Source organism: Chiloscyllium plagiosum, unplaced genomic scaffold (genome assembly GCF_037043375.1).
Source record: "Chiloscyllium plagiosum isolate Xiang-an unplaced genomic scaffold, Cpla_swu_hap1 HiC_scaffold_8, whole genome shotgun sequence".
Classification (NCBI taxonomy): domain Eukaryota; kingdom Metazoa; phylum Chordata; class Chondrichthyes; order Orectolobiformes; family Hemiscylliidae; genus Chiloscyllium; species Chiloscyllium plagiosum.
Genome location: NW_028270146.1, coordinates 6673637 through 6817815, shown reverse-complemented (window position 1 = coordinate 6817815; position 144179 = coordinate 6673637). Strand labels below are relative to the sequence as shown.

Below are 144179 nucleotides of genomic sequence, written 5' to 3'. Positions count from 1 at the left end.
GAAAGGTGCAGAAGTAACAGGGTTGTTGTCATGGTGACTTTAACTTCCCTAATATTGATCAGAACCTCCTTAGTTCAAACAGTTTGGATGGAGCAGTTTTTGTCAGGTGACAACAGGAAGGGTTCCTGATGCAATATGTAGATAGTCCGACGAGAGAGGAGGTCATATTGGATTTGGTGTTTGGCAACGAACTAAGTCAGGAGTCAGAGCTCTTGGTGGGAGAGCATTTCAGTGATTGTGATCACAGTTCCCTGACCTTTACTGTACTATGGAGAGGGATAGGAGCAGACGGTATGGGAATGTATTTAATTGGGGGAGGCAGAATTACTATGCTATTAGGCAGGAACTGCTGCATCTAAATTGGGAACTGTTATGAAGATGTGGGTGTACTGTACCTTTAAGAGAGTTGAAGGAATTAGAGAGGCACAGAGAGTACTGGAAAATTTACAATGTAATGTTTGGTCCAGCAGCTAGCAGTACCAAGGATGCTATGAGAAAAAACAAATCAAATTCAAATTCAGCCAATCAGTTTAAATTATACCCCAAGATACCAAATTACAATCAAGTTTGAATTTGATATTTTGGCAATATTAAGACCCATGAAATGATCCATTGCTTTGGGGTATAAGACTGGGAAAATTGAACAGTTAGGGGAGAGCTGCCAAGCCACCAGCAGGTATTGACTGCCCACAGAATAGCTCTCTTAAAGGTACCTTTATCTATCAATGACCTGTGAAACAGAAATCCCTAAGAAGAAGGAAAGAAGACAGAGGAAGATACAAAGAGAAGATTCGACAGCTGGCTGGTTTTGAAATTTGAATACTTTGATAAATCTAATTGGGGGTTTTATCTGACCAGTATTATAGAAAGGCAAGTAAAAGATAGGTTAGAGAAAGGCATTGTAAATGGTTGTTAGTTAATAATTTTCTGTTAGACTTTTAAGTAAAAATAAAGTTGTTAATTTTTACTTTAAACAGAACTTTGGGATAGTTCTTGATCTCTTGAATTTTCACAGATTACTGCACAGGATAAATTTTTTCTGTGTTGCCGGTTTAAGTTAACAGGGGGGGTTTACCCCGTGTCATAACAGGAACAGATGTTCTCAGGGAAATGCGGGACAGAAATGTGGAGGTTGTTGAGGGAGCACTTGCTGCAAGTGCTGGACAGGTTTGTCCCACTGAGGCAAGGATGGGATGGCAGGGTAAAGGGATGACAAGAGATGTGGAAAATCTAGTCACGAGGAAGAAGGAAGCTTACTTAAGGTTGAGGAGGCAAGGATCAGACAGGGGTCTAGAGGGGGGTTACAAGATAGCCAGGAAGGAATTGATGAATGGACTGAGGAGAGTGAGAAGGGAGCATGAAAAAGCCTGAGTGGATAAGATTAAGGAAAACCCTAAGGCATTCCACACTTATGTGAGGAACAAGAGGACCTTCATCCCCTCCCCCACTCACCTATTGTACTCTATGCTACTTTCTCCCCACCCCCACCCTCCTCTAGCTTATCTCTCCACGCTTCAGGCTCTCTGCCTTTATTCCTGATGAAGGGCTTTTGCCCGAAACGTCGATTTTACTGCTCCTCGGATGCTGCTTGAACTGCTGTGCTCTTCCAGCACCACTCTAATCCAGAATCTGGTTTCCAGCATCTGCAGTCATTGTTTTTACCTGAGGCTAGGGCCGATCAGGGATAGAGGAGGGAACTTGTGCCGGGAGTTGGAGGAAGTAGGGGAGGTCCTTAATGAATACTTTGCTTCAGTATTCATTACTGAGAGGGACCTTGCTGTTTCTGAGATCAGCATGAAACAATCAAAAACAGGTTGATGTTAGGAAGGAGGATGTGCTGAAAAGTTTGAAAACGTAAGGATAGATAAGTCCCCTGGGCCAGAAGGGATATAACCAAGGTTACTATGGGGAGCGAGGGAAGAGACTGCTGGCCTTTGACGATGATCTTTGCATCCTCACTGTCCACTGGAGTAGTACCAGATGATTGGAGAGTGGCAAATGTTATTCCTGTGTTCAAGAGAGTGAATAGGGATAATGCTAGGAATTTTAGACCTGTCAGTTTTACATCAGTGGTGGGCAAAGTATTGGAGAGGATTCTGAGAGACAGGATTTATGATTATCTGGAAAGCCATAGTTTGATTAGAGATAGTCAGCATGGCTTTGTGAGGGGCAGGTCATGCCTCACAAACCTTATTAAATTCTTTGAGGATGTGACAAAATACATTGATGAAGGTAGAGCAGTGGATGTGGTGTATATGGATTTTAGCAACATGTTTGATAAGGTTCCCCATGGCAGGCTCATTCAGAAAGTATGGAGGCATGGGATACAGGGAAATGTGTCAGTCTGGAAACACCTTTTAGGGAAGGTAATAACCACAGGCAGGAGGAGGTCATTTAGCCCACCATTCAATACAATCCCGACTGAGCTCACCTTGGCCTCAACTCCACTCTCCTGCCAGCTTCCGATAACCCTCCAACCAGCTCTGCGTCTGGTCTATATGTGACACCAATCCCACAGCAGCATGGTCAATGTTTAACTGCCCTGTGAGCAACTACAGAGGGGCAAGACATGTTCCCCCACCCCATTAGATGAATGATTTTTGAAACAAAAGTAGATTTGAGGGTTATCAAATCCGCTATGATCTCATTGAATGGAAGAGCAGACTCGATGGGCTGAATGGCCTACATCTCATGGGGCACACATTTTGATACTTACTGTCCCCAGACGGTCCGGATTATTACAATTCCGACTGCTTGATTAATCATTGGCTCTTTCAGCTTCGCTGCTTATGACCCATGACCCACCACCCTGTCCCTGGGCAGCTGTCCCCCAGGGAAACCTTCATCAGCTCCCCCCTCCCCCGATCAATGCCAAATATGGAGCCTTGCAGGGGTTGGGGAATGTTCAACAGTGAAACTTGTTTCTCATCCTTAAGGAACAGCTTCCACAAGGAGACAGAGAGAAGCCAGAGAGAGTAAGAGAGAGAGGGAGTGACAGAGAAAGAGAGAGAGAGAGAGAGAGAGATGGGAAGAGAGAGAGACAGAGAGAAAGGAGAGGGAGAAACAGGAGAGACAGAGAAACAAAGAGAGACAGATAGATAGACAGAGAAGGAGAAAGAGAGAGAGACAGAGAAGAAAAGGAAGACAGAGGGAAAGAGAGACACATGAGAGAAAGAGAGAGACAGAAAGAAAGAGATAGAGACACATGAGAGAATGAAACAGAGAAAGACGAGAGAGGGGGTGAGATACAGAGAGAGAGAAGGAAAAAGAGAGAGATAAAGAGGGAGAGACAGTGTGACAGAGATACACGAGAGAGACACACTTATAAAGAGACAGAGAGAGAGCAATAGACACAGTGGGAGAGAGACAGACACACACACAGACACAAGAGAGGGAGAGATGTTCAGAGATAAAGGAAAAGAGACAAAATGTGAGAGACAAAGAGAGACAGAGGGAGATGGAGTGAGAAAGAGAGACAGAGACACACAGAGTGCGATATGGGAGAGAGAGAAGGGGAGTTAAGAGAAGAGGGAGAGAGAGAGTGTGAGAGAGAGAGAAAGAGAGCTGGGGTTGAAACACAGAGAGAGTCCAGCCTGCCTCTGCTGGTCTGGTTTTAACTCAGTCCAGATGCTGTCGCTAACAGCTCGCCCCCTCTATCTCCGTGAAATTCATGAAACAGTGAGGTATTTAAATTGTTTTGAATCCATTAACACCGCCGCAGAAGTAGCTGAATTGTGAGTCGTCACCCTGCTGGGCACTGAAAATTAACACAGTTCAACTTTGCAAATGAGAATAATGGGAAGGTTCTGGTTCTCATGGGGATGGCCTCAACTGGGACCTTGGGGTCATGTCACACTACAGACGACCCCACTACACTATAGACTCAGACACGCATGCACACACATACACAATACACACGTGCACGCACACACACGCTCACACACACACACACACTCACATACACACGCGCGTGTACACACACATACGCACGCGCGCGCACACACGCTTGCACACGCACACACACCCGCGTGCTTGCGTACACACATGTGTGCACGCACACACGCATACACACATGTGCATGCACACACACATATATACACACACACACACGTGCGCACACGCACGCACACACACGCGCACACACATACACCTCTCATACACACACTCTCTCGGACACACAGACATACACCCTCCACACTCACAGTCAAGCACACACCCTCTCACAGGCTTAAACTCTGTCACACTCATACACACATTCTACCAAGCACGCACACACACAAACACACACTCTCACACTCACACTCACATGCACACACTCACACTCTCTCTCTCCCTCTCAGGCACACGCACACACACACAAGTCTTTGGGGTGAATTTATATTTGCAGATAAATTCTATTCTGCTCAAAAAATGCAGAATCTGCAGGCAGACAATCCATGTAATATTTATAAATTCAACCTTGGAAATAGAACCAGTCTGGCTCAAGATTGGGATACAGACAGACTCTCACCTCACACCTTTAATACATTGTCTGAGTGAGATGTCACCTTTTTTTAAATAAAACCTTAAGTTATCTTGAGAATGTAACTTGAAAGAAGTTCTGAGATGTACATATTATTGAACCAAAACCTGCAGCCCATTCTAAAAGATGAAAGACTTAACAACAATCTGGGTTTGTTTGATATATCATTTCAGTTGGATGACACTGTAATCTTTTGCTTCAAACTCTGTGTTTTATAGTCGTATTCTCCACCACCACCTGGTGAAGGGGCAGCGCTCCAAAAGCTAGTGCTTCCAAATAAACCTGTTAGACTACAACCTGGTGTTGTGTGATTTTTAACTAACTCTGAATGAACATTAAGTCAATAAGGAGACTTTGATGAAGCAAACAGAATGGATGGAGCTGCTGAAACAAGACCACACTGTTTATGGAGGAAGGCTACAACATGTGGGAAGGCCATTCTGTCCATTGTCTCTGTGCAAGCTCTTTTAAAGAGCTTGATAATTAGCCGCCACTCCTACTCTGTCCCTCCCAGCTCTGAGAAATTCTCCTGTTTAAGCGCTTAACCAAGTCCCTTTTGAAAGGTCCCATTGCAGATTATGGGTCACACCCTGCCCTTGCAGTTTTAATATTCTCTTCCCCTTCTCTCTGTGTCCCTCCAGTTACTACCCAAACACTCTATTTCTCAACTGGCCGTGGTTTTAAACCCGTGCACCTCCCCACAACCATCTCCGCTGGAGCCTGGGTTTTCACCTCACTCCTCAATTACCCCATTCCCACTGGGTCACCGAGATTGGGGGACAAAGACACTGTGTGAGTGTAGGCAGGGTTTTGACCAGTGGAGGTGTCTCAGCAAGGTGTGTTGCTTGGGTGTCTCCTGTACCACCTTCATTCCGCCCCCCCCCCCCCCGCCCCGCACCCCTCCACCCCCAACGAATGGCCTCTTCACAGCTCCTGGAATTGTAACAGGATAAGGAATAGGATCAGGATTAGACCATTAGTACCCCCCTACCCCACCCCTCGGAGAGAGCTGCTATCTTTCATTAACACCATGGTTGAGTTAATTGTACCTTCAATTCCACTCTCCCTTGACTTCCCCATTGATGATGGATCATGAATATTTTCATTGATAAATCCCCCCCCCCCCACCACCCTCTGCACCCATCTCTCCCTGGGATAGACAATTCTAAAGATTCACTGCATCAGAGATGAAACATCTCCCCATTTCAATCTGGGGCAGGCTGTCAGGGGGTGGGGGGGCATCTGACTTTTACAATGTGCCCCTTCGTACCACAATCCCCCACAAGGAGAAACAATACCCACCCCAGCATCGACCCCGATAATCCCCCAGTAAAGTAACATCATTGTTCCTGTGGGATTCAGAGGGGAGAGCTCTCAACACCAGCACCCAGCACTAACAGCTATCTGTTACAGAAAGAAGGTGGAACCTCATCTATTGAATTGTGTTGGTTGTTACCTTTTTAAAGTTACAGGAGTTTCCAACCATCGCAGTCAGTGCAACTGGTTCGATTCTCTAGCAGCCACTAAAACCTTCCAGCCACAGAGTTAGTGCTGTATCAGCACGATCACTAGATAGAGAGAGGGGGAGGGGGAGGGGGAGAGATAGAGAGGGGGGGGGGGAGAGAGAGAGGGAGACAGAGGGAGATGGAGAGGGAGGGGGACAGAAAGAGAGAGGGGGCAGAGAGCGAGGGAGATGGAGAGGGAGAGACAGGAATAGGGAGAGAGAGGGAGAGGGAGATGGAGAGAGAGAGGGAGAGGGGCAGGGAGAGAGGGAGGGGGAGAGAGAGAGAATAGGGAGAGGGACACGGAGAGAGAGAGAGAGGGAGAAAGAGGGAGAGGGAGAGAGAGGAGGAGAGGGAGAGAGGGAAGGGGAGAGAGAGAGAGAGGGAGAGAGGTAAGAAAAGAGAAAGGAAAACAGAGTCAAGAGTGATAGAGAGACAGTGAGAAAGGGCACCAGGAGAAATCAGGGAGAGCAGGATAGAGGCAAATACGTTTAAAGAGACAGTGTAGTGGAAAACAGACATACAAAACGTCAGAATTGGCTGTGAGACACACACACACTGGAAGCAGATGGAAGTGTAAAAGTAACCCTGACCAGACAGATAATACAGGTTTGATACAATAGACTGAGGATTCAGAGGGACAGCGTGTGTAAAAAGTGGAGAGATGTTGCACATACGGAGAAAATACAGGAGCATGAATGGCAGAATGTTACAGTTCAGAAACGATAGAGACGATATCAGAATATTGAGAATTTACATGCTGTGGATAAATATAGAAAACAGGATAATGTAAATGATATACATGGATGAAGCCTATATAGAAGTAAAAAATATTCAGAGATGTCAGAGTACACAATGCCATTAATGAAATCGTTGACATTTCCAGGTACAGTTGTAACTCACCGTATTGCTGAGCCCACACAAGTATTCCGTTCACACTCTCAGCGATCTCTGCAAGGCTCTGTGCAGACACTCCTTTCCCCAGCTCTGTCCAGGACCTCCCACCCTGACAGCTCGCCTCTGATACCAACCACGTGTGATCGACAGCACACTGCTGTTCCAAACCAACACGAAGAAGCATACGGATATTACACAGCTGTCTGAAACACTGCATTCCCCCCAACACAACTCCAACAAATTCATCACAAATTCTCCCGATGCCCAGTGAGAATTAATAAAGGAGGAGGATGATGAATTAATGTTCGATTCTACAGAGCAGATGCTTCCAGGTCTGTCACTCAGCATTTCATCAAATTACTAATTGTTTATCATACTTTGGCAACATACAGCTCCCTTCCGAGACGCTGATGGTGCTCACCCTCACTGGGGTACAGGGTCCCCTTCCCTCTCCTGAAGGGGCTGACCTTCACTGGGGTACAGGGTCTCCCTCCCTCTCCTGAAGGGGCTGACCTTCACTGGAGTACGGGGTCTCCCTCCCTCTCCTGAAGGGGCTGACCCTCGCTGGGGTACGGGGTCTCCCTCCTTCTCCTGAAGGGGCTCACTCTCACTGGGGTACGGGTCACCCTCCCTCTCCCGAAAGGGCTGACCCTCACTGGGGTACAGGGTCTCCCTCCCTCTCCTGAAGGGGCTGACCCTCACTGGGGTACGGGGTCTCCTTCCCTCTCTTGAAGGGGCTGACCCTCACTGGGGTACGGGGTCTCCCTCCCTCTCTTGAAGGGGCTGACCCTCACTGGGGTACGGGGTCTCCCTCTTTCTCCCGAAGGGGCTCACTCTCACTGGGGTACGGGGTCCCCCTCCCTCTCCCGAAGGGGCTGACCCTCACTGGAGTACGGGGTCCCCCTCCCTCTCCCGAAGGGGCTGACCCTCACTGGGGTACAGGGACCCCCTCCCTCTCCCGAAGGGGCTGACCCTCACTGGGCTACGGGGTCCCCCCCTTCTCCCGAAGGGGCTGACCCTCATTGGGGTACGGGGTCTCCCTCCCTCTCCCGAAGAGGCTAACCCTCACTGGGGTACGGGGTCTCCCTCCCTCTCCTGAAGGGGCTGACCCTCACTGGGGTACGGGGTCTCCCTCCCTCTCCCGAAGGGGCTGACCCTCACTGGGGTACGGGGTTTCCCTCCCTCTCCCGAAGAGGCTGACCCTCACTGGGGTACGGGGTCTCCCTCCCTCTCCCGAAGGGGCTGACCCTCACTGGGGTACGGGGTCCAGATGACCAGATGACCTCTACGTTTGTGAAAACCGTTGGGGGATGAATATTGATCAGGGCTCTGAGGAAACACCTGCTGCTCCTTTTCAAAATGTCCTGGTGGGATCCTTAATGAGGAGGACTCTCAGTCTCATGTACTATCTGAAAGATGGTGCCTCTGACAGTGTCACGTTCCCTCAAAGCTGTTTTGGAGGGTCACCCTGGCTTCTATCCATGTCACATGTCTGGAATGGGGCCTGAGGTTCCAATGATCTGGTCAGGGAGGGGATTGTTTCCTTGAGCCATACTGGACACCGTCAGAATCACACAAACGCAGAGAAAAGCTGATGTGATGTGCATGGCCTATTTATTCTCTGGTGCGATGTGGCTGTCACTGACAGGAGCAGCATTTATAGCCCAGAGACTCTTAACTAAGAGTGAACCACGTTGCTGTGCGTCTGGAGTTATGAGTAGGCCAGACCGGGTAAGGATGGCAGATTCCTTCACTAAAGGCATCGGTGAACCAGGTGGGTTTTTCTGACAATCAGCAATCATGGTCATCATTAGACTCGTATTTCAAGATTTTTACTGAATTCAAATTTCACCATCTGCTGTGCTGGGACTCAAACCCACGTCCGCAGAATGTTCCAAGGGTCGCTGGATTAACAGGCCAGTGATAATACCACCCGTACTGAGTGAACCTTGCCCCATTGACTGAGGGAAGTAGACTTGGTGGGTTTTATCTTGCTGTGTCCCTCTCATTTTTATTTACAAAGTGCCTCACTCGATGTCCATTAACCAGATTTCCTGCTTAGCTCTGGGATCTTGCTGTGCATGCAAAACCGATATGAGATTTGCTCCAAAATCAACAACCACTGAATTTCTAATAAAGTCACCGTCTGTCTCTGGGAAGTGTCAAAAAGATGAGAAAATGTAAAGTATTCTCGAATGGTTAGGAAAGAATTTTTCGCAGCAAGTTGTCCAAATATAAATTCTGCTCAATAAACACCCGCCATTACAGAACACACAGTCACCAACTCTGAGTTTTACACAGCACTTAATTAACAGGTTTTAATGTGTGTGTGGTTTTGCAGATTGCCTTCGGTGAAGGTGATGAGATTTGGTTTGCTGTTATAAAGTGGAGGATGTGGCTGCCCACTCACAGGGATCTGACCCCCTCCCCCTCCCCCATCACTGAGACACATGAGCAGCGGTGGGCTGGTCATCGGCTCCAGGAAGCAGAGTGGAGGACATGACCCTGTCTGTATCGATGGCGCCGAGATGGAGATGGTCGAGTACGCCAAGTTCCTGGGAGTGATGACCACCAACAATCTGTCCTGCTCCATCCACGTCAACATTACAGTCAAGAAAGCACAGCAATGCCTCTATTTCCTCAGGAGGCTAAGGAAATTCAGTGTGTTCATAAAAACTCTTTCAAATTTTTATCGATGCACCACCACAGAAAGCATTCTTTCTGGACGCATTATGGCTTTGTCCAGCAACTGCTCTGCCCAGGACAGTAAGGAACTACAGAGAGTTGTGGACACAGCCCAGAGCATCACACAAACCAATCTTCCATCCACTGACTCCATCTACACCACTCAGTGCCACAAGAAGGCAGCCGACATCATCACAGACCCCTCCCAACCCGATTATAATCTATTCTGTTGGACAGAAGATACAAAACCTTTGAACACAGAGACCAACAGGTTCAGGAACAGCTTCTTCCCCGCTCTTATTACACTGATGGATGGACCTCTCCAATGTCAAATGTAATGTTGGTCTCACTCTGTGTGCACCTTCCCTGCAGCTGTAACATTGCATTCCTCGCTCCGTCCTATTACCCTAATGCATTTCGTATGGTATAATCTGCCTGTGTTGCACGCAAAACAAAACTTTTCACTGTATCGAGATACATGTGACAATAACAAATTAAAACAAACAATAATGATCAGGTGTAAGCTCTGAAAATTCAGGGCTCATTGTTGTCTCCTATAACTTGTTTTTACCCTGTCTTACAGTGGGACCTGAGAGTGGCAGACAGTGTCGTGGTAGTGTTACTGAACAAGTGGATACAGGGCCAGGCTAATGCTCTGCTGATGTGGTTTCAAATCCCACCCCAGCAGCTGAGGCTACTGAAGTATAATTCATTAAGGCAGCAATGGAAAGCTGGTCTCAGTGATGGTCAGCATCGAGTGCCGGGGGGAGGGAATTTCATCTGATTCTTTCAGTGAAGGAAATCTGCCACCCCGACATGGCCAGGCCTCCATGTGACTCCATCCCAGAGAGATGTGTGGCTGATTCTGAACTGCCCTCAGCCAACTAAGGTTGGGCAATAAAGAGCATCTCTAAACCCTTCAGGCTCTCTGCCTGTATTCCTGATGAAGGGCTTTTGCCCGAAACGTCGATTCTACTGATCCTCAGATGCTGCCTGACCTGCTGCGCGCTTCCAGCACCACTAATCCAGAATCTGGTCTCCAGCATCCTCAGTCATTGTTTTTACCTAATAAAGAGTATCATAACCAGTGACACATATTCTGTGAACAAATTGACAAAAAACAACTTGCATCCACTTCAGGTTAACATCATCATCATCGTCAGAGGGTCAGTGCTGAGGGAGTGCTGCACTGTCAGAGGGTCAGTGTTGAGGGAGTGCCGCACTGTCGGGGGGTCAGTGCTGAGGGAGTGCCGCACTGTCGGAGGGTCAGTGCTGAGGGAGTGCCGCAATGTCGGGGGGTCAGTGCTGATGGAGCGCTGCACTGTCGGGGGGTCAGTGCTGAGGGACTGCCGCACTGTCGGAGGGTCAGTGCAGAGGGAGTGCCGCACTGTCGGAGGGTCAGTGCTGAGGCAGTGCCGCACTGTCGGGGGGTCAGTGCTGAGGGAGTGCCGCACTGTCGGAGGGTCAGTGCTGAGGGAGTGCCGCAATGTCGGGGGGTCAGTGCTGAGGGAGCGCTGCACTGTCGGGGGGTCAGTGCTGAGGGACTGCCACACTGTCAGAGGGTCAGTGCAGAGGGAGTGCCGCACTGTCGGGGGGGTCAGTGCTGAGGGAGTGCCGCACTGTCGGAGAGTCAGTGCTGAGGGAGTGCCGCACTGTCGGAGGGTCAGTGCTGAGGGAATGCCGCACTGTCGGAGGGTCAGTGCTGAGGGAGTGCTGCACTGTCGGGGGGTCAGTGCTGAGGGAGTGCCGCACTGTCGGAGGGTCAGTGCAGAGGGAGTGCCGCACCGTCGGAGGGTCAGTGCTGAGGGACTGCTGCACTGTCAGAGGGTTAGTGCTGAGGGAGTGCCGCACTGTCAAAGGGTGAGTACTGAGGGAGTGCCGCACTGTCAGAGGTCAGTGCTGAGGGAGTGCCGCACTGCCGGAGGGTCAGTGCTGAGGGAGTGCTGCACTGTCAGAGGGTTAGTGCTGAGGGAGTGCCGCACTGTCGGAGGGTCAGTGCTGAGGGAGTGCCACACTGTCGGGGGGTCAGTGCTGAGGGAGTGCCGCGCTGACGGAGAGTCAGTGCAGAGGGAGTGCCGCGCTGTCGGAGGGTCAGTGCTGAGGGAGTGCCGCTCTGTCGGAGGGTCAGTGCTGAGGGAGTGCTGCACTGTCAGAGGGTCAGTGCTGAGGGAGTGCTGCACTGTCCGAGGGTCAGTGCTGAGGGAGTGTCCCACTGTCTGAGGGTCAGTGCTGAGGGAATGTTGCACTGTCGGAGGGTCAGTGCTGAGGGAGTGCTGCACTGTCAGAGGGTCAGTGCTGAGGGAGTGCCGCACTGTCAGAGGGTCAGTGCTGAGGGAGTGTCGCACTGTCGGAGGGTCAGCGCTGAGGGAGTGCCGCACTGTCAGAGGGTCAGTGCTGAGCGAGAGCCGCACTGTCGGAGGGTCAGCGCTGAAGGAATGCCGCACTGTCGGAGGGTCAGCGCTGAGGGAGTGCCGCACTGTCAGAGGGTCAGTGCTGAGGGAGTGTCGCACTGTCGGAGGGTCAGCGCTGAGGGAGTGCCGCACTGTCAGAGGGTCAGTGCTGAGCGAGCGCCGCACTGTCGGAGGGTCAGCGCTGAAGGAATGCCGCACTGTCGGCGGGTCAGCGCTGAGGGAGTGCCGCACTGTCAGAGGGTCAGTGCTGAGCGAGCGCCGCACTGTCGGAGGGTCAGCGCTGAAGGAATGCCGCACTGTCAGAGGGTCAGTGCTGAGGGAGTGCTGCACTGTCAGAGGGTCAGTGCTGAGGGAGTGCTGCACTGTCGGAGGGTCAGTGCTGAGGGAGTGCTTCTCTGTCAGAGGGTCAGCGCTGAGGGAGCGCCGCACTGTCGGAGGGTCAGTGCTGAGGGAGTGCTGCACTGTCAGAGGGTCAGTGCTGAGGGAGTGCTGCACTGTTAGAGGGTCAGTGCTGAGGGAGTGATGCACTGTCAGAGGGTGAGTGCTGAGGGAATGCCGCACTTTCGGAGGGTCAGTGCTGAGGGAGTGCCGCACTGTCAGAGGTTGAGTACTGAGGGAGTGCTGCACTGTCGGGGGGTCAATACTGAGGGAGTGCTGCACTGTCGGATGGTCAGTGCTGAGGGAGTGCCGCACTGTCGGAGGGTCAGTGCAGAGGGAGTGCCACACTGTCGGGGGGTCAGTGCTGAGGGAGTGCCGCGCTGTCAGAGGGTGAGTACTGAGGGAGTGCTGCACTGTCCAAGGGTCAGTGCTGAGGGAGTGCTGCTCTGTCAGAGGGTCAGTGCTGAGGGAATGCCGCACTGTCAGAGGGTCAGCGCTGAGGGAGTGCTGCACTTTCAGAGGGTTAGTGCTGAGGGAGTGCCGCACTGTCAGAGGGTGAGTACTGAGGGAGTGCTGCACTGTCAGAGGTCAGTGATGAGGGAGTGCCACACTGTCGGAGGGTCAGTGCAGAGGGAGTGCCACACTGTCGGGGGGTCAGTGCTGAGGGAGTGCCGCGCTGTCGGAGAGTCAGTGCAGAGAGAGTGCCGCACTGTCGGAGGGTCAGTGCTGAGGGAGTGCCGCACTGTCGGAGGGTCAGTGCTGAGGGAGTGCTGCACTGTCAGAGGGTTAGTGCTGAGGGAGTGCCGCACTGTCAGAGGGTGAGTACTGAGGGAGTGCTGCACTGTCAGAGGTCAGTGCTGAGGGAGTGCCACACTGTCGGAGGGTCAGTGCAGAGGGAGTGCCACACTGTCGGGGGGTCAGTGCTGAGGGAGTGCCGCGCTGTCGGAGAGTCAGTGCAGAGAGAGTGCCGCACTGTCGGAGGGTCAGTGCTGAGGGAGTGCCGCACTGTCGGAGGGTCAGTGCTGAGGGAGTGCCGCACTGTCAGAGGGTGAGTACTGAGGGAGTGCTGCACTGTCAGAGGTCAGTGCTGAGGGAGTGCCACACTGTCGGAGGGTCAGTGCTGAGGGAGTGCTGCACTGTTGGAGAGTCAGTGCTAAGGGAGTGCTGCACTGTCGGAGGGTCAGTGCTGAGGGAGTGCTGCACTGTCAGAGGGTCAGCGCTGAGGGAATGCCGCACTGTCATAGGGTGAGTACTGAGGGAGTGCTGCACTGTCAGAGGGTCAGCGCTGAGGGAATGCCGCACTGTCAGAGGGTCAGTGCTGAGGGAATGCCGCACTGTCGGAGGGTCAGTGCTGAGGGAGTGCTGCACTGTCAGAGGGTCAGTGCTGAGGGAGTGTCGCACTGTTAGAGGGTGAGTACTGAGGGAGTACTGCACTGTCAGAGGTCAGTGCTGAGGGAGTGCTGCACTGTCGGAGGGTCAGTGCTGAGGGAGTGCCGCACTGTCGGAGGGTCAGTGCTGAGGGAGTGCTGCACTGTCAGAGGTCAGTGCTGAGGGAGTGCTGCACAGTTGGAGAGTCAGTGCTGAGGGAGTGCCGCACTGTCGGAGGGTCAGTGCTGTGGGAGTGCCACACTGTCGGAGGGTCAGTGCTGAGGGAGTGCTGCACTGTCAAAGGGTCAGTGCTGAGGGAGTGCTGCACTGTCGGAGGGTCAGTGCTGAGGGAGTGCCGCACTGTCGGAGGGTCAGTGCTGAGGGAGTGCTGCACTGTCAGAGTTCAGTGCTGAGGGAGTGCTGCACAGTTGGAGAGTCAGTGCTGAGGGAGTGCCGCACTGTCGGAGGGTCAGTGCTGTGGGAGTGCCACACTGTCGGAGGGTCAGTGCTGAGGGAGTGCTGCACTGTCAAAGGGTCAGTGCTGAGGGAGTGCTGCACTGTCGGAGGGTCAGTGCTGAGGGATTGCTGCACTGTCAGAAGGTCAGTGCTGAGGGACTGCTGCACTGTCAGAGGGTGAGTACTGAGGGAGTGCTGCACTGTCACAGGGTCAGTGCTGAGGGAGTGCCGTACTGTCGGAGGGTGAGTACTGAGGGAGTGTCGCACTGTCGGAGGGTCAGCGCTGAGGGAATGCCGCACTGTCAGAGGGTCAGTACTGAGGGAGTGCCGCACTGTGGGAGGGTCAGTGCTGACCGAGTGCCGTACTGTCGGAGGGTCAGTGCTGAGGGAGTGCTGCACTGTCAGAGGGTCAGTGCTGAGGGAGTGCTGCACTGTTAGAGGGTGAGTACTGAGGGAGTGCCGCACTGTCAGAGGGTGAGTACTGAGGGAGTGCCGCACTGTCAGAGGGTGAGTGCTGAGTGAGTGCTGCACTGTCAGAGGGTGAGTACTGATGGAGTGCTGCACTGTCAGAGGGTCAGTGCTGAGGGAGTGCCGCACTGTTAGAGGGTGAGTACTGAGGGACTGCTGCACTGTCAGAGGTCAGTGCTGAGGGAGTCCTGCACTGTCGGAGGGTCAGTGCTGAGGGAGTGCCACACTGTCGGAGGGTAAGTGCTGAGTGAGTGCTGCACTGTCAGAGGGTGAGTACTGATGGAGTGCTGCACTGTCAGAGGGTCAGTGCTGAGGGAGTGCCGCACTGTCAGAGGGTGAGTACTGAGGGAGTGCTGCACTGTCAGAAGGTCAGTGCTGAGGGAGTGCTGCACTGTCAGAGGGTGAGTACTGAGGGAATGCCACACTGTCGGAGGGTCATTGCTGAGGGAGTGCCGTACTGTCGCGGGGTCAGTACTGAGGGAGAGCCACGCTGTCGGAGAGTCAGTGCAGAGGGAGTGCTTCACTGTCGGAGGGTCAGTGCTGAGGGAGTGCTGCACTGTTAGAGAGTCAGTGCTAAGGGAGTGCTGCACTGTCAGAGGGTCAGTGCTGAGGGAGTTCTGCACTGTCAGAGGGTCAGTGCTGAGGGAGTGCTGCACTGACGGAGGGTCAGTGCTGAGGGAGTGCCGCACTGTCAGAGGGTCAGTGCTGAGGGAGTGCTGCACTGTCGGAGGGTCAGTGCTGAGGGAGTGCCGCACTGTCAGAGGTCAGTGCTGAGGGAGTGCCACACTGTCGGAGGGTCAGTGCTGAGGGAGTGCCGCACTGTCAGAGGTCAGTGCTGAGGGAGTGCCACACTGTCGGAGGGTCAGTGCTGAGGGAGTGCTGCACTGTTCGAGAGTCAGTGCTAAGGGAGTGCTGCACTGTCGGAGGGTCAGTGCTGAGGAAGTGCTGCACTGTCAGAGGGTCAGTACTGAGGGAGTGCCACACTGTTGGAGGGTCAGTGCTGACGGAGTGCTTCTCTGTCAGAGGGACAGTGCTGAGCGAGCGCCGCACCGTTGGAGGGTCAGCGCTGAGGGAATGCCGCACTGTCAGAGGGTCAGTGCTGAGGGCGTGCTGCACTGTCAGAGGGTCAGTGCTGAGGGAGTGCTGCACTGTTAGAGGGTCAGTGCTGAGGGAGTGCTGCACTATTAGAGGGTCAGTGCTGAGGGAGTGCCGCACTGTTAGAGGGTCAGTGCAGAGGGAGTGCCGCACTGTTAGAGGGTCAGTGCTGAGGGAGTGCTGCACTGTCAGAGGTGAGTACTGAGGGAGTGCCGCACTGTCGGGGGGTCAGTACTGAGGGAGTGCCGCGCTGTCGGAGAGTCAGTGCAGAGGGAGTGCTGCACTGTCGGAGGGTCAGTGCTGAGGGAGTGCCGCACTGTCGGAGGGTCAGTGCTGAGGGAGTGCCGCACTGTCGGAGAGTCAGTGCAGAGGGAGTGCTGCACTGTCGGAGGGTCAGTGCTGAGGGAGTGCTGCACTGTCAGAGGGTTAGTGCTGAGGGAGTGCCGCACTGTCGGGGGGTCAGTACTGAGGGAGTGCCGCGCTGTCGGAGAGTCAGTGCAGAGGGAGTGCTGCACTGTCAGAGGGTCAGTGCTGAGGGAGTGCTGCACTGTCAGAGGGTTAGTGCTGAGGGAGTGCCGCACTGTCAGAGGGTGAGTACTGAGGGAGTGCCGCACTGTCAGAGGCTGAGTACTGAGGGAGTGCTGCACTGTCAGAGGGTCAGCGCTGAGGGAATGCCGCACTGTCAGAGGGTCAGTACTGAGGGAGTGCCGCACTGTCAGAGGGTGAGTACTGAGGGTGTGTCGCACTGTCGGACGGTCAGTGCTGAGGGAGTGCCGCACTGTTAGAGGGTGAGTACTGAGGGAGTACTGCACTGTTAGAGGTCAGTGCTGAGGGAGTGCTGCACTGTTGGAGAGTCAGTGCTGAGGGAGTGCTGCACTGTCAGAGGGTCAGTGCTGAGGGAGTGCCGTACTGTCGGAGGGTGAGTACTGAGGGAGTGTCGCACTGTTGGAGGGTCAGCGCTGAGGGAATGCCGCACTGTCAGAGGGTCAGTACTGAGGGAGTGCCGCACTGTCGGAGGGTCATTGCTGACCGAGTGCCGTACTGTCGGAGGGTGAGTATTGAGGGAATGCAGCACTGTCCGAGGGTCAGTGCTGAGGGAATGCTGCACTGTCAGAGGGTCAGTGCTGAGGGAGTGCTGCACTGTCAGAGGGTCAGTGCTGAGGGAGTGCTGCACTGTTAGAGGGTGAGTACTGAGGGAGTGCCGCACTGTTAGAGGGTGAGTACTGAGGGACTGCTGCACTGTCAGAGGTCAGTGCTGAGGGAGTCCTGCACTGTCGGAGGGTCAGTGCTGAGGGAGTGCCACACTGTCGGAGGGTCAGTGCTGAGTGAGTGCTGCACTGTCAGAGGGTGAGTACTGAGGGAGTGCTGCACTGTCAGAGGGTGAGTACTGAGGGAATGCAACACTGTCGGAGGGTCATTGCTGAGGGAGTGCCGCACTGTCGCGGGGTCAGTACTGAGGGAGTGCCACGCTGTCGGAGAGTCAGTGCAGAGGGAGTGCTGCACAGCCGGAGGGTCAGTCCTGAGGGAGTGCTGCACTGTTCGAGAGTCAGTGCTAAGGGAGTGCTGCACTGTCGGAGGGTCAGTGCTGAGGAAGTGCTGCACTGTCAGAGGGTCAGTACTGAGGGAGTGCCACACTGTTGGAGGGTCAGTGCTGACGGAGTGCTTCTCTGTCAGAGGGACAGTGCTGAGCGAGCGCCGCACCGTTGGAGGGTCAGCGCTGAAGGAATGCCGCACTGTCAGAGGGCGAGTGCTGAGGGAGTGCTGCACTGTCAGAGGGTCAGTGCTGAGGGCGTGCTGCACTGTCAGAGGGTCAGTGCTGAGGGAGTGCTGCACTGTTGAGGGTCAGTGCTGAGGGAGTGCTGCACTGTTAGAGGGTCAGTGCTGAGGGAGTGCTGCACTGTTAGAGGGTCAGTGCAGAGGGAGTGCTGCACTGTCAGAGGGTGAGTACTGAGGGAGTGCCGCACTGTTGGGGGGTCAGTGCTGAGGGAGTGCCGCGCTGTCGGAGAGTCAGTGCAGAGGGAGTGCTGCACTGTCGGAGGGTCAGTGCTGAGGGAGTGCTGCACTGTCGGAGGGTCAGTGCTGATGGAGTGCTGCACTGTCAGAGGGTCAGTGCTGAGGGAGTGCCGCACTGTCGGAGGGTCAGTGCTGATGGAGTGCTGCACTGTCAGAGGGTTAGTGCTGTGGGAGTGCCGCACTGTCGGAGGGTCAGTGCTGAGGGAGTGCCGCGCTGTCGGAGAGTCAGTGCAGAGAGAGTGCCGCACTGTCGGAGGGTCAGTGCTGAGGGAGTGCCGCACTGTCGGAGGGTCAGTGCTGAGGGAGTGCCGCACTGTCGGAGAGTCAGTGCAGAGAGAGTGCCGCACTGTCGGAGGGTCAGCGCTGAGGGAATGCCGCACTGTCATAGGGTCAGTACTGAGGGAGTGCCGCACTGTTGGAGGGTCAGTGCTGAGGGAGTGCTTCTCTGTCAGAGGGTCAGTGCTGAGGGAGCGCCGCACTGTCGGAGGGTCAGTGCTGAGGGAATGCCACACTGTCAGAGGGTGAGTACTGAGAGTGTGTCGCACTGTCGGACGGTCAGTGCTGAGGGAGTGCCGCACTGTTAGAGGGTGAGTACTGAGGGAGTACTGCACTGTCAGAGGTCAGTGCTGAGGGAGTGCTGCACTGTTGGAGAGTCAGTGCTGAGGGAGTGCCGCACTGTCGGCGGGTCAGTGCTGAGGGAGTGCCGCACTGTTGGAGAGTCAGTGCTGAGGGAGTGCCGTACTGTTGGAGGGTCAGTGCTGAGGGAGTGCCGCACTGTCGGAAGGTCAGTGCTGAGGGAGTGCCGCACTGTCGGAGGGTCAGTGATGAGGTAGTGCTGCACTGTCAAAGGGTGAGTACTGAGGGAGTGCTGCACTGTCAGAGGGTGAGTACTGAGGGAATGCAACACTGTCGGAGGGTCATTGCTGAGGGAGTGCCGCACTGTCAGAGGGTCAATGCTGAGGGAGTGCTGCACTGTCGGAGGGTCAGTGCTGAGGGAGTGCCGCACTGTCAGAGGGTCAGTGCTGAGGGAGTGCTGCACTGTCAGAGGGTCAGTGCTGAGGGAGTGCCACACTGTCGGAGTGTCATTGCTGAGGGAGTGTCGCACTGTCGGAGGGTCAGCGCTGAGGGAATGCCGCACTGTCAGAGGGTCAGTACTGAGGGAGTGCCGCACTGTCGGAGGGTCAGTGCTGACGGAATGCTTCTCTGTCAGAGGGTCAGTGCTGAGGGAGTGCCGCACCGTCGGAGGGCCAGCGCTGAGAGAATGCCGCACTGCCTGAGGGTCAGTGCTGAGGGAGTGCAGCACTGTCCGAGGGTCAGTGCTGAGGGAGTGCTGCACTGTCAGAGGGTCAGTGCTGAGGGAGTGCTGCACTGTCTGAGGGTCAGTGCTGAGGGAGTGCTGCACTGTTAGAGCGTGAGTACTGAGGGAGTGCTGCACTGTCAGAGGGTGAGTACTGAGGGAGTGCCGCACTGTTAGAGGGTGAGTACTGTGGAAGTGCTGCACTGTCAGAGGTCAGTGCTGAGGGAGTCCTGCACTGTTGGAGAGTCAGTGCTGAGGGAGTGCCGTACTGTCGGAGGGTCAGTGCTGAGGGAGTGCCACACTGTCGGAGGGTCAGTGCTGAGGGAGTGCTGCACTGTCAGAGGGTGAGTACTGAGGGAGTGCCACACTGTCGGAGGGTCATTGCTGAGGGAGTGTCGCACTGTCGGAGGGTCAGTGCTAAGGGTATGCCGCACTGTCAGAGGGTCAGTACTGAGGGAGTGCCGCACTGTCGGGGGGTCAGTACTGAGGGAGTGCCGCGCTGTCGGAGGGTCAGTGCAGAGGGAGTGCTGCACAGCCGGAGGGTCAGTGCTGAGGGAGTGCTGCACTGTCTGAGGGTCAGTGCTGAGGGAGTGCTGCACTGTCTGAGGGTCAGTGCTAAGGGAGTGCTGCACTGTCGGAGGGTCAGTGCTGAGGGAGTGCCGCACTGTTAGAGGGTGAGTACTGAGGGAGTGCTGCACTGTCAGAGGGTGAGTACTGAGGGAGTGCTGCACTGTCAGAGGGTCAGTGCTGAGGGAGTGCCGCACTGTTGGAGGGTCAGCGCTGAGGGAGTGCCGCACTGTCCAAGGGTCAGTGCTGAGGGAGTGCTGCACTGTCAGAGGGTCAGTGCTGAGGGAAAGCCGCACTGTCAGAGGGTCAGTACTGAGGGAGTGCCGCACTGTCAAAGGGTCAGTACTGAGGGAATGCTGCACTGTCAGAGGGTCAGTGCTGAGGGAGTGCTGCACTGTCAGAGGGTGAGTGCTGAGTGAGTGCCGTACTGTCGGAGGGTGAGTACTGAGGGAGTGCTGCTCTGTCAGAGGGTCAGTGCTGAGGGAGTGCAGCACTGTCCAAGGGTCAGTGCTGAGGGAGTGCCGCACTGTCGGAGGGTCAGTGCTGAGGGAGTGCCACACTGTCGAGGGTCAGTGCTGAGGGGGTGCCGCACTGTCGGAGGGTCAGTGTTGAGGTGGTGCTGCACTGTCAGAGGGTGAGTACTGAGAGAGTGCTGCACTGTCAGAGGGTCAGTGCTGAGGGAGTGCTGCACTGTCAGAGGGTCAGTGCTGAGGGATTGCTGCACTGTCAGAGGGTCAGTGCTGAGGGAGTGCTGCACTGTCAGAGGGTGAGTACTGAGTGAGTGCCACACTGTCGGAGGGTCAGTGCTGAGAGAGTGCTGCACTGTCAGAGGGTCAGTGCTGAGGGAGTGCTGTACTGTCGGAGGGTGAGTACTGAGGGAGTGCTGCTCTGTCAGAGGGTCAGTGCTGAGGGAGTGCAGCACTGTCCAAGGGTCAGTGCTGAGGGAGTGCTGCTCTGTCAGAGGGTCAGTGCTGAGGGAATGCCGCACTGTCAGAGGGTCAGCGCTGAGGGAGTGCTGCAATTTCAGAGGGTCAGTTCTGAGGTGAGTGCCACATTGTCGGAGAGTCAGTGCAGAGAGAGTGCCGCACTGTCGGAGGGTCAGTGCTGAGGGAGTGCCGCACTGTCGGAGGGTCAGTGCTGAGGGAGTGCTGCACTGTCAGAGGGTCAGTGCTGAGGGAGTGCCACACTGTCAGAGGGTGAGTACTGAGGGAGTGCTGCACTGTCAGAGGTCAGTGCTGAGTGAGAGCCACACTGTCGGAGGATCAGTGCTGAGGGAGTGCTGCACTGTCGGAGGGCGAGTACTGAGGGAGTGCAGCTCTGTCAGAGGGTCAGTGCTGAGGGAGTGCAGCACTGTCCAAGGGTCAGTGCTGAGGGAGTACTGCACTGTCTGAGGGTCAGTGCTGAGGGAGTGCCGCACTGTCGGAGGGTCAGTGCTGAGGGAAAGCCGCACTGTCAGAGGGTCAGTGCTGAGGGAGTGCCGCACTGTCAGAGGGTCAGTGCTGAGGGAGTGCTGCACTGTCAGAGGGTCAGTGCTAAGGGAGTGCTGCACTGTCAGATGGTCAGTGCTGAGGGAGTGCTGCACTGTCAGAGGGTGAGTACTGAGGGAGTGCCGCACTGTCAGAGGGTCAGTGCTGAGGGAGTGCAGCACTGTCCAAGGGTCAGTGCTGAGGGAGTGCTGCTCTGTCAGAGGGTCAGTGCTGAGGGAATGCCGCACTGTCAGAGGGTCAGTGCTGAGGGAATGCTGCACTGTCAGAGGGTCAGTGCTGAGGGAGTGCCGCACTGTCGGAGGGTCAGTGCTGAGGGAGTGCCACACTGTCGGAGGGTCAGTGCTGAGGGGGTGCCGCACTGTCAGAGGGTCAGTGCTGAGGGAGTGCTGCACTGTCAGAGGGTGAGTACTGAGTGAGTGCCACACTGTCGGAGGGTCAGTGCTGAGAGAGTGCTGTACTGTCGGAGGGTGAGTACTGAGGGAGTGCTGCTCTGTCAGAGGGTCAGTACTGAGGTAGTGCTGCACTGTCAAAGGGTGAGTACTGAGGGAGTGCTGCACTGTCAGAGGGTGAGTACTGAGGGAATGCAACACTGTCGGAGGGTCATTGCTGAGGGAGTACCGCACTGTCAGAGGGTCAATGCTGAGGGAGTGCTGCACTGTCGGAGGGTCAGGGCTGAGGGAGTGCCGCACTGTCAGAGGGTCAGTGCTGAGGGAGTGCTGCACTGTTAGAAGGTCAGTGCTGAGGGACTGCTGCACTGTCAGAGGGTGAGTACTGAGGGAGTGCTGCACTGTCAGAGGGTCAGTGCTGAGGGAGTGCCACACTGTCGGATTGTCATTGCTGAGGGAGTGTCGCACTGTCGGAGGGTCAGCGCTGAGGGAATGCCGCACTGTCAGAGGGTCAGTACTGAGGGAGTGCCGCACTGTCGGAGGGTCAGTGCTGACGGAATGCTTCTCTGTCAGAGGGTCAGTGCTGAGGGTGCGCCGCACCGTCGGAGGGTCAGCGCTGAGAGAATGCCGCACTGCCTGAGGGTCAGTGCTGAGGGAGTGCAGCACTGTCCGAGGGTCAGTGCTGAGGGAGTGCTGCACTGTCAGAGGGTCAGTGCTGAGGGAGTGCTGCACTGTCAGAGGGTATTTGCTGAGGGAGTGCTGCACTGTTAGAGCGTGAGTACTGAGGGAGTGCTGCACTGTCAGAGGGTGAGTACTGAGGGAGTGCCGCACTGTTAGAGGGTGAGTACTGTGGAAGTGCTGCACTGTCAGAGGTCAGTGCTGAGGGAGTCCTGCACTGTTGGAGAGTCAGTGCTGAGGGAGTGCCGTACTGTCGGAGGGTCAGTGCTGAGGGAGTGCCACACTGTCGGAGGGTCAGTGCTGAGGGAGTGCTGCACTGTCAGAGGGTGAGTACTGAGGGAGTGCCACACTGTCGGAGGGTCATTGCTGAGGGAGTGTCGCACTGTCGGAGGGTCAGTGCTAAGGGTATGCCGCACTGTCAGAGGGTCAGTACTGAGGGAGTGCCGCACTGTCGGGGGGTCAGTACTGAGGGAGTGCCGCGCTGTCGGAGGGTCAGTGGAGAGGCAGTGCTGCACAGCCGGAGGGTCAGTGCTGAGGGAGTGCTGCACTGTCTGAGGGTCAGTGCTGAGGGAGTGCTGCACTGTCTGAGGGTCAGTGCTAAGGGAGTGCTGCACTGTCGGAGGGTCAGTGCTGAGGGAGTGCCGCACTGTTAGAGGGTGAGTACTGAGGGAGTGCTGCACTGTCAGAGGGTCAGTGCTGAGGGAGTGCCACACTGTCAGAGGGTCAGTACTGAGGGAGTGCCGCACTGTCAGAGGGTCAGTACTGAGGGAGTGCCACACTGTCAGAGGGTCAGTGCTGAGGGAGTGCCGCACTGTCAGAGGGTCAGTACGGAGGGAGTGCCGCACTGTCAGAGGGTCAGTACTGAGGGAGTGCCACACTGTCAGAGGGTCAGTGCTGAGGGAGTGCCGCACTGTCAGAGGGTCAGTACGGAGGGAGTGCCGCACTGTCAGAGGGTCAGTACTGAGGGAGTGCCACACTGTCAGAGGGTCAGTGCTGAGGGAGTGCCGCACTGTCAGAGGGTCAGTACGGAGGGAGTGCCGCACTGTCAGAGGGTCAGTACTGAGGGAGTGCTGCACTGTCAGAGGGTCAGTTCTGAGGGAGTGCCGCACTGTCAGAGGGTCAGTGCTGAGGGAGTGCCACACTGCCGGAGGGTCAGTGCTGAGGGAATGCCGCACTGTCAGAGGGTCAGTGCTAAGGGAGTGCCGCACTGTCGGAGGGTCAGTGCTGAGGGGGTGCCGCACTGTCGGAGGGTCAGTGCTGAGGGAGTGCCGCACTGTCAGAGGGTCAGTGCTGAGGGAGTGCCGCACTGTCAGAGGGTGAGTACTGAGGGAGTGCTGCACTGTCAGAGGGTCAGTGCTGAGGGAGTGCCGCACTGTCAGAGGGTGAGTACTGAGGGAATGCTGCACTGTCAGAGGGTCAGTGCTGAGGGAGTGCTGCACTGTCAGAGGGTGAGTGCTGAGTGAGTGCCACACTGTTGGAGGGTCAGTGCTGAGAGAGTGCTGCACTGTCAGAGGGTCAGTGTATAGGGAGTGCCGTACTGTCGGAGGGTGAGTACTGAGGGAGTGCCGCACTGTCAGAGGGTCAGTGCTGAGGGAGTGCAGCACTGTCCAAGGGTCAGTGCTGAGGGAGTGCTGCTCTGTCAGAGGGTCAGTGCTGAGGGAATGCCGCACTGTCAGAGGGTCAGCGCTGAGGGAGTGCTGCACTGTCAGAGGGTCAGTGCTGAGGGAGTGCCGCACTGTCGGAGGGTCAGTGCTGAGGGAGTGCCACACTGTCGGAGGGTCAGTGCTGAGGGGGTGCCGCACTGTCGGAGGGTCAGTGCTGAGGGAGTGCTGCACTGTCAGAGGGTGAGTACTGAGGGAGTGCTGCACTGTCAGAGGGTCAGTGCTGAGGGAGTGCTGCACTGTCAGAGGGTCAGTGCTGAGGGATTGCTGCACTGTCAGAGGGTCAGTGCTGAGGGAGTGCTGCACTGTCAGAGGGTGAGGACTGAGTGAGTGCCACACTGTCGGAGGGTCAGTGCTGAGAGAGTGCTGCACTGTCAGAGGGTCAGTGCTGAGGGAGTGCTGTACTGTCGGAGGGTGAGTACTGAGGGAGTGCTGCTCTGTCAGAGGGTCAGTGCTGAGGGAGTGCAGCACTGTCCAAGGGTCAGTGCTGAGGGAGTGCTGCTCTGTCAGAGGGTCAGTGCTGAGGGAATGCCGCACTGTCAGAGGGTCAGCGCTGAGGGAGTGCTGCACTTTCAGAGGGTCAGTTCTGAGGTGAGTGCCACATTGTCCGAGAGTCAGTGCAGAGAGAGTGCCGCACTGTCGGAGGGTCAGTGCTGAGGGAATGCCGCACTGTCGGAGAGTCAGTGCAGAGAGAGTGCCGCACTGTCGGAGGGTCAGTGCTGAGGGAGTGCCGCACTGTCGGAGGGTCAGTGCTGAGGGAGTGCTGCACTGTCAGAGGGTCAGTGCTGAGGGAGTGCCGCACTGTCAGAGGGTGAGTACTGAGGGAGTGCCGCACTGTCAGAGGGTGAGTACTGAGGGAGTGCCGCACTGTCAGAGGGTGAGTACTGAGGGAGTGCTGCACTGTCAGAGGTCAGTGCTGAGTGAGTGCCACACTGTCGGAGGATCAGTGCTGAGGGAGTGCTGCACTGTCGGAGGGCGAGTACTGAGGGAGTGCAGCTCTGTCAGAGGGTCAGTGCTGAGGGAGTGCAGCACTGTCCAAGGGTCAGTGCTGAGGGAGTACTGCACTGTCTGAGGGTCAGTGCTGAGGGAGTGCCACATTGTCGGAGGGTCAGTGCTGAGGGAAAGCCGCACTGTCAGAGGGTCAGTGCTGAGGGAGTGCCGCACTGTCAAAGGGTCAGTGCTGAGGGAGTGCTGCACTGTCAGATGGTCAGTGCTGAGGGAGTGCTGCTCTGTCAGAGGGTGAGTACTGAGGGAGTGCCGCACTGTCAGAGGGTCAGTGCTGAGGGAGTGCTGCACTGTCGGAGGGTCAGTGCTGAGGGAGTGCTGCACTGTCAGATGGTCAGTGCTGAGGGAGTGCTGCACTGTCAGAGGGTCAGTGCTGAGGGAGTGCCGCACTGTCAGAGGGTGAGTACTGAGGGAGTGCTGCACTGTCAGAGGTCAGTGCTGAGGGAGTGCCGCACTGTCGGAGGGTCAGTGCTGAGGGAGTGCCGCACAGTCAGAGGGTCAGTGCTGAGGGAGTGCCGCACTGTCGGAGTGTCAGTGCTGAGGGAGTGCCGCACTGTCGGAGGGTCAGTGCTGAGGGAGTGCCGCACTGTCAGAGGGTCAGTGCTGAGGGAGTGCCGCACTGTCAGAGGGTCAGTGCTGAGGGAGTGCCGCACTGTCGGAGGGTCAGTGCTGAGGGAGTGCCGCACTGTCAGAGGGTCAGTGCTGAGGGAGTGCCGCACAGTCAGAGGGTCAGTGCTGAGGGAGTGCCGCACTGTCGGAGTGTCAGTGCTGAGGGAGTGCCGCACTGTCGGAGTGTCAGTGCTGAGGGAGTGCCGCACTGTCGGAGGGTCAGTGCTGAGGGAGTGCTGCACTGTCAGAGGGTGAGTACTGAGGGAGTGCCGCACTGTCGGGGGGTCAGTTCTGAGGGAGTACCACACTGTCAGAGGTCAGTGCTGAGGGAGTGCTGCACTGTCAGAGGGTCAGTGCTGAGGGAGTGCCGCACTGTCGGAGGGTCAGTGCTGAGGGAGTACCACACTGTCGGAGGTTCAGTGCTGAGGGGGTGTCGCACTGTCGGAGGGTCAGTGCTGAGGGAATTCCGCACTGTCAGAGGGTCAGTACTGAGGGAGGAGAAAGTGAGGTCTGCAGATGCTGGAGATCAAAGTTGAAACTTTATTGCTGGAACAGCACAGCAGGTCAGGCAGCATCCAGGGAACAGGAGATTCGACGTTTCGGGCACAGGCCCTTCTTCAGTACTGAGGGAGTGCCACACTGTCTGAGTGTCAGTGCTGAGGGAGTGCGGCTATGTCAGAGGTCAGTGCTGAGGGAGTGCCGCACTGTCGGAGGGTCAGTGCTGAGGGAATTCCGCACTGTCAGAGGGTCAGTACTGAGGGAGGAGAAAGTGAGGTCTGCAGATGCTGGAGATCAAAGTTGAAACTTTATTGCTGGAACAGCACAGCAGGTCAGGCAGCATCCAGGGAACAGGAGATTCGACGTTTCGGGCACAGGCCCTTCTTCAGTACTGAGGGAGTGCCACACTGTCTGAGTGTCAGTGCTGAGGGAGTGCTGCTCTGTCAGAGGTCAATGCTGAGGGAGTGCCGCACTGTCAGAGGGTCATGCTCTCAAATGATGTTAAACCATCTTGAAGTTTACAGATGATCCCAAGTTGGGTGGTGGGGGGAGAGGGGAGCTGCTGGGGAAGAGGGTGAACTGTGATGAGGATGCAGAGATCCTTCAGCATGATCAGGAAGTTGGGTATGTGTCCAAAGCAATGGCAGATGCAGTATAATTTGCATAAATGTGAGGTTATTCACTCTGGAAGCAAGAACGAGGCGGCAAATTACTGTCTGACTGGCTGTACACTGGGAGAGGGAGTGTGCAGTGGGATCTGGGTGCCCTTGTGCACCAGTCGCTGAAGGTAAGCATACAGGTACAGCAGGTGGTAAAGAAGGCAAATAGTATGTTGGCCTTCATTGAGAGAGGGTTCGTGTACAGGAGCAGGGATGTGTTGTTGTGATTACACAGGGCCTTGGTGAGGCCACATCTCGAATACTGTGGGCAGTTTTGGTCTCCTTTTCTGAGGAAGGATGCCCTTGCTCTCGACGGAGTGCAGCGAAGGTTTCCCAGGCTGATTCTGGGGATGGCTGGACTGACGAATGAGGAGAGATTGACGAAGTTAGGATTGTTTTGGCTGGAGTTCAGATGAGTGACAGGGAATTTAATACAGACATATAAAATTCCAAATGGGTAGATGAGGGGAAGATGTTCCCGACGGTGGGTGTGTCCAGAACTAGAGTTGCAGTCTGAAGACTCAGAGTGAACCATTTAGGACAGAGATAAGGACACACTTCTTCACCCAGAGAGTGGTGGGCCTGTGGAATTCATTACCATGGGAAGTAGTTGATGACGAAACATTGGAACGGCCAGATATAGCACTTGGGGGTGAATGGGACCAAAGGGAGAAAACAGGATTAGGCTATTGAGTTGGACGATGAGCCATGATCATGATGAATGGCGGAGCAGACTCGAAGGGCCGAATGGCCTCCTCCTGCTCCTATCTTCTATGTTTCTGCGTTTCTATTCTACCTGCTGTTTCAGATGGATATAAACAACTCAACGGCACTACTTTGAAGGAAAGCAGGTGGATTATTTTAGTATTTGCCTTGTCCCAGGCCCCGAACCAAGACCATAAACGCCAGTGAATATAAAACAAAGGACCGCGGATGCTGGAGATCTGAAACAAACAAAAACAGAAATTATGGAGAGTCTCTAAATGCTGCCAGACCCACTGAGATTCCCCAGCAATTTCAGCTTCCTCCAAATCTGCCTGTGATACGGGCAGCGTGTAATGCACAGTAGGTTGTCTCTTGTGCTCGGAACATCTTGGAAGAAATTCATTCTCCTCTTCAGGCGGCCAAGGCTTCGAGGCAGTGAACTCCGAAAGAACCGCGGATGCTGTCAATCAGAGGTAAACGCACACACCAGCCCATGAGCTCTCTTCCTCCATTTTAGGTCCAGTGAGATTCCTTTGCTGTCTCACGTCCACATACCAGCAGCAACTACCATGGCTTGCTGGCCTGGATCCTGAAGAGACGTTGAACCGTTTACCTGAGGCTTGGCTTGGTGTTAGGGTTTTACTGTGGGCTGATGGGTTCAGTGCTGAATGACACCATGCAATTGCCTTCACTCCAGTGGCCTTCCCCAAACTCAGTCAGCCTGCTGAGAGTGTCCACTTCCATCGGAATACCGTGCAACCTGTGGTCTGCTTGCCACATTTTCCAGTGAGTAAAGCCAGATAAGCATCAGCTACTGGGTGCTTTTGCATGGTTACATCATTAATCCCACTTACCAAAACGGTCTCTCAGCATCTCATTAAAGGTTAAACCAAAGTCACATTCCTCTGCCAGTCACCTTCATCAGTCAAAAATCCCAATATGGATTTCTCTGGTTCCTGAATTGCTGAGGAAAACTGATAGTGTCTCAGAATTACAGGAGGCTTGGGGTCATGATATTCTTTATCTAAGTCGGTCAACTCTTGAAACATTTTAGCATCTGGGGGCTCAGGAAACATTAAGGTTCCTAATAACCAAAAAGGCTGTGGGTCAATAAGCTGTCATAGAGTCATAGAGATGTTCAGCATGGAAACAGACCCTTCGGTCTAACCCGTCCATGCCAACCAGATACCCCAACCCAATCTAGTCCCACCTACCAGCACCTGGCCAATATCCCTCCAAACCCTTCTTATTCATATACCCATCCAAATGCCTTATAAATGTTGCAATTGTACCAGCCTCCGCCACATCCTCTGGCAGCTCATTCCATACCCGTACCACCCTCTGTGTGAAAAAGTTGCCTCTTGGGTCCCTTTTATATCTTTCCCTTCTCACCCTAAACCTATGCCCTCTAGTTCTGGACTCCCCGACCCCAGGGAAAAGACTTTGCCTATTTATCCTATCCATGCCCCTCATAATTTTGTAAACCTCTATAAGGTCACCCCTCAGCCTCCGACGCTCCAGGGAAAACAGCCCCAGCCTGTTCAACCACTCCCTGTAGCTCAAATCCTCCAACCCTGGCAAGAAATTTGTAAACCCTTTCAAGTTTCAAATTTGTAAACCCTTTTTCTGAACCCTTTCATGTTTCACAACATCTTTCCGATAGGAAGGAGGCCAGAATTGCACACAATATTCCAACAGTGGCCTAACCAATGTCCTGTACAGCCGCAACATGACCTCCCAACCCCTGTACTCAATACTCTGACCAATAAAGGAAAGCATACCAAACGCTGTTAGAATTACTCGTTGTTTTTCATCTGCCCCAAAGCCCAGAAAAAACCAACACAATCTTCCTACTCACTGGCCCCAGTCTTCAACCGGAGGATTGAATGAGTCAGGCTTCCCAAATAACAGCATGACGCCAGGAATGCTTACCCTCAACTCAGAGACAGCTGTTGCGAGTGAATTTCTTTGGGAATGTGCTTTTTCCACATTGCCACTGAAATAACATCCCAGAGGCTGGTAACCCCATCACCAAGTCCCCCTTTTACTTACACGTGGAGAGTCCCTGGCGCTGATCCAGCTCCCTTAGAGTGAACAGAATATTGGACAACATTTTTCATATACTTTTTAATAGTCATCTGAATTGAGGAGATTCTATTTTTTTGAAACACACTCCTGTTTACATCTGTCAGCCAGGGCTCCCTGATTGGACCAGGTTAACAGCCCCAGTCAGGGAACTCAGACTCCATAAGGACCACCTGTCTGACCTCGTTACAGTGGATACAAGAAGGCAGAAGCTTGATCATGGATTTTTTTTTAACAGGAATCACTGGTTCATTTCTAATCTCACAACATCACACCATTTTAAATGGCATTCACAGCTATGGTGACGATTTCAGAACAAATCCTACACTTAATTCACCAACAGCGAGTAGGCAATTGTCCAGATGGTGTGTTGTTTAGGAATTAGTTGCTGTTCAATTTCTGAGTTTGTGCAACTGTCCACAGAGGATGATAATGGGCAGATACCTGCAAACCTCACTGAGCTATGGGGTTCCCCCTCCCTCTCCTGAAGGGGCTGACTCTCACTGGGGCACGGGGTTCCCCTCCCTCTCCTGAAGGGTCTGACTCTCACTGGGGTGCGGGGTCCCTCTCCCTCTCCTGAAGAGGCTGACTCTCACTGGGGTATGGGGTCTCCCTCCCTCTCCTGAAGGGGCCGACTCTCACTGGGGTATGGGATCCCCCTCCCCCTCCTGAAGGAGCTGACCCTCACTGGGGTAGGGGGTCCCATTCCTGAAGGGGCTGACACCTGCTCCTCAGCACTGACCCTCCGACAGTGCGGCACTCCCTCAGCACTGACCGTGCGACAGAGTGGCACTCCCTCAGCACTGACCCTCCGACAGTGTGGCATTCCCTCAGCACTGACCCTCCCAAAGTGCGGCACCCCCTCAGCACTGACCCTCCGACAGTGCGGCGCTCTCTCAGCACTGACCCTCCTACAGTGCGGCACTCCCTCGGCACTGACCCTCCGACAGTGCGGCACTCCCTCTGCACTGACTCTCCGACAGTGCGGCACTCCCTCAGCACTGACCCTCCGACAGAGTGGCACTCCCTCAGGACTGACCCTCCGACAGAGTGGCACTCCCTCAGCACTGACCCTCCGACAGTGTGGCACTCCCTCTGCACTGACCCTCTGACAGTGTGGCACTCCGTCAGCACTGACCCTCCGACAGTGCGGCACTCTCTCAGCACTCACCTGCCTAAAGTGAACCTCTGACAGTGCCCACTCCATCAGCACTGACTCTCCGATAGTGCCCACTCCATCAGCACTGACCCTCCGACAGTGCCCACTCCAACAGCACTGACCCTCCGACAATGCAGCACTCCCTCAGCACTGATCCTCTGACAGAGCGGCACTTCCTCAGCACTGACCCTCTGACAGTGCCCAGTCCATCAGCACAGACCGTGCGACAGTGCCCACTCCATCAGCACTGACTCTCCGACAGTGCAGCACTCCCTCTGCACTGATCCTCTAACTGTGCGGCACTCCCTCTGCGCTGACCCTCCGACAGTGCCCACTCCCTCTGCGCTGACCCTCCGACAGTGCCTACTCCCTCAGCGCTGACCCTCCGACAGTGCCCACTCCCTCTGCACTGACCCTCCAACAGTGCCCACTCCCTCTGCACTGACCCGACAGTGCCCACTCCCTCAGTGCTGACCCTCCGACAGTGCCCACTCCCTCAGCACTGACCCTCCGACAATGCCCACTCCCTCTGCACTGACCCTCTGACAGTGCCAACTCCCTCAGCGCTGACCCTCCAACCCAGCGGTGCCTTTTTACTATGGACCTTCCGACAGCACTCTATTATTGGATTTAGACCTGAAATATTAACTTTGTTTCTCTCATCACAGATCCTGAGAGACTGAGTTTCTCAAGAGAGCGGTCTGATACTAGCTGCCTGCTCTTCTTCTCGTGTGTCAGGAACTGATTGAGGGCAGATATAATTAACACGGTGCAGACCCCACGTTGGTGACCTTGCCCTGATATGAGGTGTTGAGATTATGTTTGGGGATAAATGTGGGGAGTGTAGGTGAGTCCCTGGGCCTGGTATACACTATCCAGTAGGCACCTTGGTGAGGACTGCACCGTGGGTGAGGACTGCACCATGGGTGCAGATTGGGAGGTGTGCTGTCTGGTGTTTTCAGTCACCTTGTGATTTTTGCCTGTGGTTGGGGCATTGCAGTTCCAGCGTTGGTGACACGTGTGTGCTGATTGTAGCATTAAGTGAAAGATGGATGGTGACTGTGGAGTCGCATTATGGGCTGTCCCGGGATGGGGAGCTCGGGGACGGAGTATCCCAGGACAGGCAGCCCTGGGATGGGGAGTCCCAGGTTGGGGAGTCCGGGGATGGGGAGCTCAGGGACAGGGAGTCTGGAGATGGGGGAGTCCCAGGATGGGGTGTCTGGGGATGGGGCGTCCCGGAATGGGGAGTCCGGGGAGGGGGAGCCCGGGGATGAGAAGCTCAGGGATGGGGGAGATTCAGGAAATGGTCACGATCAGCAACCTGCAGACTGTCCATGTTTTGAAAGGGTGGTTTGGCTGATTTTGATGGATAATCCAGCTCCTGCTAGCTGACGAATTCTGTACCTTTACAGCTATCAGTACTGTCAGCGGGACTGTCAGTGCAGCACCATCCACCTCCGAATAGACCCTGCCCAGGGCTCTCTGTCTGTTTCTCTGAGGAACAAGGCTGCAGACCTCCGTCAGTACTGGTGAGGAAGGAGTCAGACCCTATATTTGAGGTGAATGAGAGGTTGCCGAGTGAAAGAGATAGTTCGCAAAGAACAGCATGTACCAGAGTGTGAGGACCAGAACACAGCTGTTTGACCATCGTGTGCCTCTCTGCTCCCCACCTACACATGCATTTGTCCAGACACATCTTAAATGAATCTACAGTGCCTGCCTCTTCTCGGGACCACCACCCTCTGTGTGAAGTACATGCCGCGTGTATCCCTCTTAAACTTTCCACCTCTCACCTTGAAAGCATGACCTCTTGTTATTGAATCCTTCAACCTGGGAAAAAGCTTGTCTCTATCCACCCTGTCTATACCCTTCATGATTTTGTAAACCTCAATCAGGTCCCACCCATCCCCTTTTTTCCAGTGAAAACAAACCTAACCTACTCAACCTCTCTTCATAACTAGCACCTTCCACACCAGGCAACATCCTCGTAAACCTTCTCTGCACCCTCTCCAAAGCGTCCACATCCTTTTGGTAATGTGGCGACCAGAACTGTACACAGTATTCTAAATGCGGCCAAACCATCATGTACAATTTTAACATGACCTGCCAGCTCTTATACTCAATACCCCGTCCGATGAAGACAAGCATATCACATGCCTCCTTGACCACTCTATCCACCTGTGCAGCAACCTTCAGGGTACAATGGACCTGCACTCCCAGATCGCTCTGCTCATCAACTTTTCCCAAGGCTCCTCCGTTCATTGTATAATTCACTCTAGGATTAGACTTGCCTAAATACATTACCTCACACTTGTTTAGCACTTCAGTCACAGTGGTTCGATTCCACCCTCGGGTGACTGTGCAAACCCCGTACAGGCATTCTCCTTGTGTCTATGTGGGTGTCCTTTAGTTTCCTCCCGCAGTCCAAAGATGCACAGGTTAGGATGGATGGGAAATTGCCCGGTAGTGTTCAGGGATATGTGGGCTAGGTGGATTAGCCAGGGGAAATGTAGGGTAGGGTGGACTGGGTCTGGGTGGGATGCTCTTCGGAGGGTCAGTGTGGACCCGGTAGGTTGAACAGTCTGCTTCCACACTAAGGATTCTATGAATTGCGTATCTTGCCGAAGTCAAAATGCTCAGTGGTCCAACCTCCCCTGCGGTCAGAGACAGAATGCTGCAGAGTTACAAAACCCATTTGTGAAGAAAATCTCCTCCTCGTCCCAATAGTAAATGGAATACTGTTTCTCTTTGAACTCTGACCCCTTCTAGTCTTTTCCATAAAAGAAAGCCTCCAATCAAATCTATTTTCACCTTATAGGCAGCAGAAAGCTGGAGCATGGAGGAGTTTGAATTGAATTAGCTTTATTGTCACGTACTCAAATGGCAAACCACTGTTGGAATATTGTGTGCAATTCTGGTCTCCTTCCTATCGGAAAGATGTTGTGAAACTTGAAAGGGTTCAGAAAAGATTTATTAAAGGATTGGATGCCCTGGGGGCAACAAGCATGTTTCCGCTGATGGGTGAGTCCCGAACCAGAGGACACAGTTTAAAAATAAGGGGTGGGCCACTTAGAACAGAGTTGAGGAGAAACCTCTTCGCCCAGAGAGTGGTGGGTGTGTGGAATGCTCTGCCCCAGAAGGCAGTGGAGGCCCAGTCTCTGGATACTTTCAAGAAAGAGTTGGATAGAGCTCTTAAGGATAGTGGGTCAAGGGTTATGTGGATAAGGCAGGAGCAGGATACTGATTGAGGATGATCAGCCATGATCATAATGAATGGTGGTGCTGGCTCGAAGGGCAGAATGGCCTACTCCTGCACCTATTGTCTGTTGGCACAATCTTCCTCAGCAGCTTCAGTTGTGAATTGAACAGGAGAAAGTAAAATACAGCCACACAGTGGGAAAGAATCACCATCTTTAACTCAAAACACTGACCTGAGCTAAGATCCAGAGCAAACCTGCATCAACGACCAACCCCTCACCTTGCTCACATCTCAGGAACAGGAGGTGAAAGAACTATAATTAATTGTCAATAGTGAATGAAGCAAGTTTAACATTTATGACGAATTCAGGGACCCTGATACAAGTTACCGGTTCAAAGGGAAAAGGTTTCCATGAGGTCTCCAGGCATTGTGTGTCACAAAGGCACCCAGGAAGATGTGAACCTGATTGTGTGCACACAGAGACTGACAGCTCTCAGTTCCTGCTGCATCCCCACACCAACTAATCAGCACCCTCCTCTCACCTCAAATTGGTGTTCCCTTTCTAAAAGTTGGATTGTTGATCACACAGCATTGCCCTTTTGTGAAGGGCACTACTTGTCACTGGCCACTCGGGTGTTTTCCTATCTTCCTGGTGGTGGAAATTGGATAAAGATTCGTGCACCTTGTGTCTCTCAGTGTCTCACACCTGCACACACACACAACATGGGTGCTGGGGAAAAAAATAAGCACGACCACAGTTAGGCAGTAGTGTGGGGGTTAAACAAAGGAAAAAAACCAAAAGGGTTATGGGTGCTGGGGAAAAAATAAGCAAAAGAGAAAAAAAAGAAAAATAAAGAGGAAAAGTTGGATTGTGTGCACTGGGCCAGTGGCATAATGGACAACACATCTGAGTTTGGATGAAAACATTGCTGGTTCAAGTTCTACCGGGCTCAAGTGCGACAGGCTACTTTTCCCTGATGTCTGTCAGGAGCTGCAGGGCCTGGATCAGTGCATTTGATTCAGTCCCTACCCTCCCCTTCACTGTTTGATCACACAGCACTGCCCTTTGATGTGAAGGGCACTGCTTGTCACTGGCCACTCGGGTGTTTCCTTGCTTCCTGGTGGTGGGAATTGAATAGAGGTTTGTACACGTCGTGTCTTTCACATGTAGCCAGACCAGTCGGAGTTCCCTTCCTGAAGGATATTGATGATCCACAGATAAATACATGGTCACCAGCACTCATTTCACACTGCAGATTTACTAACTGAATTTAATTCTATATTCCACTAGCTGCCGGAGTGGGGTGGGATTTGAACTGGTGACTCCAGATCATTAGCCTTGGTTCTCTGCCATGCTCAAGCAGTGATCTTACCATGAGACAAAACAGCAGAAGCAGACCATTCAGCCCATCATGTCTGCTCTGTCATTCAATGAGATCATGGTTGCTCTACGTAAAAGTCTCTCCTGTGGTATTTGTTATGAGCAACTTACTGTCAACATCAATTTCAAACTGCTACATTGAGGTAGCATCTCTCATGGTTATACAGTCGAAGGGGAGTTAAATTAAAAGGCTTTCATCACATGGCACTGTTAGAACCTGAGGCAGCTGTGCTCTCTGGCTGTGAATTAACAACATTTCAGATTAAAACACACTGTGACTGAGATTTTGTTTACTGTGAGAATGCTAAGGTACTGAGTCAGAATTTCCAGAGGACCTGGCCATTTCTGTAAAAGGTGCAGGAAAGAAAAAGTTGCATTTCACTGACAAACAGCAGCAGTTCAGGACATTGCCAATCACTTGGCAAAGTGCTTACTGGCACAGTTAGAGCAGCCAATTACACAGCAAGCTCCCATAGACCAAACTGAGTTAGTATCGAGCAAGGACTGAGGTAGCACCTTTCACATCATAAAACCTGGTCAGGTTCCCCACAGGAACACTACAAGATCAAATCTAATAACAAGCCACAGAAGGACAAGTGGCTAAAGGCCTGATCAAAGGGCTAGGCTTGGTGCAGTGTCTGAAAGGAGGAGAGGTGGAGAGCTGTCGGGGTGAGGTGAGGTAATCTCAGAGTTTGGGTAGTAGTCAGCTGAAGGCACAGTCATCGTGCGGCAAGTTAGCTTTTTATTGACTCATTGTACATCGCTGGCTGGGCCCAGCATTTACTGCCCGTCCCTAGTTGCCCATTGAGAAGGTAGGGGTGAGCTGCCTTCTTGACCTGCTCCAGTCCATCTGCTGTGGGTTGACCCACAATGCCCTTAGGGAGGGAATTCCAGGATTTTGACCCAGCGACACTAAAGAGACAGCAATATATTTCCAAGAGGAGGCAATGGTCTAGTGGCACTATCTGGACTATTAAGCCAGAGACCCAGGTAAAGTGCTGGGGACCTAGGCTCAAATCCTGCCATGGCAGATGGTACAATTTGATTTTGGTTTTAATTCCTCCTGGAATTAAGAGTCTAATGATAACAATGAATCCTCTGCCAATTGTCAGGGGAAAAACCGATCTGTCCTTTAGGGGAGGAAACTGCCATTCTCATCTGGTCGGGCCTACATGTGACTCCAGACCCACAGCAATGTGGGTGACTCTTAACTGCCTCTGGATAATTAGGGACGGGCGATAGATGCTGGTCTATCCAATGACACACTCATTCTGTGAGTGAATTATGAAAAAGGCATTCTCTCACACCCTTGGCGTGTGTCTGTCATGGTCAAGATTGCACTGAAATAGTCGCATGTCGAGGTAATAAAGGCATAAATGAGCATTCCAGCAGGACGTGGAACAGAGATGGCTGAAGCCCAGTGATTTGGAGTATGTGGAAATGGGTGGGTGTTAGTAAGGAGATGAGTATGTAATACCTAGGGGAGGATGGGTACTTAGCTCATCTTTTCTTAAGCAATTGGAAATGTGGTTTTCCAGTTCAAAACAGAGAAGTTAATTACCAGGTTTTCTCATGTATAAGAAAGAGTTTTATTACTCATGCATTGTTTATTAAACACACTCACACAAACACAGGCAACAAGTTTAAAAGGGAGGGATTGTCTGGTACAGACAGGAAGAATAAAGAAGTTGAAGACCTTGAGGAATTAGCTTTTTAACCTAGGGACCACAGTTTATTATTGACTGGTATCCTCAGCAGTGGCAATGTTTATCTAATTTGCTGATCAACGGTTATTTTCTCAATTTGTTTTATCGCCAGGCCCAGTTTTCCGTGATGAGGAGAGAGCAGGGAAGTGAAGTAAACATTTCTTGATGCTGACTCGGATAAAATGGTAATTTCAGTGGAGCTGGTTTCCTTTATTCCAATTGGGTCTCCCAGAGTTCCCTCAATCTGAGGTCGGGTGGTCACCGCAGCCCTTCTTGGTCAATATTTATCTTTTTTAAAATCTAATTTAATCCATCAGTAATAACAATAAGATGATGGATGCTAAATATTAGAAATTTAAAGTTTACAAAATGATGAGCGGCATAGATAGAATGGACAGTAGGAGTCTCTTTCCCAGGATGGAAATGTCAATCACTAGGAGACATAGATTTATGGTAAAATGGGGAAGTTTAAAGGGGATGTGAGAGACAGGTTTCTTTACACAGAGAGTGGTCAGTGCCTGGAATGTGCTGTCACACAGATACGTCAGCATGGGAAATCTGACAGGAGCTCTCCGATCTGATGTGGGGTGTCAGAACGGAACCCAGTTCCTTTAATGTTCATCTTTTTTGAAACTAAAAAGGCATCACATGTAGAAGTTGGAGGAAGAGAGAGAGAGACTGTGTGTGTGTGCGCGTGTAAACACTGAAACCAACATGATCTAGGGGAAAGCTGTCACACTCATTATTTATTTAGACTTTGAGAAGTTGTGACAGCAGTATGAATTTTTGATTGTCAGTGTGTGCTTTATAATTTCTGCTATTGACTGTACTTGCATACCATCAATCAGGCACAATATGGTAAGGCAGAATCAGTATTGCTACATGGCTCTAACCACATGGAGGTTCTCAGTCAAACAAACCACCTGGCTTCCAGTCTTGCAGGAGCTCTCTGCACCTTTGGATAATTTCAACCTTTTTCAGACTGTAAGGTAGAGGAAAAAAAATGTGACAGTTACCAACCACAGCAACAGCTCAGTATCAAGAGTATCCCCACTTTGGATTTTCAGTATTTCATATTACGAAGAGACTACATTTTAAATGGTGGAACCATACATAAATGACTCACATTTACACTCATTCCCCTGAGTGCAAGGCAAGTTAATAGGAGACTTGATCAGAGACAAAATATAAAACAAAAACTGAAGATCTGAAACAAAAACAGAAACTGCTGGGGAAACTCATTTGTTGGGAGAAAGCAAAGTTAACATTTCGAGTCCAGTGTCTCTCCATCAGAATTGGATCAGAGGTGTTTGGAATCAGGAGGCTGCTTTGGTTACAGTAAAACTGTCACCAGTGTTGGGGTGGGGGTTCAGGTAAGCAGGAGATGCAGACATAACCCACTGGCAACAACAACACACAATTCATTGAAGTTGAAAATGGAAAGCTCCAATGGTCAACTGAACAGGACACAGTACAGGACACTGTGCAGTGGGGAAATGAGCAGAGGATCCAGCCGTGAGCAAATAAATATGACAATAGCCCTGCTCACTCTCTGGCCTCACTGTCTTCACCAGCATTGCCAGAGTCAGATATTAGGAAGATTACTGCTGGTACTCTCTGGTCACGGTGAAGAATTGCTGCAGGAAAACTGAAGGTTCTTTAGACTCCTGTCTGGATCCCAGTTGATGAACCACTGGATAAGGCAGATCCCAGAACAAAATCTAGCTCGATAGATCACTTTTATTCTGCTAACTTTTAACATGGCGCAAGTTTATTATGCAAAATTAACAACAAGAGAAAAAGAGGAGCTATTTAAAAATAACCCGGTTTGAAATATTTCAAAACACACCAAAAACAAAATCCTTTTTACTCCCCAACACCAATATGTAACTGTGAATCAAATGTTTCTCCCTGTCCAATCTGAAAATTTCACTTAACTGCTTAATTCCCTGGAGCATTGGAGGCTGAGGGGTGACCTTATAGAGGTTTATAAAATCATGAGGGGCACAGATAAGATAAATAGACAAAGTCTTTTCCCCAGTGTACAGGAGACCAAAACTAGACGGCATAGGTTTATGGTAAGAGGGGAAAGATTTAAAAAGGATCTAAGGGGCAATTTGTTCATGCAGAGGGTGGTCCGCGTAATGAATGAGCTGCCAGAGGAAATGGTGGAGGCTGGTACAATTACATCATTTAGAAGGCTTCATGATGGGTATATGAATAGGAAGGGTTTAGAGGGATATGGACCGGGTGCTGGCAGGTGGGACTAATTTAGGATATCTGGTCAGTATGGACGGGTTGGATTGAAAGGTCTGTTTCTGTACAACTCTAAACTTCTTCTCAGTTCCTGTACAATGAGCTGTGATGCCTTTGCCATGAATATACTCATAACTGAGAGCTCAGACTTCCTTAGCTTTGAATAAGCAATGCAGAATAGGGGCGGCATGGTGGCTCAGTGGTTAGCACTGCTGCGTCACAGCGCCAGGGACCCAGGTTTGATTCCAGCCTCAGGGCAACTGTCTGTGTGGAGTTTGCACATTCTCCCCGTGTCTGTGTGGGTTTTCTCCAGGTGCTCCGGTTTCCTCCCATAGTCCAAAGATGTGCAGGTTAAGGTGGATTGGCCATGGGAAATTGCCCATAGTGTCCAGGGATGCGTAGGCTAGTGGGATCAGCCATGGGAAATGTGGGGTTACGGGAGATGTACTCCTCAGAAGGTTGGTGCAGACTCGATGGGCCAAATGGCCTCTATCTGCACTTTAGAGATAAAGACAACAGACAATAGGTGCAGGAGTAGGCCATTCTGCCCTTCGAGCCTGCACCACCATTCAATATGATCATGGCTGATCATCCTTAATCAGTATCCTGTTCCTGCCTTATCTCCATAACCCTTGATTCCACTATCCTTGAGAGCTCTATCCAACTCTTTCTTAAATGAATCCAGAGACTGGGCCTCCACTGCCCTCTGGGGCAGAGCATTCCACACAGCCACCACTCTCTGGGTGAAGAAGTTTCTCCTCATCTCTGTCCTAAATGGTCTACCCCGTATTTTTAAGCTGTGTCCTCTGGTTCTGGACTCACCCATCAGCGGAAACATGCTTGTTACCCCCAGGGCATCCAATCCTTTAATAATCTTATATGTTTCAATCAGATCCCCTCTCAGTCTTCTAAACTCAAGGGTATACAAGCCCAGTTGCTCCAGTCTTTCAGTGTAAGGTAATCCCGCCATTCCAGGAATTGACCTAGTGAACCTACGCTGCACTCCCTCAATAGCCAGAATGTCTTTCCTCAAATTTGGAGACCAGAACTGCACACAGTACTCCAGGTGTGGTCTCACCAGGGCCCTGTACAGCTGCAGAAGAACCTCTTTGCTTCTATACTCAATTCCTCTTGTTATGAAGGCCAGCATGCTATTAGCCTTCTTCACTACCTGCTGCACCTGCATGCTTACCTTCATTGACTGGTGTACAAGAACACCCAGATCTCTCTGTACTGCCCCTTTACCTAAATTGATTCCATTTAGGTAGTAATCTGCCTTCCTGTTCTTGCCACCAAAGTGGATAACCATACATTTATCCACATTAAACTGCATCTGCCATGCATCTGCCCACTCACCTAACTTGTCCAGGTCACCCTGTAATCTCCTAACATCCTCCTCACATTTCACCCTGCCACCCAGCTTAGTATCATCAGCAAATTTGCTAATGTTATTGCTAATACCATCTTCTATATCATTAACATATATTGTAAAAAGCTGCGGTCCCAGTACTGATCCCTGCGGTACCCCACTGGTCACTGCTTGCCACTCCGAAATGGAGCCGTTTATCACTACTCTTTGTTTCCTATCAGCCAACCAACTTTCAATCCAAGTTAGTACTTTGCCCCCAATACCATGTGCCCTAACTTTACTCACAAACCTTCTATGTGGGACTTCATCAAAAGCTTTCTGAAAGTCCAGGTACACTACATCTACTGGATCTCCCTCGTCCATCTTCAGAGTTACATCCTCAAAGAATTCCAGAAGATTAGTCAAGCATGATTTCCCCTTCATAAATCCATGCTGACTCTGACCTAGCCTGTTACTACTATCCAGATGTGTCGTAATTTCATCCTTTATAATAGACTCCAGCATCTTTCCCACCACTGAGGTCAGAGTAACTGGTCTATAATATCCTGCTTTCTCTCTCCCTCCTTTCTTAAAAAGTGGTATAACATTAGCCACCCTCCAATCCGCAGGAACTGATCCCGAATCTATCGAACTCTGGAAAATAATCACCAACGCATCCACGATTTCTCGAGCCACCTCCTTCAGTACCCTGGGATGTAGACCATCAGGCCCCGGGGACTTATCAACCTTCAGACCTAACAGTCTCTCCAACACCAATTCCTGGCAAATATAAATTCCCTTCAGTTCAGGTCCTTCAGCCACTGTTACCTCTGGGAGATTGCTTGTGTCTTCCCCAGTGAACATAGATCTGAAGTACCAATTCAATTCTTCTGCCATTTCTTTGCTCCCCGTAATATATTCCCCTGTTTCTGTCCTCAAGGGCCCAATTTTAGTCTTAACCATTTTTTTCCCTTTCACATACCTAAAAAAACTTTTAATATCCTCCTTTATATTTTTGGCCAGTTTACCTTCATACCTCATTTTTTCTCTGCATATTTCCTTCTTAGTCATCCTCTGTTGTTCTTTAAAAGCTTCCCAGTCCTCCGTTTTCCCACTTATCTTTGCTATGTTATACTTTTTCTCTTTTAACTTTATATGTTTCTTTACTTCCCTCGTCAGCCACGGCCACCCATGCCTCCTCCTGGGATCTTTCTTCCTTTTAGGAATGAACTGATCTTGCAACTTCTGCATTATACACAGAAATATCCGCCATTGTTCCTCCATGGTCATCCCTGCTAAGGTATTGCTCCATTGAACTTTGGCCAGCTCCTCCCTCATAGCTCCATAGTTCCCTTTATTTAACAGAAATATTGTCACTTCCGATTGTATCCTCTCCCTCTCAAATTGCAGATTGAAGCTTATTGTATTATAGTCACTACTTCCCAATGGCTCCTTCACTTCGAGGTCCCTGACCAATTCTGGTTCGTTACACAATACCAGATCCAGAATTGCCTTCTCCCTAGTCGGCTCCAGCACCAGCTGTTCTAAGAATCCATCTCTGAGGTACTCCACAAAGTCTCTTTCTTGAGGTCCAATACCATCCTGATTCTCCCAGTCTACCTGCATGTTGAAATCCCCCATAACAACTGTAGTAACATCTTTGCGACAGGCCAATTTCAGCTCCTGATATAACTTACATCCGACTTCCAGACTCCTGTTTGGGGGCCTGTAGATAACTCCCAAGAGGGTCTTTTTACCCTTAGTATTTCTCAGCTCTATCCACACTGACTCTATATCCCCTGATTCTAGGTCCCCCCACGCAAGGGACTGAATATCATCCCTTACCAACATGGCCACCCCACCCCCTCTGCCCGTCAGTCTGTCCTTGTGATAGCATGTGTAGCCTTGAATATTCATTTCCCAGGCCCTGTCCACTGAAAGCCACTTGATTTTATGATTCAATTCAGATTTTTTAACCAAAAACTTCTGCAAGTTTTCACAAACTGAAGAAATGCAAGTCCTTAGCTGATCTGAACGATCTCCATTCCTAGGATTGCACATATTCTTAATCCCAATCAGATATCCTCTCAAATTAACCCAAAAGCTTTTGAATTAAATTTAAAACAAAAACTTGATTCATCGTAGATTCTGTTGCAGCTTACTCCCACAGCATAAACAAACTCCCATTGACACTCCAAGAGGCCTTGCAGTCACCTGCAGTTCTGGCTGCGTGGGCCCTCAGTGTCTCCCGAGAGGGGAGTGTCAGGGATTTTCACGTTGTTAACTCTTACCTATCATTCAGTGGTTAGAAGAGTCCGTTCACTTCTTCTGTTTCTGGGTCCAAGTCAATGTCATAAAAGCAGGGTCTGGTTGGCAATCCTGGCATGGTGCTCATCTATATCACACACACACAGACTGGGTTAGTACATCATTTGGTACAAATACATGATTATCCCTCTGGGTCGTGATGGAAGATTCTGACATAGTGTTTATATCACCGGACTGGCTATCCAGAAGCCCAGGCTAATAATTCAGGGACACACCAATTCCACTCCAATAAAAATTAATACACTTACTGACCCTAACAATGACTGTCAGAAAACTCCATATGGTTCATTAATGTCCTGTAGGGAAGGTCTCCTTACCTGGTCTACATTTGCTCCAGACCCACAGGAATGTAGCTGACTCTGAAATGACCTCAGTTCAGGGGCAATTAGAGACAGACAACCAATGGACACCCACATTCAATGAGAGAGTAAATAAAAAGACTGTATATACCATGGATAGTTCATCAGCAAGATGGTGTTTCCTCACACTTTCCCATCAGCCATGGAATCACTCAGGACAGCTAACAAAGTCAGGTATTTTAATATGTCACCCTGCTTCTCTTCCTTCCCAATTCAGCTGGTTTCATTTCTCCCTGAAACGTTTGAGCAGTTAATTATCACAGAGTGGATTGCTATAGCCATTTCAGGGGGCTGAGAATCAATCACATCGCTGCGGGTGGACTAGGGGAAGGACGGCAGATTTCCTTCCCAAAAGGCTACCAGTGAATCAGATGGGTTCAAATGATGATGTTTCTAACAGTCACCATCAATTCAATTTTGGATTTGTTAACTGAATCTAAATTCCACCAGCTACCATGGTGAGATTTGAACCCTCGTTTGCAAGATATTAACCTGACCCTCTGGGGAGTTTACCAGTCCAGTGTCATTACCATTAAACCACCATCTCTCCAAAGCTAGGACAGTTCTCACCTCAGTATAATAAAATACAACATGGAAAAAAAACTCCAACATAGACCCCACACTTTGTAACATTGCCCTCAGCTGTGGAGCAGCACTTCAGTGGGTATCTTACATGTTTGGTTACCTTGGAGATGGTAGGGAGGGGGGCAGGTGTGTGTGTGTGAGGAAGTGGTTTTGATTAAGACATTGAACAGCACTCGCTATTTAATAGGGCGTCCATTACACAATTCTCTTTGTCCTTGTATGATGAAAAACTACGAGGTACAAAGACAGTTTGGATCAGCAGATCTGATTTCACTGGCTTCAGGCTGGAATGAACAGGGAAACTCGTGTTGATTATGTATATCCAAGTTTAAGCTACACCTCAACTCTTGAGCAGAAAGCGTGACTTTGCCAATCAACCACAGGTAAAAAGACACCCAGCCTCTCAATGATTTGTGTGGAATATATCATTGTGCAGGCAACTGGGTTTCCTCGCTTCCCTGAGCTTCAACAATGCCCAATGTGTCACCCCGAGCAATGGAATTAACAAACCTTTCAGCATCTCTGCTGCAGCCATTACCTGTCTGTCTGTCTCAGTGAAACAGGAGTCTCAAACAGCAACACTGATATTGTAACTTAATCTCATGTTTCATGCCATTTAATTTGCAGCTCTTTCCAAGCCCACCCTCTCTATCCGCCCCATGGGACTGTGTGGTGTTAGGCCAATTAACAGGTTTATCTTCTGATTTCTTTGTGCGTTAGCTGCAGAAGATAGCAGCAGTGTACAGCTTTCAATGCTAGCTTTCAGGCCGTTCCAGTCAGCTCATTCTTGAGAGCTGCTGCTTTCAGTTATTAAAAAAATAACTCAACACATTGCATTTATGCAACGTCTCTAAACGTAAGCTGTTAGGAATGCCTCTTGATCCATCATTCTACCCAGCACCACCACCAATGCCCAGGTGTGAGTTACTGTGGGCCAGCTCAAATTTGCAACCACCCATTGAAATGCACAGAGTCAAACAAAGGAGCACAGTGACTCTGTCAGACTCAGTGATGCCCAAAGGTACCACCAGAGGGAGTGACCTTGACAAGCAAACAGACAAGGAGCTGGGGATCAGAGCGTGGCTCTTTCTGAAAGGCAGCATAGATCCAAGGATGGACAATGTAGATGGACAAAAGGACATGGATATTTATGTCAATAAGTCGCTGAAGGCCAACAGCTAGTTGCAGCAAGCTGCTAGGAAGGGAAATGGAATGTTAAACTTCATTGCAATAGGATAGGAGTACAGGAGCAGTGAAATCCTGCTTAAATTGTACAGGAGAAAGTGAGGACTGCAGATGCTGGAGATCAGAGCTGAAAATGTGTTGCTGGAAAAGCGCAGCAGGACAGGCAGCATCCAAGGAGCAGGAAAATTGACATTTCGGGCATGAGCCCTTCTTCAGGAATGAGGAAAGTGTGCCAAGCAGGCTAAGATAAAAGGTAGGGAAGAGGGACTTGGGGGAGGGGCGTTGGAAATGCGATAGGTGGAAGGAGGTTAAGGTGAGGGTGATAGGTCAGAGTGGGGGTGGGGGCGGAGAGGTCAGGAAGAAGATTGCAGGTTAGGAAGGTGGTGCTGAGTTTGAGGGTTGGGACTGAGACAAGGTGGGGGCAGGGGAAATGAGGAAACTGGAGAAATCTGAGTTCATCCCTTGTGGTTGGAGGGTTCCTAGGCGGAAGATGAGGCGCTCTTCCTCCAGCCGTCATGTTGCTATGGTCTGGCGATGGAGGAGTCCGAGGACCTGCATGTCCTTGGTGGAGTGGGAGGGGGAGTTGAAGTGTTGAGCCACGGGGTGGTTGGGTTGGTTGGTCCAGGTGTCCCAGAGGTGTTCTCTGAAACGTTCCTCAAGTAGGCGGCCTGTCTCCCCAATATAGAGGAGGCCACATCTGGTGCAGCGGATGCAGTAAATGATCTGTGTGGAGGTGCAGGTGAATTTGTGGCGGATATGGAAGGATCCCTTGGGACCTTGGAGGGAAGTGAGGGGGGAGGTGTGGGCGCAAGTTTTGCATTTCGTGCGGTTGCTGGGGTAGGTGCCGGGAGTGGAGGTTGGGTTGGTGGAGGATGTGGACCTGACGAGGGAGTCACGGAGGGAGTGGTCTTTTCGGAACGCTGATAGGGGAGAGGAGGGAAATATATCCCTAGTGGTGGGGTCCGTTTGGAGGTGGCGGAAATGACGGCGGATGATACGCTGTATATGGAGGTTGGTGGGGTGGTAGGTGAGGACCAGTGGGGTTCTGTCCTGGTGGCGATTGGAGGGGCGGGGCTCAAGGGCGGAGGAGCGGGAAGTGGAGGAGATGCGGTGGAGAGCATCCAATACCGAACAACCCAGATGGCCGCCTTCTTCAAAGACCGCAATTTCCCCCCAGACGTGGTCGACGATGCCCTCCACCGCATCTCCTCAATAGTTTCAGAGAATGAGAAGTGATTTTACTGAAACATACAAAATACTTCAAGGGATGGACAGTGTTAATGCAGGTAAGGCGTTCCTTTGGGTTGGGGAGTCCAGAACCAGACACACCATTTAAAACTAAGCAGGAATGCCACTTAAAATTGAGATGAGAAGACATTTTTTTAAACTCAGAGGGTTGTGGACCTTTGAAACTCAAAAAACGGAGACAATAATTTCTACTTGAGCACTGCTCTCCCAGCTGTGTGTGTACTATAACTGGCAGTTGAAAGGAACATTCCCTCAAATCAAATTCCACTATATTCTTTGCAAAAGCAGAGAGTCAGTCTGCCCTGTTACAACAGGGGGATGTAGGTAATGGAAATGTGGAGCTGGTTTAAGGAACAGATATTGCGTGTCCTTGGTAAGTATATCCCTGTCAGGCAGGGAGGAAGTGGTAAGGTAAGGGAACCGTGGTTTACTACAGAAATTGCATCTCTTGTTAAGCAGAAGAGGGAGGCTTATGTGTTGCTGAGGCAAGATGGTTCAGAAGAGGCGATGGAGAGTTACAGATCAGCGAGGAAGGATTTAAAGAGAGAGTTAAGAAGAGCAAAGAGAGGACACGAGCAGTCTTTAGCAAATAGAATAAAGGAGAACCCGAAAGCTTTCTATAGGTATGTGAGGAATAAAAGGATGATTAGGGTAGGAATCGGGCCAGTCAAAGACAGAAGTGGGAAGTTGTGTGTGGACCCTGTGGAGATCGGAGAGGTGCTAAACGAACATTTCTCATCGGTTTTCACTCAGGAAAAGGAGAATATTGTAGAGCAGAAGAATGAGGTGTGTGATATTAGACTAGAAAGGATCGAGGTTAGTTACAAACAGGTGTTATCAATTCTAGAAGGAGTGAAAGTAGACAAGTCCCCTGGGCCGGATGGGATCTGTCCGAGGATTCTCTGGGAAGATAGGGAGGATATAGCAGAGCCTTTGGCTTTGATATTTGAGTCATCATTGTCTACAGGTTTAGTACCTGAGGACTGGAGGATTGCAAATGTTGTGCCCTTGTTCAAGAAGGCCAGTAGAGATGACCCAGGGAATTATAGACCAGTGAGCCTTACTTCTGTTGTAGGATAAGTTTTGGAAAGGATTATAAGAGATAAGATTTATAATCATCTAGCAAACAACAATTTGATTTCAGATAGTCAACATGGTTTTGTCAAGGGCAGGTCCTGTCTCACAAACCTCATTGAGTTTTTTGAGAAGGTGACCAAGCATGTGGATGAGGGTAAGGCAGTTGACGTGGTGTACATGGACTTCAGTAAAGCCTTTGATAAGCTTCCACATGATAGGCTGTTGGAGAAAATGCACAGGCATGGGATTGAGGGTGATTTAGCAGTTTGGATTAGAAACTGGCTTTCTGAAAGAAGGCAGCGAGTGGTGGTTGATGGAAAATATTCAGCCTGGAGTCCGGTTACTAGTGGTATGCCACAAGGGTCTGTTTTGGGACCACTGCTGTTTGTCATTTTTATAAATGACTTAGACGCAGGCATAGATGGGTGGATTAGTAAATTTGCAGATGACATTAAAGTCGGTGGATAGTGGACAGTTTGGAAGAATGTTACAGGTTGCAGGGGGATTTGGATAAACTGCAGAATTGGGCAGAGGTGGCAAATGGAGTTCAATGCAGCTAAATGTGAGGTGAAGCACTTTGGGAAGAATAACAGGAAGGCAGAGTACTGGGTCAATGGAAAGATTCTTGGTAATGTGGATGTGCAGAGGGATCTTGGTGTCCATGTCCATAGATCCCTGAAAGTTGCCACCCAGGTGGATAGTGCTGTTAAGAAGGCATATGGTGTGTTAGGTTTCGTTGGTAGAGGGATTGAGTCCCGGAGCCACAATATCATGCTGCAACTATACAAAACGCTAGTGCGGCCACACTTGGAATATTGTGTACAGTTCTGGTCGCCATATTTTGGGAAGGATGTGGAAGCATTGGAAAAAATACAGAGGAGATTTACCAGGATGTTGCCTGGTCTGGAGGGAAGGTCTTATGAGGAAAGACTGAGACACCTGGGTCTGTTCTCATTGGAGAGAAGAAGACTAAGAGGGGATAGAGACATGCAAGATGATCAGAGGATTAGATAGGGTAGACAGTGAGAGTTTCTTTATCCTAGGCTGAAGAAGTCAGCGTGTACGACGGGGTATAACTACAAATTGAGGGGAGATAGATTTAAGACAGATTACAGAGGCAGGTTCTTTACTCAGAGAGTGGTAAGGGCGTGGAATGCCCTACCTGCTAATGTAGTTAACTCAGCCACAGTAGGGAGATTTAAACAATCCTTGGGTAAGCATGTGGATGATGATGGGATAGTGTCGGGGGACGAGCTGAGAATAGTTCACAGGTCGACGTAACATCGAGGGCCGAAGGGCTTGTTCTGCGCTGTATTGTTCTATGTTCTAACACTGCTCTGAATCCAAAGTTCATCAATACCCATCTTTAGTACCCACACTCTAAAGAGCTATAGTCTCCATTGTACCCCTGCATCTTTAAGCTCTTGTGGAACAATCTCCTAGTATGCAGATCCCTTTCTGTGGACAAAGGATTTCCAGAAAGGCCCAGCTTGATCCGCACACCGTTCTAGATGCTCTGTACCAGAAAAAAATAGTTCTGCCTAACGAACCTGTCCTATGTCCCACTTAAGGAGGTGGCCCTAGAAAGAGTGGATGCATTGGTGGTCATCTTCGTTAGACCCTGAAACAGTTCGTACAGACTGGAGTGTAGCTAATGTAACCCCAATACAAGAAATAATAGACCAGTCAGCCTGACATCGATAGTGAGGAAAACGCTAGAGACTACTAGAAAAGATTTAATAGTTGAGCATTTGGAAAACAGTAGCATGATCAGACAAAGTTGGTATGGATTCATGAAAAGTAAGTCATACTTGATAAATCTACTGGAATTCTTTGAGGATGTGACTAGTAGAGCTGATCAGGGGAGACTGCAGATGTGGTGATATTTGGACTTTCAGAAGGCTATTGACAAAGTTCCATCTAAGAGATTAAAGCATATGGGATTGGGGGTAGTGTATTGAAATGGTCAGAAACTAGTTGGCAGACAGAAAACAGAGTGGGAATAAATGAGACATTTTCTGAATACCCAGTGGGGTACCACAGGGATCAGTGCTTGGACATACTAACAATGAATATACTTTGATGATGGAGATGAGGGAACTCAATGTAATATCTCCAAATTTGCAGATGAGACCAAGATTGGTGGGAGGATGAGTTGCGAGGAGGATGCGGTATGATTTGGACAGGCTGAGGGAGTGGGCAAATACATGACAGACACAGTATAATGTGGATAAATGTGAGGTTACCCACCTTGTTAATAAAAACAGGAAGGCAGATCATTGTCTGAAAGGCTATAAACTGAGAGAGGGGAATGTGCAACAATAGCTTAGTGTCCTTGTACACTTGTCACTGAAGGTAACTGTGCAGGTGGTCAAGAATACAAAGGGTATGTTGGCCTTCACAGTGGGAGGATTCCAGTATAGGAGTAGAGATGTCTTGCTGAAATTAGACAGGGTCTTGGTGAGACCACACCTGGGAATACTGTGTGCAGTTTTGGCATCCTTATCTGAGGAAGGATGTTCTGGTGGTGGAGGAAGTGCAGGCAAGGTTTTCCAGACTGATCCCTGGGATGGTGGGACTGACTTATAAGGAGAGGCTGAATCAGTAAGGATTATATTCACCGGAGTTTAGAAGAATGAGGTAAATTATGAAGTTCTAAACTGGTTTGGAGAGATTAGATGCAGGAAGGATGTTCCCAATGGTGGGGGGGTCCAGAGCCAGGGGTCACAGTCTAAAGGTATAAGGTACACCATTTGGACTGAGAAGGGGAGAATGTCTTCACCCAGACCCTGTGGCATTCTCTCCAACAGAAAGCAGTTGAGGCCAAAACACAATCATTTCAAGAAACAGTTAGATATAGCACGTGGGGCTGAAAGGAATCAAAAGAAATGGGGGAAAAGTGGGAACAGGTTCCAGAGTTGGAACAACAACTGCCATGATCGTAATGAATGGTGCAGCAGGCTTGAAAGGCTGAATGGCCTACTCCTGCTCCTATTCTCTATGCTTCTCTAATGCCTTTAATACTCTCACCATCTTGAACAGATCAGCCCCTCCCTTTTAAATTTGAGGGAATAAACATCATGGTGAAGTAACCTGCACTGGTGATATAATCCTTTGGAAACTGCTCTATACTCACCGTGCCCACTAGTGGGTACAGGAATCCTGCACCAACACTGGCCCGGATGTCCCGGATTGGCAGAATAAATCCCGTGGGAGCTCCCTTCTTCTCTGGCATGTGGGATAAGGACAGATGAGTCTTGGCCATGCAGATGGGCAGGTCAGCAAATCCCTGAATGAAAAGGACAGAACACCAGTAACTCCCACTCAATGCCAAAGTAAACACAGGCCCTACCATTATCACTCATCCCAGGTATCCATCACAGGCAGCTCAGTGGTAGACACCAGCTTGCAGGACCACAAGATCACAATATGATGCCTCTTTATGGATCATGTTAATCACATTTGCCACTAGCACACATCACTGCAGGCGGAGTGCGCTCTCTCTCTCTCACACACACACACACTTTTCTGGGCTGTGAAGAGTTTTTGGGGATATTTTTGAGGAGCCTGCCAGTTTCCGAGTTGACCCTGAAGGATCAGCGTTCTTACCTGTTTGGTGTAAAGCTCCACTTTGTTCTGTGCCTCAGGGCTCAGCTCCACATCAGCAGCACCGTAAATTTTCTGAGCGATGGTTCGGATTTTGTCAACAATGGGGAGCTATATGAAACAAACAGAGGACAGTCAAAATCCACTTTTAATGGCAGGCATAGATTTAAAATGCAGGCAGACTCACTGAACACATCCAACAACCACTTTGCCAGAGTGCACAGTTGTCCCAATAATGAGATACTTTAACAGGCTAGTAGTTAACCTCTACCCTTTCTGATATAAATCTGTTGGTCTTCCCTAGGATCTGAACTCACTACCCCTTTACCGTCCAACTGGAAAAGTCTCTGAAGACTTTACACCTTACTCCTAACTCCCTCATTTTAACAATAAACAATATTTGACAGCAGAGATAAAGGTCAGTCACAAAAATATCGATGCTCAGCTGGAGGAACCTGATGGGAAACCCAAACATTACTTCTTGGTCAAGGCCATAAGACACTGAAGCAGATTTCGGCCTTTCGGCCCACTGAATCTATTCTACCATTTGATCCTGGCTGATGTATTTCTCAACCCCATTCTCCTGCCTTGTCCCTGTAACATTTGAACTCCATATCCATCAAGAACCTCTCTCTCTCTGACTTAAATACACTCAATGACTTGGCCTCCACAGCCTTCTGAGGCAATGAGTTCCACAGATTCCCCACCCTCTGGCTGAAGACATTCCTCTCATCTCAGTTCTAAAGGGCCATCCCTCCACCCTGAGGCTGTGCCCTCGGGTCTTAGTCTCTCGTACCAGTGAAAATATCTTCTCCACATCCACTCTATACAGGGCTCGCAGTATTCTGTACATTCAATCAGATTTGCCCATATCCTTCTAAACTCTATTAAGTACAGACTCGGAGACCTCAGTTGCTCCTTATAAGGCAAGCCCTTCTCCCTGGGATCATTCTTGTAAACTTCCTCTGGACCCGTTCCAAGGCAAGTCTTAGATATGGGGCCAAAAACAGTCCATAAGATTCCAAATGTCTGACAACAGCCTGATCCAGCCTCAAGAGTACATCTCTGCTCTAGTATTCTAGCCTTCTCAAAATTAATGCTAACATAACATTTGCCTTCCTAACTGCCGACCAAACCTGCATGTTAACCTGAAGGCAATCCTGAACTAGCACTCCTAAATTGCGTTGTGCTTCAGATTTTAAAAGCATTCCCCCATTCAGAAAATAGTCCACGCCTCTATTCTTCCTACCAAAGTGCATAACCTCATGTTTTCCCAGATTGTATTCCATCTGCCACTTATTTGCCCACTCTCCCAGCCTGTCCAAGTCCTGCAGCTTCCCACTTCCTGTTTCTCCACCGAGTGACATCTGTAAACTTAATGGCAATGCCCTCAGTTTGTTCATTCAGACTATTAACGTATAACGTGAATAGTTGTGGTTCCAACACTGACCCCTGTGGAACTCCAGTCGTCACCAGCAGCTATCCTGAAAAAGACCCCTTTATCCCTGCTCTGCTTTCTGCCAATCCTCAATCAGTGGCAGCTGTCTTGGTCTGTGACTGGAAGAGCCATGAGATTAAGAAGTTGGGTTCTCTCTGATACCTGGCCCATCTCCTGATAACCTCAAGACCTCTCCGCCATCTGTAATACTCAGGTCAGGAGTGCAATGGAGTACACGTTTCTGTTTGGAAATGTTCTGAATCAAGACTCAATCTGAATTAAAGACTGAGGCGGAGATTATTCAGACACCATTCCTGTTTTTAGGGCTGTTCCATTTGGACTCTGCGGCCTGGTTTTAATTCGTACAAGTTGGTACATTTAGAACACACCATTATTATCTGCATCTTTATTGTTCTTCACTTTCACAACTGATCTGATTGCATCTCCTGCCTAGATGGGTGCAGCTCCCACACTGAAGAAACTCAACACCATGCAGGACAGCTCAGCTAACTGCCTCTAGCCTCCCTATAGCCTATGTCCAAGGAAGCAACTAAATGTAGAGACAATGTCCTTTCAATGGTTAAGTGCACATTAACTGCATATTGATTATACATGGTTGCTGGACATCAATAGATTCATACAAACAGACACAGATTGGCCAGAGGGCCTGAGTTCTGGGCAAATAGATAGACAAGGTGTCTGACACAGACACAGAAGGATCTTGTGGGGCAGTGGCAGTGTCCATACCACTTAGCTAGGAGGCCCAGGTTCAAGTCCCACATGCTCTACAAGTGTGTGACAGCACCTCCAAACAAGTTGATTGAAAGCTCAATAGACACAGAGGCCAAGTGGGCACTGTAGGGACTGGGAGGCAGCATCTCCCCCTCCCCATTCTGATTTAGCACGCCTGTTTCCCCCTTTCGTTCCTTTTCCCATTCCTGTGTTTTGCTGCCCCCGTTATTTGAAATTGGTGTACTTGCATAAATAAATAAATAAGCACATATTGAAACTGGAGCTGTTGAGTTTAGGAGATGAATGTCAGTAATTTCCTGTGTGTGTAAAGATTGACTCCCATTCCATCCTTCATTAACTGGCTTTCAGGAATGGAATAGTCAAGGCTAAGAATCAACTCAAGGCAGAACAGGCCAAGCTATTGGGTGCAGTTTTGGTCGCCACATTACCAGAAGGATGGCGGAAGCTTTAGAGACAGAGTGCAGACAAGGTTCACCAGGATGTAGCCTAGTCTCGAAAGCACTGGCTATGGGGGAAGGTTAAAAAGCCTAGGATTGTTTTCACTGGGAAGACAGCAGCTGAGAGGAGACCTGATAGAGGTCTACACAATTATGACAGGCATAGACAGGGTGGATAGTCAGAGGCCTTTCCCCAGGGTTGAAGTTTCAATTGCAAGGGGGCACAGGTTCATGGTGAGGGAGGGAAAGTGTAAGGGAGATGTGCGAGGGAAGTATTTCACTCGGAGCACGGTAGGAGCCTGGAACGCACTGCCAGTAAAGGTGGTGGAAACAGGCATGTTGGTGACATTGAAGAGGCATCTGGATGGTTACAGGAATAGGGAGGGAATAGAGGGATAGGACTGAATAAGGGCAGAAGGTTTGTTTTTTAGTTTAGTTAGGGCATTGGTACAGGCTTGGAGGGCCAAAGAACCTGTTCCTGTGCTGTACCTCTCTTTGTTCTTTGTTTAAAAGAGGTTTAATGAGGAGGACAGGTTGCTTGTAGGTCGTACAATAGGGGGCTTAACTTACTTACTTACTTACAGTGTGGAAACAGGTCCTTCGGCCCAACACGTCCACACCGAACCGCCGAAGCACAACCCACCCAGACCCATTCCCCTACATTTACCCCTTACCTAACACTTCGGGTAATTTAGCACGGCCAATTCACCTAACCTGCACATGTTTGGACTGCGGGAAGAAACCGGAGCACTCGGAGGAAACCCACACAGACACGGGGAGAATGTGCAAACTCCACACAGTCAGTTGCCTGAGGCGGGAATTGAACCCAGGTCTCTGGCGCTGTGAGGCAGCAGTGCTAACCACTGAGCCACTCTGCCGTCCACAAACAGTTTTAAGACAATTAAAAGGAGTGGATATACAGAACCTGCTTCTGCAGAAGGCAGCTCTGGAGGGATCTACATTTGACATTAGAAATTGGATAATTCAGTGGCAGCTAGAAAACACTCTCCACACAAAGAGAAATGTGAATCCTTCACCCCTCCCCCAACCTGAAAACCAGACAATCCTGGAGGGTCGTGAGTGAAATTTCCAAACCATGAATATTAGCAAGATATTTTAAGACTGCGTAATTAAGACATGGATCAACCAAATTCTAACTGAACATTGGAACAGACTCAAGGAACATAGCAACCTTCCCTTGTTCCAGTATTGGTATCTTTTTATTAAAACACACCCGGGTACTCTTTAAAGTCAGGTGGTATTTTTCACAGACAACAGGAAGTAGCCAAGTCAGTTCTTACCTCCAGAGGGTACAGGTATTTGAAGTTGCTGTCCAGCTCAGAGGCTCTCTGTACAGCTCGGGCCAGCTCGACAGCTCCTCGCCCTCCTTCGGCCCAGTGAGTACATTTCACAGCATCAAACGCACCCATCTCCTTGGCCAAGCTGCATACCAGCTCAAGCTCAGCCTCGGTATCTGTTCTATAGAACAAGAGGGAGCTGCTAGTAACACAGACCAGCTCAGACCAAAACACAACAGGATCAAGCAACAGATGAGGAGCAAACACACAGAATACTGGAGAAACTCAGCAGGTCTGGCAACATGTGTGGAGAGAGAAACAGAGTTAACGTCTCCAATCCAATATGCCGAAGGTTTGTTTGTTTGTTTGTTTCAGATTTCCAACGTTCTCTCAGAGGGGAGGGATCCTGTGGAAATTCCTTCCCACAGAGTGCTGTCGAGGCTGGGTCATTTAAGTATATTCAAAGTCAAGAGAGACAGATTTTAGATCAGGAAGGGAATCTGGGGTTATGGGGAAAGGCGGAAAAATAGCACTGAGGATCATCAGATCAGTCACGACCTCACTGCTTCCTCTGCTCCAATGTCAGAAGATGTGCACACTCAACGGACTGGCCAGGGTAATGCTGGTTAACAGGGATAGGGTGGGGGCGATGCTTTTCGGAGGGTCATTGCAGACTCGATGGGCCAAATGGCCTCTTTCTGCACTGTGGGGATTCTATGATTGTAACGTCTTATGGTTAGAGATGACTTGAACTCATATCTGATCCCTGAAGCTGCACGATACTAATGAACTTGACCGATAGAGTATAACACCCAGCAGTGTACACACGTAGGCTATACACTCCGAGAGCATGCCTGACCTCTCACCTGACTAATCTGCAGGCACAAAAAAAGACCCTTCAGCCCACTCCATCCTCACTAGTCATACATAGCCACCTCACTATTCTATCCTATTTTTCAGCTAATGTCCCAAAAGTCTCGTGTACCTTGGCATCACTACTGCACATTCCAACACTTTTTCGGTGTGATGAAGGTTTCTACCTGCCTCACAGGGAGAGAGTTCCAGATTCCCCACCACCCTCAAAACCCCCACCCCTTACCATAAATCTATGTAAAAACAATGACTGCAGATGCTGGAAACCAGATTCTGGATTAGTGGTGCTGGAAGAGCACAGCAATTCAGGCAGCATTGGATTTGCCTGTCCTCGAATGCTGCCTGAATTGCTGTGCTTTTCCAGCACCACTGATCCATAAATCTATGTCCCCAGTCATCAATCCTGTCATCAAGGGGAACATTTTCTTCATGTCTACACTATCTATGCAGCTCATAATTTTATCCATCTCAATCATGTCCCGTCTCAATCTCCTCTGTTCCAAGGAAAACAAGCGGTCTGTCCAATACACGCACAAATAGATTTAATTTGCATGTGAACAGATTCAGGGAAAGCTTTATCTCTGCAGTTATCAGACTTTTGAACAGAGCTCTCAAACATTCATGCTGATCTGTCTCTGCACCTTCTCTGCAGCTGTAACACTGTATTCTGCACTCTGTTCTGCTACCCTGATACAATCTGTATGGTACAATTTGCCTGCAGAGCACGCAAAACAACACTTCTCACTGTATCTTAGTACATGTGACAACAATAAATCAATCAATCTTCCTTCATCATTGAAGCTCTCCAGCCCAGGGAAATCGCCTTCTGCACCCTCTCCAGTGCTATCACATCCCTCCTATAATGTGGATTCCAGAGCTGCACACAATGCTCCAGCTATACGAGTGACACAAAAGTACACCATTTCACACCCATTGAAACAGGCGAATTGTTTTAATGTGATCATGTGAAGTATGATGTGGAGATGCCGGTGTTGAACTGGAGTGGACAAAGTTAAAAATCACACAACACCAGGTTATAGCCCAACAGTTTTATTTGGAAGCACTAGCTTTTGGAGCATTGCTCCTTCATCAGGTGACTAGTGTCATGCAATTGAAATGATATATTGAACAAACCCAGATTGCTGTTAAGGTTCTGGGTTTGTTCAATATATCGTTTCAGTTGCCTGACACTGTAATCTTTTACTATAAATTCTGTGTCTTATGATCCTGCTCCACTAGTTACCTGATGAAGAATCAGCGCTCTGAAAGAGAGTGCTTCCAAATAAACCTGTACGGCTATAGATTAGTTTCGATTAGATTCCCTTCAGTATGGAAATAGGCCGTTCGGCCCAACAAGTCCATACCAACCCTCCGAAGAGTAACGCATCCACCCCCATTCCCCTACCCTTTATTTACCCCTGACCAATGCACCTAACACTATGGGCAATTTAGCATGGCCAATTCACCTGACCTGCACATCTTTGGACTGTGGGAGGAAACCGGAGCACCCGGAGGAAACCCACACAGACACAGGGAGAATGTGCAAACTCCACACAGACAGTTGCCCGAGGCGGGAATTGAACCTGGGTCCCTGGCGCTGTGACCCTAGCTTGCGCCTAGCTTGCTGCTTAAGTTCCACAGCATGTCTCAAACTGCCCCAGCACCACCCATCCCCCAGTCTGTGACGTGCTGACTGCTTACTTGAAGGCGTTGACTGCAACCACCACCGAAACTCCAAACAGGTTTGCGTTCTCGATCTGTTTACGGAGATTACTGCAGCCCTTCTCCAACAAATCCAGGTTCTACACAAAACCAAACAGAGAGGTCACAGGCAGGTCAATTGTCAGCAAACACAAAGCTGAGAACCACAACATGTAGCTCAGTCAACCAGAACCAGCGCAATCCACTACCGGGGAGTTATGTTATTCAGAACATGATCAAGAGTGAATTGATCAGCACTTTTGTGTCTGTTTGCTGTGCTTGATCATTCCAGACTCTGGTTAAGGTTGAGAGCCTTGCATTTATTATTACACAGCACACAATGCTGAGACAGCTAAACCGATTCCCACTTCAAAATGGTCTCATTCCCTTAGTTTGGATCAAGAATCTCCAATTTGTTCACCACCTGTGGGCGGTACAGTGACTCAGTGGTTAGCACTGCTGCCTCACAACGCCAGGGATCTAGGTTCGATTCCCACCTTGGGTGACTGACTGTGTGGAGTTTGCACATTCTCCCCGTGTTTGCGTGGGTTTCCCCCGGGTGCTCTGGTTTCATCCCACAGTCCAAAGATATGCAGGTTAAGGTGGAATGGCCATGGAAATTGTCGTGTGTCCAGGGATGTGCAGGCTGGGTGGGTTAGCCATGGGAAATGCAAGGTCATGAGGACAGGTTAGGGGGTTTGGTCTAGGTGGGATGCTCTCTGGAGGGTCAGTTACGACTGGACTGCTTGGTCTGCATCCACGCCATAGGGATTCTATGATTCAGCACAGGAAGTAAAGCCAGACACAAGAAAACACAGTCAATCAGCATTTACCTCTTCGATGTATTCCTTTGGTAGGGGAACACCTGCTGTCACCTGCAATAAAATTCCAGAAAATAATGTTAAAACTGTTCTGAAACTCAGGCATGAGAAGATGACTTGTGTTCCCATTGGCCTTTTATGGCCTTAGATTACCTTAAGTAGGTTTTGCAGTCAATGCAGTAACTTTATGAAGTGCAAACATTGGTAAATTGGGAAATATCAGCCACAACTCTGGGGAGAATATCATTGTTTTCTTTGTGAACCACTGAAATAGAATCCATTAGAGACATCAGCACCTCCACCATGTAGCATTCCCTCAGCACTGCACTGAAACCTAGGTTTGTGGCTCACCTCCTGGACTGGGACTTGAACCTATTGTCTGAGATTAGATTAGATTCCCTACAGTGTGGAAACAGGCCCTTTGGCCCAACAAATCCACACTGACCCTCTGAAGAGTAACCCACCCAGACCCATTCCCCTACCCTACATTTACCCCTGACTAATGCACCTAACACTATGGATAATTTAGCATAGTCAATTCAACAGATCTGCACATCTTTGGACTGTGGGAGGAAACCGGAGCACCCGGAGGAAACCCGGAGAACGTACAAACTCCACACAGTCAGTCGCCCGAGGTGGGAATTGAACCCTGGTCCCTGGCGCTGTGAGCTACCATGCTGCCCTAATGACAGCATCATTGAGCGATAAGTGATTCATGAGAGTTGATTAGCTCAGTTGGCTGGACAGTTGGTTTGCAATGCAGCGTGAGTTCAATTCTTGCACCGACTGAGATTACCGTGAAGATCCCACCGTCTCAGCCTTGCCAGAGCCGTGGTGACCTTCAATTTAAACTCACCATCAATTGTCACTCTCTAACGAGAGCGCAGCCTGATGATCCACTGGAACTCTGGTGACTAGTTTTTTTCCATTGAGCCAAGACTGACTTATCTATAAGCTCAACTGAAACTGCTTTTTGGGAAAGAAAAGGCATTTCAGAGCTTTAATCTCGTACCTTCTCTGCTGACACGGTCACCCTCCCTCGCAGGCTGCCCACACCTTGAATATTCTAATAAATCCCAAGCTGGACATTTAACCACATCAATACAAACATGACAAGGGCAGTCCTTGGCCCTGTCACAGCTCACCTACAAAAGGGAACTTTCCTTCACACCTCTGTCACTAACAGGCTTCACCATTCCAGCGCTCACCTGCCAACTTCTCACCACCGAGGAGAAAGTGAGGTCTGCAGATGCTGGAGATCAGAGCTGAAAATGTGTTGCTGGAAAAACGCAGCAGGTCAGGCAGCATCCAAGGAGCAGGAAAATCGACATTTCGGGCATAAGGCTTATGCCCGAAACGTCGATTCTCCTGTTCCTTGGATGCTGCCTGACCTGCTGCGCTTTTCCAGCAACACATTTTCAACTTCTCACCACCCCCCACCTCACCCACCCCGTTACCTTCAGTTTAGTCAATCGTTGACCACCCTACGTCATGTCCCAGTCACTCAGCACCTGGTGCTCATTGGTCTACATTGGCTGAGTCCAGCAACACCTCAGCGTTAAAAGTATTCAACCTGCAGTTTGAATCTCTCCATTGCCTCACCCCTCCCTTGGTCCCCCTTCTGCCCAACATAATGCCCCCAGATTCTCCACTCCCTTTGATGTCTTCACCTTGAGCACTCCATCACTTGGTAGTGGAGCTTTCCTGTGGCACCCACGCCAGGTTCCTCACTCCTCTGTGCCGAGACATTCTGTGGGCACTCGACACGGTCACAGTCAGAGTCATAGTCATCCAGCACGGAAACAGACCCTTTGGTCCAACCAGTCCATGCCGAACATTATCCCAAACTAAACGAGTCCCACCTGCCTGCTCCTGGCCCTTATCCATCCAAACCTTTCCTATTCATGTATCTATCCAAATGTGTTTTAAACATTGTAATTGTACCCACATCCACCACTTCCTCAGGAAGTTCAATACAAATGGAAATCATCCTCAGTGTGAAACATTTCCCTCTCATGTCTTTTTAAAATCCTCTCCTCTCACCTTAAAAACATGAGCCCTAGTCTTGAAATTCCCCATCGCAGGAAAAAGACAACTACAGTTACCCCATTAAACTATTTGGCCCTACCCCTGCTTTCTAACAGGGGTATTCAGCTGTAAAAACCACTCACCGTCATGATTTGGAAATATATTGCAATTCCTTCACCGTCAGTGTGTCAGAATCTTGGAACTGCCTCTCTTACAGCATTGTGGGTGGACCCACCATTGTGGCAGTTCAACACGGCAGCTCACTAGTGCTTTCTCAAAGGTAATTAAGAATTGGCCAAAACATTGTCCTGAGCAACAGCGCATCCCTCAAATGAATAAATCTATGGAACTGTGCAGCAGGCTCTATAGCCTCCTCTTGCTCTGTGTTTGTATGTCGCTGGGTCAAAACCGTGGAACTCTCCGTCGCAGCTACAAGTATACCAGGAGGACCAAAGTAGCTCACTGTTACCCTCTCCAGGATATCTTGGATAAGCACTAAATGCTGGCCTAGCCATAACCTGCCACAACCAAAGAATCAAACAAAGAGGCATCATCGTGGGCTGTAGTACAGAGGTTCGTATCTTCTCAAGGCTGTCCGGTGTGACTCTTCCCAGGAAGAGGGGTGGCTGTAACGGTCAGTACAGTCATAGAGTCATAGAGATGTACAGCATGGAAACAGACCCTTCGGTCCAACCCGTCCAGATTTCCCAACTCAATCTAGTCCCACCTGCCATCACCCTGCCCATATCCCTCCAAACCCTTCCCATTCATATACCCATCCAAATGCCTCTTAAATGTTGCAATTGTACCAGCCTCCACCATATCCTCTGACAGCCCATTCCCCACACACACAATCCTCTGCATGAAAACACCGTCTCTTAGGTCTCTTTTACATCTTTCCCCTCTCACCCTACACCTATGCCCTCTAGTTCTGGACTCCCCAACCCCAGGGAAAAAACTCTGCCTATTTATCTTATCCATGACCCTCATAATTTTGTAAACCTCTATAAGGTCACTCCTCGGCCTCTGACGCTCCAGGGAAAACAGCCCCAGTCTGTTCAGCCTCTCCCTGTAGCTCAGATCCTCCAACCCTGGCAACACCCTTGCAAATCTTTTCTGAACCCTTTCAAGTTTCACAACATCTTTCCGATAGGAAGGAGACCAGAATTGCACGCAATATTCCAACAGCGGCCTAACCAATGTCCTGTACAGATGCAACATGACCTCCCAATTCCTGTACTCAATACTCTGACCAATAAAGGAAAGCATACCAAATGCCTTCTTCACTATCCTATCTACCTGCAACTCTACTTTCAAGGAGCTATGAACCTGCACTCCAAGGTCTCTTTGTTCAGCAACACTCCCTCAGACCTTACCATTAAGTGTATGAGTCCTGCTAAGATTTGCTTTCCCAAAATGCAGCACCTCGCATTTATCTGAATTATACTCCATCTGCCACTTCTCAGCCCATTGGCTCATCTGGTCAAGATCCTGTTGTAATTTTCGCTGTCCACTACACCTCCAATTTTGGTGTCATCTGCTTAACACTGACCATTTCCCTTACAACCCGACAAACTGCTTGGGTACATCAGATTCCTATGGATCTGGCAGTGTAATGTGGAAAAATTCTTTCCTCTTGTGGGAGAGTCTAGGGCCAGACGGTATCATCTCAGAATAAAGGGGGGCACATTTAAAACAGATGAGGAAGAATTTGTAACAAAAATAGAAATTGCTGGAGAAACTCAGCAGGTTTGGCAGCATCTGTGGAAACAGAAACAGAGTTAATGCTTTAAGTCCAGGAACAGTTTTCATAAGAAGGGTACAGGAGCAAAATTAGGTCATTCAGCTCTAGCTGATATGTGAATATGTTAGATTCCCAGCTTCTGCTGTTCTTTGTTTTATTTACACGGGGAGGAATTTCATTGGTGAGTATATTCAGGACCAAGATAGACACATTGTTAATCATGAAGGAAATCAAAGGTTTGGGGGAAACGGCAGCAAAGTGGAGTTGAAGATGATCAGATCACTGCATGATGGGGCAGACTCGATGGGCTGAATGGCTTACTTTGTTCCCAGGTTTTATTATTCTACATTAAAAGGAGCTGTGTGAACACATTTCATTGGTCTTACCGTGGGGCCACCTCCATGCATTTTCAGAGCCCTCACTGTGGCAACCAGCACAACCACATGGGGACACAGTCCAGAGGACCTGCACTTAATGTTGAAGAACTTCTCCATCCCAATGTCCGCACCGAATCCAGCCTCCGTCACTGCATTAAAACAGAGCGCAGAATTAAACTGGCAAGAAACACACAAACAGAAACAGCAAGGCAGAGAGCTGTACATATCCTTTGGTCCAACTCATCCATGCCGACCAGATATCCGAAACCAAACTAGTCCCATTTGCCTGCAATTGGCCCATATTCGTTTGAACCCTTCCTATTCATATACTCAGAGATAGGGAGGACTGCAGATGCTGGAGAATCAGAGTCGAAGAGTGTAGTTATGAAAAAACACAGGTCAGGCACTTTCTGAGGAGCAGGAGAGTCAACTTTTCAGGCATAAGCGCTTCCTCAGGAATGGAGGGGTGCTGAGAGATAAACAGGAGGGTAGGAGTAGGGCTTGGGGGTTGAAGATAGCTGGGAAGGCAATAGGTAGATGCAAATAGGGGGTGATGGTAATAGGTCAGAGCAGAGGGTGGAGCAGATAGGTAGGAAGGAGGAAGGACAGGTGGAACAGTTCAAGAGAGCGGTGCCGAGTTGGATCTGGGATGATGTTGAGGGGAGGTGGGATTTGGAAACTGGTGAAGTCACCATTGATGCCTCTCTACCCTGGAGAAAAGACCTTGTCCATTTACCCTATCCATGCCCCTCATGATTTTATAAACCTCTATAAGGTCACTCCTCAGCTTCCAACACTCCAGGGAAAACAGTCCCAGCCTATTCATCCTCTCCCGATAGCTTAAACTCTCCAATCCTGGCAACATCCTTGTAAATCTTTTCTGAACCCTTTCAAGTTTCACAACATCTTTCCGATAGCAGGCGCGATAATTTCTGCTAATTTCTCAGTCCTGGACAGCAAAGAACAGTGCGACAGTATCAGTTTCCTGCCACTAAGTGGAGCTGGAGTGCTAGAGTGAGTCTGGATTGGTAATGATTGTGATCTGCAGTCTGCAGACTGTAAAATACCTGCATTGGAGCGATGCTGGTTTACCTCCCTAAGAACTAATGTCAAGGAAGGGAAAAATACAGGGTTATCTCCTGTCTCCCTAGTGACAGAACTGTACAATACTGAATTATTCAGCCCAACTGTTCCACAAGGAGCTTCCTCCCATCCTCATACGACCACATGTTATTCACAGAATCATGAATGTTACAGTATAGGAGGCCTTTTGACCCATCATATCTATACTGGTCCCTGAAAGAGCCATGCAGCTCACCCCATTCTCCAGCTCTATCTCCATAACCCTCTCACTTTCCAGCTCTCTTCTGAACCCTCCTATGGAATCCACCTCCACCACTCCCCCAGGCACCTGTATGCTCCAGGGAAAATAGTCTCAGCCTATCCAATGTCTCCTTATTAACTCAAACCCTCCAATCTCAGTAACATCCTTGCAAATCTTCTATGCACCCTTCCAGTTTGATAACGTCCTTCCTATTGGCAGATCGACCATAATTGTACACATACTCCAAATGTGGCCTTACCATGTCTGGTACAGCTGTAACATGGTCTCCCAATTCCTATATGCCTGCCTCACCACCCTGTCTACCTGTGATGCAACTTTCAAGGGACTGTGTACCTACACCCCGAGGTCTCTCTGTTCTACAACACTCCCCAGGGCCCTACCATTAATTTTGTAAGTCCTGGTTTGTCTTAGCAAAATGCAGCGCCTTGCATTTATCCGAAATAAATTCCATCTGTCATTCCTTTCCCCACTGGCCCAGCTGATCCAGATCCTGTTGTATTCTTAAGTAACCTTCTTCACTGTCCACTACCCCATCGGTTTTCATGTCATCCACAAACTGACCATGCATGCATCCTATAGTTCTCATCCAAACGGATTCTGTAAATAAAGAACAACAGTGGACCCAACAGTGATTCTTGAGATGTTGATGCTGATGAAGCTTTTCGTCTTACACTCAGGAGAACAAATGCGGAGGAATGTCAAATGTTAAACAATAACAATCATTTACCCCGTGAGCCTGTTAAAAATTCCCCAGAGACTATCTGGGGAGGCGAGAGCTTCCTATTGCTTTCTCTACGCTAACATTTTTGCAAGTTTGCCAACCAATTAGCAGCCTTCAAATTTGGCATTCGAGAGGAAAAGCTTCAGGAAAATGCCTGTCTTTCCATCAACATTCCAGCTCTGTCCCACCACGTAAACGTACAACTCTGCTAAGTCAAGGCTGGCTTGCGGGAAAATAGAACAGACCAGATAATTCCTAAATCCATCCCTTTTGAATATATTAAAATAGCGATTCGGAAGAAAGTGTTTGGCACAGCGGATGCTCAGCTGTTGAGAATGTCAAGACGTTGGTTGATAGACTTTTCAACACAAAGAGAACTGAAGGGGACTTGGAACATTACAGCACCTCGATGTTGCACCAATCTGTGAAACCAATCTGAAGCCCATCTAACTGACACTATTCCATGATCATCCATATGTTTACCCAGTGACCATTTAAATGCCCTTCAAAGTTGGCGAGTCTACTACTGTTGCAGGCAGTGCGTTCCTACTACTCTCTGAGTAAAGAAACTACCTCTGGCATCTGTCCTATATCTATCACCTCTCAATTTAAAGCTATGCCCTATTGTGCAAGCCAACACCATCCGAAGAAAAAGACTCTCCCTGTCCACCCTATCTAACCCTCTGATTATCTTATATGTCTCAATTAAGTCACCTCTCAACCTTCTTCTCTCCAATGAAAACAGCCTCAGGTCCCCCAGCCTTTCCTCATAAGACCTTCCCTCCATACCAGGCAACATCCTAGTGAATCTCCTCTGAACCCTTTCCAAAGCTTCCACATCCTTCCTATGATGCGGTGACCAAAGCTGTACACAATACTCCAAGTGCAGCCGAACCAGAGTTTTGTACAGCGGCAGCATGATCGTCCTGATGGGACTGGATAGGCTAGCTGCTGAAAGAATGCTTCTAATGTTGGGGAAGTCCAGAACTAGGGGTCACAGTCTAAGAATAACAGATAAGCTGTTCAGGACTGAGATAAGGAAGACTTTCTTCACTCAGTTGTGAACCTGCAGAATTCTCTCCCACAGGAAGCTGTTGGGTCCAGTTCATTAAATATATCCAAGAGGGAGCTGGACATGGGCCTTGGGGCTAAAGGGATGTGGGAGGAAAGCAGGAAGGGGATACTGAGATTGCATGATCAGCCATGACCATATTGAATGGTGGTGCAGGCTCTAAAGGCCGAATGGCCTATTGCAGCATCTGTTTTCCCTGTTTCTATGTTTTTGATTGACCTTGATCTGGACTGGTACCAGAATGGTGTTTCCCTGAACTTTCCCCATAACCATTACTCACCTACAAAACCAGCAGGTCCAACCAGTTTGAGAGCTATTTTGTCAGCCAGGATGGAGGAGTTGCCATGAGCGATGTTAGCAAAGGGTCCAGCATGAACAAACACTGGGGTCCCCTATATGAAGAAAATACAGTCAGTGACTATGTCTGGATTGAAAACACAGATAGCCATAATTGGGAAGAGACCAGCACAACATAGAAACCACCAGGCTAACCACGGCAAGGGCCAAATGGCCTATTCCTGCTCCTATATTCTAAGTTTCTGTGCTGTAGGTCAAGTGACATATTATTGACTAGGTGAAGGGTTATTTCCACATCTAACCCAGAAATTCACTTCAAGACAAGCACTGCTATGAACTCAACAGCAAATCATATTTATATAGCGTTTGTAACATATTAAAATGTCCCAAGTTTCTTCATAGGAATGTTTATTTAGAATATTTATTCATTCATGGGATGTGATGTCAATGATAACACCCCAAACTGCCCTTGAACTGTGCTCGTTAATTTCAGAGTCAAACCACTTTTCTGGTGGGTCTGAGTCCCATGTAGATTTCCACCAATCGCACTCCCCTACTTTGTTGTAAAAGAACACAGTGATGCAAATTGATAACCAAAAGCTTGATCAAAGAGGAAGTGTCTGAAGAGAGGGAAGTGATGAGAGATGGAGACATACCGGCAGGATATTCCTGAATTGAGCGCCTAAACAACAGAATGCAATGGGCCAGTGATGAAGTGGTTAAAAATCAGTTATAATCAAGTGGCTGAAATTAAGTGGCCTGGAGGGGTTCTGATGCTGGGGAAGATTACAGAAATGGGGAATGGAAAGGCAACGGAAGAATCTGAAAACAATAATTCTTTAAAAATCAACTGGGCCAGTATATTCATAAAACTGGCTATTGGCACATTTCCAGTGACCATTTCAAATGATAATGCAGAATAATTAAATTGACAGAAAGGGCTGTCTAGTCCATCTACCCTACCAATAAAGAAGTGATGCACGATTAACCTGTACACAAGACCCTTTGGCATCAGGTGTTAGTTGTCCTGTATTAGTTAGCTATCAGGGTGTCAACTGTAGCTGTGAGAGAAACATTCACCAGAGTCAGCGGGCTCAGAGTTCAAATCCCACTCCAGAGAATGGAGTAGTATTGGAGACTGACACTCACTGCAGCGAGGGGAAAGTGGGTAATGCGGATGCTGGAGATTAGAGTCAAGATTGGAGTGGTGCTGGAAAAGCACAGCAGGTCAGGCAGCATCCGAGGAGCAGGGCGAAGGGCTGATGAAGGGCTCCTGCTCGAAACGTCGATTTCCCTGCTCCTCGGATGCTGCCTGACCTGCTGTGCTTTTCCAACACCACTCTGATCTTGACTCCCACTGCAGCACCAAGAGAGTGTGACAATGACAGAGGCACTGTCTTTCAGAGGGGGCACTGGAAGAACTCCATTACATCTTTCTGCTGGAAGTCAAAGATCCCACAGCCACTCTTTCAAAAAAAGGTCAGGGGAGTGCTATTTATCCCTCACTTGGTTGTGCAAGTAGTTTGTTGCTGGGATCTTACTGGAAGCAGACTGGCCACCTCAGCTCCCATGTAACGACAGTGACTACACTTCAAGGGAACTCTCACAGGCTGAGGGGCATCCTGAGGCTACAGCAGACTCTGTACTAGTGTCAGCTCTTTCTCCCTATTCTTAGTAACGTTAGTCCTGTCCTGAACTTTGCCCTCAACAAGTGATAGTTAAAGAATCATGCCAATTGAGCAAAGGTACCATATTCCTTTTCTGTCTTTTTGATAGTCCCCACTTTAAAAGCAGCTGCAGTCAAACCAAAGAAGTCACACAAAATCTGAAATTTTTAATTCAGTGTTACACTTATGCCATCCCCATTCAGGGTGAAATTAGCAGATGGACTAGATGTCAATGGGTTAACAGATAGGAATTAAACAGTACACACCTCCAATGTCTGCATGAGATTGGGTTTAATGGCATCCTTCATCAGAACAGCCAGAGCTCCACTGATACCCTGGAGAGAAAAATAACTGATTGGGATCTCCTTTAACGTAAGGCAGACATGCAACAATAAACAATAGACAATAGGTGCAAGAGTAGGCCATTCTGCCCTTCGAGCCAGCACCACCATTCATTATGACCATGGCTGATCATACTCAAATCAGTATCCTGTTCCTGCCTTAGCCCCATAACCCTTGATTCCACTATCCTTAAGAGCTCTATCCAACTCTTTCTTGAAAGTATCCAGAGACTTGGCCTCCACAGCCTTCTGGGACAGAGCCTTCCACACACCCACCACTCTCTGGGCGAAGAGGTTTCTCCTCAACTCTGTTCTAAGTAGCCTACCCCTTATTTTTAAACGGTGTCCTCTGGTTCGGGACTCACCCATCAGCGGAAACATGCTTCCTGCCTCCAGAGAGTGTCCAATCCTTTAATAATCTTATATGTCTCAATCAGATCCCCTCTCAGCCTTCTAAACTCAAGGGTATACAAGCCCAGTCACTCCAATCTTTCAGCATAAGGTAGTCCCGCCATTCCGGGAATTGACCTCATGAACCTACGCTGCACTCCCTCAATAGCCAGAATGTCTTTCCTCAAATTTAGAGGCCAAAACTGCACACAATATTCCAGGTGCGGTCTCACCAGGGCCCTGTACAGCTGCAGAAGAACCTCTGCTTCTATACTCAATTCCTCTTGTTATGAAGGCCAGCATGCTATTAGCTTTCTTCACTACCTGCTGTACCTGCATGCTCGCTTTCATTGACTGATGTACAAGAACACCTAGATCTCGTTGTACTGATCCTTTACCTAACTTGACTCCATTTAGGTACTGGATTAGTGGTGCTGGAAGAGCACAGCAGTTCAGGCAGCATCTAAGGAGCAGTGAAATTGACGTTTCGGGCAAAAGCCCTTCATCCATTTAGGTAGTAATCTGCCTTCCTGTTCTTGCCACCAAAGTGGATAACCACACATTTATCAACATTAAACTGCATCTGCCATGCATCTGTCCACTCACCTAACCTGTCCAGGTCACCCTGTAATCGCCCAACATCCTCCTCACATTTCACCTTGCCACCCAGCTTTGTATCATCAGCAAATTTGCTAATAATACTTTTAATACCATCATCTATATCATTAATGTATATTGTAAAAAGCTGTGGTCCCAGCAATGATCCCTGTGGTACCCCACTGGTCACCGCCTGCCATTCCGAAAGGGAGCCGTTTAGCACTACTCTTTGTTTCCTGTCAGCCAACCAATTTTCAATCCAAGTCAGCATTTTGCCCCCAATACCATGTGCCCTCATTTTGCTCACAAACCTCCTATGTGGGACTTTATCAAAGGCTTTCTGAAAGTCCAGGTACACTACATCTACTGGATCTCCCTCGTCCATCTTCAGAGTTACATCCTCAAAAAATTCCAGAAGATTAGTCAAGCATGGTTTCCCCTTCATAAATCCATGCTGACTCTGACCTATCCTGTTACTGCTATCCAGATGTGTCGTAATTTCATCCTTTATAATAGACTCCAGCATCTTTCCCACCACTGAGGTCAGACTAACTGGTCTATAATTTCCTGCTTTCTCTCTCCCACCTTTCTTAAAAGGTAGTACAACATTAGCCACCCTCCAATCCGCAGGAAATGATCCTGAATCTTTCGAACTCTGGAAAATAATCACCAACGCACCCATGATTTCTCGAGCCACCTCCTTCAGTACCCTGGGATGTAGACCATCAGGCCCCGGGGACTTATCAACCTTCAGACCTAACAGTCTCTCCAACACCAATTCCTGGCAAATATAAATTCCCTTCAGTTCAGGTCCTTCAGCCACTGTTACCTCAGGGAGATTGCTTGTGTCTTCCCCAGTGAACACAGATCTGAAGTACCAATTCAACTCTTCTGCCATTTCTTTGATCCCTGTAATATATCCACTCGTTTCTGTTTTCAAGGGCCCAATTTTAGTCTTAACCATTTTTTTCCTTTTCACATACCTAAAAAGGCTTATACTATCCTCCTTGATATTTTTGGCCAGAGGAGATAGGCTGCTCCTGAGAAACATTACTCTTTATTAATAATGGCATTTCCAACTCCAAGCATTGCACAGAGTTACCTATTCATGAATTAACAACTGGAGTGAGTGATTATGCAAGCACGGGTTAGCTCATTAACTCGGAACATGAGCAAAGAGAGGTCACAACAGCAAGAACAGAAGGAGTCCATTCCCTGATCACAATCTTGTCAGGAATGGGATCCAGGGTTACAGGGACAAGGATCAAGTATTTCACTGAGATTGATAGTGTTGTCTAAGAGCTTTAAGAATGCTTGCAATGTTGTCACAGAACTGCACCTCACTAGTCAGAAATAGCACAGTGTGGGTGGAAACAGCTTGACAGAACCTCGAGGGAGTTGTCTTCTCACAACGTAACTCTAAGGTTAGAATCTTGCATATCTCAGTTTATTATGTAGTTAGCATTAATATTTAATAAATAGAGGTCTAAAGAAACTTAAGCCTGGAGACAGTTCTTGACCCCTTGATTAATGTGCCTTGAACCCAAAATGGCAGATGATGAAACCATAAGAGACAGCTTAAGCTGGTACCATGGAAACATCACCTGTGGCGACTGACTTGGCCATGGGGAAAGCAATAGGGAACCCACACCCCCGAGTAATTCAAGAAAGGTACAAGGCTTGAGCATATTTCTTTTGTTCGTAGAGAATGGTTTCCTTGCGCGTGAATGTGCATCAATTCTAACAAGTTCAGATGAGCACACATTAATAGCTTGACGGATAATGATTTGATTTTATAACTATCAGTTTTCATCATGACAATGCCTCAGCCAATCAGAATTGACTTGCCAACCAACAAGCAACTAGCCATTTAGATACAGAACCGGCTCAAAGGTAGAAGACAGAAGGCGATAGTGGAAGGTTACTTTTCAGACTGGAGGCCTGTGACCAGTGGAGTGCCACAAGGATCAGTGCTGGGTTCACTGCTTTTCGTCATTTATATAAATGATTTGGATGTAAACACAGGAGGTATGGTTAGTAAGTTTGCACATGACACCAAAATTGGAGTGCAGTGGACAGCGAAGGTGGTTCCCTCAAATGGGCCAATGGGCTGAGGAGTGGCAGATAGAGTTTAATTTAGATAAATTTGAAGTGCTGCATTTTGTACAGGCAAATTTAAAGATAAGTCTCTACAAGAATTGTAACAGTGGGCATCCATTTGTTATATTCACTCGTGGGATGTGGGCGTCACTGGCTGGTCTAACATTTATTGCCCTGTCCTTAATTGCCCCTTGAGAAGGTGAGGGTGAGTTGCCTTCTTGAATCGCTGCAGTCCATGTACTGTAGGTAGACCCACAATGCCCTTAGGGAGGGAATTCCAGGATTTTGACTCAGTGACAGAGGTGAATCAGGAATGATGTTGGACCTCCATCTCGTTTCAAATTTCCCTTATGTCCACCCAAACAGGAGACTGTGACATTCTTCTGGAATGGGGATGAGAGGTGCGGGAGAGGAGGAGGAGATATCTCCCAGGATGGGAGCTATGACCCTGATGCCTTCATAAAGATGCTGTCTCTCAGACAAGAGATTAATCCATGATTTCCTAAGTCGTGGGCGTCAAAACTCCTGAGGCAATGTTCAGGAGCAGGAACGTCTTCCAACATTATGGCCCACAGTCCTCCCTTAACCAGCAACTAAACCAAGCTAACTGACCAGTCAGCAAGCCACCCGAGACTCTTTCACAGTTACAGCGCTTCAAAGTGATCTGTTACCAGGGAACTGCTAAAAGCGGACTCCAGGAGGCTATGTTTATTATGACAGGCATTTCCAAGAAGGCATTGGATGAGAACTTGAATAAAAATAATGCTCAAGGGTGTGGTGGAAAAATGCAGGAGATTGGCACTTGTTAAATAAACATATTTCATGGGCTGGTGCAGGCACAGTGTGTCAAATAGCCTCTTTCAAGGCTGCAACAGGTTTTGGGTGACCAGTTTCTGATCTAATCTTTGGGAGCAAGTACTTGACTTACCAAATCATCGGTGGTGACTGGCTCTCCTTTCTTATTGGAAGCGACCACCATCTTCCCCAGCCGTGCCCTCATGTCCTTCAAACTGTCAGTCAGGGCCAGCACCGCCATTATCTCACTCGCCACTGTGATGTCAAACTGTGCCTGAAGTGACGAGTAACACAAGGAGACTCACTTTAATGTTCTTGACTGAGAAACTGTGCCTTTCTTACTTCTCAGTTAGGTTAAAAAAACAATAATTTCATCACAATAATCCTATAAAAAGTGATATTTGGAAAAACTATTTATTATCAAACAAACACTTTCTTGTTTATGCCGGGGTTACAGAGAGACAGGTACAGCACAGGGTTAGATACACAGTAAAGCTCCCTCTACACTTTTAAACTCAAAGTAAAGCTCCATTTACACTGAGCTGAAAATATGTTGCTGGAAAAGCGCAGCAGGTCAGGCAGCATCCAAGGAGCAGGACAATCGACGTTTCGGGCATGAGGCCTTCTTTGGGAATGAGGAAGGTGTGTCCAGCAGGCTAAGATAAAAGGTAGGGAGGAGGGACTTGGGGGAGGGGCGTTGGAAATGCGATAGGTGGAAGGAGGTTAAGGTGAGGGTGATAGGCCGGAGTGGGGGTGGGAGCGGGGAGGTCAGGAAGAAGATTGCAGGTTAGGAAGGTGGTGCTGAGTTCGAGGGTTGGGACCGAGACAAGGTGGGGGAAGGGGAAATGAGGAAACTAGAGAAATCTGAGTTCATCCCTTGTGGTTGGAGGGTTCCTCGGCGGAAGATGAGGCGCTCTTCCTCCAGCCGCCGTGTTGCTATGGTCTGGCGATGGAGGAGTCCAAGGACCTGCATGTCCTTGGTGGAGTGGGAGGGAGAGTTGAAGTATTGAGCCACGGGGCAGTTGGGTTGGTTGGTCCGCGTGTCCAACCAACCCAACCACCCCGTGGCTCAACACTCCGGCCTATCACCCTCACCATAACCTCCTTCCACCTATCGCATTTCCAACTCCCCTCCCCCAAGTCCCTCCTCCCTACCTTTTATCTTAGCCTGCTTGGCACACCTGAAGAGGCTCATGCCTGAAACGTCGATTTTCCTGCTCCTTGGATGCTGCCTGACCTGCTGCGCTTTTCCAGCAACACATTTTCAGCTCTTATCTCCAGCATCTGCAATCATCACTTTCTCCATTTACACTGACCCCATCAAACACTCCCAGAACAGGGATAGCACAGGGTTTGATACAGATTTATCATCAGTGAGTGGTCAAATTCGATGACTAGTTAACTCCAAAACTGACACGGTGAATAACCCAAGTGCAAAACTGGGATTCCTAGCCTGCATGAATTGTTTTGTGATCACTCACAAATCTCATGGGGAATTCAGGAGAAAGCTTTTATCCAGATGGTGGGAAGAATGTGGAGGAAGCAATTGAGGCAAATAGGATGTGTGCGTTAAAGGAAAGTTAGTTAAACAGACAAGGGAAAAAGGAATACAACATTGACAGGAGGAGGTGAAGCAGGATGGCAGGAGGTGGAGCAGGATGGCAGGAGGTGGAGCAGGATGGCAGGAGGTGGAGCAGGATGGCAGGAGGTGGAGCAGGATGGCAGGAGGTGGAGCAGGATGGCAGGAGGTGGAGCAGAAATGCTGACCAAGGCCTGTGGGCCAAGTGGCCTGTTTCTGTGTTGTTTTGATTTGTGATGGGACATCATCATCATGAATTGCTCCGTCTGCAATTTTTTCCTGACAGAAAATATGGGCTTGGACAACACAAGGAATGAGCGTGGTCTCACTTCACCTGGCGCTCAGAGCAGAGAGGTCGAGGAGATCAAGGGAAGAAAATGGAAGGCTTACTGTTCTGGTATATCCCTTCTCAGTACTGGACTGGCCGATCGTTATCTTCCTCAGGAACCTGTCGTTAGTATCCATCACTTTAAAACATAAAATCTGTGTATCAGAGACACTAACGTAGTAAATGAACACATCCCAGTTCTGATCAAAAGGCATCAATCAAAAATGTGTTAGCTCTGATGCTGCCAAACCCACTGAGCAGTTATTTGTGAACAAATGAATGGTTAACCATCACAGAATCAGTGACAAGGAGAAAACAAAACTGTGTCAAAAGCAGTGAAAAAACACTCAGCCAGCCAGTGGTTTGGATAAGTTAATATCAAGTATGGTGGGACTGTTCGATGAGAGGGGTTCAGGATGGGCTTGTACTCACTGGAGTTTTGAATGAGAGGTGACCATATTGAAACACAGAAGTTTCTTAGGGGACCAGAGAGGGAAGGTATGGAAACGTTGTCTCTCCTTGTGGAAGAGTCTAGGACCAGTGGCCATAATCTCAGAATAATGGATCACACATTTAAGACAGAGATGAAGAGGAATTTCTTCTCTCAGAGAGTAAGGATTCTACAGAATTCTCGACGACAGGAGACTGCTGAGGCTGGGTTTTTGAAGTATCCTCAAGGCTGAGACAGACAGATTTTCAGTAAGGGAATGAAGGGCTATTTGGAAAAGGCAGGAATGTGAAGTCAAGGATTATCAGACCAGCCATGACCTCATTGAACAGCAGGGCAAACTCAATGGCCTACTTCGGTTCTCACTGCAGAATGATGGAGGAACAGAAGTCTGGCCAGATATTGGATTAGTTTCCAAATGTCATCTCCAACAACAACTTGCATTTATATAGTCCCTTAAACGTAATGGAGAATCCCCAGGAGTTTTAAAAAAGGGTTATAAAGCAAAACATAACACCAACCCCCAATCCACCAAAGGCTTGCTCAAAGACGTAGGCTGGAGTGGCTTGAAGTAAGAATGTGGGATGGATAGGTGATTCAAGAGCTATGAGCTTGTCCCATTACCCTGCCCCTCTCCCTGTTAAAATAAAAACTGTTGGGCTTGGAGCAGGAGTCAACTATGTATCTGAATGGACAATGGGAAAGCTCAAGTTACACAGACCTGGCTAAGCAATAACATCTAAGATGCATGAACATCTGATAGCGTATGGGAAATAGACAGGAGTTAATAGGAAGGAGTCCACAGTTAAAATCAGCAGGCCTGTGGTGGAGTGGCTGTGATGTAAGTAAAGTGGATTCGGGGGAAGTGGGATGCATCAATGAAATAAAAACAAAATTGCTGGAAAATGCAGTCTACTGGAAAGGGTTTGGCAGGGGCAATGGTGTCTCAGGAAGATGGAAAACCGTTCAAAGCACAAAGTATGTTAAATAATCACAGTCACTACAACACAAAGCATATTCAGAAGGTGCACTGTAACACACGACAGGCTAAGGTGGTTCTCTACCTCGCTGCCATGTGATCGTATCAGGTTCAATATCCAGCCTCACAAAGCGATGTATTTCTTCTTCAGTCAGTGCAGTGGGCTCAGTTTTGTTAATTCCAAGTTTCTGGGAAGAGAACGAGAAATTGCAGATTAAGATCCATAATTCATGAAAAAGCCCAGCTGAGTCAGGCAGATGGTGAAACAGTGAATGGTTCAGTTTACATGGTGCCCGCTCCCAGGAGGCTGAACCTTGTTCAGTTGGGTCAAGGCAAGAGGAACTTTCTGTTTTAGCAATTCTTGACCTTGTGCTCAGTCAATGATTATATACCAGGTACAAATCAGGAAATCACAGGGGATACTGTGAGGAGATGGAGGTGAGGTGAAGATCCAAAAAGCAGGGGAATCTAACAGGAGATGGAAACATAAAATAACCTCAAGGAAAGTCAGACTTATCACGGGGGAACTGTTTTTTTTCACCCCCACAACACTACCGCTAAATCACGGGGGAACTTAGCACAAACAGCCCACAGTAGATGTGGTGTATATGGATTTTAGTAAGGCGTTTGATAAGGTTCCCCATGGTAGACTACTGCAAAAAATACAGAGGTATGGCATTGAGGGTGAGTTGGAGGTTTGGATTAGGAGTTGGCTGGCTGGAAGAAGACAGAGGGTAGTAGTTGATGGCAAAGGTTCATCTTGGAGTGCCGTCACTAGCGGTGTTCCACAAGGATCTGTTTTGGGACCATTGCTGTTTGTCATTTTTATAAATGACCTGGAGGAGGGGTTAGAAGGTTGGGTGAGCAAGTTTGCGGATGATACGAAAGTCGGTGGAGTTGTAGACAGTGAGGAAGGATGTGGCAGGTTACAGCGGGATATAGATAAGCTGCAGAACTGGGCAGAAAGGTGGCAAATGGAGTTCAATGTAGCTAAGTGTGAGGTGATTCACTTTGGTAAGTGTAATAAAAAGATGGGGTACTGGGCTAACGGTCGGATACTTGGTAGTGTGGATGAGCAGGGGGATCTTGGTGTCCATGTACACAAATCTTTGAAAGTTGCCACCCAGGTAAATAGTGCGGTGAAGAAGGCATATGGCGTACTGGCTTTTATTGGTAGGGGAATTGAGTTCCGGAGTACTGAGGTCATGTTGCAGTTGTATAAGACTCTGGTGCAGCCACATCTGGAGTATTGTGTGCAGTTTTGGTTGCCATACTATAGGAAGGATGTGGAGGCACTGGAACGGGTGCAGAGGAGGTTTACCAGGATGTTGCCTGGTATGGTAGAAAGATCGTATGAGGAAAGGCTGAGGCACTTGGGGTTGTTTTCATTGGAGAAAAGAAGGTTTAGGGGTGACTTGATAGAGGTGTATAAGATGATTAGGGGTTTAGATAGGGTCAACAGTGAGAATCTTTTTCCACGTATGGAGTCAGCTATTACAAGGGGGCATAGCTTTAAATTAAGGAGTGGTAGGTATAGGACAGATGTTAGGGGTAGGTTCTTTACTCAGCGAGTCGTGAGTTCATGGAATGTCCTGCCAGTAACAGTGGTGGACTCTCCCTCATTATGGGCATTTAAGCGGGCATTGGATAGGCATATGGAGGATAGTGGGCTAGTGTAGGTTAGGTGGGCTTGGATCGGCGCAACTTCGAGGGCCGAAGGGCCTGTACTGCGCTGTATTCTTCTACGTTCTATGTTCTATCTGATTGGAACTTGACTCGTTGAACAATTTGTTCATGGGATGTGGGGATTGCTGGCTAGGCCCACCCCTAATTACCTAGAAGACAGTCAAGGGTCAACCACATTGCCATGTAGCCTTTATAACATGCAAGCCAGACCAGGTAAGGATAGATTTCCCTCTCAAAAGGGGATCAGTGAACCAGATGGCTTTTTCTGACAATTGATAGTGGTTACATGCCAGTTTTAATTCCAGATTTGTACTGAGTTCAGATTTTACCATCTGCCATGGTGGGATTTGGGGCAGCATGGTGGCTCCGTGATGCCTCACAGTGCCAGGGACGCAGGTGACTGACTGTGTGGAGTTTGTACATTCTCCCAGTGTCTGTGAGGGTTTCCTCTGGACGGTCCAGTTTCGTCCCACAGCCCAAAGATGTACGAATTAGCTGGATTAGCCATGGCAAATGTGGGGATGGAGTGGGTCTGGGTGGGATGTTCTTCAGAGGGTCGGTGTAGACTCAGTGGGCTGAATGGCCTGCTTCCGCACTGTAGAGATTGTATGATTCGAAACCATGCCCCCAGAACAATTGCCGGGGCTTCTGGATTACCAGTCTAGTGACACTACCACAATACCACTGCCTCCCCTTGGGTAGCAGGAGTGTGTTAATACTTTTCATTAACAAATATCTCGAGATGTGGGGCAAAGGTGGGTTGGCCACAGATCAGCCACAATCTCAGTGAATGGCAGAAGAGCCTGTGGGGCCGAATGGACTCCTCCTCGTCCTATGTTAAGACTCACACCTGCAATCTCCTAAGCTGAATCTGGCTGAACGCCCGAACTCCTTTATTGGAAGGTACCAGACGGTCGTACAGTGCCTGCAATGAAAGAATGGGGGATGGTTAGGCCATTTCCAAATGCACCAAGACGGAAGGCGAAATCTTCAAAGGTAACGATACCTTGTCAGATTGCGTGGCCTCATGGAACATGCGAGCGTCAATAGCAGCAGCGACCAGGTTGTTGGCAGCAGTGATGGCATGGATATCGCCCGTCAGGTGGAGATTGAACTGCAAGGAGACAAGCACCATCAGAGAACATAGGAAGGAAGCAGGACTGAAACCGGGTCTGCCCTCCTCCTTCCCTCCCTACCCCCACCATCCTCAACTCCACAGCTATTTGGAGTACAGATCATGCTCCTCGGTCAGAAACATTTCCCAGCACGTCAAGTTAAAAAAAAACTGAATGACAAATGAACATAGGGTACGGAAAGAGTTAAAGGAAGTGCACAACTTGGGAAAAAAAAGGGATGAGGTGAGATCTGGGGCATGGATAGGGTGAACGTCCAAGGTCATTTCTCTGGGGTGGGGAGTCCAAAATTAGAAGGCATAGGTTTAGGGTGAGAGGGGAAAGATTTAAAAGGAACCTAAGGGGCAAATATTTCACACAGAGAGTAGTGCTGAGGAATGGCAGATGGAGTTTAATTTAGATAAATGCAAGCTGCTGTATTTTGGGAAAGCAAATCTTAGCAGGACTTATACAGTTTTGAGTAGATTTGTAGCTCAGGTTGAGGTTTTGGATGTAGGTTTGCTCACTGAGCTGAAAGGTTCATTTCCAGACATTTTGTTACCTTACTAAGTAATATCTTCAGTGGGCCTCAAGTGAAGCAATGCTGAAAATTCCTGCTTTCTATTTATATGTTTGGGTTTCTTTGGGTTGGTGATACCATTTCCTGTAGTGATGTCACTTTCTGTTCCTTTTCTCAGGGGGTGGTAGATGGGGTCTAACTCAATGTGTTTGTTGATAGAGTTTTAGTTGGAATGCCATGCTTCGAGAAATTCTCGTGCGTGTCTTTGTTTGGCTTGTCCTAGGATGGATGTGTTGTCCCAGTCGAAGTGGTGTCCTTCCTCATCCATATGTGAGGATACTAGTGAGAGAGGGTCATGTCTTTTTGTGGCTAGTTGGTGTTCATGTATCCTGGTGACTAGCTTTCTGCCTGTTTGTCCAATGTAGTGTTTGTTACAGTCCTTGCACGGTATTTTGTAAATGACATTAGTTTTGCTCATTGTCTGTATAGGGTCTTTCAAGTTCATTAGCTGCTGTTTTAGTGTGTTGGTGGGTTTGTGGGCTACCATGATGCCAAGGGGTCTGAGCAGTCTGGCAGTCATTTCCGAGATGTCTTTGATGTAGGGGAGAGTGGTTAGGGTTTCTGGACGTGTTTTGTCTGCTTGTTTGGGTTTGTTGCAGAGAAACCGGCGGACTGTGTTCATAGCTGGAAAGTAAGATGGACAGGTGGGACAGGTCATGAGGATAGTGCTGAGCTGGAAGGTTGAAACAAGGGTAAGGTGCGGGGGGGAGGGGAAATGTAGAAACTGGTGAAGTCCACATTGATGCCCTGGGGTTGAAGTGTTCCGAGGCGGAAGATGAGGCGTTCTTCCTCCAGGCGTCGGGTGGTGAGGGAGTGGCGATAGAGGCGGCCCAGGACCTGCATGTCCTTGGTGGAGTGGGAGGGGGAGTTGAAATGTTCAGCCACGGGGCGGTGGGGTTGATTGGTGCGGGTGTCCCGGAGATGTTCCCTGAAGCGCTCTGCAGTTAGGAGTCCTGTCTCCCCAATGTAAAGGAGACCGCATCGGGAGCAACGAATACAGTAAATGACATTGCTGGAAGTGCAGGTGAAACCTTGATGGATGTGGAAGGCTCCTTTGGGGCCTTGGACAGAGGTGAGGGGAGAGGTGTGGGCACAGGTTTTGCAATTCCTGCGGTGGCAGGGGAATGTGCCGGGAGGGGAGGATGGGTTGTGAGGGGGCTTGGACCTGACACTCCTAGGGAGTGTTGCTGAACAAAGAGACCTTGGAGTGCAGAATCACAGCTCCTTGAAAGTAGAGTCGCAAGTAGAAAGGATAGTGAATAAGGTGTTTGGTATGCTTTCCTTTATTAGTCAATTGGGAGATCATGTTGTGGCTGTACAGAACATTGGTTAGGTCACTGTTGGATTACTGTGTGCACTTCTGGTCTCCTTTTTTTCAGAAGGACATTCTGAAACATGAAAGGGTTCAGAAAGATTTCCAAGGAATGTTGCCAGGGTTGGAGGATTTGAGCTACAGGGAGAGGCTGAACAGGCTGGGACTGGAGCGTCGGAAGCTGAGAGGTGACCGTATAGAGGTTTATAAAATCATGAGGGGCATAGATAGGATAAATAGACAAGGTCTTTTCCCTGGGGTGGGGGAGTCCAGAACTAGAGGACATAGGTTTAGGGTGAGAGGGGAAAGATATAAAAGAGACCTAAGGGGCAACTTTTTCACACAGAGGGTGGTGTGTGTATGGAATGAGCTACTAGAGGACTTGGTGGAGGCTGGTACAATTACAACATTTACAAGGCATCTAGATGGGTATATGAATAGGAAGGGTTTGGAGGGATATTGGCCAGCTGCTGGCAGGTGGGACTAGATTGGGTTGGGATAACTGGTCGGCATGGATGAGTTGGACCGAAGGGTTTACTTTCATGCTAGACATCTCTATGAAAGGTTAAAACAGGGAGTCTGACAGAAAAGGGACAATATCTGAGGAGAAAGTTCAGTGATCAGGATGAAGAATGTCAGGTGACTCCACATGGAGGAAGATCAGGAAAAACGATTTTGAGGTCAGTTCAGGATAGGCACCAGTTATAGGCCTGGGATTACAGCACAACTTCCTGCTAGCTACAAGAGACTTGTAGTTCACCCTCACCCTATCGAAATACAGAGAATACAAGAGGAGTAACTTTCCCCGTTAGCAAAAGCACACCACTGGGCTTATTTCTGAAATGAAAATGTCATTGCTATCTGATGGGCTCTGAACTGGAGGGAGGAAGGAGTGAAATACGAGTTACACCACACACAGAGATAGTTACAAATAAAATTACAGGAACCAGATGTTTGGCTGCAATTATACAGGGCCTTGGTGGGACTTGGTCTGCACTTTTGGTCTCCTTGTCCGAGGAAGGATAAACGCGGGGAGTCCAGAACCAGGGGATCATAGTCTAATGAAATGGGGGAGACCATTTAGGACTGAGATAAGGAAAAATATCTTCATCCAGAGAGTGGGGAACCTGTGAAATTCTCTGCCACTGAACGTGGTTGCGACCAGAACAGAGTATTTTCAAGAAGGAGTGAGGTGTAGTCCTTACACTGAAAGAGATCAAAGGGTATGGGGAGAAAGTGGGAAAAGGTTGTTCAGGGATGATCAGCCATGATCATATTGAATGACAGAGCAGGTTCAAAGGGCCGAATGGCCTCCCCCACCTCCTGTTTTCTATGTTTTTATTGGTCTAAATTTCAAAAAATATACAAAACATTTATACTGTTCAAAAGTCAGCTATGTCACCAAGCATACATCAGGACAATTGCAAGAATGCCAAATTTCAAACAGTCACAACAATTTAAAACTATTTAGTAAAAATCAAAAGTCTTTTATTCTAAGTTTGTGTGAAGATTTGTAGCTCGGGTGCTCCTGAGCACTGAGGATGTCACCTAGACAGGGGACGAAACGTTTGCAACAAAAATTTCCAGCTCGGCCAACAGAACCACAACAGTCTTTTATTCCATACATTTTTCTCATTTAAAACAAAAACTGAATTAGGAGATTGAGAGTTCTAGCTTCAAGGCTACAAGAGAAGGCAAGTTCCGAGTCAGTGTGACAGTAGGGTAATATGTTACCTCTTCCATTGGGATAACCTGGGAATATCCACCACCTGCTGCTCCACCTGGAACAGATAAAATGCAACCAAGAGCTCTTATAATAGCGTTGAAGCCCCGAGGTAATCATAAACAAGCAAACGATTTGTATTTACAGTTTTTATTTTAACATGCTTGTAGTTCCATATTCTCAAATCTGGCAGTTTCAGGATTCAGCTGTACTGGATTTCTGAACAAAGATTGGAGTGAACCACATAATCTAAATTGGAATATATTAATTCACTGAATAAGGAACATGAAACAACTAATGGATACCATTGCAGGATGTGTTAGCTACATTGCCATGTTGCTGCTAATAATAATTCACGTCTCATTAGCTGAATTTAATACTTCATCCATTGCTCCCGACTTCCCCGTATCAGTGCAGCCTGTGATAGGTTTTTTGGATAGTATCAGGTTTTGGGTCACTGGGTTTGAGACAGCGTCCCTGTATATGAACCGTAAGAAGTAGATGCAGAATTCAGCATCCATACTCGACAATGTCATATTAACACAGGAGTCAAAGTTCATCGAGTTAAATGAGAGTGTGGAGTTAAGGCCACAGTTAAATCAGCTGTGATTATACTGAATGGTACAGCAAGCTTGAGGGGCTGATTGGCCTACACCTGCTCTTAATTCATACGTCCCTACAATCTAACAACCCATCCATGAACACTCTACCATTCCGCACTATATTCACACCATCAGTCCTCTCAGCATATAAAAATCTATTGATCTGTCTTCAGAACAATTAGTTTTTTTATTTATTCACAGGATGAGGGTGTCGCTGTCTAGGTCAGTATTTATGGCCCATCCCTAATTGTCCAGAAGGCAGTTAAGAGTCAACCACATTGCTGTGGGTCTGGAGTCACGTGTAGGACAGACTGGGTAAGAATGGCGGTTTCCTTCCCTCAAGGACATCAGTCAACCAGATGAGTTTTTCTGACAAACGACAATGGATTCATGGCAATCATTAGACTCTTAATTCCAGATATTTACTGAATTCAAATTTCACCATCTGCCTTGGCTGGATTTGAACCTGTGTCCCCAGAATGTTCCCTGGGTTCCTGGATTAACAGGCTGGCTATAACACCACGAGACCATCAACTCCCCAATCATTGAACATCCACAGCTCTCCAGGGTACAGCATTTTAAAGATTCACAACCCTCAAAGTAAAGACATTTCTCCTCATCTCAGCCCTGAATAGGCAATCTGTTATCCTTGTTTACTAGGTAACCATGGTTTTATTAAACCGGTTATCCTTGTTAGATACAGGATAACCATTTTATTAAACTGGTTATCCTTGTTAGATAAAGGACACCATGGTTTTATTAAACCAGTTATCCTTGTTAGATACAGGATAACCATGATTTTATTAAACTGGTTATCCTTGTTAGGTACAGGATAACCACGATTTTATTAAAAGTTGTGTTTCAATTAATGGAAACAGGATGCCTATAATCACAAGAATGCATCAAAGGTAGCCACGCTAATCCACGCAGAATGGAAGGAAAATATTCTTTAAACAGGTTCATTTTCATTTAAGACATTTGGGTAGCGACATGAATAAGAAGGGTTGAGAGGGATGCGGACTACATGCAGGTGAATGGGTCTAGTTTAGTTTAGTTGGCATGGACGAGCAGGGCTGAAGGCTCTGTTTCTGCGCCATGACTGAAACAGTGACTTAAACTTAATTACATGTAGCAACCCATCTTGGCTATTAGCTGATTAATGGTGGAATCTGGCCAGGATTCCACCAACAATGGTCTGTGCCTGGAAGCATCCAGGGTTTGATCCTTATGCAGTACTGCTTCTGATACACTCTGGTGTTGTATTCTTGTACAGTTTCTCAGCGCATTCATACTTAAAAGCCAGTCCAAAATTGAATGAAGGTTGAAGAGTTTCCAGTGAAAAAACTCTGCTGGGTACAACCTGTCACCAGACTCCTGGAACAAATCCTCTACTTGGGTTGTGGTAAGATGAGGACGATGAAAACCCCTTATGGATATCCTTGAAGCCTCCCTGAAACAATTAACGATTCATGGGGATCCCTGGGCAGTGACTGACCAAAGATGGAAAAGGTTTATTTGAAGAGACATTGAACATCTTGAGAGCGTGTGTGCAGAGGTGAGGTCAAGGTATTGGAGACAATAGACAAACAGCTCATCGTCCTGACTATCCAAGCACCACCCATCCTGCTCACAGCAGGATCACTGCACTGGATACACCAACCATCTCAGAAACCATCAAACCAGGCCACAATTCACCCTCAACACCAAGCCACTTCTTACACTTTTATATTTTAACATTTGTTTGTGGGACTTGGGTGTCACTGGCTGGGCCCAGCATCAATTGCCCAATCACTAAATACCCCGTTCAGAGTCAGAGTAGGTCAGCCACATTACTGCAGGTTTGGTGGCATGTATAGGCCAGACCAGGTGAGGACAGCAGATTTCCTTCCCTAAAGGTCAATGAACCAGATGTGTTTTTATGACAATTGACAACAGTTACACGGTGGCCATTAGGCTAGCTATTTGATTCCAGTTTTCTTTTCGTACTGAATTCAAATTTCACCAGAGTGAGAGATGTCCCCATGTCTCTAGGACACTAGCCTGGGGTTTTGGATAAAGCTAACCCACTAGACCACCGGCTCCAGAACCCCACCGAAGGCCCACGAGGAGGGGGAGGTTACCTTTGATCCCAAAGGTGGGGCCTTGCGAAGGTTGCCGAACACAAGCGAAAACATTGATGTCCAGGTGAGCTCCAATAGCCTGAGCCAGGCCGATCGTGGTGGTGCTCTTGCCTTCACCCAGGGGTGTGGGGGTGATGCTGCAATATAAACTGGCCATTTAGATAGATTACCCACCACTCCTCCCCCACCCTCACCCCCACACTCCTCCCCCACCCTTACCACTCCTCCCCCACCCTCATCCCCACATTCCCCCCCCACCCTCACCTCCACCACTCCTCCTCAGCCCCCACCACACCTCCCCCCAAGCCCACTCCTCTTCCACCTTCACCTCTGCTCCCCACCCTCATCCCTAGTCCTCCCCATCCCCACTACTCCTCCCTCACCCTCACCACTCCTCCTCAACCCCCACAACAGATATTGGAAGTGGGAGATTTTAAGAAAGGCTGGCTCTACCCTGTGACAACAACGTATTTCCCGTCTGGTTGGTCCTTCAGCCGGTCGATTGTGGTCAGTAGCACCTTTGCCTTCGATTTGCCGTACAGCTCCACTTCATCGGATAGCAAACCAACTTCCTTGGCCATGCGGCTGATGTGCTTTGGTGTGCAAGACCGTGAAATCACAATGTCACTGGTGGGAAATAATGATATTTTTCAAAAAAAAATTAAATAAATCCAAGCATCCAGAACAGAAAGCACCCAGCACTACTGCATTTCCCTCTGGGTCAGTTTCCATGTGTTTTAACTCCATAACTAACCCTGGTCTCAGGGTGTAGCATGCTCCCAGTTTAGAGAAGGCCATACATTCAGTACCCACTCAAAGGGCTGACATTTCCAGGGTGGTACTGAGGGAGTGCTGCTCTGTTGGAGATGCTAACCTTTGGGTAGCATCGAGGCCCTGATGCAAGAAGTTACCACAGTCTCCAGTGGAAGGACAAGGACAGTCTCTCTGGTTTTCTGGTCAATTTTTATCGCCAGTAAACATGATTGAAAAGAGATTAAATGGAAAAGATTGCACTGCTGTTTGTGGCATCTTGCTTTGCAAATACTGGTCATCACTTCCCTCACTGCAACACTTGCTTACTCAACTGTGAAATACTTAGGGTTAGTGAATAGGCTTTAAACATTGAGACCCATTGGATTGTTATACACCCACAGGAACAGCAGGAGGCCATTCAGCCCTGATATGGAGTCAGTCTGCAGTCATGCATGCTTTCCAGTAGAGGTCTGTGTGATGATCAGGGATGAGGTGGTGAGGTGCTCAGTGGAGCTGACTCAGGAATCACACCCAGAATCTCCCATCGACAGTCAGAGTATCACATCAGTGAGGCAGTGGTCAAATACTCTCCACGGAACACGAGGGACAGTGGGCACAGCACAACATCCGAGTATCTCTGTATGTCACACTGAGTGGGAAAGCAGGAAAGAATTCAACACCACATACTGACTTTAACAGTGCCTCGAACCAACAGCTCCAATTACTCATAAAATGCTTCTAACATAGAGGCCATTCAGCCCACTGTATCCTTGCTAGCATTCTGCAAGACCAACTTAACTTGCCCCACTCCCACACCCACCCCTCCATTTCTCGGCAGCTATTTCCTCTTTAGATAATTGTCCAACTTCATGATAACAATCATTATTTACCTAGCTGCCGCCACCACATTCTCAGGCAGTGCATTCCACATCTTACCCACTCACTGTGTAAAACAAAGGCTTCATCACCTCTTTGCCATCCACCCTGGTTCTCGATCCTTCCTCCAAGGGAAACAGTTTCTCCCCATTCTTTGAGAATGGAAAGTAAGTGAGAGTCTCTTGTCAAGATACAGATAACTTTGCTTGGATAGGGTAGCTGCTTCCACTTTGATCAGACAGGCAGACCACTTCCATCCAGAAGGTCAAGAGCAGCAGATACATGGGAACACCATCCCCTGCAAGCTCCCCTCTGAGCCAATCTCCATCCTGACTTGGAAATATATCGCCGTTCCTTCACTGTCACTGGGTGAAAATCCTCAAACTTCCTCCCTAACAGCACAGTAGGTGTCCCTGAACTTTATCATGGCTCAAGAAGGCAGCTCACTACTCTCTTCCCCATGGCAATCAGAGACAGACAACAAATACTGCTCTAGGCAGTAAGACCAATATCGTGTGGGCCCTTAAAATGAAAAAGACCATAAGACCATCAGAAATAGGAACTGGAGGAGGCCATTCAGTCCCTTGAGCCTGCTCCACCATTTGATAAGATCACAGCTGATCCAGCATTCCTCACATCCACTTTTCTGCCTTTTCCCCATAACCTGTGATTCCCCGACTGATGACGAGTCTCTCTATCTCAGCCTTAAATATACCCATGGACTCCGCCCTCCACAGCTCTCTGTGGCAAGGAGTTCCAAAGACACTCAGCCCTCTGGGAAGGAAGTTCCTCCTTACCGCAGACACAGCGAGGCCACACACCTACCTGGGCACCGGCTCCACAAGTTTAAGCTTTGTGTATTGGATAGGCCACTTTCCTGGCTTGCAGTTCTTCAAATAGCGTTTTGCCCCCTCGACAGTGTTCTGTCACAGAGAATAACATTTATATCAGCACATGTTTTATACTGTCGTCTTCTCTTTTACTTAATATCCCACATTTCAAAGCTCCCGTTCTAATGGTGTCAACTTTTTACTTATTTATTCCTACACAGGATGGGGGGCCAGCCCAGCATTTATTACCCATCCCTAATTGGATGAATGCTAGGAGTCAACCACCTCGCTGTGGGTCTGGAGTCATGTGTAGGCCAGACCAGGTAACGATGGCAGTTTCCTTCCCTAAAGGACATTAGGTGGGTTTTTCCTGATAATGGATTCATGGTCATCATTAGACTCTTAATTTCAGATTTTTATTGAATTCAAATTCCACCATCTGCTGGGGCAGGATCTGAACCTGGATCTTGGGAACATTACCACAGTCCCTGGATTAATCCTCTAGTGATAATACCACTAGGGCGTTGACTCATTACAGAAAGTGGCCCACCCTGTGCCTCAACCCAAACCCAGCCTGTGAACCCAATGAGATAGACCATGTGTATGAGTTTGGTCCCCCAGACACAGCTGTACAGACACACTTTAAAACTGGAAGCACAGAATACCCCAGGGAGCAGACTTCTTACCACCACTTCTACCTCACAAGCCCAAAGCTGAACCCAGCTCTCAGCTCGGCACTAATAATCATGTCTGGGACTAGCCTGGACTGCAGGCCCAATGCTGCAATAAGCCACAAGTGTGATCCAAGCGGCTAGAAGTGTTCTAGTTTAACTGGACTCTCAGATTTGCCCAATGGAAGCTCACTTTTTCCCACCAATTTTAGGATTAGGCCGAAACCATATCCACAGGCTGATAGCCAGAGGATACAAGAGTAGGACAACAGCCATAGGAACCAGAGGGAGGAATGGTGTGACATTTTAAACGAAAAATGCACCAAATTACGATAATCTGGAACACTCTGCCTGAAAGGGCAGTGGGAGCAAACTCAATTGTAACTTTCAATAGAAAGCTAGATAAATATTTGAAAGGAAAAACACCCAGGGTTCAGAGAAAAGGGCAAGGAATAGGGTTAATTTGATAGCTCTTCCAAAGAGTGGGTGGGCTGAATGAGTGATGTACGACTCTGGGAAATCTCCCTCCATCCCCCTTCTCAGCTGTTGCCTCTTGCTGTTGGATATATTCACAGCTGCCCTCTGGTACCCAATCCAGGCAGTGGATATTTATCCTTGCCAGAGTGACTCATGTCACCGGGATTGTCAGACAGTCAGTCAGCACCGACAGGATTGGAATGGATTTCCAACAGCTGCTCTAGGCAGGCACTAGCAGGCAAGAGAAACAACAAAGATCCTGGCAGTAACGCCAGTACTCCCACACCCAACCTGGCACTGGGGAATTTCAGTGCCTGGCAGCTGTCTGTTTGGGAATCTGCAGGGTGGTGGCATCACAGAGTCAGCCTGAACGTCACTGAGGAATCAGCTGCTCCTTAAGGTGGTGTCCTGGGTTGTTACAGCAAGAAGACTGGATACTCTGAAGGTGTGTGCAGTAACTGGAAAACGTTTCACAAGATACTGAAATAGGTCGTGGTAAACTGTTGTGAGGCGCAAAGGAACTTCATTTGTACTATTTTAATTGGTTTTCAGTGAATTCACAAAAAAACAGGTCTACTCGACTTATCTAATTCACTCTTTGGGTAAAGTTCTCAACCCCAATATCCCAAAGTCCCTGTACTGGAGATGGTGCCTGGGAGTAAACCACTGATTTCATTCTAGATGTGTATTTTAGCTCAAAGATCCTTGCAAAAATGGAAGAATCTCCCATCATGAAAATATAGAAGACTGGAGCAGAAGGTGGCCAATTGGCCCAAGGAGCCTGCTCCACCATTCAATATGATCATGGTTGAGCATCCAACTCAGTCCCCTGTTCCTGCTTTCTCCCATATCCTTTAGCCCCCAATAACATTGTCTAACTCCTTCTTAAAAACATTCCAGGTTTTGGCCTCAACCGGTTTCTGTAACAGAGAATTCCCCAGGCTCCTCACTCTCTGGGTGAAGACATTTCTCCTCATCTCAGTCCTAAATGGTCTACCAATAGCTTCAGACTGCAATACTTCCCCCCCAATTCCCCCCCCTGCGCCCCCACCCACCGGGGTCATAAGGAACATTCTTCCTGCATTTACCCTGCTAAATTCTATAAGAATGCAATGGGTTTCCATGAGATTCCCCCTTCACTCATCAAACCAATCTCCCCCAAAGCAAGAGTGAAGTTAATAGATGAAAATGAGCAAACTCACTGCCATAAGCATACAGACAGTCATCGGCCCCACTCCGCCAGGCACCGGGGTGATGTACGAAGCCACTTCTTTGGCTTCATTGTAAGCCACGTCACCAACCACACGCTTCCCACTCGGCTTGGTGCTGTCTGAAACAAAACAGGGGGGCACTGTTACAGCAAACACTGACATTAGTGAGCATGAAAGTACCTGGGACACACTCAGAGGAATCCACACTCAGGGGAGTCACATACAGAATTACTGATATGAGAGACAGCAAGAGAGATAGAGAGTGAGAGTGACAGAGTTACAACCTGGGGCTCAGTCAAGGTGTTGAGTTTGATGTGAACGTTTGTGACATATTGGCAGATACTTGGGCTTCCATATGACTGAGCCACATACACTAGGGATGCAATCTCAAATGATCTAATAATTACAAGGAGTCATAACTTAAAGGCAATTTTTAACTGAACCCCTTAATGAGTTTGCAATCTCTAAATCGCAAATATTTACCTGGTGTGGCATTGCGTTATAATTCATCAATGGAGTGTGCATTGCTTTGGCAACATGCACTTTTAAAAACATGTTGCAGCCTGGAAGTAGAGCTGAGCAGGAAGCTCTCTTCCTCTGCCATTGGCCTGTATTGGAGGGATTTTCAGGTTGACACATAACCCATTTGGTCACTTTACGAACACACCTTTCTCAGCCATCAGTTAGGTGTTTAGATGCACTTGGGTATTGCTAATTGTGGAGAGAATATGTCCAAAAGGTACTTAAATTCCTTGGAACTGTCCAAACAGTGCACTGGCAAGGTCTGAAAACAGGTCGACTATGTGTCAGGATGTCAAGAGGTGTTGACAAGCATCGATTTGACCAGCATTACCAAGTGTTGAACTGTCAAGAACTGTTCCATTGTGCTTTGATGAACAAGGATACTCATCTTCATAGTCACTCTGCGATTTAGTACTTTAAGTAACTGAACTATATTTCTTCTCCTATGTGCACGAGCACTTACAAATACTCAATGAGCTGGCATGGCAGATGAAAGGAGAAGGGGTGGGTGGCAGTAAGCACGGAGTTGCCATAAGCGTGGGAGGGACCATGTGAGATTGGTTCAGGGCATAGCACATAAGGGACCACGCACTCGCAAAAGTCTCAAGGAATTGGCTAAAACAAGACAGAATTCAAGTAAGTGGTTTTAGCCATTTCAGAGTGTCTTTTCACACAGAACAATTAAACGATATGGCTGATTTCCCAAATGGTCTTTTCCATGTTGATGGGGCACTTTTGACTGTTTATTGAATTGAAATGTTTGTTGACAAAAGAGTTTAAGCATTTAAGAGCTAAACATTCAAGTGAAATGTTTCAAATAAAAACAAAACACTGCTGAATATTGCTGAATTTCTCCACCACTACTTCAGTGAAATGCTTTTTTTACAAAAGGGACCAGCTTTAGCAATTTCCATGTATTGGATTTCTTTGTATGTGTGGTGTCCTACCAATAGTGACATCATTAATAGAATAATAGTTTGGAACGCTGAGTCTACTGGGCCTAAATACCACCCTCCGTACCTGGATCCTGGATTTCGTGACTGGGAGACCCTCAGTCAGTCTGGATTGGAAACAGTATCTCCAACACCTTCCCACTGAGCACGGGGTCCACCCAGGGCTGTGTGCTCAGTCCACTGCTGTTCACCCTGCTGACACACAACTGTGCAGGGATGCACTTTTCGAAACATATCATTAAGCTTGCTGCTGACACGACTGTAGTGGGTCTCATAGTGATGAGTCAGCAAAGAAGAGGTGCAGCGACTAACGGACTGGTGCAGAGCCAACAACCCATCTCTGAATGTGGACAAGATGAAAGAGATATTTGTCGACTTCAGGAGGGCATGGAGCGACCACTCTCTGCTGGACTTCGTTGGCTCCCCTGTGGCGATCATGAAGAGCACCCAACTTCTTGGCATCCACCTGATCCTTCAACACCAACTCCATAGCCAAGTAAGCCCAGCAGCGTCTCTACTTTCTGTGCAGACTGAGGAAAGCCCACCTCCCACCCCCCATCCTCACTACATTCTACAAAGGGTTCCTTGAGAGTACCCTGAGCTGCTGTATCACTGCCTGGTTCAGGAATTGCACCGTCTCGGATTGTACAATGGATAGTGAGAACAGCTGAGACGATCATTGGGGTCTCTCTTCCTTCCTTTAGGCATTTATAGAGTAACCTCGATTACCCAAACACCACAGACAGGGAATATTATGCTCGGATGCTCAAATAATCAAATGCTGGATAACACAGTTGAACCAAGCATCGGGACCTTGTGATTTTGTCCGGATAATGCGAAATTCGGATAATCGAGTGCTGGATAATAGAGGTTCCTCTGTACACTACACGCAGCATCCGAAAGGCTAAGGGCATTGTGGAAGACTCCACACACCCCTCACTCAAACTCTTCTCCTTCCTGCCATCTGACAGAAGATACTGGAGCATTCAGTCTCTCACAGCCAGACTGTGCAACAGCTTCTTCCCCCAAGCCACCAGGCTCCTTAACACTGTATGACTGGACTCTATTCCATCTGCAATTCTTGGCATAACTTTTCGAATTGTTGCTAAAACAATGTTTTATTAATGATCATTCATTATTACACTGTAATTTATCCACCACTGTGTCTTGTCTCGTCAGGAATTACTGTGCTGTCATGCATGTTTTGCGCTTTCCTTACACACTCTAAGCTGTCCTGTGTATGAAAGTACTCTTGTGTAGTTTGTGTTGGCCATGTAGCACCTTGCTCCTGGGGGAATGCTGTCCCATTTTGACTGTATAAGTTGTATATGGTAAGAATTACAAATAAAATTACTCTTGACTCTTGCCTCTCCTGGCTAGAGGGCATCAGTTTAAGGTTAAGGTTGAAAAGAATAAATAGGGAACCTGAGGGGCAACCTTTTTACACAGAGAGTGGTACGCATATGGAATGAGCTGCCAGCGGAAGTTGTTGAGATGGGTACATTAACAACATTTAAAAGGCATTTGGACAAATACATAGATAGGAAAGATTTAGAAGGATATGGGCCAAGTGCAGGGAAATGGGGTTAGTGTGGATGGACATTTTGGTCAGCATGGACCAGTTTGGATCTGTCTCTATGCTGTAGGACTCTGACATAGGGAAAACTTTTCCACTTGTGGAAAGGTCCAGAAGTGGGAATCATTCATATGAGACAAAGTTGCTAATAAATTCCATCTGGAATTCAGGAGAAACACCTTCAGGAACCCAGAGACCAAAGATTCTGACTATGCTAACCTACAACATAGTTGATCTGAATATGATCATACTAATCAGGAACAGGTGGAGGCCATTCAGCAAGATGCTGGCTGAAGCAACTGCAACCTCAAGTACATGTTCCTTCCTACCCCTCGTAACCTTTCACCCTTCACTTAACAAGAATTGATCTACCTCTGTCTTAAAAATATTCAAGAATTCTGCCAACTTTTCAGAAGAGAGTTCCAAATACTCAATTATCTGAGAAAAAAAAATCATCTAATCTCTGTTTTAAATCGGTGATAACTGATTTTTAAACAATGACCCCTGGTTAGGTTCTCCCATGGGGGAGGAAACATCTTGTCCACATCCAGCCTGTCAAGACCCCTCAGGATGTTACAGGTTTCAATCAATCAATCCCCTCTCACTCTTCTTGCAGACGTAAACCTAATCTGGCTGTTTCCTCATAAAGGCAACCCACCCACTCTAGATATTAGTGTGGGAAACCTTCTTTGAACTGCCTTCAGTGCATTAACATCCTCCGTAACAAGGTGATCCACCACAGATCCTCCAGATGTGGTCTCACCGATGTCCTGTATAATTAAAACATACTCTCGCTGGGGGAAATTGTGTTCTTTATCCCATGAAAGAAAGAACATGTTTAGAGAAACTTAGATTAATAAGTAAGGGAGAAAGGAGCTGGAGGACACGTACGTGTGGAAATGAAAGATATGGGAGGAGGCTTGTACAGAGCTTTAACATACTGGGCTGAATGTTGTTTCTAGAATTACACAGAAACAGACCAATGTCCATTTGTATAGTAAAGCCACCAGAGTCTTACCAGACCATAGGGCTGCTCTCTCTCTCTACACATGGTTTAACCTGACAGTCAGCACGCCTCAGGTGAGAGGAGAGATTGAGAAGGAGAGTCCTTCAGGTGACCTCAATCAGTGCTGGAATTGAACCCATGCTGTGGGAGTCTCTTTGAAAACCAGCCATCCAGCCAACGGAGCTAACTCACCTTTGCACAGTGACACTAATTTCGTAAACTATTCCAAGGTGCTTTGAGGGAGCAACTATCAGACAGGAGTACAGAAACGTTGTGCAATTGCAGAAGAGGTAGCAGCAGAATTAGCCATTCAGTCTGCTCTGACGCTCAGTGAGATTTTGACTGAACTAATAATCTCCTCAACTCCACTTCTTGTCTTTACCCCATACTCTTTGATTTTCTTGCTGATTTAAAACCTGTCTCTCAGCTTCGAGTATTCTTAGCGACTGTGCCCCAACAGATCTTTTTAGTAAAGAATTCCACAGATGCACTACCATCTGAGAAGAAATTCCTCCCCCCATCTCTGTTTTCAGTGAATAACCCCTTACCCTGAGACAGTGATCATTATATCATGCGATAGTGATAATGCCCTCTGGTCTCTGGCTCTGCACAAAGGGAAGCAACCTAACCATATCTACCCGGGAAGAATCTTGGTAAATCTCCTCTGCACCCTATACAGAACAAGTGCATTCTTTTTACTCAGTGGGAAGCAGTAGTCCAGCTGTGAACTAGCCCGCATTTTATACAGTTACAGATTAGCTGTTCTTGTATTCTATGCTTTGGCTAATTAGGGCATACCCCATATTCCTTGCCTTCTTATCTACCAGCTCTAGTACATTCAGGATTCTAAGGATATGCACGGCAAAGTTCCTCTGATCCTGAGGACTTTCCAGGGTCCTACCATTTATATTGTGTAACCTTTTTCTTTGTTAGCCCTATCCAAGTGCATTGTCTCATTTTTCTAGATTGAATTTCATTTGCCATTGCTTTGCCCACCTGACCAGTCCATTGACATCCTTCGCCAGTTTACAGCTATCTTCTAACACTTTGCTACTCTACCAATTACTGTGTCATCCAAAACTTCTTAAGTGGGCGGCACAGTGGTTAGCACTGCTGCCTCACAGTGCCAGAGACCTGGGTTCAATTCCCACCTCAGGCAACTGTCTGTGTGGAGTTTGCACATTCCCCCCATGTCTGCGTGGGTTTCCTCTGGGTGCACCAGTTTCCTCCCACAGTTCAAAAAGGTGCAGGTTAGGTGAATTGGCCATGCTAAATTGCCCGTAGGGGATTGGGTCTGGGTGGGTTGTGCTTCGGCAGATCGGTGTGGACTTGTTGGGCCGAAGGGCCTGTTTCCACACTGTAAGTAAGTAAGTAAGTAAGTAGTCAGGTTAGGTGATCAGAAGCTTACCAAGTGTTTTAAACCCGAAGACTGAGGTACAGAGCTAGAGAGGCGGGGAGGCTGAGAGAGTGAGTGAGACTGAAGGCACGGCAATCAAAATAGGGGATACCCGAGAGACGAGAGTGGAGGAATACAGAGATGGAGAAGATTGCAGAGGTGGAGAAGATTACAGAACTGTTTTAAAATGAAGTTACAAACTTTAAAACTCAGCTGTTGCTGGACCGTGAGCCAATGTCAGTCAGCGAGGGTCAATGAGGGTGGATGAGGCTTGGTGAGAGTTAATGGTCAGATTTGTATGAGCTGAAACTCAGAGGTTACATAAACGTAAAAGCTCCTGTGGCTTCTATCTGTGAGGAGTAAGGGAAATCCCCCAATGTATTAGTCAATTCCCAAGCAGCATCACTTACAGAAATAAACCATCTGCTCATTTTAAATGCTGCGTGTGTGGCAGCTTGCTGTGCACAAACTGGTTGCTGCTTTTCCTACAATGACAATAGTGCCAACATTTAGAGATGTAGTGCATTGCTGGGACACCTGTTTCCACTACTAAAGTGCAAGTTCGTCTTCAGACAGGACGATGAAAAGAGAGGGTTGATTTAGTTCAGATATGGAGCTGACTTTGCCCACATCAGTTCACCATCGAAGGCAACAAGGAAAGCAGAAAGAGAGCAGAATCCTGGCTCAAAGTCTCCCCTACCTTGAGAAAACTTGCTTTGGTCCTCGTTTCAAGGGACTGAGGTCTATCACCATGAAAGGGAGAAAGGAAATAAAGACGAGGACTTGTAAATAATTTTCCAATCAGAATCTCCTCTCACCGGGAATGTAGTTGATGCCACAATCGATGACGACAGCACCCGGTTTGATCCAGTTTCCTTTCACCATCTCAGCTTTGCCAGCTCCAACCACCAAAATGTCAGCTCTCCCAATCTAAAGAGAAAGAGGATGCTTTGAGATAGACATCATCAGCCAGAGACAAGGTTCAAACTAACACACCTGAGGGTCAATGCTCTAGCTAAGAGAAGCCAGACAGGTGAGTCAATAGAGGTCATCAACACTGTGAAGGGATTCAATAGAGCTGACATAAAGTACACGTCTCCACTTGGAGATGAGTCTGAAACCAATCAATAGAAGACAGTCATTAATTCAGGTACATTCAAATGATGCATTAAAGAGGGCATTGGATGTTTACTTGGAGAGAAAAAGAACTTAAGGAATCGGAATGGGCCTGTCGAGTCTCCTCCCCTGCCATTGACTTAATCATGGCTGACCTACTCGTGGACTCAGCTCCACTTACCCATCCTTCAGGAGGGTTTCAAGAATGTAGATCCTCACCTCTTCCAATTAACTCGCAAAGGGCTAAGAAACATGGCCCGAGTCAGCCACCATTTATTTTCCCTGGAATCCTTTGTCCCCGATTACTCCAACCATTCACAGCCTCTCACCTAGGCCGCCCACTGCCCTTCCCTCTTATCGCCACAGTTAGAGCTCCACTTACCCACCCACTCACCATAACCCTTAATTCCTTTACTGTTCAAAAATCTATTTATCTTTGCCTTAAAAACATTCAATAAGGTAGCCTTAATTGCTTCACTGGGCAGGGAATTCCACAGATTCACAACCCTCTGGGTGAAGAAGTTCCTCCTCAACTCAGTCTGAAATCTGCTCCCCCTTATTTTGAGACTATGCCCCCTAGTTCTAGTTTCACCCAGTAGTCATAACAACCTCCCTGGTTCTATCTTTTCTATTCCCTTCGTAATTTTATACATTTCTATAAGACCCTCCCCCCTCTCCTATCTTCTGAATTCCAATGAATATAATCCCAGTCTACTCAATCTCTCCTCATAAGCCAAACCCCTCAACTCTGGAACCAACCCAGTGACCCTCCTCTGCACCCCCTCCTGTGCCAGTACATCCTTTCTCAAGTAAGGAGATCAAAACTGCACACAGTACTCCAGGTGTGGCCTCACCAGCGCCCTGTACAGCTGTAACATAACCTCCCTGCTTTTAAACTCCATCTCTTGAGCAATGAAAGACAATATTCCATTTGCCTTCTTAATTACTTGCTGCACCTGCAAACCATTTTTTTTGTGATTCACACACAAGGACATCCAGGTCCTTTGCACAGCAGCATGCTGCAATTTTTTTAACCATTTAAATAATAGACCATTTTGCTGTTATTCCTACCAAAATGGATGACCTCACATTTACCAACATTGTACTCCATCTGCCTGATCCTTGCCCACTCACTCAATCTGCCTTTACCCCTCTATAGACTTTCAGTGCCCTCTATAAACTTTGCTGAGCAAAGGTATGGAGCAAAAGCAGGAGATTGGCAAGAGGGTTAAAACGAAGAGTAGGGGGGAGACAATTCAGCCCCTTCAGCCTTCTCAAAGATTTAATACAATCATTGCTGATCCCATCTCGGCCTCAACTCCACTTGCCTGTCCTCTCTCCATAACCTGTTACTAATTCAAAATCTCTCTCTCTCTCTCTCCTTAAGTTTACTCAATGTCCCAGCATCCACCGCAGTCTGGGGGAGTGAATTCCACAGATTCACGATCCTTTGAGAAGTCATTTCTCCTCATCCCGGATCAAGATGCACAGATGATGAATCAAATGGCTTCTTTCTGCACCATTTTCATTTTGTGGCTAATAAATCCAGTCGGGGCTTCAGGCAAAACTTCTCTAGCCAGACAGTAGGGAGAATGCGGATCTTTAATATTGAGGTGAATAGCACCAGTGCATTTAGGAGAAAGCTTATTAGGGATGGGAGGCTATGTTGATGGGTAAAAGCACTAACTGCAATGAATAATAATTCCACGCCAAAGGCAAGCGGGCAGAGACAGGATGCTGCAAGCAACGCATAATGCACAAACAGTAAAGATTGCTCTCGTCTGCAAGATCATGAGGTTCCATCATTGACTACACCTTCACCACCAGAGGCAAGTAGGTAACTAGATTCAATGGGCAAACAACTGGAGGATCAGAAACACTTAAATGGGGTGAGACACCATGGAATCTGCTGGTCACATGTGGCCTTGCCCATCTCCTGCTTCCTTGGAAAAGCCTTTGCATTGATATAGCACCCTTACTGTAGCAAACCATCACAAGGTGCTTCAGAGGGAAGTTTATAGTGAGCCACGCAGAGGAGGTAGTGGGACCAATCACATAACAAAGGTCTGATCAAAGCGATGAGTTTTAACAAGTGCATGAAGAGAGAAGGAGATGCTTAGGGAGGGGAGTTACAGAGGTTTGGGCCAAGGTGACCAATAACAGGAGGAGGGGAATGGGAGATGCACAAGAACATCTGACAAACAAAGAGGGACGGAACTCTCAGACTGTGGGGTGATCGGATGTAGGGGAGGAAACCATGGAGGAATTTCAGCACATGGAGCCATGTGTTTAGGGAGATAGAAGAGTTTTAATCTCTGGGTGTTGACTAGTGAAGGGTCTCCTGACAGGCACTTGGTCCAGATGGCCTAGCCCTCAGAAGCAAAGCTGTTCTCCCAGTTTCTCTGGTTGGTGAGTTGAACCCCAATTAAATTCCACTGAATTTTGCCCCAGCCACAGGGAAACACTGTTAGGAGGGTTTCAAGAAAGTAGATCCTCACCTTTTCCAATCAACCAGCAAAAGGCTAAGAAACGGGGCCCGAGTCATTCACCATTTTCCTGAAATCCTTTGTTCCTACAGGACCATCAGTGCGTTAGTGACAACCTCATCTAGTCCCCAAGAGCAAGACGCCTGGCTTTACTCCAAATCACACTCAGCCCCTCACCTAGTCCGCCCACTCCCCTTTCCTCTTATCACTGTAGTTACAGCTTCCCTTACCTCCCCCGGCAGGTCAGCCGTCTTCGAATGGCAGGTGGTTACAGTGGCGTGGTTTGATACCAGGAGGTCCCGCATGGGGGCACCAACTATCTTGCTCCTTCCAATAACGACAGCTCGAGAGCCAGCCAGCTTCACTCCTGCAGCAATGGGAGACAGAAGGCATTCAGAGAGACAACTTGGGTTTGGAGAGACAGACAACCTATACATCGGTGGATCACGAGTTCAGAAAGCAGGCCATTCGGCCCATTGTGCTGATATCAGCTCTTTCAAAGAGACATCCAATTAACCTCAAGACCCTGCAAAAAAAGATTTACAAGGATGTTACTGAGCCTGGAGGGGTTGAGTTGCAGGCAGAGCTGGATAGGCTAGGACTTTTTAAACCCCTGGAGCCTTGGGGGCTGAGGGTTGACTTTTTATAAAGTCATGAGCTGCATAGTTAGGGTCAATAGTCAAGGTCTTTTCCCCAGGGTAGGGGAGTCTAAAACTGGAGGGCACAGATTTAGGCACTCTGGTTTTGATGCTTCACAGGAAGCCTGTTCCCCCACTTGAGGCCAGGATCCAGTGGCTGTAATCCTACAGTCCTCAGGCCTATGCTACTGCTCAAGTTCATCAATAGCAGACTCACTCAGTCCTGTTCAGAGCCTGGGCTCCCACCATTTCCCGAAGTTTCTCCAGTATCCTTAAGGCACAGTCCAGGAGGGTGACAGATGAGTGCAGCTCTGACAATAACTCGACAAGTTCAGCAGGACAAAGCAGTGCACTCGATCACCATCTCATTCACCACCTGAAGCACTGACACCACGGTGCCACATGTTCTGTCCTTTTCAGGCATTATTTCCCAAACTCGCAACTCCCACTGCCGAGAAAGATTAAAAACAGAAATTGCTGGAGAAACTCAGCAGGTCTCACAGTATCTGTGGAGAGAGAAAAAGAAAAGTCAACACTTCAAGTCCAGTCACTCTTCCTCAGAAGGGTTTACAGTTTTGAAGATCGATCACTGGACTTGAATCGTTAACTCTGTTTTTTCTCCACAGATGCTGCCAGACTTGCTGAGTTTTTTCCAGCAAGTTCTCTTTCTGTTCCAGATCTTCAGCACCCGGAGCTTTTTGTTTTATTTTGTCCCAGTGCGAGACGGCCGGTAAAGTCCATGACCACCTCCAAGGCACACATCACCCTGATATGAAACTATATTGCTATTCTTCCACCGTCAATAGTGAGGCATGGGATCAAATCCCCACATGGGAGATGGTGCAATCTGAATTCAGTAAAGACACTGACCCAATTTCAACTCCATAGCCAGTGTCAATTGTTACCAATCTCCCCTGGGGAAGGAAATCTGTCGTCCTTACCTGGTCTGCCTGACATGTAACTCCAGGCCCATACGTGTCTGATACATTAATGGTTCAGTGTTTCAGTAACTAGTTAGAGGTAACAGCTAATGGTGGGAGAGGTTAGCTGTCTTTCTCTTCTTGGTGACTTCACTGCAGAGTGAGATAAAGAGAGGTGCTCTCTCTTGCAGTTTGCAGACCCTCTGACTCTGTATTGTTCATACACTCTCTGACCACCATCTGGCCAGGAGACAATCAGAGCACTGTTGCCACGCTGATGATTATTCGCCCCCGTAACTAGTCCGGATTGCACAAACCAATCGACAATCTGTCACTGGGCAGAGCTTGCTCGGAACATACACACCCACAGCGGCCATTGGATCTCAAACATCTTTCTCCCCCAATCTCCCCCACTGCTTGAAGATGATTGATGAGGGGAGGGCACTGGATGCTGTCTACATGGACTTGACCAACACATTTCATAAGATCCCTCATGGTACGATGGTACTGAAGATCATATTGCATGGAATCCAGTGAGTTGGTAAGTCGGATACAAAATTGGCTTGGTCATGGAAGCCATGATGTGGAGGAGCCGGTGTTGGACTGGGGTGGACAGAGTTAAAAATCACACAACACCAGGTTATAGTCCAATAGGTTTATTTGAAATTACAAGCTTTCAGAGCATTGCTACTTTGTCAGGTTGATGAAGGAGTAGCGCTCTGAAAGCTTGTACTTTTAAATATACCTGTTGGACTATAACCTGGTGGTGTGTGATTTTTCTGACTGTGACCAGTGCTGTTCCACAAAGATCAGTGCTGGAGCCTCTGTCGTTTGCAATATATATAAATGATTTGAATGAACATGTTAGTGGTCTGATTAGTAACTTTGCAGATGACACAGAAGTTAGTGGAGTTGTGAATAGTAAGGAAGGATATTAGAGGATACAGCAGTATGTAGATTAGCTGGAAAATTGGGTGGAGAAATGGTTGATGGAGTTTAATCCAGACAAATGTGAGGTGATGCATTTTGGGAGGTCAAATGCAAGAGAAAAATATACTGTAAATGTCAATTTACATTGATGAAGGAACATTGAACTACAGAGGGATCTTGGGGTGCAGGTCCATAGCTCTCTGAAAGTGGATAAAGTGGTAAAGAAGGCATATGGCATGCTTGACTTAATTGGCTGGGACATCGAGTATAAAAGTTGGCAAGTCATGTTGCAGCTGTATAAAACTTTAGTTAGGCCACACTTGGAATAATGTGTGCAGTACAGTTATTGTGTGCACTATAGGAAGGATACGAAGGCTTTGGAGAGAGAGTGCAAAAGAGGTTTACCAGGGTGTTGCCTGGATTGGAGTGTATTATATATAAGGAGAGCCATAGTGGCTCAGTGGTTAGCATTGCTGCCTCACAGCACCAGGGACCCAGGTTCGATTCCACCCTCCATTTTGGGTTTCTTCCAACAGTCCAAATGACCTGAGAAATTGCTCATAGTGTCCAGGGATATGTAAACTAGGTGGGAAATTAGGGTTACATGGATAGGATGAGTCTGGGTGGGATGTGCTTCGGAGGGTCAGTGTGAATTTGATTGGCCATTTGGCCCGTTTCCACACTGTAGGGATTCTATGAGAGGTGAACAAACTTGGATTTTTTCATGAGAGTGTCAAAGGCTGTGGACGACCCGATAGAAGTATATAAAATTCTGAGAGACATGGTGCATAGTTGAACTCTTTTTCCCAGAGTAGAAATGTCAAGTATTAGGGGGTATAGGTTGAAGGTGAGAGGGGGAAAGTTTAAACGAGGCATGTGAGAAAAGACTTTCATACAAAGGGTGGTAGTGCCTGCCAGGGAATTGTCGAAGCAGATCCAATAACAAAGGCAGACACATGAACTGGCAGGGAATAGAGAGAAGGGACCACGTGCAGGCTGATGGGAGTAGTTCAGAATGGCATCATGGTGGCCGAAGGGCCTGTTCCTGTGCTGTACTCTTCTAGGTTCTAAAGCAACAGTGTAAACACAACTCACAATGAGTCTCAGGAACTCTTTCAAAAGGGAAGTGAATCTTTCCATTTGAGTCCTCAATTCAAACGTAAAGTAAAAAATGTGGTCTTAACATAATTCTCTATCCCAGAGGACTGTAGCTGCTCAGTTGTTGGATATAGTCTAAATGGAGACCAGAGGTGATCAGAGATCCAGGAATCGTGGCATTTAGGGACTGGGGTGAAAGTGGGATTGATGGAAACGTTCAGGCACAGTCTTAGTGAACGTCAGACCAGGTTGGAGGAGTGGCCTACTCCTAATCCCATTTCTTATGTTCCTGTTTGAAATGTAGTTCCTACCTGTGTGTTTAATTAGCTCCAGACAGCCATTGGGAGTACAGGGGATGAAGCAGTCACCCAGGTCTCCACGAGCCAGTTTCCCTGCATTAATGCTGGTTAATCTGGAAGGAACAATCATTGAGTGTTTCAAAAAACAAATGGCATGTACTGCGAATCCATCCAGTGTTTTACAGCACACTCACTACATGTCACATCTATCCCTGATGAGAGAGTGTGAAGCTGCCAGCTATTCACTGGAGTGCCTGGTCACAACTCACACTTGACATTTCTTCTCTTCTTCAGGAAGATACTGATGTAAAGGACCATCTCCCAATACCACCTTTTCAACGCAATCGCAGTTGGCCAATAAATGCTGGCCTCACCTATCACATCCACATTCCAAAATGAACTTGCATCAGTCAAGTCAAAACATATCAATCAGGACATTCCCTGAATCCACTCTGGTTAAGGAACAGCAAATGCAACTTTAGTACTGATCCAGATTAACGAACCATTCCAAAGCTGTCAGCTCAGACTGCAGTCACTATCCTTGTTGCTAAAGTGAACAGATTTGAATCTCTCTCTCATTCAAAGAATGACAGAGGAGTTTTCCTTGCAACCAAACGTCAGTATAAAGACAAAACAACTGATGATTGTTATCACAGTGCAGGTCACGGGAGCTGGCTGTCAGCAGGTTGGCTGCACTTACTTCCACTCCTATGTCTTATAAGACCATAAGACATAGGAGTGGAAGTAAGGCCATTCGGCCCATCGAGTCCACTCCGCCATTCAATCATGGCTGATGGGCATTTCAACTCCACTTACCCGCATTCTCCCCGTAGCCCTTAATTCCTTGTGACATCAAGAATTTATCAATTTCTGCCTTGAAGACATTTAGCGTCCCAGCCTCCACTGCACTCTGCGGCAATGAATTCCACTGGCCCACCACTCTCTGGCTGAAGAAATGTCTCCGCATTTCTGTTCTGAATTTACCCCCTCTAATTCTAAGGCTGTGCCCACGGGGTCCTAGTCTCCTCGCCTAACGGAAACAATTTCCTAGCATCCACCCTCTCCAAGCCATGTATTATCTTGTAAGTTTCGATTAGATCTCCCCTTAATCTTCTAAACTCCAATGAATACAATCCCAGGATCCTCAGCCGTTCCTCATATGTTAGACCTACCATTCCAGGGATCATCCGTGTGAATCTCCGCTGGACACGCTCCAGTGCCAGTATGTCCTTCCTGAGGTGTGGGGACCAAAACTGGACACAGTACTCCAAATGGGGCCTAACCAGAGCTTTATAAAGTCTCAGTAGCCCAACCCTCTTGAGATAATTGACAACATTGCATTCGCTTTCTTAATCACGGACTCAACCTGCATGTTTACCTTTAGAGAATCCTCAACTAGCACTCCCAGATCCCTTTGTACTTTGGATTTATGAATTTTCTCACCGTTTAGAAAGTAGTCCATGCTTGTATTCTTGGGAGGCGGCACGGTGGCACAGTGGTTAGCACTGCTGCCTCACAGCGCCTGAGACCTGGGTTCAATTCCCGCCTCAGGCGACTGACTGTGTGGAGTTTGCACGTTCTCCAAGTGTCTGCGTGGGTTTCCTCCGGGTGCTCCGGTTTCCTCCCACAGTCCAAAGATGTGCGGGGTCAGGTGAATTGGCCATACTAAATTGCCCGTAGTGTTAGGTAAGGGGTAAATGTAGGGGTATGGGTGGGTTTCGCTTCGGCGGGTCGGTGTGGACTTGTTGGGCCGAAGGGCCTGTTTCCACACTGTAATGTAATCTAATCTAATTTAATCTAATCTTTTTCCAAAGTGCAAGACCTCGCATTTGCTCACATTGAATTCCATCAGCCATTTCCTGGACCACTCTTCCAAACTGTCTAGATCCTTCTGCAGCCTCCCCACTTCCTCAGTACTACCTGCCTGTCCACCTAACTTTGTATCATCGGCAAACTTCGCTAGAATGCCCCCAGTCCCTTCATCCAGATCATTAATATATAATGTGAACAGCTGTGGCCCCAGCACCGAACACTGCGGGACACTGCTTGTCACCGGCTGCCATTCCGAAAAAGAACCTTTTACCCCAACTCTCTGCCTTCTGTCAGACAGCCAATCCTCAATCCATACCAGTAGCTCACCTCGAACACCATGGGCCCTCACCTTGCTCAGCAGCCTCCCGTGTGGCACCATACCAAAGGCCTTTTGGAAGTCTAGGTAGATAACATCCACTGGGTTTCCCCAGTCTAACCTACTTGTCACCTCTTCAAAGAACTCCAACAGGTTTGTCAGGCACGACCTCCCCTTACTAAATCCATGTTGACTTGTTCTAATCCGACCCTGCTCTTCCAAGAATTTAGAAACCTCATCCTTAATGATGGATTCTAGAATTTTACCAACAACCGAGGTTAGGCTAATTGGCCTATAATTTTCCATCTTTTGTCTTGATCCTTTCTTGAACAAGGGGGTTACAACAGCGATCTTCCAATCATCCGGGACTTTCCCCGACTCCAGTGACTTTTGAAAGATCTCAACCAACGCCTCCGCTATTTCCTCAGCCACCTCCCTCAGAATTCTAGGACGTAGCCCATCAGGGCCAGGAGATTTATCAATTTTAACACCTTTTAGCTTTTCTAGCACTATCTCTTTTGTAATGGCAACCATACTCAACTCAGCCCCCTGACTCCCTTTAATTGTTGGGATATTACTCATGTCTTCCACTGTGAAGACTGACGCAAAGTACTTATTAAGTTCTCCTGCTATTTCCTTTTCTCCTATCACTAGCCTTCCAGCATCAGTTTGAAGTGGCCCAATGTTTGCTTTTGCCTCTCGTTTGTTTCTTATGTATTGAAAGAAACTTTTACTATCATTTCTAATATTACTGGCTAGCCTACCGTCATATTTGATCCTCTCCTCCCTTATTTCTCTCTTTGTTATCCTCTGTTTTTTTTTCGTCGTCCTAATCTTCTGATTTCCCAGTGCTCTTGGCCACTTTATAGAATCTCTCTTTTTCTTTGATAGATTTCCTGACTTCCTTTGTCAGCCATGGCTGTCTAATCCCTCCCCGGATAATCTTTCTCTTCTTGGGGATGAACCTCTGTACAGTGTCCTCAATTTTACCCACAAACTCCTGCCATTTTTGCTCTACTGTCTTCCCTGCTCGGCTCTGCTTCCAGTCTATTTTCGTCAGTTCCTTTTTCATGCCCTCATAATTACCTTTATTTAACTGTAACACCATTACATCCGATTTTGCCTTCTCTCTTTCAAACTGCAGACTGAACTCTACCATATTATGATCGTTGCTTCCTAAGTGTTCCCTTACTTTAAGATTTTTTATAAAGTCTGGTTCATTACATAGCACTAAGTCCAGATAGCCTGCTCCCTTGTGGGCTCCATGACAAGCTGTTCCAAAAAGCTATCCTGTAAGCATTCCATGAATTCCCTTTCTTTGGATCCACTGGCAACATTATTTACCCAGTCCACCTGCATATTGAAGTCTCCCATGATCACCGTGACCTTGTCTTTCTGACAGGCCTTCTCTATTACCCGGTACATGTTGTGCCCCTGGTCCTGACCACTGTTAGGAGGTCTGTACATAACTCCCACTTCCTACATTACAACAAGACTATATTTCACAGACATCCACGATGTCTGAAGGTCAAAATATCAGCACTGGACTCTCTTTTCTCAGTTATAACGGAGCAGCTGAACACTGAGCATCTTTCATCTAAAGTGACACTTGGGATTCTCGCACAAACCAATGTTTTCTCTAAAACCTAAGAGCACTTTGTGCCAGAAACATTTCCTAACAGCACCCATAAACCGATACCTAACTTCTCTTTATTGGTTAACTCAGGAGACAGGAGTATGACAGAGAGCTGGAGAGAAAAGGAGATCCTGGTTCAATTCCAGGTTTCGCTTGAGTTGACCAACCATGTTATTCCTCCCCTCCCCAGGAAATCACTGGGGCATAATGACGCACCCTGTGCTCAGAGGAGGGTTCACCCACACCTTTGGATCATTATTCACTGTCCTGTGCTGAACAACTCCCAAGCTTGCCTGCATCTCACGACTAACACAGAAACACTTAACCCTTACCCATCAACATCCTTCTCAGGGGCAACTGCATTCGTTACTTTCTCAACATCAATTGGGTTGATGGAATCCAATGGCAGCTGAACAATCAAACCATGGACATTGGGATCCTCATTAATGTGCGTGATGTTCCTCAGCACCTGCACATGTCAAAAACAAGTCAATTACCACAATGACTAAAAATCTAACATACACAGCAAGGTATACTTACCACTCCATATACCCCTGCAAAATCTTAAACATAATCATATTATAAGAATTACTGCTATTTTCAAGAAGCAAATTCTCCAAGGGGTTTGGCTCTGGGATTAGAGGAGAGATTCAAAGTCAAATAGAAGCATATCCTGCAACATCAACATCCCGATGGTGACCACTGTCCAGAGGCTGAACTCGATCAGCTAAATAAGAGCTAAGAATCCTACAGTGAGTAACTCACTCCATGACTCCCCAAAAGCCTGTACACCATCTACAAGGCACAAGTCAGGAATGTGATGGAATACTCTCCACTTGCCCAGATGAGTGCAGCTCCAACAACACTCAAGAAGCTCGATACCTTCCAGGACAAAGCAGCCACTTGATTGGCATCACTTCTACAAATATCCACTCCCAACGGTCAGTTGTAGCAGTGTGAAAAAAATCTAAAATCCATACTTCAAAACACTTTCCAAACCCGTGATCATCACTTCCATCTAGAAACACCCCTACAGTGTGGAAACAGGCCCTTTGGCCCAACAAGTTCACACCGACCCTCCGATGAGAAACCCACCCAGACCCATTCCCCTACACTTACCCCTGACTAATGCACCTAACACTACGGGCAATTTAGCACAGCCAATTCACCTGACCTGCACATCTTTGGACTGTGGGAGGAAACCAGAGCACCCGGAGGAAACCCACGCAGACACAGGGAGAATGTGCAAACTCCACACAGTCGCCCGAAGCTGGAATTGAACCTAGGACCCTGGCGCTGTGAGGCAGCAGTGCTAACCATTGAACCACCATGCCGACAAGGACAGCAGTTACATGGGGACTATTTGACAGTAATCCATATCCCCTCCAAGCCACTCACAATCCTGACTTGGAAATATAATCGCCTGTCCTGCAGTGTCACTGGGTCAGAATCCTGGAATTCCTTCCCTAAGGGACATTGTGGGTCAACCTACAACACATGGACTGCAGCGGGTCAAGAAGGCAGCTCACCACCACCTTCTCAAGGGCAATTAGGGACAGGCAATAAATACTGGGCCCAGCCAGCGACAACCATATCCAAGAGTGAATAAAAACAGAAGTTTTGCAATTGACAAGGGCTGATAGCCAGTCACTGCCTGAAGGGAAGACACCTTTTAAGGAAGGTGCTATCGGAATGACCGGTGTGCAGAATAATCTGTTCAGTTTGGGGCAAAGTTACGGAACAAACATAAAACTGCCACGAGTTTGTGTTGTGTCAGCCAATCTCCACTGGACTGTAATGTTCAGTTTGGTTTGTGGATTAGGGAGGGGTTAAACCTGATTTGAATGCTCCAAATTTATAATGTCTTTCTGCAAAATAAGGACGGCACCATCTGCTGATAGTCAACATCTGAACTCTCACATGAAGCAAAGCATGGTGTAGGGGAGAATGAGGCAGTTACATCGCTCTGACACCAACAGCAAGAATGATGATATTCAGGGCCTGGGCAGTGAAAGAATCATTGGGGATAAAGAGAGTAGGAATTGTGCTTACCTCATCCTCAGTGGCCGTTTTTGGCAGTTTCACATGGTTGGCGTTCATCCCAATCTAGAGGGTAAAATAAAAAAAAAATCAGCACTATCACAGACAGTCAGACAGAACAGAGGAGTTTTACTGATAACAAAACTCAAACACTGCACGGTGTCTCTATTGTCACCTCAATGTACACCATCACTGGAAAGTAGGGCGTGTGTGTTTTAGTGTCTTTCAGAAGCCTGTTGCCCAAGCTCAAATCTTGGATAGACAGCAAAGGCAGGGATGTGGAGAGAGAGAGAAGGCACTCACCAGCTGAATTGCTGTCTCACGTCTCCAATTAGAGCTAGGATGCAGCATTCAGAAAATTTCTTAAAATACACAGCACAGAAATGGGCCATTCTCCCACAATGATCCATGCCAGACAGCTATCTTCCCAGCCTACCAGACCTCACCCTATCGGTATATCTTTCTATCCCTTTCTCCCTTCTGTCTTTATTCCTTAAATGCATCTTGAGCTGTTCCACCTCAAATAATCCTTGAGGTAGCAAGTTTCACATTCTAATTGCTCTCTTGTTTCTTCTGAATTTCCTTCTGCATTTATTAATGACAAAATTTTTGACCTCTGGTTTTAGTCTCCCATTTAAATGGAGACATCCCTTCTGTGTTTATTCTACTGAACACTTTCAGTTATAGAATTATGGAAGCAGGACATTCAGCCCATCGAGTCCACACCAACCTTCTGAACAGCATCCCACCCAGACTCACCTTTCTTTATCTATCAATGTAACCCTGCATTTCCCACTGCCAATCCACCCTAACCTGCATATCTTTGGACTGTGGGAGAGAACCCGGAGCAAACCCACGCAGACACTGAGAGAATGTACGACCTTCACACAGACAGTCGCCCGAGGGTGGAATCAAACCAGTGTCCCTGGCACTCTGAGGCTGCAGTGCTAACCACTGAGCCACCGTGCCACCCTAAAAAGATTCCATCGCTGCCAAATGTCTCTTTTCTAGTATAAGCCCTAGCCTCTCAATTTTGCCTCATTCACGATTCTGCACCTTCCTCGCTGACCTTTAGAATATCGAACATACAGCACAGTACAGGCTCTTCGGCTCTCAATGTTGTACCATCCTAAGATCCAACTAACCTACACACCCTCATTCTACTATTATCTATGTGCCTATCCAAGAGTCGCTTAAATGTCCCTAATGTATCTGACTCTACTACCACTGCTGGCAGTGCATTCCACACACCTACCACTCCCTGAATAAAGAACATACCTTTACATTATATAAAGACCAGAATTGGACAGGGATCGAACTGCAACTAAACCAAGTCTTTAAGTTTAATGTAACTTTTCTGCCTTTCAATTTAGATTTACAAGTAGAGGGAAATGGACTGAATGGGAGCAGGATCCTGAGAAGTGAGATAAAAGGAATTTCATACACTCAGAAAAATTATTGACATTGTAATCCGTATGGATATTAACGATTATTAACCAGTAAACACAATGTCAGTAAAGATGGTCATGTGTAGCATGTGTAACAATTACCAGATTCATACCTCAGCTGCAGCCTTCAGCTTCATACTGATGTAGAGGTTTGAATCATCTCGGTCTCCAACCTAGGGAGTGAACACGGGAGAATACAAAGAAGTGAGCGAGAGAAAGCAAATGGAAATGCTGGGGTAGTGGTGGGGGTGCCCGGATTACGAGAAGGAAAGACCTGAAAAGGAGCAAGCTATTAATTAGAATGTGAAAGAAAGATATAACTTTAAAGAGCTTCCTGACAGCACAGTCCAGTGACACCAACATCACTTATTGTGCACCTCTGCCCTCAGACCCCACCCTTCCAACCATAACAAGGACAGAACCCCCCCCCACCGGTGCTCACCTTCCACCCTACCAACCTTCGCATTAACCACATCATCCGACGACATTTCTGCCACCTCCAAACAGACCCCACCACCAGGGATATATTTCCCTCCCCACCCTTTTTTGCAAAGACCGTTCTCTGACTACCTGGTCAGGTCCACACCCCCCAATAACCCACCCTCCTGTGCTGGCACCTTCCCCTGCCACCGCAGGAATTGCAAAACTTGTGCCCACACCTCATCTCCATCCAAGGCCCCAAAGGAGCTTCCACACCCAAAGTTTTACCTGCACATCCACCAATATCATTTATTGTTTCCGTTCCTCCCAATGCGGTCTCCTCTACATTGGGGAGACTGGATGCCTCCTCACAGAGTGCTTAGAGGGAACATCTCCGGGACACCCGCACCAATCAACCACACCGCCCCGTGGGTTTGAATGGAGACAATGGACATTGTCCTCAGGGCAATTGGAAATATTGGGGTGTGTACCAGACATGGAGATCCCTCACACCCTTATTTGTAGGGGCCTACGTGCACCCAGCCCCTCCAGCAATGAAGGCCTTAGGACCACCCTGTCATGAACATGCCAATACCGGACTGGGTCCGACTGATCAGGTCAGTGCTTCCAGTTATCGTGGATCCAAAAGTCAGGTAAATTTTATAAAATCTTTAAACTATGTGATGACTCTGGGAATAATGGGGCTTGATTCCCAGCACACTACCCCGGTGAGGCCTAACAGAAGTCTCCAGTTGGTTTCCAAGCTGGTGTTGATTGACAGCACCAACTGTAGTGTACCAGAGCTGGAGTGGTTTGGTGTCCCAGTGAGTTCCTGCTGAACGGAAACCCCACTGCAGCTCACAAACAAAAATCACAATAAATGTGGAATTATCGCACCTCATAAGTCCATGGTCCAACTGCCTGAGTGCAAGCAATCAACATTCGAGTTCCCACCAAACGCCTGCACCAGGAGAGAAAACTCTGCAAACTCACCGCAGCCGTGGAGAGATGGTGTTTCAATACTTGAAGTCACACCCCTCCCAATCTGTTTACTGAAACTTTCCAGAGGGTGAGTGCTACTGTACCATAGGCAAGTTCTCAGGGTGTACATGATAACACAATCCACACCCACCATCCAAATATTTTTGACAGACGAGAGAGTGCAGAGTTATGGGGGTCTGACCATGAAATGGAGTTGAGAGTACAGCCAGGTCAGCCATTACCTTATTTTTTGGTAGACTGGGCTTAAAGGGACACATGGCCATCTCTTGCTCCTGACTCTTATGCTCCTCTAAAATAAGCAAACAGCTAACGTTTTTCTACCCTACACTATCTTTTGGGGAAGAGAATGTCAGACTTTAACCACCTGAAAGAAAATAAAATTTTCATTCTTGTCTTAAAAGGAAGATCTCCGATCGAGTCCTTTATGTTTTGGTCTCGCCCAGAAGAGGATACACCCTCCCCTAACCCTATCCAATGAAGAGGATACATCCCTCCCACCCCCCACGCCTATCCAATGAAGCGGATACATCACCCCCCTCCCCCCCCAAAGCCTATCCAATGGAGAGGATACATCCCCCCCCTCCCCCCCCAAAGCCTGTCCAATGGAGAGGATATATCCCCCCCTATCTCTATCCAATCTGATCCAAATTGTATACATTTGAATAAGCTCATGTCCTCTTCATCTAAACTCTAATGGGGCTAGGCCAAACGGTTCAACTTGTTTCCTCCCAGGAATGGGTTGTGGGGCTGGGTTTTATTGCAATGTGTATGCAATATGGGTTCACACACAGAGCAACGACACTAGCACAACATCATTCAATCTGCGATAGTTGTACATCAACCAGGCAACTCCTTTTTTCCTTCAGCCGGCACTATGGAAGCAGTGGAATTGGGTCCTAGCTGATCTCCCCCTGCTTTATTCACAATAGTGTAGATGAAACGACAAATCAGAGAGATGCCTTCAACTGCACAAACACACCCACTCAGCTGCCCAATGACTGGGAATGGAAGGTTAAATCACTGCACGGGCAGTGAACTCAGATTCAATTTACAGCGTCACAACCTCTCCCAGTCAGCCACGTATCTCACAGGCAATTAAGGATGGGCAATAAATGTTGGCCGAGCCAGCGACACCCTTATCCAACGAATGAATAAAAACCTCACTCTCCCCTCGCAGCTGACTCGTGCGTGTTGATCACAGCTGCTCCTGCTCCCACTAATGCTCCCCAAGTTCAGGTTCTTTTCTGAATATTCCTCTCCTTTGATAACCTTCCTGGCAAATGGTACATTAGCAACTATCCTTGGTTTTTCAGTCGCACTTCTGGACGTGGCTGGCATAACCACTGCACTCTCATCCTGCTGCAAAACCAATTCACTTGATGTCTGGAATATGGAGCCAGACGACAGTGATAATGATTCTCTCGAAATGAACAGAGATTTGACACCCACCTGCAGAATTGCCAGCCCAGGCCGAAAGCCTGGAGCCTGTTCCTTCATCTGAACCACTTCATTCTTCAACCGTTCTCGGACTTGGCTGTGGAAAGGAAGATGATTATCATTCTCTGGAGGTTTGAACATGGAACCTTTCACACAGGACTCAAATTGAAATGAAATTCCTTACGCTGAAGTCTTAACTCCAGACACAATACTCGCTACGGTTCTCACGATGCCCAAATTCTTCCCTGGGTTTACTGGGTGGGAAAGCATGCCAACCAGCCTGCAACCCCACAACCGGGCAACGAGAGAGAATGAGTGAGCTGTCCCGTGCATTTCCGAAGTTCTACCACAGCAGAACTGCAAAATGTGCCAATATTCAGCTGAAAGACTGGAGTGGACTGGCCTGTTGTGCTTGTTGGAACAGTGATAGAGTTACTTGTTTGCTTGGTCATTGCCTGTGAATTCTGTAACAATGTTCAGATGTGTTCCTCTTGTCTGTGTCCCCCACTCTCTCCCACACAAATTCTTCAGCCGACTATCGCAACATTATAAGGAACAGCTTATAAGGAACACTTCGGTATAAATCAGAAGCCTATGGATATTAGATTTACTTTATGCCTTTTACAGAGTTTTTGCACAGTCAAGGCCACACAACCAGGAATAAGTCCAAATTCCTCTACATAGCCTCGATTCTGGGTTGAACTTTAACAGACCAGCAATAAAACAAACATCACCATGTGGGGGCCTTTCAATTTAATACAGGAAAAAGAAAACAGAGGGAGAATGATTTCACTTGTTAAAAAAAGAATCATGCATGGGCCATGGGTGTCGCTGGCTGGGCCCAGCATTTATTGCTCATCCCTAGTTGCCCCTTGAGAAGGTGGGGGTGAAATGCCTTCTTGAACCGCTGCAGTCCATGTGCTGTAGACCCACAATGCCCTTAGGGAGGGGACTCCGGGATGGTGACACCGTGATATTGAGGGATACATTCCTAAGTCAGGCTAGTGAGTATCTTGGAGGGGAACTTGCAAGTTCATCCCCCACCTTATGATGGAGGGAAGGTCATTGATGAAGCAGCTGAAGATGGTTGGGCCTAGGACACTCCCCTGAGGGACTCCTGCAGAGATGTCCTGGAGCTGAGGTGACTGACCTCCAACAACCACAACCATCTTCCGATGTGTCAATATGACTCCAACCAGCAGAGAGTTTTCCTCTGATACCCATTGATGAAAGCCGGTGCTTCTTAGTGCCACATTCGGTCAAGGGCAGCCACCCTCACCTCACCTCTGGAATTCTGCTCTTTCATGCATGGAATCCTTTAGCTCTGTCTGTCACTTGCTCTTATGCTGTTTGGTAGCTTCACCACATTGACACCTCATCTTCAGGTATACCTGGTGCTGTTCCTGGCATGCCCTCCTGCACTCTCCACTGAGTCAGGGTTGCTCCCCTACCTTGATGGTCATGGTTGAGTGGGGGATACACTGGGGCATGAGGTTACAGATTGTGCTGGAGTACAATTCTGCTGCTGGTGATGGCCCACAGCGCCTTGTGGATGTCCAGTCTTAAGTTGCTAGATCTGTTTGAAATCTGTCCTATTTAGCTTGGTGGTAGTGTCACACAACATGATGGAGGGCATTCTCATGTGAAAACAGAACTTCATCTCCACAAAGACAATGCAGTGGTTACTCTTACTGATACTGTCATGGGCAGATGCATCTGCAGCTGGCAGGTTGGTAATGATGAGGTCAAGCACATTTTATCTCTTGTTAGTTCCCTAATCACCAGCTGTAGAACTGATCTAGCATCTTTCTCCTTTTTGATTTGATCAGCTCATTAGGTGGATAGCCATTAAAGTCATCTCACACCCCCCAGACTACATTCTGCACCCTCTTTTCTATTTGTTCATGGGATGTGGGTATTTCTGGCTGGACCAACATTTATTATCCATCACTAATTGCAGATAGCAATTAAGAGTCAACCCCATGCTGTGGGTCTAGACACCAGGTAAAGGTGGCAGTTTCCTTCGCGAAAGGGCATGAGTGAACCAGATGGCTTTTTCCTAATAGTCTGCAATCTTTTCAGGGTCATCATTTGACTCTTATTAACATTATTATTGAACTCAAATTCCAGCAACTGCCATGGTGGGATTTGAACTCTGGTCCCCAGAGCATGACCTGGTTTTCCAGATTAATATCTTTCCACACCTGGAATATTGTGTGCAGATGTGGCCTCCTTATATAAGGAAGGATTTTCTTTCTATAGACGGAGTGCAAAAATGTTTATCAAATTAATTCCTGGGATGGTAGGACTGATTTTGTCCGTTCGGATTAAACTCATTGAGGTTTAGGACAATGAGGGGTGATCTCAAAAACCTATAAAATTCTCACAGGACTAGATAGGTTAGATGAAGGAGGAATATACCTCACAGGGAGGGAGGAGGGGAGGGTAGAACCAGGGCTCACAGTTTATGGCTATGGGGTAAATCTTTTAGGACTGAGATGAGGAGAAATATCTTCACCCAGAGAGTGGGGGGCTTGTGGAATTCAGTGCCACAGCGTGGGATTGAGGCCAACACGTGTTTTCAAGAAGGAGGTAGGTATAGCTTTGTGGTGAAAGAGATCACGGGATATGAGGGGAGTGTGGGATTAGGGTACTGAGCTAGATGATCAGCCGTGCCCATATTGAATGGTGCAACAGATTCGAGGGGCCAAATGGCCTACTGCTCCTTTCTTCCAAACTATCCCGCTGTTCTTTCCTTCCTGTCTGTCTTTCTGAAAAGTCACACACTCCTGAATATTTAGCTGCCAGCTGGAATCTCCTGGAACCATGCCTCTGTAATGGCTACAAGATCATATCCATTAACCTCAAATCAACATCACTGAAACACTGCTGGATCCATTTGGATGCCACATTTCCTATATTATCAGATTGACTGCATTTTAAACATACTTCACTGGTTGGAAAGCCGTTTGCGATGTTATTAAACTAGAAAGAGTACAGAAGAACTTTACAAGGATGTTGCTGGGACTCAAAGGTTTGAGTTATAGGGAGAGGTTGGACAAACTCAGACTTTTTTTCCTAGCTGGAGAGTAGGAGACCGAGGGGTGACTTTATATAGAGGTGCAGAAGATCGTGAGAGGCATGGAGAGGTTGAATGCACCAGTCTTTTTCGCAGGGTTGGGGAATTGAAGACTAGAGGCATCAGTTTAAGGTTAGAGGGGAAAGAATAAAAGGGAACCATAGGCACAACTTTTTTTACCCAGAGGGTGGTACGCATATGAAATGAGCTGCCAGCGGAAGCGGTTGAGGTGGGTACATTAACAACATTTAAAAGGCATTTGGACAAATACATGGATAGGAAAGGACTAGAAGGGTATTGCCAAGTGCAGGGAAATGGGGTTAGTATGGGTGGTCATTTTGTCCGGCATGGACCAGTTTGGGCCAAAGGGCCTGTCTCGGTGCTGGAGGACTCTGACTGTATCGCCACATCTGAACGAGAGGATGCTGAGGGGAGAGGATTTTGTTCTGAGACAATGTGGGAACAAACTATAGTTGCCAGTTTGTATTTTGTGTGATTTTTATGTTGGACTTGTGCAAAAAAGAACAGTCAAAGTGAAGTCATTTCATTCTTGTCCAGGTCAATAGGGGATCTGGTAAACGTTAGTGCCGACGCACTGGACTAGTCAACCAGAGGCCTAAGCTAATGCCACAATACGGTGAGATTGAAACCCACCAATGAGTCTGCTGGGCTTGAAATTTAATTCATCAACTGAGAAAAGAAGGCTGGTCTCAGCAATGGAGACTATGAAATGTCACTGATGTCCTTCTGCCATCGTTACCTGGTCTGGCCTAGATGTGACTCTTGGAGAAAATGGGGACTGCAGATGCCCAAGGGGTGGGGGGGTTCCAGGACTATGAGGCTGGAGGCAGTGGATGGGGATTCCTGATGAAGGGCTTATGCCCAAAACATCAATTGTCCTGCTCCGCGGATGCTGCCTGACCTGCTGTGCTTTTCCAGCCCCACACTTTGACTCCAGATGTGACTCTCGACCCACCTGAGCATTAGTGACTTTTAACTGCTGTCAGAGACCGTATGGAAAATACGCGAGTTGGAAAAAGGATGTGTGGTCTTCACAGAGTTAAAATAATTTAAAATGAAATGGAAAATGAATAAAATGTGACTATACTTACAACCAGAATATGAATTTTTGATTAGATTTGCCAATGTAATTTTAGAATCATCATATGATTACGATAGAATTGAACTCTTGGGAAACAAACAATAGACTGTCTGTGTTGAGTCCAACCCCCCCCCCCATGTCTGTCCTGATCTCGGTGACTCCAGTCCGATCCGTGACTACTCCCAATCCTTTCTTTTCCACCAACCAACCCAAGGTCAGCCTCTGAAAAGTCTTGGTGTTGCATCACAAGGGGCAGGCATTCTGCAGAAGCAGCCCTTGACGGTAGCTCTGTGTCCTCAATGAACAACATTGCTCATCCACGTGCAGCCGACTACACTCATTATCGACGTAAAGATCACACAAAATACAAACTGACATCGATAGTTTGTCTCAGAACAAAATTATCTCCCCTCAGCATCCCCTCGTTCAGAGAGTCCTCCAGCACGGAGACAGGCCCTTTGGCCCAAACTGGTCCATGCTGACCAAAATGACCATCCACACTAACCCCATTTCCCTGCACTTGGCCCATACCCTTCTAGTCCTTTCCTATCCATGTATTTGTCCAAATGCTTTTAATGTACCCACCTCAACCGCTTCCACTGGCAGCTCATTCCATATGCGTACCACCCTCTGTGTAAAAAAAGTTGCCCCTCAGGTTCCCTTTTATTCTTTCCCCTCTAACCTTAAACTGATGCCCTCTAGTCCTCGATTCCCCAACCCTGGGAAAAAGACTGAGTGCATTCACCCTGTCCCAATCTTCTGCACCTCTATAAAGTCGCCCTTTGGTCTCCTACTCTCTAAAGAAAAAAATCCTAGCTTGTCCAACCTCTCCCTATAACTCAGACCGTTGAGTCCCGGCAACATCCTCGTAAATTTCTTCTGCACTTTTTCCAGTTTAAGAACATCCTTCCTATAACAAGGTGACCAAAACACAATATGCCAAGTGTGGCCTCACCAATGTCCTGTATAACTGCAACATAACTTCCCAATGTCTATATTCCATGCCCTGACTGATGAAGGCCAGTGTGCCAAAGGCCTTCCTCACTGCCCTGTCTACCTGTGACTGCACTTTCAGAGAACCGTGCACCTGAACTCCAAGATCCCTTTGTTCCACGACATTCCTTAAGGCCCAACCAATCACCATGAAACTCCTGCCTTGATTTGACTTTCCAAAGTGCAAGACCTCACACTTATCTATATTAACCTCCATTTGCCATTTCTCAGCCCACTTCCCCAGCTGACCAAGGTCCTGCTGCAATTTCTGATAACCTTCCTCACTGTCCATAACACCGCCTACTTAAGTATCATCTGCAAACTTAGTAACCATGCCTTGTACATTCGCATTCAAATCACTGATGTAGATAACAAACAGTAATGGCCCAGCACCGACCCCTGAGGCACTCCATAGTCACAGGCCTCCAGTCCAACAAGCATTCTTCCACTATTACTCTCTGCTTCAGACCATCAAGCCAATTTGCCAGCTCCCCCTGGATTCCATGCGATCTAACCTTCCAGAGCAGCCTACCATGTGGAACCTTATCAAAGGCCATACTGAAATCCATATGGACTACATCAACCATCCCATGCCCCCTGTCAACCTTCCTGGTCACTTCATCAAAGAACTCCAACAAATTTGTGAGGCATGATTGCCCATGGTTTCTATCTATCACGGGAATTTCCCGCTGCTATCCTAACTGCTGTGTACATACCACCACAAGCAAAGGTTGAGGAAGCTCTGGATGTGCTGTATTCCCCCACTAACACCCTGGAGGCGGAACACCCCGAGGCCCTGTTTATTGTAACCGGTGACTTCAATCAAGCCAATCTAAGGAAGGTGTTGCCCAGGTACCACCATGACATTACCTGCCCCACCAGGGGCCTGAAAATTTTAGACCACCGCTACACCACTGTGAAGGATGCCTACTGCTCCATTTGTGAGGCATGATTGCCCATGGTTTCTATCTATCACGGGAATTTCCCACTGCTATACTAACTGCTGCGTACATACCACCACAAGCAAAGGTTGAGGAAGCTCTGGATGTGCTGTACTCCCCCACTAACTGCCCTCATGTCAGGAATTCCAACTACAATGCCGTGTTTCTTCTCCTGGCTTACAGGCAAAAGACCCCCTCGCAGATACAGGTCCAGTACTGGTCAGAGGAGGCAGAGGATCAACTCTGGTGCTGTCTGGAATCGGCTGATTGAGCCGTGTTCAAGCAGTCCGTAGGTACGTTGGACGGGTACACCACTGCCGTCACAGACTTTATCAGCAAGTGTGTGGAGGACTGCATACCGAGGAAGTCAATCCGGGTGTTCCCCAACAGGAAACCCTGGATGAATCAGGACACACAGAACCTGCTAAAAACCAGGCGTGAGGCCTTCAGATCAGGAGACCCACTCAAATATAAGGAATCCAAGTATGACCTTTGCAGAGCCATTAAGACAGCCAAGGACCAATACTGATCCAAACTCGAGACCCAGACAGACACCCGGCAACTATGGCAAGGACTGAATGACATCACAGGTTCTAAAAAGAGACCGCGCAAGATAGTGGACGATGACATATCCCTCCCCGATTGTCTCAACACCTTCCATACTCACTTTGAGCAGAATTTCAGCGGAGAGGTAACACCTATTCCGACAAGACCGACAAACCTATCCCAACAATCACTGCATCAGAGGGCAGATCAGTTTTCCTTTGTGTGAATCCAAGGAAAGTGATGGGACCAGACGGAGTACCAGGCCGTGCACTCAGAGCATGTGCAGATCAACTGGCAGAGGTCTTCTCGGACACCTTCAACCTCTCCCTGCAGCAGGCCACTGTCCCTGCCTGTTTCAAGAGGGTCAACATCATCCCTGTGCCTAAGATGGCTCATGCAGCATGTCTCAATGACTACCGCCCAGTGACCCTAACTTCGGTGGTCAGGAAGTGCTTTGAAAGGCTGGTCATGGCCTTAATCAACTCCAACCTCCCCACTACTCTTGACCCACCCCAATTTGCCTATCGGACCAACAGATCTATGTCAGATGCCATATCAATTGCCCATCACTCCTCCCTAGAACATCTTGACACCAAGAACAGCTACATAAGAATCCTACCCATTGACTACAGTTCAGCCTCCAACAATATTATCCCCTCGAGACTGATTACTGAACTCAGTGATCTCGGACTAAGCCCCACTCTCTGCAACTGGATCGAAAGTTTCCTGACCCACAGGCGACAATCAGTGAAGATTGGGGACAATATTTCATCCTCACTAACACTCAACACTAGAGCCCCCCAGGGGTGCGTACTCTGCCCCCTACTGTACTCACTGTATACCCATGACTGCATCACCAAATACCAGACTAATGCCATTTACAAGTTCACTGATGACACCACCATAGTCGGTCGAATCTCAGATGGTGACGAAACAAACTACAGACGGGAGGTGGAAGACCTGAAAAAATGGTGCACTGAGAACAACCTAGCTCTCAATGCTGGCAAAACCAAGGAACCCATGATTGACTTTCGGCGGGATGTTACTCATGCCCCCCAGCACAGAGGTGGAACGAGTGGAGTGTGTCAAACTCCTGGGAGTGGTCATCCACAACAAGCTTTCTTGGACTCTTCATGTGGACACACTGGTTACAAAGGCCCAACAAGGTCTCTTCTTCTTCAGGCAGCTGAGGAAATTTGGCATGACGGTGAATACCCTTGCCAAGTATGGCAACTGGACCATTCAAGATCGGAGATGGTTACAGAGAGTGGTGAACTCGGCCCGGACAATCACAAAGGCCAACCTCCCATCTATAGATTCCATCTACCAAGCCCCGCTGTCAAGGAAAGGCCGCCAGCATTCTCAAAGATCCATCCCACCCTGGCAATGTTTTTCCACAACCTCTACCATCGGGGAGAAGGTACAGAAGCCTGAACACATGCACCAGCCGGTTTCGGAACAGTTTCTACCGGAATGTTGTTAGATACTGAATGGACTCATAAACCCTTAACATTTGCCTGTCCCTGTGTTTTTGTTTGTGCCGCTGTTTACCTATTATTTACTACCTATGCTACTTAACTCTGGGATCTGCCTGTATTGCTCGCAAGCCAAAGCTTTTCACTGTGCCTCGGGACACAGGACAATACATTCTACTCAATTCAATTCAATTCACGCATGCAGCCAACCTGATTATTCCTAATCAAACCCTGTCTTTCCAAATACATGTATACCTTATCCCTCTAGATCTTCTCAAGTAACTTACCCACCACAGATGTTCAGTGGAGTTGAAATGCCCATCAGCCATGATTGAATGGCGGAGTGGACTCGATGGGCCGAATGGCCTTACTTCCGCTCCTATGTCTTATGGTCTTCAGCTTACTGGTCTATAGATCCCAGGCTTTTCTTTGCAGCCCTTCTTGAATAATGGCACAACATTCACTACCCTCAGTCTTCCAGGATCTTATCTTTGGCTAACGATGATGCAAAAATATCAGCCAGAACCCCAACAATTTCTTCTCTAGCCTCCTGCAAGATCCTTGGATATATCTGGTCAGGACCAGGAGATTTATCCACCTTCATACATAGAACACCACAGCACAGGCCCTTCAGCCCTCGATGTTGCACCGCCCTATGGAACCAATCTTAAGCCCATCTAACCAACACTATTCCATTCTTGTCCATATGCCTATCCAATGCCCATTTAAATGCCCTTAAAGTTGGCAAGTCTACTACTGTTGGGGGCAGTGTGGTCTACACCCTTACTACTCTCTGAGTAAAGAAACTATCTCTGACATCTGTCCTGTATCTATCACCCCTAATTTAAAGCTATGTTGCCTTGTCCTAGCCTTCACCATCTGAGGAAAAAGGTTCTCACTAGCCAAGCTATTTAACCCTATGATTATCTCAATTAGGTCACCTCTCAACCTTCTTCTCTCTAACGAAAACAGCCTCAAGTCCCTCAGCCTTTCCTCATAAGACCTTCCCTCCATACCAGGCAACATCCTGGTAAATCTCCTCTGAACCCTTTCCAATGCTTTCACATCCTTCCTGTAACATGGTGACTAGAACTGTACGCAATACTCCAAGTTTGGCCACACCACAGTTTTTTTTACAGCTGCAGCATACATTCTAATATGTCTGACACTCCCTCTGTGATATGGACTGTCCCCAAGATATGACCACTAACTTGCCCAAGTCTTCATGTCTTTCTCCACGGTAAACACAAAGGAGAAATATTCATTGAAGATCATATCCATGTCCTGTGGTTCTGCACATACGTGTCCACTTTAGTCCTATCGTCTCTCTAAGCATATTAAAGGAAAAATAACACTTAAAGAACCTCCATGGATTCATCCTGATCTTCCCAGCCAAGGCCATCTCATTGTCCCTTTTTGCCCTCCTGATTGCCTTCTTCAGTAAACTCCTGTATCTCCTAAAAGGATTCCCTTGATCCCAGCACCCTGTACCTGAGCCACGTCTCCTTTTTTGTGGTCAAAGCCTCAATATCTTTTGTCATCCAGGGTTCCCTATCCCTGCCAACCTTGCCCTTCACCTTCACAGGAACATATAGACCTTGAACTCTCGCTATCTCACTTTTAAAGGCCTCCCACCTGCCAGAGGTCCCTTTACCTGCAAACAAACTACTCCAACCAACCCCTGCAAGCTCCTGTCTGTCTAATTCCATCAAAATTTGCCTTGCCCCAATTTAGAGCTTGAACCTGTGGACCAGTTTTGTCCCGCTTCATAACTCTTTAAAATTATTAGAATGATGGTCACTGGTCCCAAGTGCTCCCACACTGTAACCTCAGTCACCTGTCCTGCCTGACTTCCCAAGAGTAGGTCAGGTTTTGCCCCATCCCGAATAGGACCATCTATATACTGTTTGAGGAAACTTTCCTGAACGCACTTAACAAATTTCACACCATTTAAGCCCTTAACGCTCAGGCAATCCCAGTCTATGTTAGGAAAATATTAAATATCTGCTGAGTCCAGCCGATACTTACCAGGAGAATGGCTCTCAGCCACGATGGGTTGAATGGCCATCTATGCAATAATACCTCTGTGATTCAGAGGGAGGCAGTAGTCAGATACATTTAACCTTGCTCAGTTGAATCATCTTGGAACGATGTGCGCAGTTGAGTGAACAACTCTAGAAACTTTTACGTAACAACTACTTTTTTATTTTGCTATATTTTTGACTACTAACTGAAATGGAAAAGAATCTGGTCAGCACCAATGAGTTGGACCAAAGGGCCTGTTTCCATGCTGTATAACACTACGACCCTATGATATATCCACTCTAACCCTACTAACCCACACACACAATTGACATGTACACATGCACACACACACACACTGAAGGATTTACTTTCCAGGTTGCAGGAAAGGTAGAACTTTTGAGAGACTTCAAGGTCACAGCACGTTGATTTAATCACGAATCAGGTGAGCCTAAATGAGCACTTAAGCAATAAAATCATGTTATCAGATCATGAGAAAGATCTTAACTCCAGCTGAGTGAAAAGGCAGCTGCCTGGCTTGTCCCACATCTCTTGCATGATAGAGGCTCAGTGCACACAAACTCATCTTTCTTCTGATAGTTCTGACATGTAAATCTGCCTCAGCCCTCAGTGCTACTACCCGGAGGATCATTAACACCAGAGTGTTATCACCCACATCCCAGTGACATGGTCCACATTAAAATACAGATCTCACTTGTCCCAAAGCCATAGCTATGGTGGGACAGCTCTCATGTGGATGACTGGAGTGGTGTTAACATTATACTGTAATTTACAAAGTGTGGGACGGATAGAGCAAGTAGGTACAGGGTTTTTAAGAGCCCACTGAAACCCAATGGAAAACGACAAGGTGGATCTAAAACCAACTCAGTGGCAGGATGCAAAAAGGGTAACCTCATTAGCATTACTCTCAATTTAATTTTTTAATCAACTGCTTGATGGTTCTTTGCTGGTTTCTAAGATATGACCAATCCTCCAGTTAGTCACTACTCTTTGTGCTGGATTATATTTTCACTGTACTTAGGTGCATGTGAAAAAAATATATCAAATCAAATAAACTCCTTTATTTAAAAATCAAACATTAGCCTTGTGTCATTAGTGAGCCATGGATGAATCTTTCTAACGGAATGTATTTTGGTCAAATACATTGAAAGGTTTCTTTAGTTACTGTCGCTACAATACCACACTTGCCTTGTCTATCTGAACTTTTCATTTGATTAGTTTATTAGTTATTAACTTAAAAGATAATAGGCAGTTCAGGCTCCTATCGCTGGAGAGCAAAGGAAAAACATTCATTAGCTGCCCAGAGGTAAAACAAACATAATTAAAGGCAGCACCTCCCTCACCCCCATACCACAACAAGCTCTAACTTTAACCCTCAGTTAAAGAAAGCTGCCTGATCCTTGAACACATTCTGTGCCCTGCACAGTCACACAGGAGGTCATTTATGACCTTGTGAAAAAAACCCACACTTCAGACCTGTGGCAGGAACAGCAAAGTGATTGTTGGGACAGATTATGGAAGTCCAGAACAGCTGGACATAACATGGTCAAGAAGCTTGGACACAGAAGGCAGATTGGAGATGGGGCAGTAATTTGCAAAGACAGCGAGGACAGTAAAGATTTGAGTTTTTTCAGGAGGGGCTGTTGAATAAAGATTTATAAATAAGAGACAAAAAGACGAGTGAGACAGACAGCGAAGTTCTAAGGTCAGAAAGAAAAACATGAATAATGCTGGCTAACATGGGGACCGGGGCAGAATGTACGAACAAAGCCAGCAGTAGGCCAATCAGCCCTTCCAACCTTCTCCATCATTTAATGAGATTACGGTCTTGAAATCACATCCCTACCTTCCCCAGTGATGGGAAGTTGGGTGATCGGCAGGTTAGTGGGAATAGGATTGAGGGTCTCATAGGCAAGAGCAGCTCAGAAAGGTCACACTGGGAGATAGAGAGAGAGAGAGAGGGATAGATTGAGGGAGAGAGATAGGGAGAGGAAGAGAGGTAGATGGAGACAGAGCATTAGATAGAGGGCGAGGGAGTGAGAGAGAGAGAAAGATGCCGGTTCAGGGCCAGGCTGGGACTGGGGTGGGGGGGGGTGTCCTCAGAGGAGGTATGGCCTACTGGGCCAGCGCAGGTGACAGAGGGAGCAGGTTCTAATGAGACAGTATATCCCATCCCATTTCAATTTCATATTGTGGAATTCTATCCCAAAATTTCTCCAATTCTGTCTATTCCTTTCATGCTTTCCTTCATGTGGACAGGCTGCTGTTGGACTGGGATGGACACCATAAGGGAGCTTGCTGCGCATACCTGCCCTGGTTCCCACATTCCCAAAGTATATCACTGCTGTAAAATACTTTTTGGAATGTCCTACAGTCATGATAGGTGCTACATAAATGCCAATTTTCTTGTAGTTAATACATCCTACAGTCTATAACATCCTCTGTGCTCGTTTGCCCTTCATTTTGTTTGGGACCCTGTCTTTGATGAATGAACCAGTTAAAGGGTTTGAGAGTTCAGATGGTGGGACTTTAGTAAAATTAAATCAGGTACATTCTGGCAGTATTACTGGGCTGGGTAAAGTCTCTCTGACATCCCAAGGACACTGCAATCTGACTGGTTTGTTCCTGCTGGAGAAGGCAAATATCTATAAGGCAAGTTGCCCAACACTAGTAAAGTCAACAGATCAATGAGATAAACCAGTAACCCTTCTAGATTGTAAGCTTCAAAGACAATAACCCAAGCCATTAAAACAAACATTAAGATTAAACAGGCTACAGATGAATGCATGCTTGCATCAGACAATTTAAACCAGGAGGTTTGAAAGGTCAATGAACTATTGCAGCACTGAAAAAGCTGCTTAGAAATGTTCAGAAGACCTTTCCTCGATTTCCCTCTCATTTTTCTGAGGTATGGCTCTGATTTGCTCTCCCAGCACCTCGTCCAACAGCTGGTCTCTCAAACACCACAACTAGGTTCGGAGTGCTGGTCATGGATTTAGCTAGAGTCTCCCGTTGTTCTTAACCACCAGCTTCAGCTAAGTTAGTGTATACAAACAGGATACAAAAGGAGGAGTTAGGTACTGCAGAAATGCTTTCATAATGTCAGGGTATCGCAGAGCACTCGAAGGTCAATGTGATGTCGTTGAATGTCATCGTTGTTCCCGAGTAAGAACTGCAGCAGCCAAAGTAAATACAGTAGGATCCCACTTACTGTGATGCGCTTCAGTGGTGTTCACAGAGGCAGAAATATGAACCAAAAACACAGGGAAATGCCTGTTCTTTGAGACAATGCTATGGAATCCGTCACATTCATCCAAGAGTGCTGCTGAAGCTGAACACTTACTTAAAAGACAGTGTCTTTAACAGTGCACCACTCCCTCAGCATTTCATTTGGAGCGCCAGCATGGATAATGTGATCGGGTCTCTCGAGTATTCCTCTCTTGCAAGAATTCACTCAGCATCAGGAAGTGGGAAGAAGATCTCAGGTTTAGTTCCTCTGACAGTTCAGCATCCACGGGATGCAGATCTGACAGCTGGGTTGCTTCGCCAACTCTTGCTGCTTTCCTCAGAGGGTTGCGGGCTTGAGTCAACTCCAGGCACACCTTCCAGCCTGAGTGTCCTCTGTTATTGGAGATAGAGCTTCCAGTGTATACATGAGAAGCATTGGTGTTCATGGAGCTGCTCACTCTTGGAGGCGAATCCTGTAGCCCAAGGGCAGCACAGGGGCTCAGTGGTTAGCACTGCTGCCTCACAGTGCCGGGACCTGGGTTCAATTCCACCCTCAGTCTGTGTGGAGTTTGCACATTCTCCCTGTGTCTATGTGGATTTATTCCGATGTAGTATTTGTTGCAGTCCTTGCAGGGTATTTTTATATGATGTTCGTTTTGCTGGTTTTTGGTATGGGGTCCTTTAGGTTCATCAGCAGCTGTTTCAGTGTGGTGGGAGGTTTGTGGGACACCATGATGCCAAGGGGCCAGAGTAGTCTGGTAGTCATTGCCAAGATGTCTTTGATGTACGGTAGTGTGGCTAGAGTCTCTGGGCGTGTTGTGTCTTGTTTGGGTTTGTTGTTTTAGAATTGGCGGACTGTGTTTATCAGGTACCTGTTGTTCTTGAATACACTGTATAGGTATTTTTCTTCTGCTGCTTGCAGTGTGTTGCAGCACCCAGGATCTGCATCAGAGATGACGACCAAACAACTCCGACCCCTTGGCATCACCTACCAACACACTGAAACAGCTACTGATGAACCTAAAGGACCCTATACCAACAACCAGCAAAACAAATGTCACTCACAAACTACCATACAAGGACTGCAGCAAACACCACATTGGACAGACAGGTTGGAAACTAGCCACCAGGATACACGAGCAGCAACTAGCCACCAAATGACATGACCCACTATCACTAGTATCCTTACATACAGCTGAAGAAGGACACCACTTCGACTGGGACAATACATCCATCCTGGGACAGGCTAAGCAGAGTCAGGCACGGGAACTCCTAGAGATCTGGCCTTCAAAACCGGAACTCCATCAATAAACACATAGATTTGAACTCCATTTACCAACCTCTGAGAAAAAGAACTGGAAACCATATCCCCCACCCTAACAGACCAAGACACAGAAATACAAAGTGAGACAGAACACCAGTGCTTCACCGGAGGCTCACTGATATTACCTAGCATGGTGATGAAACGTCTGAGAACAAACCTACCAGCTCAGTGAGCTACTTCCACCCTGAACTATCAAGGTTTCTAAATGGTAAGCAGTGTAGGCCAGACAGCTACAGGCACAGATACCGGGAGAGAGACTGCTATTTGAACTGCCTGAGACAGGAGCATTTTAAACACCTCTTTTGCTATTGCTATCTATTGCAGAGTAGTAGCAAAAGCTCAAAGTCATTTGCCCAAAATATAGTTCATCTCTTGGAGACCACACTGTCCTTTAGCAGAGAAATTAAAAGCCAATTGAACTCAACGTTAAGGGCCCAGATTGCGAAAGGACAGCATTGGCGTCATTCACAATACTGCTGACCATATTTGTTATGTGCAGGGATACATTCGACATCCTCCATGAGGGTGCCCTTCAGGCAAATTCCGCTGCCTCCGGTACAGCACTGCTGAGAGGTGGAGCACCCAGCTGATCTACCTGCAGTCTTGTTCCTGGCACAGCCCTCTAACAAGTTCAGGCCTGATTCAACCACATGCCATTGGACTCTGCTGGAAAAAACACAATGAGTCACTCACCAGCTCAGAGACCCGCAGCCAGCTCAGAGACCCGCAGCCAGCTCAGAGACCCCTACAGCCAGCTCAGAGACTCCTACAGCCAGCTCAGAGACCCCTACAGCCAGCTCAGAGACTCCTACAGCCAGCTCAGAGACTCCTACAGCCAGCTCAGAGACCCCCACAGCCAGCTCAGAGACCCCCACAGCCAGCTCAGAGACCCCCCACAACCAGCTCAGAGACCCCCCACAACCAGCTCAGAGACCCCCCACAACCAGCTCAGAGACCCCCCACAACCAGCTCAGAGACCCCCCACAACCAGCTCAGAGACCCCCCACAACCAGCTCAGAGACCCCCCACAACCAGCTCAGAGACCCCCCACAACCAGCTCAGAGACCCCCCACAACCAGCTCAGAGACCCCCCACAACCAGCTCAGAGACCCCCCACAACCAGCTCAGAGACCCCCCACAACCAGCTCAGAGACCCCCACAACCAGCTCAGAGACCCCCACAACCAGCACAGAGAACCCCAACAGCTCAGAGATCCCCGGCCACCTCAGAGACTCCCGGCCAGCTCAGAGTCCCCCACAGCCAGCTCAGAGACCCTCCACAGCCAGCTCAGAGACCCCCCACAGCCAACTCAGAGACCCCCCACAGCCAGCTCAGAGACCCCCCACAGCCAGCTCAGAGACCCCCCACAGCCAGCTCAGAGACCCCCCACAGCCAGCTCAGAGACCCCCCACAGCCAACTCAGAGACCCCCCACAGCCAGCTCAGAGACCCCCCACAGCCAGCTCAGAGACCCCCCACAGCCAGCTCAGAGACCCCCCACAGCCAACTCAGAGACCCCCCACAGCCAGCTCAGAGAACCCCAGCAAGCTCAGAGAACCCCGGCCAGCTCAGAGACCCCCAACATCTCAGAGACCCCCAACATCTCAGAGACCCCCAACAGCTCAACAAAATAACACGTCTAATTACACTGTTGAGAGATTTCACTGTTGTTTCTACTGTGACAATGCTGCTCCCTTAACAAGGTTAGGTTGTCCTTGGGTTTCTTTCCCCAGAGGGGTCGTCAAGACAGACCTTCTGTCTTGTTTGTATTTATCCACTCAAAGAAGCTTTTAAATAAAAAAAACACACTTGTACAATGAAAGAGGAAGTGGCCAGTTCTCCCAGCTCGGCTTTTCTCTGGTTTGTTTGTGGTTTTAGCAGTCTGGCTATTCACAGCAAGCAGTCAGTTTTTTTTAAGACTGCTGGTGAAAGAAACAGCTCCAGGAAAGAAGGTGTTCCATGCCATATCCCTCTGACCCGGTGTTTGATTTTACCTTCTCCGTCATAAAGGGTGTTTATGGGGATTGTTGCAGGAATTTGGAACAGCATCATTAAGTTGGGATAGTCTGTTGGGTTTCTGGATAGGTTAAGTTAGTCTATAGTCTGTTCTCTATTGTTTGTGTTTCATTGGTAATCTGTAAATAAATTCTGTTCTGTTTAAAACTGGGTGGTTTTGACTAGCGGTATCACTCCTGGAATATCAACTATACACCTGCTCAAAACAACTGGAAAAGTTAGTGTCCAGGCCACTGTGAAATGTTTTGAGGGGTCCAGCCTGGTCCGTAACACTACACAGACTAGTCCCGGATTCCACAGAGAGAGAGAAACTATTTCTGCTTTATAATGGAACCAAAAGCTGTAGATGCTGGAAATCTGAAACAAAAACAGGAACCGCTGGAGAAACTCATCAAATCTGGCAACATCTGTGGAGAGAGAAGCAGAGCTAATGTTTCGTGTCCAGCAACATTGGAGAGAAAAATAGAATTAAGGGCACTGGACTCGAAATGTTAAGTCTGTTATTCTCTCTCCACGGATGCGACCAGACCTACTGAATTTCCCCAGCAATTCCTGTTTTTGTTTCTCTCTATCCACAGGTAATATATTGAAAAGTTTAGTCAGTTCGGGTCTTCACCTTCAAACCTCCAGGGAATACAGCACTTAATTGTGTAATCTCCCTCATACTTAACCTTTGTTAATTTGACCTGGTTTCTGGTTTAAGAATGGCAGAACTGCAGGAGATAAGTAGAGATTGTAGAGAAGGTATCACAGTGAGATGGAGCTGATAGTCAGCTGAAAGGCTGAGGAACAGACCGGCCCTGTGCAGTTCCCTGTCACAATACCCCCCTGGTTACAAGTTGGCTCCTATGCTGACAGCTCCCTGCTGAGATCCTTTGCTGCACCCCTTGCCTTTTCTCTGCAATCTCCTCTCTCCCACTCTGTTAAACTCCCCTGGTTTACAGGGACTACATTACTCATCAAAGTTCAAGCTGGGGTTTGATATTACCTGCACCGATGACACTCCTGGCCTGCAAGCCTACTATCTGCTTTTGTCAGCAACCACAGAATCCTTCATCGGGTTTAACTCGGAAACTTCCAGACCTCCTTGCACATCAAGAATTAAAGAGTCAGACACATCCACCTGGGCCCCCAAGCTATGGAATCTACTCCCTGATCTCCTCGGTCTCTCTCTCTCTCCCTTGCTTTCTTATTTAAAGACTTTCCTGAAATCCTCACTTTATGACCAAGCTTTGGTTCATCTTCCAGAATATCCCCTTACTTGCTATAAGATTTTGTTTCCTGATCACTCCTGTGTTACACCTTGGGATATTTAACTTCTCTAATGTTGCTAAATCAATGCAAGTCATTGTTCTCTTTGTCAAAGTACAGTGCTGTTGTTATCTGTTAACTGTGTAACTATTCTTCTGGATTTTCTGCTTCGGTTACAGCTCAAGTTCCTGTCCTGAAATTCACTGTGCACGGTCACAGTCCATTCCTCCATTATTTAGAGATATTGCGGTAACCTCCAGCCAACACACAATTCTGTGATTGATTCCACACAGTCCTTTGCTCTTCCATCCTTTTCCCAGTGATCACACCTGGCTGGACTGGGCACTGTAATCCAGGCACTGCGATTCTCGGAGTTACCACAAAAGTTGGAGATTTTTAAAAGAACGTAAAATTGCCCAACGGACCCATCTTTCACTCCCGGCTAGACAGAATGCACACAGAGGATTGGGTGGGGCCATGAAGTGCGACAATTCCGCGTTTATTGTAATTTTTGTTTGTGAGCTGCTGTGGGGTCGCTGTTCAGCAGGAACTCCAAACCACTCCAGCTCTGGTACACTACACTTGGTGCTGTCAATCAACACCAGCTTGGAAACCAACTGGAGACTTCTGTTAGGCCTCACCGGGGAAGTGTGCTGGGAATCAAGCCCCATTATTCCCAGAGTCATCACACAGTTTAAAGATATTATAAAAGTATACAAAATTCCCCAATTTTTTTTAGTACCCGGGTGACAGAAAGCACAGACCAGCTTTCTGTACTGAACAGGAAAGACTATTTCTTACAACTTTCCCTGGTATCCAGCACAGGTGGGGATAATGGGGTGCTGGATACATGAGAAATACTGGTGGCTGGGAGAAGCCAAACTTGTCACTGCCAACAGATGAACGTGCATGTTAAAAACGAGTGCCCTGAACCGCTCATAAATACAAGCAGTGAAGCTCTGATCACAACTGGAGAGAAAGAGGCATCTAGTTTCCAGAGGCAAAAGTGAGGGCTGCTGATGTTGGAGATTAGAGTTGAGAGTGCGGTGCTGGAACAGCACAGCAGGTCAGGCAGCATCCGAGAAGGAGGAGAATCAGCGTTTCGGGTAAAGGCCCTTCATCAGGAATGGGGCTGGGAGCCTCGGGGGTGGACAGATAAATGGGAGGGGTGGGGGAGGGGTAGCTGAGAGTGCAATAGGTGACTGGAGGTCGGGGTAAAGGTGAGAGGTTGGAGGGAGGGTGGAGTGGATAGGTGGGAAGGATCATGAAGGCAGTGCTGAGCTGGAAGTTTGGAACCGAGAGAAGTGGGGGGGGGGGGAAAAATGAGGAAACTGGTGAAGTCCACATTGATGCCTTGGGGTTGGAGGGTCCCAGCATGTAGGGGGGCAAAGGAGTCTTCCACATCCATCAAAGTTTTACCTGAAAATCCACCAATGTCATTTACTGTATCTGTTGCTCTCAATGCGGTCTCCTCTACATTGGGGAGACTGGACGCCTCCTCGCAAAGCGCTTTAGGGAACATCTCCAGGACACTCGCACCAATCAACCTCACTGCCCCATGGCCGAACACTAACTCAGTCAGTTAGTCTTCAGGAGATTACAATTCTGATTTCCTCTTTTGAATCTCGGATTATGTACCAGCACATGCAGTAGGAAGACTGCCTTTCAGATAACTGGTTGTATGAGTATTTCAGATGTTTGGTTGCTGAATAATGGGGAGTTTTGTGAACAATTATGAACTGCTGACATATAACTCTACCTGTTAAAAACTTTAACTCCTGTGAGGTTTCCCTCCTCACAGCAAAAGCAGCAGAATAGGCAGTATCTGGGCTCCTGTGCCTGAGGCACGTCCACCCTGCCCACTTTTCTTTGTTTTCTTTTATTTTTTTCCTTCTTCTCTCATCTTTTGTCTTTTCAGATTTTGCTTCTACTTACCTTCTGGGGAGAGATCAGTCATGGCGGCATCAGTTGTAACAGCGTCGACAAGGAAAGGCAGACAGCAGCTTCTTCAGGGTCTGGAGTGCGGCAGTGGCTGGTGAGCCCGCGAGTGGGACACTGGCGGACCGCAGCTGATGGAGGGCCGAGCACGGGGACCTGGGTATCAGCTGCTTTGTCAGAGACATCCGTCCAGCAGCAAAAGTTGGCATCTGGCAACTTTGACGTTGGCTAGGTGTGGCAGTTGCAGAGGCGGAATGGGTTTTGGACTTACTTTAAGTTACACCTTCTTAACTTTTTAAAGTTATTCTTAAACTATTCAAAGTGGTGCTGAATCATGGCAACAGTGAAAGCCTTTCACCATGTTTTACTGTTTTCTTTCACTGTAAAATACAAATGACAATAAAATCATTCTATTAAATGGGTATTATGGGGAAGGCAGTTCTAGTGGCCCCTATCACAAGGTTCTCTGAGGTGATCCTTCTAGTTTGCTAGCACTCTTGTCCGCACACTGTCACTTATAGGATGCACAGACAGACTGGCCCACAACTTACAAATTCTCTGACTTACTACTTACATCAACTTTTGGGGAAAAATAAGCTGTTCTACTTCAGGAATTTCACCAAGATAAAGTGAGGGCTGCAGATGCTGGTGGGTCAGAGTCAAAACGTGTGGTAATGCACAGCAGGTCAGGCAGCATCCCAGGAGCAGGAGAGTTGTCATTTCAGGCATTAGCTCTTCATCAGGTATTTTACTGTCAGAAAGATGCACCTTCCGTTCTGAAGATCTGAAAGCTTCTGACCATCTCATTCAGACAACAAGTTAAGGTGCCTGGGAGCCACTCATATAGTTGTCGACAGGCAGAGGGCTTTGGTGACTGACAACAAGCCATCACTGCACAGACCAATCAGCTATTTGTTGCTGACTGAATCTCTCCTCGAATCTCAGTTTGTACACACTCCCTGATGTCAATCTGCCTACAGTAATGTGCTTCCATTTGTTAAAGAAACAAGAGTCAAATCAGCACATTCAGTAAGTATTGGTAGTTTGCTTTTAAAACATTCTACAATCCCTTCCACAATCCTCGGTATCTAAAGCAGTTATAGAGTCGTAGAGTTATCCAGCACAAAAACAAACCCTTTAGAGCAACTCATTTGTGCTGACCAGATTCTCTTCCATTTCAGTCCGCAATCAAAATAAAAAGATGGACGTTATACAATAGCTTCTAGACTTATTCACCTTCCAATCACCTCTCTAATGATGCACACTAATTCATTGGCATTCCAAAATAATTCAACTGAGCAAGGTTAAATGTATTTGACCACTGCCTCCCTATGAATCACAGCAGCGTTATGACACAGATGGCCATTCTCCTGAGCTTGTATTTGCTGGATTCAGCAGATATACCCGCATCAGAATGAGAGTTGGGGGCAGAGGGGAGTAGGCAAAAGTGCAGATGCTGGAGATTAGAGTGGTGCTGGAAAAACTCAGCAGGTCAGGCAGCGTCCGAGGAGCAGGAGAATCGATGTTTCGGGCAAAGGCCCTTCATCAGGGACAGGAGAGGGTGAAGAGAGAATGGGGAAGGGGGACTATGGGGGAGGGAGGAGTTTGGAGACGGGCAGAGTAGGAGGACGGTGTGGGGGGAGGGGGCGTGGGTGGAGGGAGTAGGGGAGGGAGGGGTCAGGGAGGAGATAGGATGAGGGTGGGGGGTGAGGGTGGAGGGGGTGAGGGTGGAGGGGGTGAGGGTGAGGGTGGGGGGTTGTGAGGGTGGGGGGTTGTGAGGGTGGTGGGGGGTGAGGGTGGAGGGGGTGAGGGTGGAGGGGGTGAGGGTGGAGGGGGTGAGGGTGGAGGGGGTGAGGGTGGAGGGGATGAGGGTGGGGGGTGAGGGTGGAGGGGGTGAGGGTGGTGGGGGTGAGGGTGGGGGGTTGTGAGGGTGGTGGGGTGGGGATGGAGGTGGGGGGGTGAGGGTGTGGGTGGGGGTAGGGGTGGGGGTGGGGGATGTGGGGGCTGGGGTGGGGGATGTGGGGGGTGGGGGATCTGGGGGGTGGGGGGTGGGGGATGTGGGGGGTGGGGGATGTGGGGGGTGGGGGATGTGGGGGGTGGGGGGGTGCCGGTACCTCCCTCCCACCCTCCGCCTGGTGCCACTTACGTCGCCAGCTCTTTCCCGCTCAGTACCGCCGCTGCCATAACCGGATCGCGCCGCCCGCGGACTGAGCACCAACCGCAGCGAGCGGGAGAATTCAGACCGCCCACTGACCCTGCCCCCTGCGGTCTTCACCAATCACAGCGCAGCATTGAGCCGCCCGCCCCCTGCGGTCTTCACCAATCACAGCACAGCGGTGACCCGCCCGCCCCCTGCGGCCTGCACCAATCACAGCGCAGCATTGACAAGCCTGCCCACCCGCGGCCTGCACCAATCACAGCGCAGCGCTGACCCGCCCGCCCCCAGCGGTCTGCACCAATCACAGCACAGCGCTGACCCGCCCGCCCCCTGCGGCCTGCACCAATCACAGCGCAGCATTGACAAGCCTGCCCACCCGCGGCCTGCACCAATCACAGCGCAGCATTGACCCGCCCGCCCCCTGCAGCATACACCAATCACAGCATAGCATTGACACGCCCGCCCACTGCGGCTAGCACCAATTACAGCTCAGTATTGACCCGCTCTTCCCTGCAGCCTGCACCAATCACAGCACAGCATTGACCAGCCTGCCCCCCCCCGCGGCCTGCACCAATCACAGTGCAGCATTGACCCGCCCGCCCCTTACAGCCTGCACCAATCACAGCGAAGTGGGGGGGCAGTCCGTCTCTTTAGTGCCACCCCGTCCATTAAGGGTCTGCACCAACCACAGAAAACCACACCCCGACCATGAAACCCCGCCTCCTGCAGCCTGCACCAATCATGGCACAGAACTGTCCAGCTCTGCTCCAATCAGCCCCGTTTGTGATGTTTTCACCAATCACCGCGGATAAGAGCCATGCACCCTGCAGCCTGCACCAATCACAGCGAGGCAATGGCTAGTCCCGCCCATTAACGCCTACACCAATCAGCGTGTAGATAGTCAGTCCCGCCCTTCAGGCACATCCATCAGCTCGCGCCCCCTTCAGCCCCCGCAACTTCCACAGTCCCGCTCCCACTGGCCTTCCTTCCGGGTTCCTCACCAATGACAGACCCTGACCCTGACCCAGACCCTGACACTGACCCTATCCAAGAGTCAGACCCAGACCCTGACCCAGACCCTATCCAAGAGTCAGACCCAGACCCTGACCCTGACCCTGACCCAGACCCTGACCCTGACCCAGACCCAGACCCTGACACTGACCCTATCCAAGAGTCAGACCCAGACCCTGACCCAGACCCTATCCAAGAGTCAGACCCAGACCCTGACCCTGACCCTGACCCAGACCCTGACCCTGACCCAGACCCAGACCCTGACACTGACCCTATCCAAGAGTCAGACCCAGACTCTGACCCTGACCCAGACCCTGACACTGACCCTATCCAAGAGTCAGACCCAGACCCTGACCCAGACCCTGACACTGACCCTATCCAAGAGTCAGACCCAGACCCTGACCCAGACCCTGACACTGACCCTATCCAAGAGTCAGACACTGACCCAGACCCTGACCCTATCCAAGAGTCAGACACTGACCCAGACGCTGACCCTGACCCAGACTCTGACCCAGACCCTATCCAAGAGTCAGACCCAGACCCAGACCCAGACCCAGACCTTGACCCTGACACTGACCCAGACACTGACACTGCCTCTGACCCTGTTCCAGACACTGACCCAGACCCAGACCTTGACCCTGACACTGACCCAGACACTGACACTGCCTCTGACCCTGTTCCAGACACTGACTCAGTCCCAGACACTGACACTGACCCTGACCCTGACACTGACACTGACCCAGACACTGACACTGACACTGACCCAGACTCAGACCCTGACCCTGACCCTGAAGAAGGGCTTATGCCCGAAACATCGATTCTCCGGTTCCTTGGATGCTGCCTGACCTGCTGCGCTTTTCCAGCAACACATTTTCAGCCCTGACACTGACCCTATCCAAGAGTCAGACACTGACACAGACCTTGACCCTGACACTGACACGGACCCAGACCCAGACCCTGACACTGATACAGACCCTATCCAAGAGTCAGACACTGACCCAGACCCTGACACGGACCCTGACCCTGACCCTGACACTGACCCTATCCAAGAGTCTGACCCTGACCCAGACCATGACCCTGACACTGACCCTATCCAAGAGTCAGACACTGACCCAGACCCTGACACTGACCCTATCCAAGAGTCAGACCCTGACCCAGACCCTGACCCTGACCCAGACCCTGACCCTGACCCTGACACTGACCCTATCCAAGAGTCAGACACTGACCCAGACCCTGACCCTGACCCTGACCCAGACCCTGACCCTGACACTGACCCAATCCAAGAGTCAGACACTGACCCAGACCCAGACCCTGACCCTGACAAGGACCCAATCCAAGAGTCAGACACTGACCCAGACCCAGACCCAGATCCTGACCCTGACACTGACACAGATCCAGACCCAGACACTGACACTGACCCTGACCCTGACCCAGACCGTGACACTGACCCAGACACTGACACTGACACTGATCCAGACCCAGACCCTGACCCAGACCCAGACCCAGACCCTGACCCTGACACTGACCCAGACACTGACTCAGTCCCTGGCACTGACCCAGACACTGACCCAGTCCCAGACACTGACTCAGTCCCAGTCACTGACACTGACCCAGACACTGACACTGACCCAGACACTGACACTGACACTGACACTGACACTGACCCAGACACTGACCCAGACCCAGACCCTGACACTGACTCAGACACTGACACTGACCCAGACACTGACCCAGTCCCAGACACTGACACTGACCCAGACACTGGCTCAGTCCCAGACACTGACACTGACCCAGACACTGACTCAGCCCCAGACACTGACCTAGTCCCAGACACTGACACTGACCCAGACACTGGCTCAGTCCCAGACACTGACACTGACCCAGACACTGACTCAGCCCCAGACACTGACCTAGTCCCAGACACTGACCCAGTCCCAGAGACTGACACTGACCCAGACCCTGACACTGACTCAGTCCCAGACCCTGACACTGACCCAGTCCCTGACACTGACCCAGACACTGACACTGACTCTGACCCAGACACTGACCCAGACCCAGACACTGACTCTGACCCAGACACTGACCCCAGACACTGACCCATACCCAGACACTGACCCAGACCCTGACACTGACTCAGACACTGACACTGACCCAGACACTGACTCAGTCCCAAACACTGACCCAGTCCCAGAGACTGACACTGACCCAGACCCAGACACTGACTCAGTCCCAGACCCAGACACTGACTCAGTCCCAGACACTGACCCAGTCCCAGAAACTGACCCAGACACTGACCCATACCCAGACACTGACCCAGACCCTGACACTGACTCAGACACTGACACTGACCCAGACACTGACTCAGTCCCAAACACTGACCCAGACCCTGTCACTGACTCAGACACTGACACTGACACTGACCCTGACGCTGGCTCAGTCCCAGACACTGACACTGACCCAGACACTGACCCAGTCACTGACCCAGTCCCAGAGACTGACACTGACCCAGACCCTGACACTGACTCAGTCCCAGTCCCTGACTCTGACCCAGTCCCTGACTCTGACCCAGACACTGACACTGACTCTGACCCAGACACTGACCCAGACCCAGACACTGACTCTGACCCAGACACTGACCCCAGACACTGACACTGACTCAGATCCAGACACTGACTCAGATCCAGACACTGACCCAGTCCCAGAGACTGACACTGACTCTGACCCTGACACTGACCCAGTCCCAGACACTGACACTGACTCAACCCAGACACTGACCCAGTCCCAGACACTGACACTGATCCAGACCCAGACACTGACTCAGTCCCAGACCCTGACCCAGACCCTGACCCTGACACTGACTCAGTCCCAGACACTGACCCAGACCCTGACACAGACTCTGACACTGACCCAGTCCCAGACACCGACACTGACCCAGACACTGACTCAGTCCCAGACACTGACCCAGACCCTGACACTGACCCAGACACTGACACTGACTGTGACCCAGACCCAGACACTGACTCAGTCCCAGACACTGACACTGACCCAGACACTGACCCAGTCCCAGAAACTGACCCAGACACTGACCCATACCCAGACACTGACCCAGACACTGACCCAGACCATGACACTGACTCAGACACTGACACTGACCCAGACACTGACTCAGTCCCAAACACTGACCCAGACCCAGACACTGACCCAGACCCTGTCACTGACTCAGACACTGACACTGACACTGACCCTGACGCTGTCTCAGTCCCAGACACTGACACTGACCCAGATACTGGCTCAGTCCCAGACACTGACACTGACCCAGACACTGACTCAGCCCCAGACACTGACCTAGTCCCAGACACTGACACTGACCCAGACACTGGCTCAGTCCCAGACACTGACACTGACTCAGCCCCAGACACTGACCTAGTCCCAGACACTGACCCAGTCCCAGAGACTGACACTGACCCAGACCCTGACACTGACTCAGTCCCAGACCCTGACACTGACCCAGTCCCTGACACTGACCCAGACACTGACACTGACTCTGACCCAGACACTGACCCAGACCCAGACACTGACTCTGACCCAGACACTGACCCCAGACACTGACCCATACCCAGACACTGACCCAGACCCTGACACTGACTCAGACACTGACACTGACCCAGACACTGACTCAGTCCCAAACACTGACCCAGTCCCAGAGACTGACACTGACCCAGACCCAGACACTGACTCAGTCCCAGACCCAGACACTGACTCAGTCCCAGACACTGACCCAGTCCCAGAAACTGACCCAGACACTGACCCATACCCAGACACTGACCCAGACCCTGACACTGACTCAGACACTGACACTGACCCAGACACTGACTCAGTCCCAAACACTGACCCAGACCCTGTCACTGACTCAGACACTGACACTGACACTGACCCTGACGCTGGCTCAGTCCCAGACACTGACACTGACCCAGACACTGACCCAGTCACTGACCCAGTCCCAGAGACTGACACTGACCCAGACCCTGACACTGACTCAGTCCCAGTCCCTGACTCTGACCCAGTCCCTGACTCTGACCCAGACACTGACACTGACTCTGACCCAGACACTGACCCAGACCCAGACACTGACTCTGACCCAGACACTGACCCCAGACACTGACACTGACTCAGATCCAGACACTGACTCAGATCCAGACACTGACCCAGTCCCAGAGACTGACACTGACTCTGACCCTGACACTGACCCAGTCCCAGACACTGACACTGACTCAACCCAGACACTGACCCAGTCCCAGACACTGACACTGATCCAGACCCAGACACTGACTCAGTCCCAGACCCTGACCCTGACACTGACTCAGTCCCAGACACTGACCCAGACCCTGACACAGACTCTGACACTGACCCAGTCCCAGACACCGACACTGACCCAGACACTGACTCAGTCCCAGACACTGACCCAGACCCTGACACTGACCCAGACACTGACACTGACTGTGACCCAGACCCAGACACTGACTCAGTCCCAGACACTGACACTGACCCAGACACTGACCCAGTCCCAGAAACTGACCCAGACACTGACCCATACCCAGACACTGACCCAGACACTGACCCAGACCATGACACTGACGCAGACACTGACACTGACCCAGACACTGACTCAGTCCCAAACACTGACCCAGACCCAGACACTGACCCAGACCCTGTCACTGACTCAGACACTGACACTGACACTGACCCTGACGCTGTCTCAGTCCCAGACACTGACACTGACCCAGATACTGGCTCAGTCCCAGACACTGACACTGACCCAGACACTGACTCAGCCCCAGACACTGACCTAGTCCCAGACACTGACACTGACCCAGACACTGGCTCAGTCCCAGACACTGACACTGACCCAGACACTGACTCAGCCCCAGACACTGACCTAGTCCCAGACACTGACCCAGTCCCAGAGACTGACACTGACCCAGACCCTGACACTGACTCAGTCCCAGACCCTGACACTGACCCAGTCCCTGACACTGACCCAGACACTGACACTGACTCTGACCCAGACACTGACCCAGACCCAGACACTGACTCTGACCCAGACACTGACCCCAGACACTGACCCATACCCAGACACTGACCCAGACCCTGACACTGACTCAGACACTGACACTGACCCAGACACTGACTCAGTCCCAAACACTGACCCAGTCCCAGAGACTGACACTGACCCAGACCCAGACACTGACTCAGTCCCAGACCCAGACACTGACTCAGTCCCAGACACTGACCCAGTCCCAGAAACTGACCCAGACACTGACCCATACCCAGACACTGACCCAGACCCTGACACTGACTCAGACACTGACACTGACCCAGACACTGACTCAGTCCCAAACACTGACCCAGACCCTGTCACTGACTCAGACACTGACACTGACACTGACCCTGACGCTGGCTCAGTCCCAGACACTGACACTGACCCAGACACTGACCCAGTCACTGACCCAGTCCCAGAGACTGACACTGACCCAGACCCTGACACTGACTCAGTCCCAGTCCCTGACTCTGACCCAGTCCCTGACTCTGACCCAGACACTGACACTGACTCTGACCCAGACACTGACCCAGACCCAGACACTGACTCTGACCCAGACACTGACCCCAGACACTGACACTGACTCAGATCCAGACACTGACTCAGATCCAGACACTGACCCAGTCCCAGAGACTGACACTGACTCTGACCCTGACACTGACCCAGTCCCAGACACTGACACTGACTCAACCCAGACACTGACCCAGTCCCAGACACTGACACTGATCCAGACCCAGACACTGACTCAGTCCCAGACCCTGACCCAGACCCTGACCCTGACACTGACCCAGTCCCAGACACCGACACTGACCCAGACACTGACTCAGTCCCAGACACTGACCCAGACCCTGACACTGACCCAGACACTGACACTGACTGTGACCCAGACCCAGACACTGACTCAGTCCCAGACACTGACACTGACCCAGACACTGACCCAGTCCCAGACACTGACCCAGTCCCAGAAACTGACCCAGACACTGACCCATACCCAGACACTGACCCAGACCATGACACTGACTCAGACACTGACACTGACCCAGACACTGACTCAGTCCCAAACACTGACCCAGACCCAGACACTGACCCAGACCCTGTCACTGACTCAGACACTGACACTGACACTGACCCTGACGCTGGCTCAGTCCCAGACACTGACACTGACCCAGATACTGACCCAGTCACTGACCCAGTCCCAGAGACTGACACTGACCCAGACCCTGACACTGACTCAGTCCCAGACCCCGACACTGACCCAGTCCCTGACTCTGACCCAGACCCTGACACTGACCCAGATCCAGACACTGACCCAGTCCCAGACACTGACACTGACTCTGACTCAACCCAGACACTGACCCAGTCCCAGACACTGACACTGACCCAGACCCAGACACTGACTCAGTCCCAGACCCAGACACTGACTCAGTCCCAGACCCTGACCCAGACACTGACGCAGACAATGACCCAGACCCTGACCCTGACACTGACTCAGTCCCAGACACCGACACTGACCCAGACACTGACCCAGACCCTGACACTGACCCAGACACTGACACTGACTGTGACCCAGACCCAGACACTGACTCAGTCCCAGACACTGACACTGACCCAGACACTGACCCAGTCCCAGACACTGACCCAGTCCCAGAAATTGACCCAGACACTGACCCATACCCAGACACTGACCCAGACCCTGACACTGACTCAGACACTGACACTGACCCAGACACTGACACTGACCCAGACACTGACTCAGTCCCAAACACTGACCCAGACCCAGACACTGACCCAGACCCTGTCACTGACTCAGACACTGACACTGACACTGACCCTGACGCTGGCTCAGTCCCAGACACTGACACTGACCCAGACACTGACCCAGTCACTGACCCAGTCCCAGAGCCTGACACTGACTCAGTCCCAGACCCTGACACTGACCCAGTCCCTGACTCTGACCCAGACACTGACCCAGACCATGACACTGACTCAGACACTGACACTGACCCAGACACTGACTCAGTCCCAAACACTGACCCAGACCCAGACACTGACCCAGACCCTGTCACTGACTCAGACACTGACACTGACACTGACCCTGACGCTGGCTCAGTCCCAGACACTGACACTGACCCAGATACTGACCCAGTCACTGACCCAGTCCCAGAGACTGACACTGACCCAGACCCTGACACTGACTCAGTCCCAGACCCCGACACTGACCCAGTCCCTGACTCTGACCCAGACCCTGACACTGACCCAGATCCAGACACTGACCCAGTCCCAGACACTGACACTGACTCTGACTCAACCCAGACACTGACCCAGTCCCAGACACTGACACTGACCCAGACCCAGACACTGACTCAGTCCCAGACCCAGACACTGACTCAGTCCCAGACCCTGACCCAGACACTGACGCAGACAATGACCCAGACCCTGACCCTGACACTGACTCAGTCCCAGACACCGACACTGACCCAGACACTGACCCAGACCCTGACACTGACCCAGACACTGACACTGACTGTGACCCAGACCCAGACACTGACTCAGTCCCAGACACTGACACTGACCCAGACACTGACCCAGTCCCAGACACTGACCCAGTCCCAGAAATTGACCCAGACACTGACCCATACCCAGACACTGACCCAGACCCTGACACTGACTCAGACACTGACACTGACCCAGACACTGACACTGACCCAGACACTGACTCAGTCCCAAACACTGACCCAGACCCAGACACTGACCCAGACCCTGTCACTGACTCAGACACTGACACTGACACTGACCCTGACGCTGGCTCAGTCCCAGACACTGACACTGACCCAGACACTGACCCAGTCACTGACCCAGTCCCAGAGCCTGACACTGACTCAGTCCCAGACCCTGACACTGACCCAGTCCCTGACTCTGACCCAGACACTGACCCAGACCCTGACACTGACCCAGATCCAGACACTGACCCAGTCCCAGACACTGACACTGACTCTGACTCAACCCAGACACTGACCCAGTCCCAGACACTGACACTGACCCAGACCAGACACTGACTCAGTCCCAGACACTGACACTGACCCAGACCCAGACACTGACACTGACTCAGTCCTAGACACTGACCCTGACCCTGACACTGACCCAGACACTGACTCAGTCCCAGACACTGACACTGACTCAGTCCCAGACCCTGACACTGACCCAGTCCCTGACTCTGACCCAGACACTGACCCAGACCCTGACACTGACCCAGATCCAGACACTGACCCAGTCCCAGACACTGACACTGACTCTGACTCAACCCAGACACTGACCCAGTCCCAGACACTGACACTGACCCTGACCCTGACCCAGACCGTGACACTGACCCAGACACTGACACTGACACTGATCCAGACCCAGACCCAGACCCTGACCCAGACCCAGACCCAGACCCTGACCCTGACACTGACCCAGACACTGACTCAGTCCCTGGCACTGACCCAGACACTGACCCAGTCCCAGACACTGACTCAGTCCCAGTCACTGACACTGACCCAGACACTGACACTGACACTGACACTGACACTGACCCAGACCCAGACCCTGACACTGACTCAGACACTGACACTGACCCAGACACTGACCCAGTCCCAGACACTGACACTGACCCAGACACTGGCTCAGTCCCAGACACTGACACTGACCCAGACACTGACTCAGCCCCAGACACTGACCTAGTCCCAGACACTGACACTGACCCAGACACTGGCTCAGTCCCAGACACTGACACTGACCCAGACACTGACTCAGCCCCAGACACTGACCTAGTCCCAGACACTGACCCAGTCCCAGAGACTGACACTGACCCAGACCCTGACACTGACTCAGTCCCAGACCCTGACACTGACCCAGTCCCTGACACTGACCCAGACACTGACACTGACTCTGACCCAGACACTGACCCAGACCCAGACACTGACTCTGACCCAGACA

General features: G+C 48.9%; 2 protein-coding genes across 3 annotated transcripts in view; both read right to left on the bottom strand.

The window, feature by feature from the left end:
* Window positions 1–6057, bottom strand: part of LOC122553942 (uncharacterized) — a 16829-nt gene extending 10772 nt beyond the window's left edge. The window contains exon 1 of the mRNA XM_087989562.1: window positions 5979–6057. The gene's annotated coding sequence lies outside the window, so the exon portion shown is untranslated. The remainder of the gene's footprint in view (window positions 1–5978) is intronic.
* Window positions 6058–36758: 30701 nt separating this feature from the next.
* On the bottom strand, window positions 36759–134152 carry mthfd1b (methylenetetrahydrofolate dehydrogenase (NADP+ dependent) 1b). 2 transcript variants are annotated; one of them, XM_043696891.2, is made up of 28 exons: window positions 134084–134152; window positions 112015–112099; window positions 109257–109316; window positions 107708–107761; window positions 105988–106124; window positions 101904–102004; window positions 98237–98373; window positions 95223–95334; window positions 88943–89070; window positions 86588–86685; window positions 84587–84760; window positions 84134–84270; window positions 81423–81469; window positions 77691–77798; window positions 77535–77609; window positions 75084–75186; window positions 73634–73710; window positions 71798–71938; window positions 67708–67776; window positions 65758–65869; window positions 62349–62488; window positions 58203–58244; window positions 57370–57470; window positions 54799–54976; window positions 50873–50980; window positions 50400–50552; window positions 42773–42876; window positions 36759–37859 (listed from the first exon to the last, which is right to left on the bottom strand). In XM_043696891.2, exons 1-27 carry the CDS (start codon window positions 134119–134121, stop codon window positions 42787–42789), a joined length of 2805 nt encoding a protein of 934 aa, XP_043552826.2. In that variant the 5' UTR covers window positions 134122–134152; the 3' UTR covers window positions 36759–37859; window positions 42773–42786. The 2 variants fall into 2 exon arrangements, with proteins under 2 accessions (XP_043552826.2, XP_043552825.2); XM_043696890.2 differs by lacking the exon at window positions 134084–134152 and adding an exon at window positions 112187–112572.
* Between the last annotated feature and the right edge of the window lie 10027 nt (window positions 134153–144179).

Bases quoted from the DNA above. Each gene is read 5' to 3' on its own strand.
- mthfd1b (XM_043696890.2), bottom strand. From the start codon at position 112,335: ATGCACGGGACAGCTCACTCATTCTCTCTCGTTGCCCGGTTGTGGGGT. The intron at 67,777-71,797 runs GTAAGTCAAGTA...TTTTCTCTCCAG, and splicing joins CAGTCACCACCGATGATTTG to GGTATCAGTGGAGCTCTGGC. The intron at 57,471-58,202 runs GTAAATGCTGAT...GGTTTTGTGTAG, and splicing joins CAAAGGAATACATCGAAGAG to AACCTGGATTTGTTGGAGAA.